The 144,179-nt window shown below is 42.2% G+C and overlaps 1 non-coding gene and 1 pseudogene across 1 annotated transcript; one reads left to right on the top strand and one right to left on the bottom strand.

Annotated features, from left to right (window-relative positions):
- Window positions 1-48,844: 48,844 nt before the first annotated feature.
- LOC122127445 lies at window positions 48,845-86,262 on the top strand (annotated as a pseudogene).
- LOC122127508 lies at window positions 52,734-52,896 on the bottom strand. The gene has a single exon (XR_006151183.1). It is a non-coding gene; the product is annotated as a U1 spliceosomal RNA (small nuclear RNA).
- Window positions 86,263-144,179: the final 57,917 nt, after the last annotated feature.

Raw genomic sequence — 144,179 nt, 5'->3', positions numbered from 1 at the left:
ATCATAAAGGGGTGTTGGATCTTGTCGAATGCTTTTTCTGCGTCTATTGAGATAACCATGTGGTTCTTATTCTTGCTCCTGTTGATGTGATGAATAATATTAATTGATTTGCGTATATTGAACCAGCTTTGCATTCCTGAAATGAATCCTGTTTGATTGTGGTGTATGATTTTTTGGATGAATTGTTGAAGTCGGTTGGCCAAAATTTTGTTGAGAAGTTTTGCATCAATGTTCATCAAAGAAATGGGTCTATAGTTCTCTTTCTTTGATGAGTCCCTGCCTGGTTTTGGGATGAGTGTTATGATGGCTTCATAGAATGTGTTCGGTAGTGAGCTTTCTCTTTCAATTTCATTGAAGAGTTGGAGGAGTATTGGTGTGAGCTCTGCTTTGAAGGCCTTGTAAAATTCCGCTGTAAAACCATCTGGTCCTGGACTTTTCTTAGCTGGGAGGTCTCTTATTGTTGTTTCTATTTCAATGCTTGAAATGGGCCTGTTAAAATAGTTTAACTCATCTTGGTTTAGTTTTGGCATGTCAATATTTGCTTGGAAGAGGTCCATTTCTGTCAAGTTCTCAAACTTATTAGCATACAGTTTTGAGAAGTATTCCCTTATAATGTTCTGAATCTTGGTTGTTTCCGTGGTGATGTTTCCATTCTCATCTCTGAGTTTATTAATTTGGGTGTGTTCTCTTCTTTTTCTGATAAGATTTGCTAAGGGTCTGTCAATTTTGTTAAGTTTTTCGAAGAACCAACTCTTTGTTTTGTTGATTCTTTCTATAGTTTTTTTGGATTCTAATTCATTTAATTCTGATTTAATTTTGATTATTTCTTTCCGTCTACTGGATTGGGGTTTATCTTGCTGCTCTTTTTCAAGGAGGTTTAGATGCGTCATTAAATTGCTAGTTTCAGATCTCTCCAATTGGTTGATGTAGGAGCTCAGAGCTATAAACTTGCCTCTGAGTACTGCCTTTGCTGTGTCCCAGAGGAGCTGGTATTTTGTGTGTTCATTTTTGTTGAATAGCATGAACATTTGAATTTCCTTTCTAATCTCTTCCATGACCCACTCATGATTCAGCAGTGTGTTGTTCAGCCTCCATGTCATACCGGACTTTCTTTGGTGGCTTTTTTTGTTGAGTTGTAATTTTATTCCCTGGTAGTCAGAGAGAATGCAAGGTATAACTTCAATGTTTCTGAATTTAGACAAGTTTGCTTTGTGGCCTAAAATGTGGTCTATTTTAGAAAACGTTCCATGTGCTGCTGAGAAAAACGTGTATTCTGATGCTGCTGGGTGAAATGTTCGGTAAATGTCTGTTAAGTCTAGTTGATCTATGCAGCTGTTTAGATCTGTGGTTTCTCTGTTGAGTTTTTGCCGAGTTGATCTATCTAGTGTGGAGAGTGGTGTGTTAAAATCCCCAACAATTAATGTCTTTGGATCTATATGGGATTTGAGTGAAAGTAGTGTTTCTTTGATAAATTTGGGTGCTCCATTGTTTGGTGAATAGATATTTAGAATTGTAATATCCTCCTGAAGGAGAGATCCTTTAATTAGTATGTAGTGACCTTCTTTATCTCTTTTCACGAATTTTAATTTGAAGTCTATTTTATCTGATATTAGGATTGCAACTCCCGCCTGTTTATGCGGTCCGTTTGCTTGGTAGATTTTGTTCCAGCCTTTAACATTGAAAATGTGTTTGTTTTTACGGGCAAGATTTGACTCCTGCAGGCAGCAGATAGAAGGGTCTTGTTTTTTAATCCAACTAGACAGTCTATGTCGCTTAATTGGAGAGTTCAGTCCGTTAACATTAAGAGATAGGACTGAGAGGTATTTGGGAGTTCCTGCCATGTTATCTACCTTCTTGGGGGCTGCGAAAACTGGGTTCTTCCTATGGTTCTTGGATTCTCAGTTTGGGTGCAGTTTCTTGGCCTTTATTGCGGTCTTGTTGGTTTTCTATGTGTAGGACATCTTTAAGAATCTTTTGTAGGGCTGGTTTGGTGGAGATGTATTGTTTCAATTTTCTTTGCTATGGAAGGTTTTTATTTGGCCTTCGGTTATGAAGGAGAGTTTAGCTGGGTACAGTATTCTTGGTTGATAGTTGTTTGTTTTTAGGGCATGGCATACATCATTCCAGGCTCTTCTTGCTTTGATTGTCTCTGCTGAGAAATCTGAGGTGATTCTAATTGGTTTCCCTTTATAGGTGATTACCCTTTTCTTCTTGACAGCTTTAAGAATCTTTTCCTTGTTCTGAGTTGATCCTGTGTGGATTATAATGTGGCGGTGGGATGTCCTATTCTGGTCTGGTCTATTTGGGGTTCTAAAGGCTTCTTGTATCTGGACAGGCCTATCTTTTTGCATGTTTGGGAAGTTCTCTGCTAGGATCCTGTTAAACAAATTTCCTAGACCATTAACTTCTGTTTCTAGGTGCTCCTCTACACCCATTATCCTTAGATTAGGCCTTCTGATGGTGTCTTCCAGGTGTTGGATAGATCTATCATATTTCTTGGACTTGTCTTGGATGGTTGTATGTTCTTTCTCTATAATATCTAGGCTGTCTTCAATCCCTGAGATTCGATCTTCTGCATGGTCTAACCTGCTGTCAAGACTCTCTACTTTGTTTTTTATCTCTTTTCCTTCTAGTTGGTCAGCTTTGATGGCTTCAAGTTCTTTGTTGAAGCTCTGTTTTACGTCTTGTATGAATTTCTTTACTTCCTTAATTTGGTGTTCAGTGTTTGTCCTCAAATCACTTAGTTGATTGGTTATGGTTTCTTTGGGCTCCCATTCCTTCTGTTGGGTTCCATTCAGCATTCCCTTTGTGGTCTCCCTGACTTCCTTCAGCTCTTTGTTAATGGATTCCATGAATGCCTTTAGTGATCTTTGTGTGTTCTCTACCTGGTCTCTCAATTCCTGTATTACTCTTTGATTAGCTTCCTCCCGTTTGTGGGATTCCTGCAGATGTCTTTGAGTGTTCTCAGCCTGCTCACGCCATTCCTCCCTTTCTCTTTGAGTATTCTCAAGTTGTTCACGCAAATCCTGTATCAGTTTTTGAGTAGCTTCCTCACGCTTATGATATTCCTGTATAAACTTCTGGGATGCCTCCTCTCTCTCCCTGTCACGCTCATTCAGAGTCCTTTGTACATTGTCAAATTTCTTATTTATCATGTTTGCCAGCAGTGTTTGTAGAGCTGTTTGGGAACTCTCCTCTGGATTATTCATTATCTGTTCTAACCCCTGATTATCAAGATTGGGAATTGAGATACCCGAATTTGCCATTTTTCTTGTGTTTTTCCGGCTTACTCTGCCCATTTGAGATGAAGATAGCACCAGTTTTGTGCTAGAACACTATCTTAAGGCAACCATCAACCAACGTTTGCAGTTGTACAGTCAATAGTCTACAGATACAATCTAGTTCAACAGATACATCTATTCGACATCAAACAACTATATGTTAAAGGGCTTCGAACTGCAGAGAAGAATTTGGAAAACCAGAAATTATTAGGGTTAGGGAGAGATGTGGTTAAAAAATAGGAATAGATTGGTGTGGGGAGGCACAGGGAGAGTTAACTATGTCCTAATCAGAGTGCAGGAAACAGGTTTGGTAGGATGCAAGTAGAGAGAGAGAGAAAAAGAAGAAAGGGAAAGGGGAATGAAAAGAGACCAGAAAAAAAATAGAAACGTAAAAATTAATGTTATTTTAGAGATTAAAAGACCATCTATTTATAGAGGAATATGAATATGTTGAGAGAAAGGGAGGGACATAGAGGTGATGTGAAAAACTTTAAAAAAATGCTTAAAATATTATATAGGTATAAAGAGGTAGTACTGCTATTAATGAATTTAAGTTTCAGAGGTTTTGAATTGAGTAATAAGTTTGTGGATTAAGTGTGTACACAATGGGGGGTAGGGTCTACTGGTTAACTACGGGTTTATCTGAGGATGTGCAGGACAAGAGTTAAGTCACATAAAGAAGAACAAAGAGGAAAAGATGGAAAGGATAAGAAAGTGAGAAGAAAAGATCAGAAGTTCAGTAGAGCTAGACAAAAAACAAAAAGATAATTAAGAATGAAAGAAAAAGAGAAAGAAGACAAGAAAAGAAAGGAAAACACACATTCACGTATTCCTAAAATAAAAATTATAAGAGGAGAAAAGAAAAAAAAAAAGTTAATGGAAAACAATTATTTTTTCAGAAGAGGCAAAAATTAAAGATTAATAAAAGTTTTAGAAAAGCAAAAAAATATTTTTTATATATATAAGGTAACAAAAAAAAACGAAAAAAAAAAAAACAAACCCAAAAAAAAGAAAAAAAAAAGAAGAAGAAGAAAAAAAAAAGATCTTTGTTTTTTTTTTTTGGGGGGGGAGGGGTGGGAAGAGTCCTGTATCTCCCTTTTGTCTGTAACCAGAGTGTGCTTGGAGTCTCTGGTCAGCTTGAGGTCCTGTGGCTTGATTGGTTTCTTAAGTCAGTTTGTTGGAACAGGCAGAAAAATGCTCTGCTTTACCCAAGATTTTGAGATCCCCCTCCCAGGTTAGTTTACTGGGAGGGTGATCTGCTTTGAGAATCACAAAAGAGGGGGATGCAGTGATGAGGCTAGGTTCTGGGTAGAGTTGAGGCCTTTCAACAAACAGTAGCTTTTCCCTGGGGCTGTTTTGTGAAAAAAACTCACAGCACCCAGCCTGGAGCCATTCTCAGGGTTTCTGTTTTTCAATTGATTGTGGTGGCTGCTAGAGGGAGGGGCAGCCTCTGGCTCTGGTTACCCGGTGAGGAGAGCCACTCCAATGGCTGGCGCCTGAGCTGGGTGACTTTTCCCTGGATGGAACTGAGTCTGTGAGGTCACTTCGCCGTTAAGTTCTTGTGACCTGCTAAATGACTCGTTTTATTCCAAGGCCTGAGCTGGAGCTAGCCGCTCCTCCGAGCTTTGTCGGTATCCAAGATGGAGATCACCGGTGCTGGGTGGGGGGAGGGGTGGCCTTCCCTCCTCTGCTCCCTGGGAAGGAGTGAGGAAGTGGGGCTTCTACTCACGCCGAGTCTTGGATCCTGGGTCGTCTCTGGTCTGCAAAGTGCAGGATGAAGTTGTCCGCTCCTTGTCGGTTCTTGCTGGTGTTGAGTAGAATCCGCTCGCCCGCTGCGTCTGGCTCCTTCGTCCCAGACTCTCTGTGTGAGCGCTCAGGTATGGACGCGGCTGAGGTCGTCGCTGCCACCCTGCTGCCGCAGCAGCAGCTGCTGGCAGGCGCTCAGATGTGTCTGCTTGGCTTCCCCTCTCTTGACTAACTCTCTGTCCTGTGATGGCACACTTGGTGTGATTCTCTGGCTTGGGACTGTTCACTGGAACTCTGAAACTGTTTTCTATGCAAGAGCTTGTTCAGATTCCAGCTTCTCCTCCGCCATCTTCCCGGAACTCTAATGTTTTTTTTCTTTCATGCATGTGTCTCTAACACATTTATAAGATTATCTCTTTGTTGCTTTGTATGTACCTCCCCCACAGTATAACCCCTGCTTTCACTATATTTGATGTCAGTATAACTTGTGGAGGAGATGGGGAAAAACTAGTTGTTTAAGGATACAGGTGGACCTGTTGCAACAATGAGAAGTACAAGTTGTCATGTCCAAAAAGAGCTTTACAATGTTGGTGCGGGGGGGGGGGGAGGTGAAGGATTGGGGTTGGGGGGGAGAGGGGAGGCTGGGAAGGGATGTGAAGGGTAAACAAAGGAGGAGGCTGCAATGCTTGGTAAGAAATGTACGCATTATCCTGCCCATGTAACTGTAACTCCTCTGTACAGTATGTTCACAAATAAAATTAAATTAAATTAAAAAAAAATACCTCAGCTAATTTTTAAAAAACAGTGTATGTGTTTGATAGATATTCTACATAAGCTAAAGCTATTTTCCTTCAGTTTCAGAGTTTTCAGAAATATCAAAATATTAAATACTTTTGTGTCATCATCTGTTCAGATGAATATATGGGATTTCTTTGTTACTCAGTATGATAAATTGCATTAGGTTTTCTAAATTTTAACTATGTAAGTAGGGTTGCAGCTTGGTGTTAGAATAACTTGATTACCATGTGTAAATCCAGTGTTAATTCTTCAGGAAAACACACGCATAGGAAAGAGGGAAAAAGGATAAATGTAAACGGTCCTTCATTTCTGATACATATTTTCTTTTGTTTAGGATTTTTTGCCTTTCCATTCATGAATAAAATTACTATAAATACATTCTCATTTTGTCATGGGGATTACAAAGTTAATTAGGAGGTGTTTCTTCTTTTTAAAAATTTCTGCAATAGTCAAATAAGAGATATATAGTATATGTATGAGTGAAGCGGAAAAGGTCAAATAATGTGATGTTAGGAAAACGAACCCTTAAATATGTATTTTAATGTTTTTTTTTTCTCTCATGCATGTGTTTCCAATGCATTTATAAGATTATTTCTTTGTTGCTTTGTATGTCCCTCCCCCACAGTATAACCCCCGCTTTCACTATATTTGATGTCAGTATAACTTGTGGAGGAGATGGGGACAAACAAGTCGTTTAAGGATTCAGGTGGACCTGTTGCAACAATGAGAAGTACAAAATGTCATGTCAAAAACGAGCTTTAGGAGTTCCGGGAAGATGGCGGAGGAGAAGCTGGAATCTGAACAAGCTCTTGCATAGAAAACAGTTTCAGAGTTCCAGTGAACAGTCCCAAGCCAGAGAATCACACCAAGTGTGCCATGACAGGACAGAGAGTTAGTCAAGAGAGGGGAAGCCAAGCAGACACATCTGAGCAGCTGCCGCTGCGGCGGCAGGGTCGCAGCGGCGACCACCGCCGCGGAGGCATACCTGAGACGCAGTCCGGGACGAAGGAGCCAGACGCAGCAGTGGAGCGGATTCTACTCAACACCAGCAAGAACCGACAAGGAGCGTACAACTTCATCCTGCACTTTGCAGACCAGAGACGACCCGAGATCCAAGACTCCGCGTGAGTAGAAGCCCCACTTCCTCACTCCTCTGGGAGCAGAGGAGGGAAGGCCACCCCTCCCCCCCCAGCACCAGTGATCTCCATCTTGGATACCGACAAAGCTGGGAGGAGCGGCTAGCGCCAGCTCAGGCCTTGGAATAGAGCTAGTCATTTGGCAGTTCACGGGAACTTGGTGGCGAGGTGACCTCACAGACTCAGTTCCATCCAGGGAGGGGTCGCCCAGCTCAGGCACCAGCCATTGGAGTGGCTCCCCTCGCTGGGTGGCCAGAGCCAGAGGTTGCCCCTCCCTCTAGCAGCCACCACAATCAATTGACAAACAGAAACCCTGAGAATGGCTCCAGGCTGGGTGCTGTGAGTTTTTTTTCACAAAATAGCGCCAGGGAAAAGCTACTGTTCGTTGAAAGGCCTCAACTCTACCCAGAACCTAGCCTCATCACTGCATCCCCCTCTTTTGTGATTCTCAAAGCAGATCACCCTCCCAGTAAACTAACCTGGGAGGGGGATCTCAAAATCTTGGGTAAAGCAGAGCATTTTTCTGCCTGTTCCAACAAACTGACTTAAGAAACCAATCAAGCCACAGGACCTCAAGCTGACCAGAGACTCCAACCAGACTCTGGTTACAGACAAAAGGGAGATACAGGACTCTTCCCACCCCTCCCAAAAAAAAAAAAAAATCAAAGAACTTTTTTTTTCTTCTTCTTCTTTTCTTTTTTTCTTTTTCTTGTTTTGTTTTTTTTCGTTTTTTGTTACCTTATATATATATAAAAAATTTTTTTTGCTTTTCTAAAACTTTTATTAATCTTTAATTTTTGCCTCTTCTGAAAAAAAAATGTTTTCCATTAACTTTTTTTTTTTTTCTCCTCTTATAATTTTTATTTTAGGAATACGTGAATGTGTGTTTTCCTTTCTTTTCTTGTCTTCTTTCTCTTTTTCTTTCATTCTTAATTATCTTTTTGTTTTTTTTTCTAGCTCTACTGAACTTCTGATCTTTTCTTCTCACTTTCCTATCCTTTCCATCTTTTCCTCTTTGTTCATGTTTATGTGACTTAACTCTTGTCCTGCACATCCTCAGATAAACCCGTAGTTAACCAGTAGACCTTATCCCCCATTGTGTACACACTTAATCCACAAACTTATTACTCAATTCAAAACCTCTGAGACTTAAATTCACTAATAGCAGTACTTTATACCTATACAATATTTTAAACATTTTTTTAAAGTTTTTCTCATCTCCTCTATGTCCCTCCCTTTCTCTCAGCATATTCATATTCCTCTATAAATAGATGGTCTTTTAATCTCTAAAATAACATTAATTTTTGCGTTTCTATTTTTTTTCTGGTCTCTTTTCATTCCCCTTTCCCTTTCTTATTTTTCTCTCTCTCTCTACTTACATCCTACCCAACCTATTTCCCGCACTGTGATTAGGACATAGTTAACTCTCCCTGTGCCTCCCCACACCAATCTATTCCTATTTTTTACCCACATCTCTTCCTAACCCTAATAATTTCTGGCTTACCAAATTCTTCTCTGCGGTTCGAAGTCCTTTAACATATAGTTGTTTGATGTCGAATAGATGTATCTGTTGAACTAGATTGTATCTGTAGACTATTGACTGTACAAATGCAAACTTTGGTTGATGGTTGCCGTAAGATAGTGTTCTAGCACAAAACTGGTGCTATCTTCATCTCAAATGGGCAGAGTAAGCTGGAAAAACACAAGAAAAATGGCAAATTCAGGTAAATCAATTTCCAGTCCTGATAATCAGGGGTTAGAACAGATAATGAATAATCCAGAGGAGAGTTCCCAAACAGCTCTACAAACACTGGTGGCAAACATGATAAATGAAAAGTTTGACAACGTACAAAGGACTCTGTATGAACGTGATAGGGAGAGAGAGGAGGCATCCCAGAAGTTTATACAGGAATATCATAAGCGTGAGGAAGCTACTCAAAAACTGATACAGGATTTGCGTGAACAACTTGAGAATACTCAAAGAGAAAGGGAGGAATGGCGTGAGCAGGCTGAGAACACTCAAAGAGATCTGCAGGAATCCCACGAATGGGAGGAAGCTAATCAAAGAGTAATACAGGAATTGAGAGACCAGGTAGAGAACACACAAAGATCACTAAAGGCATTCATGGAATCCATTAACAAAGAGCTGAAGGAAGTCAGGGAGACCACAAAGGAAATGCTGAATGGAACCCAACAGAAGGAATGGGAGCCCAAAGAAACCATAACCAATCAACTAAGTGATTTGAGGACAAACACTGAACACCAAATTAAGGAAGTAAAGAAATTCATACAAGACGTAAAACAGAGCTTCAACAAAGAACTTGAAGCCATCAAAGCTGACCAACTAGAAGGAAAAGAGATAAAAAACAAAGTAGAGAGTCTTGACAGCAGGTTAGACCATGCAGAAGATCGAATCTCAGGGATTGAAGACAGCCTAGATATTATAGAGAAAGAACATACAACCATCCAAGACAAGTCCAAGAAATATGATAGATCTATCCAACACCTGGAAGACACCATCAGAAGGCCTAATCTAAGGATAATGGGTGTAGAGGAGCACCTAGAAACAGAAGTTAATGGTCTGGAAAATCTGTTTAACAGGATCCTAGCAGAGAACTTCCCAAACATGCAAAAAGATAGGCCTGTCCAGATACAAGAAGCCTTTAGAACCCCAAATAGACCAGACCAGAATAGGACATCCCACCGTCACATTATAATCCACACAGGATCAACTCAGAACAAGGAAAAGATCCTTAAAGCTGTCAGGGAGAAAAGGGTAACCACTTATAAAGGGAAACCAATTAGAATCACCTCAGATTTCTCAGCAGAGACAATCAAAGCAAGAAGAGCCTGGAATGATGTATGCCATGCCCTAAAAACAAACAACTATCAACCAAGAATACTGTACCCAGCTAAACTCTCCTTCATAACTGAAGGCCAAATAAAAACCTTCCATAGCAAAGAAAATTTGAAACAATACATCTCCACCAAACCAGCCCTACAAAAGATTCTTAAAGATGTCCTACACATAGAAAACCAACAAGACCGCAATAAAGGCCAAGAAACTGCACCCAAACTGAGAATCCAAGAACCATAGGAAGAACCCAGTTTTCGCAGCCCCCAAGAAGGTAGATAACATGGCAGGAACTCCCAAATACCTCTCAGTCCTATCTCTTAATGTTAACGGACTGAACTCTCCAATTAAGCGACATAGACTGTCTAGTTGGATTAAAAAACAAGACCCTTCCATCTGCTGCCTGCAGGAGTCACATCTTGCCCATAAAAACAAACACATTTTCAATGTTAAAGGCTGGAACAAAATCTACCAAGCAAACGGACCGCATAAACAGGCGGGAGTTGCAATCCTAATATCAGATAAAATAGACTTCAAATTAAAATTCATGAAAAGAGATAAAGAAGGTCGCTACATACTAATTAAAGGATCTCTCCTTCAGGAGGATATTACAATTCTAAATATCTATTCGCCAAACAATGGAGCACCCAAATTTATCAAAGAAACACTACTTTCCCTCAAATCCCATATAGATCCAAAGACATTAATCGTTGGGGATTTTAACACACCACTCTCCCCACTAGATAGATCAACTCGGCAAAAACTCAACAGAGAAACCGCAGATCTAAACAGCTGCATAGATCAACTAGACTTAACAGACATTTACCGAACATTTCACCCAGCAGCATCAGAATACACGTTTTTCTCAGCAGCACATGGAACGTTTTCTAAAATAGACCACATTTTAGGCCACAAAGCAAAATTGTCTAAATTCAGAAACATTGAAGTTATACCTTGCATTCTCTCTGACCACAAGGGAATAAAGTTAGAACTGAACACCAAAAGCCACCAAAGAAAGTCCGGTATCACATGGAGGCTGAACAACACACTGCTGAATCATGAGTGGGTCATGGAAGAGATTAGAAAGGAAATTCAAATGTTCATGCTATTAAACAAAAATGAACACACAAAATACCAGCTCCTCTGGGACACAGCAAAGGCAGTACTCAGAGGCAAGTTTATAGCTCTGAGCTCCTACATCAACAAATTGGAGAGATCTGAAACTAACAATTTAATGACACATCTAAACTTCCTTGAAAAAGAGCAGCAAGATAAACCCCAATCCAGTAGACGGAAAGAAATAATCAAAATTAAATCAGAATTAAATGAATTAGAATCCAAAAAAACTATAGAAAGAATCAACAAAACAAAGAGTTGGTTCTTCGAAAAACTTAACAAAATTGACAAACCCTTAGCAAATCTTATCAGAAAAAGAAGAGAACACACCCAAATTTATAAACTCAGATGAGAATGGAAACATCACCACGGAAACAAGCAAGATTCAGAACATTATAAGGGAATACTTCTCAAAACTTTATGCTAATAAGTTTGAGAACTTGACAGAAATAGATCTCTTCCTAGCAAATATTGACATGCCAAAACTAAACCAAGATGAGTTAAACTATCTTAACAGGCCCATTTCAAGCATTGAAATAGAAACAGCAATAAGAGACCTCCCAGCTAAGAAAAGTCCAGGACCAGATGGTTTTACAGCGGAATTTTACAAGGCCTTCAAAGCAGAGCTCACACCAATTCTCCTCCAACTCTTCAATGAAATTGAAAGAGAAAGCTCACTACCGAACACATTCTATGAAGCCATCATAACCCTCATCCCAAAACCAGGCAGGGACTCATCAAAGAAAGAGAACTATAGACCCATTTCTTTGATGAACATTGATGCGAAACTTCTCAACAAAATTTTGGCCAATCGATTTCAACAATTCATCCAAAAAATCATACACCACGATCAAACAGGATTCATTTCAGGGATGCAAAGCTGGTTCAATATACGCAAATCAATTAATATTATTCATCACATCAACAGGAGCAAGAATAAGAACCACATGGTTATCTCAATAGACACAGAAAAAGCATTCGACAAGATCCAACACCCCTTTATGATGAAGGTTTTGGAAAAATTAGGAATCCATGGAACATTCCTCAATACAATAAAGGCTGTATATGACAAACCTACTGCCAGCATTATACTCAATGGTGAAAAACTAAAGCCATTTCCTCTTAACTCAGGAACAAGACAAGGATGCCCACTCTCTCCACTTCTCTTCAATCTAGTATTAGAATGCCTAGCTACAGCAATAAGACAAGATGCAGACATAAAGGGGATCCAAATAGGAAAAGAAGAAATAAAACTCTCCCTCTTTGTAGATGACATGATCTTGTATTTAAAAATCCCATAGACTCCACTCCCAAATTACTCAAGCTGATTCAAAACTTTGGCAAAGTAGCAGGTTATAAAATTAACCCCCCAAAATCAATGGCTTTTCTGTATGCCAACAATGAGAAAAGTGTGGCTGAAATTAGGAAAGCAACTCCATTTGTAATAGCCCCACAAAAAATAAAATACCTAGGAATTAACTTAACTAAAGAAGTGAAGGACCTCTATGATGAAAACTTTAAAATCTTGAAAAAGGAAATCAACACAGAACTTAAAAAATGGCAAAACCTCCCATGCTCCTGGATTGGAAAGATTACATCGTGAAAATGGCAATACTTCCCAAGGCTATCTACAAATTCAACGCAATACCTATCAAAATTCCACCCTCATTCTTCAAGGAAATAGAAGAGGCAATCCAAAAATTCATATGGAACAATAAAAGACCCCGAATAGCAAAAACGCTCCTCAATGGAAAGAACACTGCAGGAGGAATATCAATACCAAATTTCAAACTCTACTATAAAGCCATAGTAATCAAAACAGCTTGGTATTGGCATAAGAACAGACCTCAGGACCAATGGAATAGAATTGAAAACCCAGAAATGAACCTACAGACCTATAGCCATCTAATCTTTGATAAGGGAGCTAAAACAATAGAATGGAAGACAGACAGCCTCTTCAGTAAATGGTGCTGGCAAAACTGGTTAACTACATGTAGAAAACTAAAGCTAGATCCTTATATATCACCCTGCACCAGAATCAACTCCAAATGGATCAAAGACCTTGAACTCAAAGCAGACACTCTGAAAACATTACAGGATGGAATAGGAGAAACCCTGGGTCTCCTTGGCTCAGGCCGAAATTTTCTGAATAGAGACCCGGAAACACAACAAATCTAAGAAAGGCTGGACAAATGGGATTGTATAAGGTTGCAGAGCTTCTGCAGGGCAAATGACATAGCTAGCAAGATCAATAGAAAGCCCACGGACTGGGAGAAGATCTTTACTAGCCATACAACGGACAAGGGTCTCATATCTAAAATATACTTGGAACTCAAAAAATTAAACCACCCAACAACAAATTCTCAAAGAAACAACTGCCCAATAAATAAGTGGGCGAAAGACTTAAAGAGAAGCTTCTTTGAAGAAGAAAGAAGGATGGCCAATAGACACATGAAGAAATGTTCAACATCCCTAGCCATAAAAGAAATGCAAATCAAAACAACATTGAGATATCACCTCACTCCAGTTAGAATGGCAAAAATCAAGAACTCTAACAACAACAGATGCTGGAGGGGATGTGGACAGAAAAGAACCTTACTTCATTGTTGGTGGGAATGTAAACTTGTTCAACCACTTTGGAAAGCAGTATGGAGGTTCCTCAAAAGACTCCACATAGAGCTCCCCAACGACCCAGCAATCCCACTTTTGGGCATTTACCCAAATGATCACAAACAAGGCCACACTAAAGCTACCAGCACAACTATGTTTATTGCAGCATTATTTACCATAGCTAAGACATGGAACCAACCCAGATGCCCCTCAGTAGATGAATGGATCAAGAAGATGTGGTATATATACACAATGGAATTCTATGCCTCCATCAGAAAGAATGACATTGCCCCATTTGTTAGGAAATGGAAAGGCTTGGAAAAAATTATATTAAGTGAAGTAAGCCAGGCCCAAAGAAACATAGGTCCCATGGTTTCCCTTATTTGCAATATCTAGTATAGGTATGAGTCAAGCGGAAAAAGTCAGATAATGTGATGTTAGGAAAACGAAACCTCAAGTATGTATTTTAATGTTTTTGTTTCTTTCATGCATGTGTTTCTAACGCATTTATAAGATTATTTCTTGGTTGCTTTGTATGTCCCTCCCCACAGTGTAACCCCCGCTTTCACTATATTTGATGTCAGTATAACATGTGGAGGAGATGGGGACAAACAAGTCGTTTAAGGATTCAGGTGGACCTGTTGCAACAATGAGAAGTACAAAATGTCATGTCAAAACCAGCTTTACAATGTCGGTGGGGGGGGGGAGGGGGGGTATGATTGGTTGGGAGGGAGGGGGGAGGCTGGGAAGGGAGGTGAAGGGTAAACAAAGGAGGAGGCTGCAATGCTTGGTAAGAAATGTATGCATTATCCTGCCCATGTAATTGTAACCCCTCTTTACAGTATGTTCTCAAATAAAATAAAATAAAATTTAAAAAAAAAAAAAAAACAAAAAAACGAGCTTTACAATGTCGGTGTGGGGGGGGAAGGGGGGGAAGGATTGGGTGGGGGGAGGGGGGAGGCTGGGAAGGGAGGTGAAGGGTAAACAAAGGAGGAGGCTGCAATGTAATTGTAACCCCTCTGTACAGTATGTTCTCAAATAAAATAAAATTAAATTAAAAAAAATAAAAAATAAAAATTTCTGTAGTAGTCAAATAAGAGATATATTGGGTGAGGTGGCATATACCAATTATTCCAGCTATTCAGGAGGTAAAAACAGGAGGATCACAAGTAGAAGACTAATCTGAGCTAAGCATGGCCCATCCTCACAAAAAATAAATAAAAAGAAAAAAAAAACAAAAAAGAAATGAAAACTACCAACCAAACAAACTAAAAAACACCATGTGAATAAAAAGTCTCGAGGCATACTCAAGTAGTAAAAAACTTGTTTACAATGGGCAATTTTCTGGGTTTGACACCTAACAATAAGGAAAAAAAGAAGGTATTTTCTTTGACACAATTGCCCATGACATATTTGGTTGGAGTTTTTTATTCTCCCTTTCATCTTTTTCCTTTCCCTTTCTTTTATTTTTGAGACATACTTTTGGTATAACCTATATAACAACTTTCAATCCTCCAATTTAGCCTCCTAAGAGTTGAGATTACATGCATATGTTATCACACCTGGCCTTTTTGGCATTTTTTAAAATAAATTGTGTTGGCATAAGTTTAGTATACAGAAAAGTCTAAATGTAGTAAACATTTTGTATGTCCCCTCATTCTCCTACTGTTAATGGAATGTACCAGCAGTATGTAACCACTGGATGTTTGTAAAATAAAAAAGCAACATTGGTCTTCTGTTGTTAAATAAATTGCAACCTTTACTTCATTTTGCCAATTTTTGTAATACTTTTCTGTCCTTTTCTAGTATCCACTACTTTGCTTTTGCCTCTGGCTTTCTCCTTTCTTCATGTTACCTAATCAGCTCTTCCATTAATGAGGAAAATTAAAAGTAGGTTAAAAATCACCACTTGCCAGGCACCAGTAGCTCATTGTTTGTAATCATAGGTATTTAGGAAGCTGAGATCTGAGGATCACTGTACAAAGCCAGAATGAGCAAGACAGTGGAAAACTCATGATAAAAAATGGCATTTAAAAGATAACCCAAGGGCTTGGAATGTGGCTTAGAGGTAGTGTGCTTGCCTAACATTTATGAAGGCTTGAGTTTGATTCCACAGTGCCACTTAAACAGAAAAAGCTGGAAGTAATGCCGTGGCTTAAGTGGTTGTCACAGATGTGCAGGCAAAGGAACATAAAACAGGGCTGGTGGGAATGTGAATTTGTTGAACCACACTAAAAAACAAACAAACAAACAAACAAACTAGGACTACCCTGTGGTCCAGAATACCAGTTTGGGGCATTAATCCAAAGGACTACAAATCAGGATAAAGGAAGGCCACCCATATAACAGTTTATTGTCACGGTATAGATATAGCACAAATGCCTTCAATAAATGAATGGATCAAGAAAATATGGTATATATACTCAGAGGATTTTTACTCTTAGATTAGATTTTTACATCATTTGTAAAGTAGTGGATAGACCTGGAAAAATTTTTGTGAAGTCAGGATGCATGTTTTCTCTCACATGTGGAAGATTGGTCCACTTTTTAAATATACAAGTAAACACATAAAGGTTTTGTGCACATATACATAAACATATTGCACAAAGTACAGTAAATGTAAGAAAGACTTTAAATGTTGTAATTAGTTGGAAAAACTAACAGTACAATAAAATGAGTATAAAGAAACTGAAAATTCAAAAGTGGGGAGTAGGTGAATGAAGTCATATTTTTCAATGCGTATCCAATGAAACTAGGAAAATTGAAGGGAAGGAATTGAGTTTCAGGGATGGGGGAGATGATGAGAAAGTGTCATTGATCGGGATTCAATGTACTTACAAATAAATATGTAATTACTATAATAATGCCTGAGCTTCCCACTTATGATTTCCATATTCACACTTCTGGGAAGCCATCCTCCTTCCAAACCACCAGGAACCACCTCATCTTACTTAGAAAGAGTACCACTTTACAGTCTCTGTGAACCAAAGAATTGTAAGAAGATCAAATTAATGCTGTCCATATATCCCAAGCCATCAACATAAGGCCAGACACCATGAAACAATTACAAGAAGTGGCAGGGGAAACACCATGGCTCCTAGAACACAGGTCCAAACTTTCTAAGTAAAGATCCAGAATTACAACAAATCAAAGAAAGACTAGATAAATAGTATTGGATGAAACTTAAACGTTTCTGCCTGGTAAAGGACATAACAAGCTAAATAGAAAACCCACTGAATGGGAGAAGAATTTTATGAGCTTTGCATCAGACAAAGGCCTAATAGAAAAAATATACATAGAGCACAAAAAATTAGCCCCCAAGAAACCCTCAAATAACACCCCAATTACACCCCATTACTAAATGAAGTAATTCCCTAAAGAGAGACTTCTCAGAAGAAGTAAGAACAGCCAATTGTTACATGAAGAAATGTTCAACAAATCTGAACATATAAGTAATGTAAACCAAAACAACACTGTAATTCCACCTCACCCCAGTAAGGAAGGCCAATAAAAATGTTTTTTAAAGTGATTAGCAACAAATGATGTCATGGATGTGGCCAAAGGGAGCTCTATCACTGTTAGTGAGAATATAAATTGTTCAACCAGTCTGGAGGCTGAGATGTGAGTATTGTGGTTTGAAGCCAACTTGGGCAGAAAAGTCAGTGTGTTTCTTATATCCAATTGGCCATCAAAAAGCCAAAGTAGAGCTGTGATTCAAATGGGTAAAGTGGCAGCTTTGATTACAAAATCTCAGGGACATTACACATATCCTGTGTTCAAGCTCCAGTGTGTGTGTGTGGGGGGGGTGTATGTGTGTGTATGAGAGAGTGTGTGCTCGCGCGTGCACACAGGTGTACACCCACCCTAGTGATTTCCTACCTGAATCACATATTTTTGTCTATTTAAATTATTAAGAGAACAAGGTTTATATGTCCTGTGGGGTATTTTTGTGTCTCTGTGTATGTATGTGTCTATCTGCTGTAGGTGTGTGTGTCGGTGTATGCATCTGTTTGTGCATTTACTTTTTATCTTGCTTATTCTCCAGCTGGGTTAACAATATTGGCAGACTTGAAAGGTGGACACTACTGTTTAACGTTAAGACAATTTTCCAAGATTCTTTTTTCAACAAGTTACATTTGAATTGTCCACTGAAGGACAGAGAGTGTGGGGAAAGAGAGAGGGATAGAAAGTGGACTTGTAAATCTAAGACTGCAGCAGTCATATTCCAGAACAAGTCTGTAGAAAGAGGTATAAACTAGATCCAGTGTTGTATCTTCTGTCAGCTATCTGTAAGAAAGCCCCCAGTTGGCCACAGTTGTGGATTGTAGGAAAAAAGACAATTCTGCAAAAAAAAAAAAAAAAATTCAAATGTTCTGAGACATTTACACAAGTTCTGGACATCACTTCCACTTGAGCTGCTGCTGTTGTGCAGGTCCAGTACTTGATCTGAAGCAAAACTTGCCATTACAAAAGTTAAGCCCCAATGTCTAGTAATCTCTGAAAAGCCTGTGTAACTCCTTAGTCCTCATAGCTGATACTGTGACCTGTTGGGAAAGGCAGAGAGCGGACTTCCAGCTATTGAAGATTTCTTCCTTGGTGAATTAGGAGCTATCACCTTCCGTCATGTGGTTCCAGCACAGACTTGGCTCCGGGCTATGAACCTGAGTGTAGAAGTTTCAATCTCTATAGTGTGAAAGGAAATTTGGCCTTGTTCTAAGCTAGTAGTTTGGTGGACCTCTGGTAGCTGTGGACAATAAGTCTCCTTTTGTGAGCATTTACTTTAGATGTAGGAATTCATAACTAACTAGTAGCAGTGGTCACCCCAGGTTGGAACAAGAGAGCCACAGTAGAGGGACAGGGGTAAAGCTCACACTATCTGCCATTTTGTGCTTCTTGAATTGACAGGTTCTGCATGCATTTTAGTAATTCAAGAATAAAAATTAACATTACATATAGATTTTTTAAATTGCCTCTTTGTTTTCCAATCTACAAGATTATTTTTCTAAGGGAGCATTGTGAGAATCAAGGAGTCAAAAACCCCCACTATTAACCCAATGTGAGACCTACAGTAAGTCTTTGCCCTTTTGACCTCAGTTAATGTATCTTCTAAATATCTTCCTGCTGTCCTCTGGAAATTCTATGGAGCCAACCTTATGTGTCAGATGAACGTGTGGCCAAAAGGACAAAACTGTCCTTCCTGTGCCAAAGATTAGGTGGGGTTGGGGTGAGGCCAGGCCAGGCCAGGCCATGGGGGACAGTGCTAGGATAGCAAAACCTGCATCCCTCCAGATCAGGCCAGTAGCCAACAATGGCATGTGATCCACATCATCTTTTCTCCAACTTGTTGGTCAAACTCCTGTGAGTCCCTGCTCCAAAGTGCTGACTGTAGGATCTGGTCCCTGAGAGGCATTCATTGAACTTCTCTACAGTTCATGGTCCACTTTACATAATGAAGACTGCTGCCAAGTATGTGTGTGTGTATGTATACAGAATGTCATACTTAACACTATGTCCTGATATTCTTATGAGAATTTTTTGCTTAATCCATGTAAAAAAAACTAGTGCCAAAATACACAAAAAGTGTCAGCTAATATTCCCAGGCATGGGTTAGTATTAGCACTAGCATTAGTATAAATCAGAGCACATAGAAGGACCCATCTGATCTACCAGTTGAGAATTCGGGTATCATTTCCTCCTCTGCTGCATTTCAGGCAGTGAAAGACAAATCTTTTCAGTAGACTTGGGGAAGAAGGAGTAAACACCTGTGAGACCAAAAGAAGCCCCATGCTGACATATGAGTACTGTCACACACACACACACACACACACACACACACACACACACACACACACATACACACACACACTTGTGGGTCCATCAGTATTCTCAAGCATCTCCCCTGATCTGTGAACTCTATACAGCAAAGGCTAGAATTGTGTGGAAACAGGATTAGAGCAGCTTGTCCACACTTCACCAGCTGTTTGAATGATCTTCCACTGCCCATTAATAGATAGATGTTATCTTAGATGCTCTGCTCTGAGCTGGAGGGACAGTATCTTCCCTTGGGAAGACAGTGAAGGGATTAGACAATCTACATAGGTAATATGAGCAGTCCTGCATCATACAAATACTTCCTTTAAATGCTAGTTTATTAGAAAGCTTTGAGCACACTTGTCCAGTACTGACATATATTCATGTCGTCTCCCTATTTTGTTTAAATAAAAATCTGTATTTATGAACTCTCATTTCTCCTTGCCCCTTCTGGTATATTCGTGTAGTATCTAATGCCTCACTTTAAAGCTTCATTCCCCCCTCTCTCTGGTGAACTTTGGTGAGAGTTATCAAGTAATTTTCTTATTTAATGCAACCAAGACAAAGCTGATGAAGAAAACAATGTTACCTTCAGGTTAGCATAGATATCTGCTCTGATAAAGGAAGATGATGGTCTTACAACCATCATACCAAAGGTCCCTCTGGAGATAGGAGATTGCATTTCCTCTGCCTTCCTAGCTTCCAGGGTAACCTCTGGCCTCCCAGTAAAGGAATTCCTTTCTAAGAAAAAAAGCATGCCACCAAATTGCAGAAGGCCACCACATCCACATTATTTCTGCTTAAGAACACTTCTCCTACCATATAGTGCTGATTCACACCAATAACCCTAGCCATTCAGGAGTTTGAGAGCAGAGGATCTCCGTTCAAAGCTTGCCGGGGCAAGAACAGTCCACAAAACTTTTTATCACATTCACCACAAAAAGCAAGTAGGAGAGTTGTGGGCCAAGTGGTACAGTACTACCCTTGAACAAAAGCGCTCAATGACAGTGCCCAGTCCTGGAGTTCAAGCTTAATACTGGCACACAGACACACAGACACAGACACAGACACACACACACACACACACACACACACACACACACACACACACACACACACGAAAAGCTAGAAGTGGAGCTGTGGCTCAATAGTATAAGATTAGTCTCTTTTTGTACATTTTTATTGTAAAAATGCTGGAGAGAAGGGTTACAGTTACATGAGCAAGGTACTGAGTACATTTCCTATTGATCATTGTTACCTCCTCCTTAGTTTTCTCCCTACCCTACCTTCCCTCCCACCTCCACAAAATACCCTTCCCATCCCACCCCCACCAAAGTTGTAAAGTTCATTTTCAACTTAGTGTTTTGTACATCTTATTGTTACACTGGGTCAACTGTATCCCCAAAATCAAAGTTCAGTCTTATGTGAAAATTTTCACTAAAGTAAAATGTCAATGCCCAGAGTTCAAACCCAATATCAAAATACATTTTTTTAAGAAGACTACTTTTAATAAGCTTTCCAAACATAACTGGTTGTCTTCCTTTTATGGTACTGAGGTTTGAACTCAGGGCCTCATGTTTTCCAGATACACACTGTAGTATTGAGCCACACTTGTATAATTTTTGCTGTTTTTGAGACAGGGTCTCATTACCTGCTCAGGTGTGCAACTGGATTTCAGTCCTCCCACTTTCCTCTCCCATCACTGCTGGGATGAGAGGTGCACACCCCTGTGCACAGCTTCTTCTGTTCAGATGAGGTCTCAAAGAATTCTACCTGGGTTGATCTGAAAACACAACTTTTGCAGTCTCAGCCTCCCCAAAAGCTAAGCTTTTAGGTTCATATCACTATGCTCGGCTTATTGAAGCCCTAAATTCAATCAGCAATACAAAAATTGAAAATGAAAATAACTTTAAATGGAAAGGCAGTATGGTAAGAGCAGGGTAAAAGGATGGGGCATTGATCTTGGGCAGCTCCTGAAGTCCAATCTGATGGCTTTATTTACCAACATTGGAGAATAAAATGAAACTATGTAACAAGACAGCCCTGTCTGTTTTTCCTTAGCAACAAGACAGCCCTGCCTGTCTTTTCTCATTTATGCCAGAGCCAAAGGGCTCAGTAGACCACGAATAAAGGAGGAAGTTAGAGCTGTGTAAGATGAAAAAGAACAAGCCCGGGACATGTCTGGAAATCAAGAAAGCCTCTGGAGCCTTAGAACTCTTAGGCCTTTCAGAGACTACTATTCCAAAAAAAAAAAAAAAAAAAAACAAATGTTCAGAGAGAAAGTCAAGATGTGCTCTGAGGTGTGTAGATTTCCTTACTCAAAGAACATACAGACCTCCCAATGTCACAATCCTCCCTGCCAACTATAGTTCTTCACAGTGAGTGTCAGGGGGTAAACACACTGCCCTTTTCTACCAGCCAGACACCAGCCCACATCCTGAGAGCACCAGGACAGCAGTGAGGGAGGGCTCAGCCCTATAACAGCCCGAAGATGAAGCTCAGAGGACCACACCTAATCACATAATGTTCTCAGACCTCATAAAGTTCTAACCGCTGCCAGAAGGTATCCTCAGCCTTTCAAAAAAATCAAGCTGTAATACCCAGTTTTACAGCCTATCCCCACCCGCAGGACTTCAAGGAGGGCAATGAACCTAAGCAAGAAGGAATGAAGGGACAAGAGACACGAAGAATGACAGCAAGACAAGGATTCTGATCAAGATGCAAATTTTTATTTTTCACACAGGGGTATTTATATGCTTAGAATAAGGAAGCTTTTTCATTGGCGGTAGCAGCTGCAGGATGTTTGCTTAGGGCAGTGTGAAAAGGTGGTCGTTAGCAGCTACCTGGTGTTTGTTTGGGGCAGGATGAAAAGACCAGATTCTGTAAACAGCCTCGAGATGTTCCAGTGAGATAGTCAAGCCTATCATGCAGAGAGACTCCCTTTAGGGCTCCCGACAACAGCCCAAACTCCCCACCCAGTATTAGTCCTGCTGAGTGACATGCAAGCTAAATAGGGCTCTCTGATAATTTTCCTAAAATTATCAGGCTCCATGCCAGTGTCCACTCATTTGTCCTCTGGTGACAAAGCCTCAGGGTCCTTCAAGATAGAAGCAGCCATGACCTCAACTCCACCTTCTGTGGGCAGTTCAGCAATCCTTACACTTTTGCTCCCTCAGGGGTTTGTTTCATTTGGGGATAATCTCACAAACACTGTCTCCTAATATCATTGTCCCCGAGGGGCGACTCCCTACCCAAGCAAACAGCCAAACAAGCTGGAGGTGCTCTCTTTGGGAAAGACACACCAGCCTTCCCATGAGCCCATTTTGAGGAGCTCCCCTTTCCCCAGAAGCCTTGGAAGGGGCATCTGCTCCCTCAAGCAGCAGGCCTGCCATTCCTCCCAGACCCAAACTGACCACAGCATCCTCTAGTGAGCTGAACACTCATTTCCAAGTTGGGAAAGCTGCTGTCCCCAAGTTCTTTGTCTGAATAGATGCTAGGCAGCTTCTTGTGCCTTCAGGTGCCTCAAGTTGCAGACTCTGCAAAGCTATCCAGCAAGGTTTCACCTTTCAGCCTGTCTAGTGTACAGCTAGCCAATCCTGGTGTCTGCTTGAGCTCTGGCTTCCCTGGACATGCAGTGTTAGGGAACCCGCAGCTCCTCCTGCCGGTGCCAGCGTTGAATTGCCCACCAAGAGCGCCAAGTACTCCTGGTCTGTCTACTTTGGTCTTTGGGATTTTGCCCCTCACCAGCATGGGACTCTCTGGTGCATCCAGTTTTAGGGGGATATTTCTGGGTAGCAAGAAAGTCTAACTTTTCATTAGGAAGCCGGCAGTCTACTAATACAGGCTCATCACCTGTCCCTCTGCCAAACTGGACAGCCCTGTTCCTCCAAGGTCCATTGCCCACCCTGTGTTTAGGGGCCCCTTGAGCTCAGCTTCTGCTTCCTGAACATGCCCATGTATTCTGAAAGAGCCCAGAGAAGCCTTTGACATATGTTGTTCCCCAGAAGTCAGGGCACAGTGAGGCTTCTGCAGTGCACAGCCTTGCTTCTAGCACAGTCACTAACAGGGCAATGCCCCCAGGATCCAACGCAGACCTCTGACTTGGGTAAAAAAGGCTGTGCTTGAGTCGCCCACAAGTCAGCAGTCAGCAGTCCTGGCACATTGGCATCTACTAAGTCCACCCCAGTAGCTATGGGGGCTTTGACAAAAAGAAAGAGGCAGGCACACCTGTGTAGGCTGACTTTGGAGCAGCTCCTCTTCCAGGTGCAGGCGTGGTGGCCTTTGAAGCACAACATGACAGTGCACACACTAGAAGATCACAGCACACACTAGAAGAACTTGGTAAGCCATGGTCCTGTGCTCAGAGACCTGACAGGCAGGAAATCAGAGAGAGAGAGAAAGAGAGAGAGAGGCTAGCTCTGATTTGTACCAGTTTAAATATCCTTGCCGAGAAAATTTTCACCAAGAAATAAAATGGAAAACTTCTAACTCTAACTCTGATGGAGTAGCTGGGATCAATCTAGACTTCCTCCATAAACAATCACAAAAGAGGATGTCATGTGAAAAAAAATATGTATATAAATGTATATATAATATAAATATGTAGGCATATATATGTGTATTCACATATGCAATGTGAATATGTATTGTATGTATAATGTGTGTGTGTGTGTGTGTGTGTGTGTGTGTGTGTGTGTGTATATATATATATAACATACAGGGAGAAAAAAAATACATAGTATTTGAAGGAATAATTACCAAAACCTTCCCAAATTTGATTGAAAGTATGAACCCTTCTATGCAGGAATCTAGCAGCTTAAAGAAGTCAATTAACATAATTACACAGGTCCACACTAAGACACATTCTAATTAAACAGTCAAAGACAGAATATCTCCCAAAGCACAGAGACACAACTCATCACACACAAATGATCTTCAATGATATTATGACAAATTTCTCATCCGACACTAGATTAACTATTAGACAGCAAGGGCAACAAATTTAAGTTGCTAAAGGACATATCTAATACCAACCTTTCTAACAAATATATATACTTCCTCCAAATGTGAGCGATGAGCTAAGTAACTAACGATGGCTCAGGCATATAATCCTAACTACTCACGAAGGTGAATTGTGAGGATTGTGGCTCAGATATTCTGGACCTTGTCCCCTCAGGAGCAAGTTGTAGGACAGCTGTCCTTGAGAAGGCAGAGGCCTTTTTGCCATTTCATTGGTGGAACAAGATATAGGATAAGGTGGGCATCAAGAATGGAGGCTATTGGTTAGTGTCTCCACAGAAGCAATTTATGAGATTCAGGAGTCTTCTATAAGGTCAGAGGACTTTGAGTACTGTCCTAGTGGTTTCAGGAATGGCATAATAGTGACCATAGCAACCTCAAGCCAACATGGAGTCCTTAGCCACAGTCTTTGAAGCCTATGAGCTACAGTAGCAATGCTGGCAAGCTATGATTGGTCCACTTTTTCTCTGACCTCACTGGCCCAGACTCTGATTGTTCCATTTCCTCTATGATGTCACTATGCTGGGCTGTGATAGCTCCATTTTGAGAGGTCATGCAGGATATATAGGAAGCCACTATACTCCAACCTATGTCAGTTAACACCTTTAGGAGCTCTTGATTGGTGACCCACTGGACTGTCTCAAAGCTAAATTCATGATTTTTTTGGCTGGGGGGTGAGTTGTTATTTGGATTTTAGTATTTATTTTTACTTTTTCTGGGTTTTTCATTATTTTATTTAGTTAATTTTAGGTAGACTTGCTGCCTGCCACCATAGCAGAAGCATGGAAGAATACAAAGAATCATCCTCCAGATCTTTGAAGGAGGAGATCATCAAACAATACCACGAAAGAGCTCATTGAACATGGTACTAATGGACAAGTGAAGCTGGCCCATCCTCACCTCACACACATGGCAGTGGCAGTTAAAATACTCCTGAAAGGAGAGTTCTCCAGTCATCAGTTAAAGAATGAGGTGGATATTTTTAAGATGGTATGGCACAAACACATCATGAAGTTGTACCAGGTGATGGAGAAGGAAGAGTATATGTATTTCATCATGGAACTGGTCAGTAGAGGATACCACCTGGGTTGGATCTGAAAATTCTGCAACCTATATGAGGATGAAACCAAGAGGCTCTTCACACAAATTATAAGTGCTGTTCACTACCCACACTAGAATAGAATCACACACCAAGACCTTAAGTCCAACAACATCTTCTTGGATACCAAAGGTAATATCAAGGTCAGCGGTTTGGTCTGAGCATCTGGTTCACCCTGGGGCAGTTGCTATCGAATATATGTGCTGCTGTGCTATTCAATCCCTCTAAATTTTCCTGGAAAAAAGAAATGATGGCTGGGTGCCAGTGGCTCACACCTAGCTATTCAGGAGGCTGAGATCTGAGGATCACGGTTCAAAGCCAGCCCAGACTGGCTCTACCCTCTGAGCAGACTCATACTGATACCAAAGACTAATATGAGGAGGAAATGGCAGTGGATAGAGGAGGCTAGCAAAATAGCTACCACTCTTCTCAGAACAAGCTATTGAATGTGGGCCTAAGAACAGAGCAGTTCCAGACAAAGGGGAGGAGAGCCCTAAGAGATATCAAAGATAACTTCACTTGAAACACAGAAGACCCTGTTATTGAGATGGGAGAGATTTGTAGGTGGTCTACTAAAAAAGAGTTGTAAGTGGGATTCAAGAATGGAGATCAAAACATTTTGCCCAGCAACACCCTCAGTCCAGCCAAGAAGACAGATGCATCAACTGCCTTAGGTTTCCTCAGGAGAGATTCCAGCCAAGGGGCACCTTATATTGCAGTGTAACTGAACGTTGTAGTTATCAAAGCATGTAATTTTTGTGCATTGTATCAGTTCCTTGCACATTCAAAACTACTTGAATTACACTTGAAATACACCCTAGTTTTTAAAAATATAGTTTGATTTATTTTATTCTTTGCAGTCTCGTTATATAGCCAAGTCTGATCTTAACTTCATAATTCTCCTGCCTAGTATCCCAAGTGTTGGGATTACAGGTGTGTACATCTATGTTATCCATCATACTATTATTTGCATGTTTCCTTAAGTTTTAATACTTTATTTTATCCCTTGGCAGTACTGTGGTTTTGATTCAGAGGCTGGTGCTGGGCAAGCAAGTGCTCTACCTTTTGACCCCTGTCCCCAGCCCCTGTACTTCATTTTACTTTAGATGAGTTCTTATTGTATTATTTTGCTTGGGTCAGAATCAGACTGTGATTGTAATGTATTTTCCTGCTGGGAAGCTTATTTTGTCCTTTTATATTTTTTGTAAATATAATTTTTCTTCTTATTAAAAAGAAGAGAAGGTACACAGAGGTGTTACATTTATATAAGTCATTTTAAAATTCAAAATCTTATTTTAAAAGAGTAAAAATGCAAATAATCACTAAAATTTATCTCTATAAAAAAATGACTACCAGATTAAATTTTTTTGGAGGCTAGGTAAGTGGCATTTGGTATTGTTCTCACTTCAGCTCTAGACAATGCTTCACAGTTCCAGGCCTGCATGACCTAAATAAAAACAAGTAAAAAGTAAGAAAAATGATCCTTTAGGGCACAGCTGTGGAAGATTTGAAATACTCTTGTGTATTTTATTGACCATTTTTACATTTCTGTGGTAATGAAAAGTGATATAACAATTATGGTAGAATTTGACACATTCTTCTAACAAAACATAGCATGACCACATTACCCAGCAATCCCATTGCTCATTGCATAACCAAAAGAACTGAAAAGAAAAAACTAATAGCTCATATGCCAATGATAACAGCAACATTTACAAGAGTCAGAAGTTGGAAATACCTGGAGTGTCTATCAGATGAACAGGTTTATAAAATATGAGGTATGCATAAATGGATTATGCCTTATCCACAGAAAAGCTGCAATTTAATATATGTCTGTCATGGATGGACACCAAAAATAATCTCCTATTTATGTGAAACATATTGACTAAACCATTTCATAAGAGAAACTGGAAGATTAAAATTTCTGGGGCAGGTCATTGGGGTGATTATTACTCAATGATTGTGTGGATTCCATCAGTATCGAAAAGATAGTTCACAAATAGAGGTAATGGTTACAAAGCAGTGTGGATATAATTAATGTCACTGAATTTTATACCTGCCTAGCAAGCATGAAGCCCTGCGTTCAACCCCCAGCACATCCAAAAAAAAAATGCTAAATCTTCCTTCTGTTACCTACCTTGAGTGGTAGGTGTTTTTCTACTGTTTTGATTGTATTCCTCAGAGGATCTCTGGTGGATCTCTGATGTTTAGTCATGCATTACAGAAAATCCATTATTTGAATATTAATTCTGAGTTTTAAAGGAAACCTCATATATTAAAATGAGAGCAATGCTTGCAGTATTAACTCGAGAGGCTAAAGCAGGAAGATCCTTACACAGTTAAGGCTTCATAGAGAGGTCATGGCTAACTGTGGTATCTGCTGAAACTGGAGGGACAATTATAAGTAAGCAATTACAAGTGAGAGATAAGAGAGAGATAAGCTTTTGATCACATTATATTTTGGTCACGTCAGCTTGTATTTAATATTTACATGATTTTTAAAAATTTTACTTTTTCGAGTAGTTCCGGGAAGATGGCGGAGGAGAAGCTGGAATCTGAACAAGCTCTTGCATAGAAAACAGTTTCAGAGTTCCAGTGAACAGTCCCAAGCCAGAGAATCACACTAAGTGTGCCATCACAGGACAGAGAGTTAGTCAAGAGAGGGGAAGCCAAGCAGACACATCTGAGCAGCTGCCGCAGCGGCGGAAGGGTCACAGCGGCGACCACCGCCACGGAGGCATACCTGAGACGCAGTCTGGGACGAAGGAGCCAGACGCAGCGGGCGAGCGGATTCTACTCAACACCAGCAAGAACCGACAAGGAGCATACAACTTCATCCTGCACTTTGCAGACCAGAGACGACCCGGGATCCAAGACTCCGCGTGAGTAGAAGCCCCACTTCCTCACTCCTCTGGGAGCAGAGGAGGGAAGGCCACCCCTCCCCCCCCAGCACCGGTGATCTCCATCTTGGATACCGACAAAGCTCGGAGGAGCGGCTAGCTCCAGCTCAGGCCTTGGAATAAAACGAGTCATTTAGCAGGTCACAAGAACTTAACGGCGAAGTGACCTCACAGACTCAGTTCCATCCAGGGAAAAGTCACCCAGCTCAGGCGCCAGCCATTGGAGTGGCTCTCCTCACCGGGTAACCAGAGCCAGAGGCTGCCCCGCCCTCTAGCAGCCACCACAATCAATTGAAAAACAGAAACCCTGAGAATGGCTCCAGGCTGGGTGCTGTGAGTTTTTTTTCACAAAATAGCCCCAGGGAAAAGCTACTGTTCTTTGAAAGGCCTCAACTCTACCCAGAACCTAGCCTCATCACTGCATCCCCCTCTTTTGTGATTCTCAAAGCAGATCACCCTCCCAGTAAACTAACCTGGGAGGGGGATCTCAAAATCTTGGGTAAAGCAGAGCATTTTTCTGCTTGTTCCAACAAACTGACTTAAGAAACCAATCAAGCCACAGGACCTCAAGCTGACCAGAGACTCCAACCAGACTCTGGTTACAGACAAAAGGGAGATACAGGACTCTTCCCACCCCTCCCAAAAAAAAAAAAAAAAAAAAATCAAAGAACTTTTTTTTTCTTCTTCTTCTTTTCTTTTTTTTTTCTTTTCCTTGTTTTGTTTTTTTTTTCATTTTTTGTTACCTTATATATATATATAAAATTTTTTTTTGCTTTCCTAAAACTTTTATTAATCTTTAATTTTTGCCTCTTCTGAAAAAATAATTGTTTTCCATTAACTTTTTTTTTTTTTTCTCCTCTTACAATTTTTATTTTAGGAATACGTGAATGTGTGTTTTCTTTTCTTTTCTTGTCTTCTTTCTCTTTTTCTTTCATTCTTAATTATCTTTTTGTTTTTTTTTCTAGCTCTACTGAACTTCTGATCTTTTCTTCTCACTTTCCTATCCTTTCCATCTTTTCCTCTTTGTTCATCTGTATGTGACTTAACTCTTGTCCTGCACATCCTCAGATAAACCCGTAGTTAACCAGTAGACCCTATCCCCCATTGTGTACACACTTAATCCACAAACTTATTACTCAATTCAAAACCTCTGAGACTTAAACTCATTAATAGCAGTACTACCTCTTTATACCTATATAATATTTTAAGCATTTTTTTAAAGTTTTTCTCATCTCCTCTATCTCCCTCCCTTTCTCTCAACATATTCATATTCCTCTATAAATAGATGGTCTTTTAATCTCTAAAATAACATTAATTTTTACGTTTCTTTTTTTTTCTGGTCTCTTTTCATTCCCCTTTCCCTTTCTTCTTTTTCTCTCTCTCTCTACTTACATCCTACCCAACCTATTTCCTGCATTGTGATTAGGACATAGTTAACTCTCCCTGTGCCTAACCACACCAATCTATTCCTATTTTTTACCCACATCTCTCCCTAACCCTAATAATTTCTGGTTTTCCAAATTCTTCTCTGCGGTTCGAAGTCCTTTAACATATAGTTGTTTGATGTCGAATAGATGTATCTGTTGAACTAGATTGTATCTGTAGACTATTGACTGTACAACTGCAAACTTTGGTTGATGGTTGCCTTAAGATAGTGTTCTAGCACAAAACTGGGGCTATCTTCATCTCAAATGGGCAGAGTAAGCCGGAAAAACACAAGAAAAATGGCAAATTCGGGTATCTCAATTCCCAATCCTGATAATCAGGGGTTAGAACAGATAATGAATAATCCAGAGGAGAGTTCCCAAACAGCTCTACAAACACTGCTGGCAAACATGATAAATGAAAAGTTTGACAACGTACAAAGGACTCTGTATGAGCGTGATAGGGAGAGAGAGGAGGCATCCCAGAAGTTTATACAGGAATATCATAAGCGTGAGGAAGCTACTCAAAAACTGATACAGGATTTGTGTGAACAACTTGAGAATACTCAAAGAGAAAGAGAGGAATGGCGTGAGCAGGCTGAGAACACTCAAAGAGATCTGCAGGAATCCCATGAACGGGAGGAAGCTAATCAAAGAGTAATACAGGAATTGAGAGACCAGGTAGAGAACACACAAAGATCACTAAAGGCATTCATGGAATCCATTAACAAAGAGCTGAAGGAAGTCAGGGAGACCACAAAGGGAATGCTGAATGGAACCCAACAGAAGGAATGGGAGCCCAAAGAAACCATAACCAATCAACTAAGTGATTTGAGGACAAACACTGAACACCAAATTAAGGAAGTAAAGAAATTCATACAAGACCTAAAACAGAGCTTCAACAAAGAACTTGAAGCCATCAAAGCTGACCAACTAGAAGGAAAAGAGATAAAAAACAAAGTAGAGAGTCTTGACAGCAGGTTAGACCATGCAGAAGATCGAATCTCAGGGATTGAAGACAGCCTAGATATTATAGAGAAAGAACATACAACCATCCAAGACAAGTCCAAGAAATATGATAGATCTATCCAACACCTGGAAGACACCATCAGAAGGCCTAATCTAAGGATAATGGGTGTAGAGGAGCACCTAGAAACAGAAGTTAATGGTCTGGGAAATCTGTTTAACAGGATCCTAGCAGAGAACTTCCCAAACATGCAAAAAGATAGGCCTGTCCAGATACAAGAAGCCTTTAGAACCCCAAATAGACCAGACCAGAATAGGACATCCCACCGTCACATTATAATCCACACAGGATCAACTCAGAACAAGGAAAAGATCCTTAAAGCTGTCAGAGAGAAAAGGGTAATCACTTATAAAGGGAAACCAATTAGAATCACCTCAGATTTCTCAGCAGAGACAATCAAAGCAAGAAGAGCCTGGAATGATGTATGCCATGCCCTAAAAACAAACAACTATCAACCAAGAATACTGTACCCAGCTAAACTCTCCTTCATAACTGAAGGCCAAATAAAAACCTTCCATAGCAAAGAAAAATTGAAACAATACATCTCCACCAAACCAGCCCTACAAAAGATCCTTAAAGATGTCCTACACATAGAAAACCAACAAGACCGCAATAAAGGCCAAGAAACTGCACCCAAACTGAGAATCCAAGAACCATAGGAAGAACCCAGTTTTCGCAGCCCCCAAGAAGGTAGATAACATGGCAGGAACTCCCAAATACCTCTCAGTCCTATCTCTTAATGTTAACGGACTGAACTCTCCAATTAAGCGACATAGACTGTCTAGTTGGATTAAAAAACAACACCCTTCTGTCTGCTGCCTACAGGAGTCACATCTTGCCCTTAAAAACAAACACATTTTCAATGTTAAAGGCTGGAACAAAATCTACCAAGCAAACGGACCGCATAAACAGGCGGGAGTTGCAATCCTAATATCAGATAAAATAGACTTCAAATTAAAATTCGTGAAAAGAGATAAAGAAGGTCGCTACATACTAATTAAAGGATCTCTCCTTCAGGAGGATATTACAATTCTAAATATCTATTCGCCAAACAATGGAGCACCCAAATTTATCAAAGAAACACTACTTTCCCTCAAATCCCATATAGATCCAAAGACATTAATTGTTGGGGATTTTAACACACCACTCTCCCCACTAGATAGATCAACTCGGCAAAAACTCAACAGAGAAACCGCAGATCTAAACAGCTGCATAGATCAACTAGACTCAACAGACATTTACCGAACATTTCACCCAGCAGCATCAGAATACACGTTTTTCTCAGCAGCACATGGAACGTTTTCTAAAATAGACCACATTTTAGGCCACAAAGCAAACTTGTCTAAATTCAGAAACATTGAAGTTATACCTTGCATTCTCTCTGACCACAAGGGAATAAAGTTAGAACTCAACACCAAAAGCCACCAAAGAAAGTCCGGTATCACATGGAGGCTGAACAACACACTGCTGAATCATGAGTGGGTCATGGAAGAGATTAGAAAGGAAATTCAAATGTTCATGCTATTCAACAAAAATGAACACACAAAATACCAGCTCCTCTGGGACACAGCAAAGGCAGTACTCAGAGGCAAGTTTATTGCTCTGAGCTCCTACATCAACAAATTGGAGAGATCTGAAACCAACAATTTAATGACACATCTAAACCTCCTTGAAAAAGAGCAGCAAGATAAACCCCAATCCAGTAGATGGAAAGAAATAATCAGAATTAAATCAGAATTAAATGAATTAGAATCCAAAAAAACTATAGAAAGAATCAACAAAACAAAGAGTTGGTTCTTCGAAAAACTTAACAAAATTGACAGACCCTTAGCAAATCTTATCAGAAAAAGAAGAGAACACACCCAAATTAATAAACTCAGAGGTGAGAATGGAAACATCACCACGGAAACAAGCAAGATTCAGAACATTATAAGGGAATACTTCTCAAAACTTTATGCTAATAAGTTTGAGAACTTGACAGAAATGGACCTCTTCCTAGCAAATATTGACATGCCAAAACTAAACCAAGATGAGGCAAACTATCTTAACAGGCCCATATCAAGCATTGAAATAGAAACAGCAATAAGAGACCTCCCAGCTAAGAAAAGTCCAGGACCAGATGGTTTCACAGCGGAATTTTACAAGGCCTTCAAAGCAGAGCTCACACCAATTCTCCTCCAACTCTTCAATGAAATTGAAAGAGAAAGCTCACTACCGAACACATTCTATGAAGCCATCATAACCCTCATCCCAAAACCAGGCAGGGACTCATCAAAGAAAGAGAACTATAGACCCATTTCTTTGATGAACATTGATGCAAAACTTCTCAACAAAATTTTGGCCAACCGACTTCAACAATTCATCCAAAAAATCATACACCACGATCAAACAGGATTCATTTCAGGGATGCAAAGCTGGTTCAATATACGCAAATCAATTAATATTATTCATCACATCAACAGGAGCAAGAATAAGAACCACATGGTTATCTCAATAGACGCAGAAAAAGCATTCGACAAGATCCAACACCCCTTTATGATGAAGGTTTTGGAAAAATTAGGAATCCATGGAACATTCCTCAATACAATAAAGGCTGTATATGACAAACCTACTGCCAGCATTATACTCAATGGTGAAAAACTAAAGCCATTTCCTCTTAACTCAGGGACAAGACAAGGATGCCCACTCTCTCCACTTCTCTTCAATCTAGTATTAGAATGCCTAGCTACAGCAATAAGACAAGATGCAGACATAAAGGGGATCGAAATAGGGAAAGAAGAAATAAAACTCTCCCTCTTTGCAGATGACATGATCTTGTATTTAAAGAATCCCATAGACTCCACTCCCAAATTACTCAAGCTGATTCAAAACTTTGGCAAAGTAGCAGGTTATAAAATTAACCCCCCAAAATCAATGGCTTTTCTGTATGCCAACACTGAGAAAAGTGTGGCTGAAATTAGGAAAGCAACTCCATTTGTAATAGCCCCACAAAAAATAAAATACCTAGGAATTAACTTAACTAAAGAAGTGAAGGACCTCTATGATGAAAACTTTAAAATCTTGAAAAAGGAAATCAACACAGAACTTAAAAAATAGCAAAACCTCCCATGCTCCTGGATTGGAAAGATTAACATCGTGAAAATGGCAATACTTCCCAAGGCTATCTACAAATTCAACGCAATACCTATCAAAATTCCACCCTCATTCTTCAAGGAAATAGAAGAGGCAATCCAAAAATTCATATGGAACAATAAAAGACCCCGAATAGCAAAAACGCTCCTCAACGGAAAGAACACGGCTGGAGGAATATCAATACCAAATTTCAAACTCTACTATAAAGCCATAGTAATCAAAACAGCTTGGTATTGGCATAAGAACAGACCTCAGGACCAATGGAATAGAATTGAAAACCCAGAAATGAACCTACAGACCTATAGCCATCTAATCTTCGATAAGGGAGCTAAAACAATAGAATGGAAGACAGACAGCCTCTTCAGTAAATGGTGCTGGCAAAACTGGTTAACTACATGTAGAAAACTAAAGCTAGATCCTTATATATCACCCTGCAACAGAATCAACTCCAAATGGATCAAAGACCTTGAACTCAAAGCAGACACTCTGAAAACATTACAGGATGGAATAGGAGAAACCCTGGGTCTCCTTGGCTCAGGCCGAAATTTTCTGAATAGAGACCCGGAAACACAACAAATCAAAGAAAGGCTGGACAAATGGTATTGTATAAGGTTGCAGAGCTTCTGCAGGGCAAATGACATAGCTAGCAAGATCAATAGAAAGCCCACGGACTGGGAGAAGATCTTTACTAGCCATACAACGGACAAGGGTCTCATATCTAAAATATACTTGGAACTCAAAAAATTAAACCACCCAACAACAAATCCTCAAAGAAACAACTGCCCAATAAGTAAGTGGGCGAAAGACTTAAAGAGAAGCTTCTCTGAAGAAGAAAGAAGGATGGCCAATAGACACATGAAGAAATGTTCAACATCCCTAGCCATAAAAGAAATGCAAATCAAAACAACATTGAGATATCACCTCACTCCAGTTAGAACAGCAAAAATCAAGAACTCTAACAACAACAGATGCTGGAGGGGATGTGGACAGAAAGGAACCTTACTTCATTGTTGGTGGGAATGTAAACTTGTTCAACCACTTTGGAAAGCAGTATGGAGGTTCCTCAAAAGACTCCACATAGAGCTCCCCAATGACACAGCAATCCCACTTTTGGGCATTTACCCAAATGATCACAAACAAGGCCACACTAAAGCTACCAGCACAACTATGTTTATTGCAGCATTATTTACCATAGCTAAGACATGGAACCAACCCAGATGCCCCTCAGTAGATGAATGGATCAAGAAGATGTGGTATATATACACAATGGAATTCTATGCCTCCATCAGAAAGAATGACATTTCCCCATTTGTTAGGAAATGGAAAGGCTTGGAAAAAATTATATTAAGTGAAGTAAGCCAGGCCCAAAGAAACATAGGTCCCATGGTTTCCCTTATTTGCAATATCTAGTATAGGTATGAGTCAAGCGGAAAAAGTCAGAGAATGTGATGTTAGGAAAACGAAACCTCAAATATGTATTTTAATGTTTTTGTTTCTTTCATGCATATATTTCTAACGCATTTATAAGATTATTTCTTTGTTGCTTTGTATGTCCCTCCCCCACTGTGTAATCCCCGCTTTCACTATATTTGATGTCAGTATAACATGTGGAGGAGATGGGGACAAACAAGTCGTTTAAGGATTCAGGTGGACCTGTTGCAACAATGAGAAGTACAAAATGTCATGTCAAAACCAGCTTTACAATGTTGGTGGGGGGGGGGGTGGGGGGGTATGATTGGGTGGGAGGGAGGGGGGAGGCTGGGAAGGGAGGTGAAGGGTAAACAAAGGAGGAGGCTGCAATGCTTGGCAAGAAATGTATGCATTATCCTGCCCATGTAATTGTAACCCCTCTGTACAGTATGTTCTCAAATAAAATAAAATAAAATTTAAAAAAAAAAAATTTTTCCTTTTTCCCTTACTCTCAGTATGTCATTTTGAAACTTTGTACTATGTTCTCATTTGCCACATTAAAAAAAAAAAAAACATAGTTTTTCTTTATATCATATTAAACATTTTTTTTTATTTTTTCTATATTACAACTATTTTATTTATTTTTGAAAGCTTTTAGCATTTTTTTTTCTGCATATAGGGAGTGGCCACTCTCTCAGAGATTTTTCTCAGTTCTGCCAATTGAACCACAGATCAACTTCCAGATTCATTCTTTGAAAAGTCTCATGCAAAGCCCAGCACAACTAAGGAGGCTGAAATCTGAGGATCTTGGTTTGAAGTCAGTCTGAGCAGCAAAGTCTGAGATTCTTATCTCCAATTAATCACCAAAAAGCGGTGGGTAGTAGAACTCTAGCCTTGAGTAAAACAGGGCAAGTTCAAGCCCTAATACTGGTAATTACACAAACAAGTCTCATGGACTTTCTTGCTTGGGCTGGCTTTGAACTGCAGCCCTTAGATTTCAGCCTCCTGGGTAGTTAGAATTAACAGGCATGAGAAACCAACTGCTGACTTATATTAATTTTTTTTGGTCGTTCATGGGGCTTAAACTCTGGGCTTAGGTGCTGTCCCAGTGAACTTCAGCTCAAGGCAAGCACTCTACCGCTTGAGCCATAGAACCACTTCCAGTTTTCTGGTGGTTTATTGGAGTTAAGAGTCTCACGGACTTTCCTGCCCGGGGTGGCTTGGAACTGTGTTCCTCAAATATCAACCTCCTGAGTAGCTAGGATTACAGGCGTGTGCCACTGGTACCTGGCTTATTTTACTATTTTTAACCATCTCTTTCTTGCCTTCAACCTCAATACTTTTTTAAATTTTGTCCAGTAGACTTGATCTTTGGGCCACATTGCTGTTTCTTAGTTATTTTGAAGGGGGGTAGGGGTTGAACTCTCAGCTTGGGTGCTCTTCAGCTTAAGGCAAATGCTCTACCAGTTTACCCACAGAGTCACTTCAGGTTTTCTGGTGTTTAATTGCAGATAAGAGTCTCATGAACTTTCCTGACCAGGCTGGCTTTGACCCATGATCTTCATATCTCAGCCTCCTGTGTAGTAGGATTACAGGCTAGAACCAGCAGTGCCCTTCTGTTTCTTAGCTTTCTGACTCAAGGATGATGTTTTACAACTTCAACTACAGCTCCACTTCTAGCTTTTTTTGGTTTATTGGACATAAGTTTCAAATGTACTTTTCTGGGTAGTCTGGCTTCAAACCATGATCCTCAGATTTCAGCTTCCTGAGGTGCTCTGATTATACATATGAACCACAAACCCATTGATCAATTAAAAATATTAATATGTTTTATTCACTTTTATTTTTAAAATTTTCCTTGCTTTTATTGTTGTATATGTTCTAGTCCTGGGACTACAAATCAGGGCCTGATACAATGCCAGAGATTTATTTCAAGACTAGTAGCTTGCCACATGGGCCAAAGTATAATTTGTGGCTATACTTGTTTTGTCTTCGTGCTTGAACTAAAGCCCTGGGTGCTGTACTAGAAAGTGATTGCCCAGTTTGCATCTTTGGTCACAGCTCAACTCCAGGTTTTTTTTTTTTTTTTTACTTCTTGGTAGTTAATAGGAGATGAGTTTTATGCAAAGCCTAGCATGAATCAGTGGGCTGAATTCTGAGGATCATGGTTCAAAGCCAACCAGGGCAGGAAAGCCCATGAGACTCTTAGCTCCAATTAATCAATGAAAACCTGAGAGTGGTAGAGCTCTGTCCTTGAACAAAACAACATAAGTTCAAGCCACAAGATAGCACACAAATGCACATACAGAGAAAGCTTCATGGACTTTCTTGCATGGGCCAGCTTTGACCCATGCTCTCAGATTTCAGCCTCTCTTCATCCTCTCTCCTTTGAAAATTTTATTGGCCCTGTAGCTTGACCTCTGACTCTAAGACCTATGTGTTAGCTTTTAAACTCAAGGCTGGTGCTTTACCGCCTCATCCACAGCTGAAGGCTTTGTGCCATGTGGCTAGAGATAAGAATGTCAAGCACGTTCCTTCCTAAGCTGACTTGACTCTGCAATGCTCAGTTGTCAGCCTCTTGTGTAGTAAGGATTACACACATGGCCATCAACATTTGGGTCATTTTAAAACTTTAATATGTGCTTGCTTCCACCTTTTTTTCTTTTTCTTTTTCCATTTTTGCTTGTCCTGGGAGTAGAAATTGAAGCTCAGATGTTGTCTCATGGCATACATGGGACCAACCATAACATTTGGCTTTTGAGGGGAGGTTAATTGGAGAGAAAAGAATCAAATAGAGCTAGGCCAATTTCAGGAGGCTGAAAATTTAGGAGAGTTCATGACACTCCTATCTCCAACTAACCACTAAAGTCTGAGAGTTGTAGACCATTGAGCAAAATAGTGCAAGTTCAAGCACCAGGACTGGCAAACACACACACACACACACACACACACACACACACACACACACACACACGTGTCTTATGAACACTATACCTGAGCTGCGCTTTAAAGAGTACCCTCATATGTCAGCTTGAGTATATAGAATTACAGACATGAGCCACCAATGATTGTCTCATCAAAACCTCTGTTACTTGGTCTTTCTTCTCTTCTTCTACCCTTCTTTTCATTTATTTCACTCCTTTTGTGTGTGTTGGTGCTGGAGCTCGATCTCATGCAAGGCCTGGCCTAATTCAGAAGGCTGAAATCTGTCCATCATGGTTTGAAAGCAGCCTGAGCAGGAAAGTCCATGAAACTCTTATCTCCCTTCAAGCAACAAAAACTTATCCCCAGTGTGGCCACCACACACAAAACAGTCTACTGTAATTTCTTGATTGAGTTTGCCTTTACACAGGATCTCATATTTCAGTCTCCTGCATTTCTAGAATTACAGACATGAGCCAACAGTTCTTGGTTCTCTACTTCCAAGCATTTAATTTTCTTATTGTGATCCTGAGGCTGGATCTCTGAGCCAGGGCACTGTTTCAATAAGTTATTCTTTCAAGGCTGGTGCTTTACAACTACAACCACAGCTTTATTTCTGGTGTTTTTTGCTGGTTAGTTGGAGACTTATGCACTTCCCTGTTCAGGCTGGCTATGAACAACAACCTTCAGATTTCATTCTTGTGAGTCAGTAGGATTACACATATCGACCAAACATTCATGCATGGATCATTTTGAAAATTTAATTGGATTTTCTTACAGGGGGGGGTTCTTTTTCCTAATCCTGGGGCTTGAACTCAGGCCTTGGGCACTGTCCTTGAACTTCTGTTACTCAAGGTAAGAACTCTACTACTTGAGCCACTGTGCCACTGCTAGCCTTTTTTATTTATGAGGTACTGAGGATACAAATCCAGGGATTAAAACATGGCAGGCAAGCACTCTGTCACTAAGCCACATTCCCAGCCATTCTTACACCTTTCTATTTGTATTTTTATTTTCTTGTATATGCTGGTCCTGGGTCTAAAAATCAGCCCAGTTGCAGTCCCAGAAGTTTTTATTCAAGACTAGCACACTAAGACATGAACCACAGCATAACTTGTGGCTATTAGCTTTTGTTTTGTTTTAAGTAGCTACTTAGATTTGAGTCAATGAATTCTACCGGGGCTGGCTTTCAACTGTGATCCTCAGATTTGAGCCTCCCGAGTGGCTACTGTCACAGATGTGTGCCACCTATGCTTGGCTCATTATAAGCTCTGGAATTAGTCATTTATTCTCCTAACTTTTCTGCAATTATTTATTTTATTGTTTGTGTGTATGTTGGTCCTGAAGTTAATATCAAGATCTGGGTGCTGTCCCAGAAATTATTTTCTCATTTCTGCCATTGAAGCCACAGCTCATCACCAGGTTTTATTTTTCTTCCTTTTGGTGGTTAATTGGAGATAAGAGTCTCATGTAAAGCCCAGCAAGACACAGGAGGCAGAAATCTGAGGATTGAAGTTGAAGCTATCCTGGATAGGAAAGTCCATGAGACTATTTGCATCAACTAAATACTCAAATTCAAGCCCTAGGCACACAGTAAAAAAGCCCCATGGACTTTCCTGTTTGGACTGGCCTTAAAATGTATCTTCAGACTTCAGCTCCATGAATAGCTAAAATAATAAGCAGGAACCACCAGCCCCAGGCTTATTTTCAAATCTCAAATGGTCATTTCTCCTCTTCTTTCAGTTTTGTTTTTGGTCGACTTTGCGCTGAATTATGGACCAGGGAACTGTTTCCCAGTTTTTTTTCATGAAATTTCAGTACTTTACAACTACTATCACACCTTCATATCCAGCTTTTACTGGGTAGTTGGAGAAAAGAATTTCAATCACTTTCCTGCCCAGGCTGGCTTTTAGCGGTGATCCTCATATTTCATCTTTCTGAGTAGCTAAGAATACATACATAAACCAATAACTCATGACTCATTTTGAAACTATAATTTTCTCATTCTCCCATCTTTTATAATTTGTGCTTTTTTTTCTTTTCTTTGTAAGTGTCTGTGCTAGGGCATCAGCACCAGGGTCTGTGTGCTGTCCCAGAGCTTTCTGTTTAAAACTAGCACTCTACCACATGTGCTAGAGCACAGCTAGTGGCATATTTTTGGTGACAAGTGAGACATAAGAGTCTCAGGGATTCTCCTATCTGGGCTAGCCTTCAACTGTGATCCTAGGCTTTCATTCTCCTGAGTAGCTGGAACATCAGTGAGCTACCAATGTCATTGGATCTGTCATTGAACTCTGTCATTGGATCTTCCTTCTGCATTTCTACCCTCCTTTAATTCTTCTGTGATTGTCCTGGGGCTTGAACTCAGTGCTTGGTTGCTGTCCCAGAAACTGATTGCCCAATTCTGCCACTTGAGCCATAACTCAATTCCCAGGTTTTTTTTTCTTTTATTTTTGACAATTAATTGGAGATAAGAGTCTGAGACAAAGCCTAGCATAAATCAAGCTAGCCTGGGAAGGAAAGTCCATGAGATTATGACCTCCAATTAACCACTGAATAGTTGGGAGTGGTAGAACTCTATCCTTGAACAAACCAGCACAAGTTCAAGGATGGCACACACAAGCTTCAAGATGGCACAGAGATGTACACACACAAAGTCTCATGGATTTTCTTGCTTGTGTTAGCTTTGAACTCTGATCCTCAGATTTCAGTCTCTCTTCTTCCACTGTCCTTTTTATTTATTTGTAATTTTTAGTTGTCCTGCAGCTTGACCTCTGGCTCTGGGGACTATTTCTTAGCTTTTTAAACAAAGGTTGCTACTTTATCACCTCAGCTTCAGCTCAGGGCTTTGTGCTAGGTAGCTTGGATAAGCATCTCAAGCACGTTTATGCCCAGGCTGACTTGATATCACAATCCTCAGATGTCAGCCTCTTGTGTAGTTAGGATTATACACAGGACCAACAACCCTTGTGTCATTTTAAAACTTTAATATGTGCTTGCCACTATCTACTGTTGTTTACTCTTTTTTTGCATGTGTGTGTTGTTACTGGGTCTACAAATTGGGACTCTTATTCTGTCCCAGAAGTTTTTATTCAAGGCTATCCACTATTACATGAGACACACTATAACTTTTTGGCCCTTTTTTGGGGAGGGTGATTAATTACAGACAAGATTTTCATGGACTCTACTGCCAGGGCTGGACATAAACCATCATCCTCAGATTTTAGCCACTTGAATAGCTAGTAGAACATGTATGAGCCACCAATGCTTGATTCATTTAAGCCTTTGTCACTCACTCTTCCTTGGTTACTTCTACTCTTCTTTATTTCTTCTGTGCATGTCCTGGGGCTTCAACTCAGGGTTTAGGTGGAGTCCCAGAAAATATTTGCCCAGTTCTGTCACTTAAGTCATAGCTCAAATTCCAACTGAATTAGGTGGCTGAAATCTGAGGACTACGTTTCAAAGCTAGCCTGGGCAGAAAATCGATGACACTCTTATCTCCAATTCACCACCCAAAATCTGCTAATGCTAGGGTACTAGCAAAGTATGGTACACAAACACACACATCACAAATACAAACACACACACACACACACACACACACACAAATATACACACACACACACACATACACCCAAAGTTTCCTGGATTTTGCTTCTTGACCTGGCCTTGAAAGTTGATCCTCAGGGGTTGGGAAGATGGCTCAGAGGTGGAGCGCTTGCCTTGCATGCATGAAGCCCTGGGTTCAATTCCTCAGCACCACATAAGAAAAAAGAAAAAAGCCAGAAGTGGCGCTGTGGCTCAAGTGGTAGAGCACTAGCCTTGAGCTGAAGAGCTAAGGGACAGTGCCCAGGCCCAGAGTTCTTGCCCCGCGTCTGGACCCAAAAAAAAAAGAAAAAGAAAAAAAGAAAGTTGATCCTCAGATTTCTGCCTCCACGATCAACAAGCACCAGGCTTATGTTTCAATTTACAATTGGCCTTTCTTCTCTTCTCCTACATTTTTTTAGCACCAGGAATTGATCTCTGGATCAATAAACAAGTTTTTTTTTTTTAGCTTTTTCAACAAATACAATGTTTTACAACTACAATGATATCTACACTGGGTAGTTGGGTAAAAGAGTCTCATGTACTTTCTTGCCCAGTCTACCTTTGAACCTTGAATAGCTAGGAATACACATATGAACCAAAACCAATGCTCATTTTGAAACTGGCTTTCTCTTTTCCCATCATTTTTAGTTTGTGTTTTTTTTTGTTTTTTGAAATGTGTGTCTAGGATTTCAACTTAGTGCTTAGGTGCTGTTCCAAGCTTACTGTTTGAGACTACCACTCAACCGCACGAGCCAAAGTACAGCTTGTAGCTTATTTTTGGTGGCAAATTAGATAGATGAGTCTCATGAGTCTCATGGACTCTCCTGCCTTGGCTGGTCATGAACTGTGATCCTTAGATTTCATCCTCCTGAGTACCTCATATAACATGTGTGAGCAACCAATGTTTGATTCATTTCAACCTCTATCACTGATAGAGGTTTTGTACTTCTATCCTCCTTTTCTTTTATTTCTTCTGTGTTTGTCCTGCAGCTTGAACTCAGGGTCTGAGTGCTGTACCAGATACTATTGCCCAGTTCTGCCAGTTGACCACAGCTCAATTCCAGGGTTTTTGTTTTTTTTTTTTCTGTTTTGGTGGTTAATTAGAAATGAGTAGAGCCTGTCAAGATTCATGAGGCTGAAATCTGAGGATCAACTTTTGTACCAGCCTGGGCAGGAAAGTCCATGATATCTCCAATTATAACCACTAAAAAGCTGAGAATAGTAGAGTCTTGAGAAAAACAGTACAAGTTCAAGCAACAGGACTCTCACACAGACATACAGACACACACACACACACGTGTCTTATGGACTTTCCTAATTGGTCTGGTCTTTAAATATTATCCTCATATTTTAGCCTCCTGAGTAACTAGAATTACAGTTATGAGCCACCAATGATTGGCTGATTGGCTCATTGAAGCCTCGGTTATTGGTTCTTCTTCTACCCTTCTTTACATTTATTCATTTCATTGTTTTGTGTGTGATGGTCCTGGAGCTAGAACTCATGCAAGGCCTGGCCTGTTTCAGGAGGCTGAAGTCTGACCATCATGGTTCAAAGCCACGCTGAGCAGAAAGTCTAAGATCCTTACCTCCAATTAACTGCCAAAAATCTGGGAGTAGTACAGTTCCAGCCCTAGGATGTGCCACAAAGAACTGTCTTCTGGGCTTTCTTGCTAAGTTTGGTCTTTACACTGGATCCCCATATTTCTGCCTACTGAGGTTCTTGAATTACAGGCATGAGTCACCAGCCCTGGGTTCTATTTTTCTTATCTTTTTTTTGTGATCCAGAGGCTGGATCTCTGAGGCACTCAGGGCACTGTTTTGTAGCTTTCTCACTCAAGGCTGGTGCTTTACAACTCCAATCACAGCCTCACTTCTGTTTTCTTGTTTGTTTGTTTTGTTGGTGATTTTATGATAAGACACCATAATCCTCAGATTTCATCTATCTTAGTTTCTAGGATTACACACATGAAACAAAAACTCATGGCTCATTTGGAAAATTTAATTGGATTTTCCAATACATTTTTTAATTTCTATTTTTTATTTCTATATGTATGCTGGGCTTTGGGCTATAAATCAGAGCCTGGGTATTGTCCCAGTACTTTTTATTTTTGCCGGTCATGGGGCCTGAACTCTGGGCTTGGGCACTGTCTCTCAACTCTTCAGCTTGAGGCTAGAGCCCTACCACTTGTTCCACAGTGCCACTTCTGGCTTTTTTTCTTATTTTTTGCTGAGGAATTGAACCCAGGGCCTCATGCATGCAAGGCAGCACTCTACTACTGAGGCAACTTCCCAGCCCCGTCACAGTACATTTTTAATACTAGCATGCTAATACGTGAGCCACAGCACAATTTGTGGATTTTTTTTAAAAACTGTAGTTGGCTAATTAGAGATAAGTCCATGGACTCACCTGCCTTGGCTGGCCTTGAACACTGAGTCTCAGATGTGTGACCCTTGAGTAACTTTAATAACAAGTGTAAGCTACCTCAGTTTTTATTTTATCCTCTGAAATTTGCTCTCCCTTTTCTTCTTCTACCTTTCTTTTCATTTATTTATTTTATTCTTGTTTGTACTGGTCCTGAAGCTTATCTCAAGATGTGGGTGCTGTCCCAGAAATCAGTCTCATTTCTGCCATTGGAGACACAGCTCAACCTCCAGCTGTTTTTTTTTTCTTTTCTTTATTTTTTTCGTGGTTCATTAGAGATAAGAGTCTCATGCAATGCACAGAATACCTCAGGAAGCTGAAATCTGAGGATCACAGTTTTGAAGCCAGCCTGCAAAGGAAATTCCATGATTCTCTTTATCTCCAGTTAGCTGGTAGTGATCCCACCAAAAAGCTGAGATTGATAGAACTCCAGCCTTGAATAAAGTAGAACAAATTCAACTCTCATGACTGGCACACACAGAAAAATGGCCAAAGGATTTCCCTGCTTGGGCTTGCCTTTTAAATGGTATTTTCTGATTTTAGTCCCCTATGTAGTTAATATAACATGTGTAAGCCACCTGTGATTGATTAATTTAAAACTCTGTCACTGGCTATTACTTTTTCTACACTTCTTTATTTCTTTTGTGGTGGTCCTTAGGCTTTAACTTGGGGCTTTGGGGTTTGTCTTTTTATGTCTTCTATATAACTTGTTCCAGTTTTGTTCTAATGTTTCATTTGTTTATGTTGCTTTTTATATCTTACATAAGTAAATTTTTATATCTCACAAAAGTAACTTTTAGCTGGTGGCTCATGCCTGTTATCTTACTCAGGAGGCTGACATCGAGGATCACAGTTTGAAGCCAGCACAGGCAGAAAAATCTTGGAAATTCTTATCTCCACTACACTACCAAATGTACTAGAAGTGAAGATATGACTGAAGTAGTAAATTGCTAGACTTGAGCAAAAAACTCAGAGCCCAGGTCTCAAGTTCAAACCCTTGGACTGGCACAAAAAGAAAACTTTCATTAACTTATATTATACCAGGATTACTGGTGTGAGACACCAGTTGGTTTTAAGAACCAACTTTTGTAGCAGCTGCCACTTTTGATGTTTTCCCTAGGAACTTTTATGTTGTTTTTTTCCATGCCTCACATTTACATTCCATTAAATGGCATTCTTATTTCCTTTGTTTGGAGGGACATATCAATAATTCAATGACAAATCAAAAAAGGCATGTCTTGAATTTTTCTTTAATTTAAATAGGAAAGGGAAACGCTGAGTCTAAACCTAGCAGAGAGTGAATGACGGTTTGTTTAATGTATTCGTGAATGTGGGAGCCTGCCATTTTGGGTGCTTTCGTGGTGGGGTCATCCTGCAGCTTCACAATAACTTCTATGATGTCACAACCTCTTTTTCCATCACAACGGATAGGTGTCAGCCACTGATCTCACCTTTATGTGGACTTAGATAAACAAGGAGGAAAATAATAATTAGAATAAATGACTATTAACTACAAGACCACAGCTTGATGAGTTTTCCTGACTGAATTCTGATATTACATGAGCAGAGCAGGCTCACCTCTATACAAGGGTACTAAGCACTAAGGCACATCTCTACACAAAGCTACTAAGCACTAAGGACCAGGCACTGCCGTAGGCAACTGGAGAAACATGTGAATACAGCTATGAATGGCCTTCTCCATGCAAATTTCATGCTGAAGGAGAAAACCAAAAATCCCAATGATAATATCAATGAATCAGAAAGATGGTAATCTGGGGAGACAACTTCACATTGAGGATGGGAGGAAGAGACATATGATCTAACAGCAGGGGACTTCATCCATTCTGGCACCAATCTCAATCCCAGATCTCATCCTTCTGAGTAGCCAATTATAGGTATGAAGCACCTGCAGTGGGCTCTTTGATATCAATATCTAACCAATGTGTGCTAAGTTTCTTGGAAGTTTCTTGAGAGGAAGGTTCAAAATTAAGCATATCATGTATCCTAAACATTCATTTCATTATCTTCTAATTATTTGAATATGAGCTGTATTCCTCACTTTTTGGAAAAACCAAGACAATTTTTTTTCATTGTTCAAATCCTGGGGAGGGAAGGAAAATCACAGCTTCTTTGCCAAACTAGAAAGTAATAGTCATTTCAACTTACCAGTTTTTCCAAATAGTATGTCTTGTCCTTGATGGATTTTTCATCTTCAACAATGTTAGATGGATGAAATTATAAATGGGAGAAAAGCAACCACATAGTAGCAAGTTTATCACAATGACATAATCTGTCCACTTTCTATCCAATGAAAACATTTGCCACAAGAACTAAAAAACTTGAATAAAAACTTGGAGATTCTACTCTTTATACAAAGTTGTTTTTTTGTTGTTTTTTGTCAGTCGTGGGGCTTGAACGCTGGGCCGAGGGGCAGTCCCTTAGCTATTCAGCTCAAGGAAAGCACTCTAGCACTCGAGCCACAGCACAACTTCTAGTTTTCTGGTGGTTATTTGTAGATAAGCTTCATGGAGTTTCCTGCACAGGCTGGCTTTGAACTGCAATCTTCATGTCCCAGCCTCCTGAGTAGATAGGAATACAGACATGAGCCATCAGCACCTAGCCAAACTTGTATTTTCTTCAGTTTTGCTGGCTTGAATGATTACCAAGGAAAAAATAGAACCTAAAATTATTATTTTGTGCTAAAATTTGCAATAGTTTTACCACGAAGAATAGTGAAATATTTAGCATTACATATTTTGAGAAAATGTAGCTTATTAGCTTTTATTGTTCTAAAATAATAGAATCTCTTTTTTGTAGACACTGTACTCTGAGTTCAGAACTTGTACATGTTGACAGACACTCTATTCTGTGAGCCACATCCTTCTCATTTTTAAATCAATCATCATTTAAATAATTTGAAGCTCACAGGCATCTTTTGTTAAGATTAAGTAAAATAAGCCTAAACTCCTGCCTTTTGAGTAACAGAAGAAATCCTAATATCTAGAATATATAGACAAAAAATGAAACACCCTAAGAACAAATAATCTAATCAATAAATAGGCAAGGGAATTGACTAGATAGTTCCCCAAAACTGATGTAGGTATCTAAGGAATACATGAAAATATTCAACACCGTTAGTAATCAAGGAAATGCAAATCAAATCTATGTTGAAGTTCATGTCTGCCTAATCAGAATGCCTATTAAAAAAGAAAACAGAAATACTTGCAATGAGGTGGGGAAAGATACCCTACACAATGATGGCAATTAAGTGAATCATTACAGCCCCAACAGAAATCAGTGTGGAAGTTCCACACAAGAAATCCTACATATACACCTGAAGAAATGTAAGTCAGCCTTATAGTACAGCTATTTGCACACTCATTTTTTACAGCATGATTCAAAATAATCACATTCCAGAATTGGCCACCACAGGCAGAAAAGTGTGTAAAACTATTATCTCCAATTAACAATTAAAAATCTGGGAGTAGGACTGTGTACCAAGTCGCAGAGTACCAGCCTTGATGGAAGGAAGCCAATCAAGAGATTAATGTCCTAGGTTCAAGCCTCAGGACTGGCAAACACACACACACACACACACACACACACACACACACACACACACACACACACACACACACACACACACAATGCTTCCTATATTTTTTAGCCAAGTTTCTTATTCCCCTAAGATTCATACATCTATGACAGATCTAAATGTAATGGGAAAGAGATATTTATAATGATAAACTTCTACTGAAGAACCCAATTTTTTCTTGTTTTTTTTTTGTGGTCTTTGGACTTGAACTCATGGCCTGAGTGCTGTCTGTGTCCATTTTCCCTCAAGGTTGGTGCTCTACCACTTAGATACAGTGCCACTTCCAGGTTTGTGATAGTTTGTTGGAGATAAAGAGTCTCAAGAACTCTGACCTCCACACACTAATTTCTAATTGCAATTCTCAGATTTCACATTCCTGAATTGGTAGAATTAGAGGCCTGATCCACCAATGCCGGGCTAGAACCTGAGTATTTTCACCATTGCTCATTGGAAGAGTTCAATTCTTTTTCCTCCAGAACACTTACCAAGCACAGTTCTCTCTGGATGGTAATCAAGCAAATACAGAGGCACCAGTAGCTCACACCTGTAAATCCTAGCTACTGAAAAGTCTGAGATATGAGGATAGTGGTTCAAGGCCAGCCCAGACAGGAAAATCTGGGAGACTTTTAGTCCCAATTAACCACAAAAAAATGCCATATGTTGAGTTGTGGCTCAAGAAGTAGAGCTCTACCTTGATCAAATACCTCAGGGATAGACCTCAGGCCCTGAGTTCAAGACCCAAGACCAGTGCACATGCAAACACACACAATTTAATAACATGGTTCTCAAACCTAGCAAGGTGCCATCCTAATCCATTAATGTCATGCTTTGTTATGAGAACTGGAAAAGTCTAACGTCTGGCGTGGGCTGGTAAACAGCATCTGGACATAGTAATTAGCTCACAGCCAGTCAGACCAACCCAGACCGGAAGCAAGATTGAGGTGGTGCAGGCACATGGCCCCTACTCCCCTATTCACCCAGACTGGAATCAGGAGTGAGGTGACACAGGTAAGCAGCCCCCACTCACTAAGACCGGAAGACAGAGTAAGGTGACAAGGGCACCAAGCCCAGACTTATCCAGCCAGGAAGCAGTAGTGAGGTGATGCAGGGACATGGCCCCTACCTACCCAGACCGGAGGCTGTCATGAGGTGACACAGGCAGCATGGCCCTTACTCCCCCACTCATGCAGACCAGAAGCAGGAGTGAGGCGACACAGGCACGTGGCCCCCACTCACCTAGAGTGGAAGCAGGAGTGAGGTGAAACAGGCATGCAGCCCACTCTTACCCAGACTGGAAGTGGGAGTGAGGTGGTGCAGGCACACGGCTCCTACCCACCCAGACCAGAAGCAGGAGTGAGGTGACACAGGCATGCGGCCCCTATTCATCTAGCCAGGAAGCAGAAGTGAGGTGATGGTCGCATGCCACACCAGAGGCATGATCCTAGCATTCCATGGCAGCTCTCTTCTCTCCCAGCCTTTGTGAAGGGCTGCTAGGTTCCATGATGCACTCAGGAGGTCAAGGGGCTGGAGCCAAGGTTGCTGCTGCCTCCCCCAACTGTTACTCCACCTGCTGCAGCTATGGTAGCAAATTTAATAAGTTCTAATTCACAGACCATATACTATGAACTATTAGTGTCTTCATGTACCATGTTCCACTTGCTATTCACTTAATTGTATAGTTGCCAATGTCTTAAGTGTTCACTGACTTATAAATATGCTGGAATGGAAATCCTAATATCACTGATGTCTTTTAATTTCTAGGAATGATGATTTTGAAATGCCCCTTTCTGAAGAGAAGAGGAGGGGACATAGACTCAACTGTTCAAGAGTGCCTTTGGTTGACACTCTATTGGCCCAAGAATGAGTCGACACAGCTGGTATCCAGTTGTTTTGTGTTAGTATTTGGGTCATGTTTTCTGTTTGGCCTTGGAGTCTTAGGCTTCTCTTTGTAGACACAGAAGATGGGAAAGTAATTGCCAAGGCTTATATAATCAGGAGCCATTTACTTCCTGCCCTTCTGAAATGACATCTCACTACATAGCCAAGATGGCCTTGAACTTATTTTGCTTCTGCTTCAGCTTCCCAAGTGATGGAATTACAGGCTTACCATACCATGCCGAGCTATCTCTCATGGACCATTTGAAATAGAAAAATCATGACATGTGTGCTTTATCTACTAAGAGACTTGTGCAAAGACCAAATAATTTACAACCCTGTTGTTAAGAATATAGACTCATATTCAACTGAATTTCAAATTCAATTTTGGTTTCTTACCTGCTTTGGGTTAAAGAGGTAGACACTACATCACTGAGTTTTATTCACTTGTACAGAAATGTGGATGGTGCCAGGGACAGGTGGCTCATGCCTATAATCTTACTCAAGAGGCTGAGATGTAAGGATTGTGTTTTGAATCCAGCCCGGGCAGAAAAGTCACCATTAGAATAGGAGGACAAGAGCCAAACTGATGAGCCAGATACTCTACTGAAAAATGGTTTAATATGGTACATTGTTTCCCACATGTCAGTTTGTCATTCTGCTTCTAGTCAGAAAATTTATAAGGCTCAGAAAAGGATTCAAGCTCTCTGTTAAACCATACTGTAGCCATTTTGATTTTTATTAAAGGAATAATCAATTTAGACATTGGTAGCTCATGCCTATAATCCTTGCTGCTTACGAGGCTGAGATCTGAGGAACATGATTTCAGGCCAGCCCAAGCAGAAAGTCCATGAGACTTGTCTCCAATTAAGCAGTGATAAACCCAGAAGAAGAGGTATGCCTTAATACAGTATTATTCCTAAGGAAAAAGCTTTATTTAAGCTGCCCTAAAACTTCGGGTCATATGTTGGGACATTGCCACGTACAATGCTGCTGGACCCTGCCTTCCTTTGGTGTGTTTGCCTAGAGCCTGGCTTTCACTCCTGTGGATATAGGCTGTTTATCCCACAACCTTGGGGGTGACATCATCCGTGTATGGAATATACTGCCCAGACAAAAACCTATGATGGAAGCAATGATTGACAAGGTGTTAGTCCAAAGTTACAATGGTAAGGATGTATTCTGTTTAGCTTTTTTCTTTAGTTAATTGCTTTTTAAAGTTTATCTGCTTATTTAATGTACTCTAGGAAATCAAAAGTTAATATTTGGAATTTTTGGTGCAATTTGCAACTAGGCAAGTAAGAGCACCCATTGCCCCCAAATTCATCATTTAAAATTATTAAAACTCTGTTCAGATGTTTTAGTCATCAGAAATTTGAGCCAGGGATGGGAGCTCACACTTGTAATGCTAGCTGCTGGGTCTTGACAGATACAGAGAGGATTATGATTTGATGTTAGCCCAGGAAAAACATTCAAAATATTGGATCTCAATCAATATTGAACCCAATGCATTGTGCTTCTTATTTCATCTACTCAGAAAGGGTAAAAAGAAGGATTATGGTCTATGCTGGCCTGGTCATAGACATAAAACCCTACCACAAAAATAGCTAAAGCCAAGCCAGGTGCAGGTGGCTCATGCCTGTAATCTTAGCTACACAGGAGGCTGAAATCTGAAGATCACAGATCAAAGCCAGGCCAGGCAGCCCAGTGAGACTCACATCGCCAATAAACCACTAGAAAACCAGAAGTGGTACTGTGGCTCAAACAGTAGAGCCTTCACCTTGGGCTGAAGAACTCAGGGACAACACCCAGGCACAGAGTTCAAGTTACATAACCAACAAAAGAAAAATGAGGACTGGGAAGGTGGTCAGTGGTAGAGCGCTTGCCTTGCATGCCTGAGGCCCTGGGTTCGATTCCTCAGCACCACATAAGCAAAAAGAAAAAAGCCAGAAGTGGCGCTGTGGCTCAAGTGAAGAGTTGAGGGACAGTGCCCAGGCCTAGAGTTCAGGCCCCACGACTGGACCCCCCCCAAAAAAAAAGAAAGAAAGAAAGAAAAATAACTAAAGCCAAAAAAAGCAGGTGTATGGCTCATCTGGTAAAATACCTACCTAAAATGCATGAGGCCCTGAGTTTAAGTTCTAGGATAGAAAGGGGGAAAGGATGTGAAGGAATAGAAGGAAGAAAAGAAGGAAGGGAGGAGTTATTCTGTAAATTGTACTTGCCTAGCTATTTCATTAAGGTGGCTTCTCATTCCTTTTTTTTTTTTTTTTTTGGTCGGTTGTTGGGCTTGAACTCAGGTCCTGGATCCTGTCCCTGATCTTTTGTGCTCAAGGATAGTGCTCTAACACTTTGAGTTACATTGTCACTTATGGTTTTCAGTGCTTAATTGGAAATAAGAATCTCATAGATTTTCCTTCCTAGGCTGGTGTTGAACCTTGATCCTCAGATCTCAGCCTTCTAACTAGCTAGAATTACAGGTATGAGCCATTGGCTCTGGTCACTCATTTGTTTTCTTTCTTTTTATTTGTAAGTCATGGGACTTGAACTCTGGGTACTGTCCCTGAGCTCTTCAGCTCAAGTGAAGTGCTCTACCACTTGAGCCAGAGCCCACTTCTGGTTTTCTGGTGGTTAATTGAGGATAAGAATCTCATGAGCTTTCCTATATGGGCTGGCTTTGAACTGCAATCCTCAGATCTCACGATTACATGTGTAAGCCACCTGCACCCAAATTCCTCATTTATTTTCTCATGGTGAGTTCAAGCTGATTTCTCTACTCCTTGTAGTTCCTAGCAACTACAAAGTAGTCCTAGAGGTACCTCATCGTTTATAGTAGTCCTTAGGACCAAGTGACTGCTGAGTGCAGGAAAGCAGATGAGGCCAATATAAAATACAATGCTATCTATCTATCTATCTATCTATCTATCTATCTATCTATCTATCTATCTATCTATCTATCTATCTATCTATCCAGTGGAGAGAACTAACACAGTCCCCCACTACCACAAATTATACAGTCGAATTTCCCACATTTGGGGAAATCTCAGGGGTCAGCACATCTGAAGTGCAATAGATAAGCCTGGCCCTGGAAAACCATCTTCATGATCATAGTATCTCCCCTGCCAGGTAAGTAACAAGTGCCAGGTAAGTAACAAGGCTGACTTGGTATTTAAAAAACTAACAAACACATGAGAGTAGTTCACATTTGTAATCCTAGCTACTCAGAATGCTGAAATCTGAGGATTAAGCTTTAAATACTAGATAAATTTTGCTGAATTTTTATTAAAGCTCCTTTGGTGTTTTTAATTGAAGGTTTTATTTATTTTCTTATTTTACTGTTTCTTACTGTGACTACCAAAAACCTGAGTGACTTCCGTGGCTTGTATTCCTGGATTACTTTGGAGGTGCTCTAAGACTTCATCAGTGGCCAGACTTGTTCTACTCAGTGGATTAGCCAGCCACAAAGTTGTAAGTGACAATACTTACAGTAAGCAAAATTACATAAAATTAAAAATTCAGACACACAGTTACACTAGCCATATTTCAAATAAAAATAGAATTCAAGTTTCAGTGAATGTTAGTAAAGTTATAATGCATTCATTTTATCTGTGTCCCCTGTCACACTGCCACAGAAGAATGGAATACTTAGGACATATCATGTGACTCCCAAAGCCTGGATGTACTTATTCTGTTCCTTTACAGAAAATGTTTGCCTGACCATGTACCCTAGTGAATATCATTTATTATGCAGAGCTACCCTCTTTTCTATATGCTGTTATTTCTCCCTATCCTTTTCTCCCTCCCTCTCTCTTCCCTCACCCAATCCCTCCCTTTCCTTGTTTTAGGGATCAAAACTCATGCATGGTAAGTTGCTAAGCTGAATCTCAGCCCTGTGTATGATTTTGTGTTTGGTGAGGGGGTACTTTTTCAGGGCTTAAACTTTGGCTCTGGACACTATCTGAACTTTCTTCCTCCCTCCCTCCCTTCCTTCCTCCCTTCCTTTCTTCCTTCCTTCCTTCCTTCCTTCCTTCCTTCCTTCCTTCCTTCCTTCCTTCCTTCCTTCCTTCCTTCCTTCCTTCCTTCCTTCCTTTCTTTCTTTCTTTCTCTCTTTCATTTTGTCAGTCATTGGGCCTGAACTCTGAAATCTGGGCCTGGTCACTGTCCCTCAGGTCTTTAGATGAAGGATAGTGCTTTACCATTTGAGCCACAGCACCATTTCTGGCTTTTTCCGACTTATGTGGTGAAGAGTAATGGAACTCAGGGCCTTATGCATGCAAGACAATCACTCTACCCCTAAGCAACCTTCCCAGACCTCATTTTATTTTAAAAATAAAATTCAAAACATGCCTTTTATGAATCCTCATTCAATTTATTGAAACATAGTATATATTCTTTAAGCTGTTTTTAAAATATTTTTAGTGTAAAAATATTGTACAGAAGGTTTACAGTTACATGAGTAAAGTAGTGGGCACATTTCCTAGTGAGCATTGTCACCTCCATCTTTCTTTTTCCCCAAACATCCCTTCCCTTCCCACCTTCCCAACACCTTCCATCCACCACAAAAGTTGTAAAGTTTGTTTTCAACATAGTGTTTTGTACATCTCATTGTTACAATGGGTTAAACTGTATCCTTATTTAAGCATCTTGTTATGTACATATAAGACGCAGGTCACCAGAAACAAATACAGTGAATACAGAGTAATACCCTGGTGGAAGAACATACCAGAGAAACAAAAAAAATCACATAGTACATTATAAATATGTTAAAAACAATAGCAAGGAAGAAAAAAGCACTTGAGTTACTATCTTGAGGTTTATTTCACTTAACATCATCCTATAAGGTCATATGTACATAGCTTTTGATTTTTTCTTCTTGTCCTAGACATATACTAGTTATTGAAAAAAAAGGGAAACTATAAGACCTACGTTTTGGGGGGGCCTGGCCTACTTCACTTAATATAATTTTTTCCAAGTCTTTCTATTTCCTAACAAGTGGGGTGATGTAATTCTAATGGAGGCATAGAATTCCATTGTGTACGTGTGTGTGTGTGTGTGTGTATATATATATATATATACATATATATATATATATACATGTATATGTATATGTATATATACATATATATGTCACATTTTCTTGATCCATTTATCTACTGAGGGACACCTGGGTTGGTTCCATATCCTAGCTATGGTAAATAATGCTGCAATAAACAATTGTGCTGGTAGCTTTAATATAGCCTTGTTTGCAATCATTTGGGTAAATGCTCAAAAGTGGGATTTCTGGGTCATAGGGAAGCTCTATGTGGAGTCTATTGAAGAATATCCATACTGCTTTCCAAAGGGGATGAACAAGTTTACACTCCCACCAACAATGCAGTAAGGTTCCTTTTTGACCACATCCCCTCCATCATCTGTTATTATTAGAGTTCTTGATTATAGCCATTCTAACTGGGGTGAGGTGGAATCTCAACATTGTCTTGATTTTCATTTTTATTCTTCATGTGTCTATTGGCCATTCCTATTTCCTCTTCAGAGACCTTTCTCTTTAAGTCTTTAGCCCACTTATTCATGGGGCAGTTGTTTCTTTGAGGATTTGTTTTTGGGGAATTTAATTTTTTGAGTTCTAAATATATTTTAGATATGAGACCCTTGTCCATTGTATGGCTAGTGAAGATCTTCTCCCAGTACTTGGGCTTTCTATTGATCTTGCTAGCTATGTCCTTTGCCATGCAGAAGCTCTGCAGTTTCATGCAATCCCATTTGTCCAACTTTTCTATGATTTTATGTGTTTCTTGGCCTTTATTAAGAAATTTTCGGCATGTGCCAAGGAGACCTAGAGGTTTTCCTCTTCCTTCCTGTAATGGTTTCAGGCTATCTCCTTTGACTCCAAGGTCTTTGATCCATTTGGAGTTGATTCTGTTGCAGGGTGCTATATAAGGATCTAGTTTTAGTTTTCTACAGGTGTGAAATATAGTATATATTTTATAAGTCTTTGTCCATCTCTCTAGAGGCCTCCACAAGTTTATATGTATTTGTAGCTTGGGAAGGGAAATAAGATTTAAATCAGGACAGTAGGAGGCTATGGTTTATAAGGCTCATTTGAGACCCTTTTGGAAGGAATGTTGACTTTTTCCATCTGATATCCTACAGATGACAATCTTGGTACAGGTATTGAGTAGACTGTCACAGGATGGGAAGCTTGTACTGATTTCTCCTGACTTTCCCCTGGGGACAAAGAAGGTGAAGTAGCCATAGGCATGAATCTGTAGGGGGATTGCAATTTATTTGTACTGACTGTGTATTTCTAATTACTGTTGCCACAGGCCAGTGGGTGAAAGGTTTTTTTTCCTTTCCTACTTTAGCTGTAACTAGTTATTTTTCATTTTTTAAATTTTATTTTATTGTAAAGAGTCTATAGAGGGGTTAGAGTTACATAAATAAGGCAATGAGTACATTTCTGGTCAAGCATTGTTACCCCTTCCCTTGTTTTTCTTCCACTATCCCTTACCTCCCCCACCTCCCACACTCCTCCCCTCCCCACCCGAAGTTGTAAAGTTCATTTCCAACATACTGTCTTATGGGTGTCATTGTTGCAACGGGTCATCCTGTGTCCTTGTTTTAGCATTTTGTTATTTCCCTTCCCCTCCCCAAATTAAAAAATGTATCTACAAGATGCAGGGTATCAAAGTCAAGTACAGTGACAACAGGGGATATACCACAGGGGGAAGAATATACAAAGGAAACCAAACACTTACATAATAAATCTAAAACAAAAACAACAAATGAACCCCAAGATATAGTAATTTGTTTTTATAGGACAGTTATTCTAAAACTCCCTAGACATCTTAAGTTTGGACTATTTCTTTTTTTTCTGCCAGTCCTGTGGTTTGAATTTAGGGCACTCTACTGCTTGAGTCCCAGAGCACCACTTTGAGCTTTTTCTGAGTAGTATATCTTATATAGAGTGTCATAACTTTCCAGCTTAGGCAGGTTTCAAATAATGATCCTTAGTTCTCAGCTTCCTGAGCATCTAGGAGTACAAGTATGAGCCACTAGGACCTGCCTTGAATAATCCCATAGTTTTAACTACAGCTGTTTTCATATCCCCTACCAACAATGCTTTCTCATACTTTTTAAAGTTATCTCTAAATAGCTTAGGAAGAAGTTTGAGCATTGCTTAATCATTTTTTCACTTTCATTAGTATATACTAGTTGCACACACTGAGAGGTTTGATGGAGTTACTTCCACACACGCATATGATATACTTGCTCACATTCATCCTGACATCCCAGTGCCCAGCCCTTGAATTCAAGGCCCAGAACTACTGTGTACATGCAAACATTCACGGAGACACACACACACACACACACACACACACACACACACACACAGCAGAACAATTAGCAAAGGTTGTACTATGGATCAGGAACTGCAAGGAAACATGGGAAGGTAGATTGTCTTTTCCCAGTTTCTCTGTCTTCCTCCATTCTCTGCTTTTCCTCAGAACAACTCAAGCCCTCCACACCTCGCTTCTGTCTGTTTGAACACCCTGAGCCTGGCTTCCAGTATGCCATTTATAGGGAGCTGCCCTTGCCTGAATAGATGGTCCTGAAAGTAAGCAGACGGTCTCAGGTTATATTTTATTTTTCCATTTGGAGTGTGAATGCAGGCCCTGAGACCATAAGCAGCATCTTGAAGTGTATGGACAACTGTTTTGAGCTACAAAACTCACCTCAGAAAACAAGCAGAGGAAGTGGGATGCAAAATACACAACCTGAACCAATAGATCTATAGGTGACTGAGAGCCAATTTCCACATTAATGGCGTGAATATAAGGGTGAGTCCATTTGAAGACAGGTCTCCAACGATTTCATGGGACCCCATGGACAAGACACGTGTGTGTGTGTGTGTGTGTGTGTGTGTGTGTGTGTGTGTGTGTGTGCCTGAAGGCTGGGCTGAGGCTCAGGCTGAGGCTGAGTGCAACCTGCCCTTATGCCTTTTTTGCTGCTCTACCACTTCATCCACAGCTCCACTTCTGGCTTTTTTGGTAATTGATTGGAGATGAGATTCTGATGGACTCTCCTACCATGGCAGGCTTCAACTATGATCTTCAAATCCCAGCCTCATGAGTAGCTAGTATTAAAGAAGTGAGGCACTGGAACCTGTCAGGAAGCCTCTTAAATAACAGAGCTATTTTTAGGGAGACAGGAAACACCTCAGTCCAAAAGATGGTGTTGAGTTTTCATGTTTTAAAAGAAAAAAATGCACTCAATAGTGAAGTGTGAAGTAATATTGAAGGAAAGAAGACAGCAAACTTTCATAAATCTGGTGTTGTGAAAGCCCATCAGACATGAGTGTTTCATATAGGAATCAAAATAATATCTATGTGGCAACATTGAGACTCACCCATGTGGTCACGTGAACTGGTTGAAGACCTATTCTCAGACCGACTCACCTTCAAAAGTCTGGGATTCTGCTCTGTGGAAGATGTTTCCCAGTCACACTTGTAAGTCTCTTAGTTCTGTTTTTCACACTTCTCATCCCTCATTCTTAGTATTCACCAAGTATCTTTTCCATTGCTGCTCCAGAAGATGCTTTCAATGTCACTGTAAGAAGTGGCGCTGTAGCTCAAATGGTAGAGCTCTCGCCTTGAGCTGAAGAGCTGAGGGACAGCGCCCAGGCCCAGAGTTCAAGCCCCACGGCCAACCAAAAAAAAAAAAAAAAAGAATCTTTGGGGCTGGGAAGGTGGCTCAGTGGTAGAGCACTTGCCTTGCATGCTCGCGGCCCTGGGTTCGATTCCTCAGCACCACATAAGAAAAAAGCTGGAAGTGGCGCTATGGCTCAAGTGGTAGAGCACTAGCCTTGAGCTGAAGAGCTGAGGGACAGCGCCCAGTCCCAGAGTTCAGGCCCCACGACTGGACCCCCCCCAAAAAAAGAAAGTAATATCAATGTCACTGTAAGAATTCATCTAATAAGAGAAACTTGTTTGGAGAACTTTAATACTTATATTAATAATATCATTACTAATAAAGAGTATTATTCAAGAACTACTTTAAGATAAATAAAACGATTCGGAGCAGTTATGTAGTTTGGATATTAAATCTGATAACACACATATATTCCTAGGCCATTACAAATCTGTAGTTACTTCAATCTTACAATACAAATGTTCTTAAGAAAGAAAGTGTTGATAATATAAGCAACCCAGTAGTTGTTGAATGAGATAAATATAGTGAGGACTTCTGTTGAGCTATACACACTGGTTCTTGCTCTGAAAGCATCACCTATCTGTTCTGAGAGCCAGTCAGGCTTAAGTAGGACACATGCTTCCGGATGACAGACCTGCCTGGCATTCACTGCCTAAGTCCATTCAGGCCCACAGCCCATAGGCAATATAGAACAATCTTCAGAACAGTCATCCTGACTTTAAAGTTCAAGCCTCTAATCCTAGCTCATCAGCAGACTGATGTCTGAGGATTGTGGTTCAAAGTCACCCTGGGCAGCAAAGTCTGGAAGACTCTTACCTCCAGTTAACCACAAAAAAGCCACAGTGGAAGGGATAAACTGAGAGCAAGGGAAGGGGTGTAATTGTCCCCCCAAAATGTATTCATTACCTGACAACTGTTTAATTTAACTGACTTAACTGTTACCCCTCTGAACATCATATTCCTAATAATAATTTTTTTAAGAAAAGGAAAGATCAGTCTGTGAAGGTGGCTCAATGGTAGAGTGCTTTCCTTGCATTCATGAGGCCCTGAATTCAATTCTTCAGTACCATATAAGCAGAAAGAAAGCTGGAAGGCACACTGTGGCTCAAGTGGTAGAGCACTAGCCTTGATCTGAAGAGATGAGGGACAGTGCCCAAGCCCAGAATTCAGGCCCATAACTTACAAAAAAAATAAAGAAAAGGAAATAAAAAAGGAAGAGTATTGCTGCCAGGCTCAGTGGCCAAGCCTGTAATCCTAGCTATTCATGAGGCTGAGGATCAGTGATTGAAGCCAACTTGGGTAGGAAAGCCTGTACGACATTTATCTCCAATTACGTACAAAAAAAAACCTAGAAGTAGAGTTGTGGCTCCAGTGGTAAAGCAGTAGCCTTGAGGGGAAAAACATAAACTACAGGGATAGTATCCATTTCCTGAGTGCAAGCCCCAGAAAGGCACAGAATAAAAGAAGGAAAGACACTATGAACTTGGTTTATCTGTACCTGAGATGTCCTTGTTAGAGACGATTATGGACTGAAACTCTGAACAGGGCATACTAGGTCTGGCATTTTTTCTGCACAAACTGTGTGCACAACCATCTTAACTCCTTCGCTATTCTATAGTTGCAGGTTGCATTATCTTCTCACCATGGAAGAGGTCCAGTATTTACTTTCCCTAGGGTACCTGCTTCCTTGTCTTCTGCTCTTTATTCATGGACAGCAGTATTTTAACTGAGAATGCAAGGAGGAGGATTGGCAAGGCCTTGAAAAAGAGAATTTGCTAGAAGTGGGTGAGACGGTGGTGATAATGCCCAGGACCAGGTGAGCATTTTGGTGATGATTGGGCATGGTGTGTCATTCTTTATCAATATGCTGAGGGGCCATGGGCATGAAAAGGAGGCCTCAATGCCTCCTGGGGTCATTCAGATTACACAGATATAAGCCAGCTAATCTTCCTCTCACTTTCCCAGCATGGAGTTATGGGCCCTGCCTGGAAGGGGACTCATGCCCAAGTACTGACAGCTATCCACACAACATCCAGTTGTGTCCTCTGCGTTGTTACTACATTGAGAGCAGTGCAGCACAAATCACATGGAGCATGTCTAAATCATTAAAGGGATGGGAAAGTGGTTCTATGTTATATGGACCAAGACAGACAGAGAACACCATATAAGTTCCCTTTCAGAGTCCCCACTTCTGTTCGATGGCCAAGAGAACATACAGGAAAACCTCCAGAAGGAGGAGCTATGTTCCTAACCTGGACCCTTCACTGCATGATTTCCCACAGCTTATGGATACAATAAAACTAAATCTCTCCAAGATCAGGCATGAAGTCTCTCAGAGACCATTGCCCACATCTGTGAGGAGAGCATAGGAGGTAAAATGGACTGTCAGGGAGGGGAATAGCCACAGAGTGTCTCCGTGACATCTCTGGCATCCAGTATTCAGATAATTAGGGAAAGGTTATGAAAGCATATTTGGTGTGGATAATGAATCATTGCAGCAGGTGGCACAGAGGATGGGAAAGCTAGTTGAAGAGTACATGGGTCCCATCAAGTCCCAAGATGTGCAGATCTACCATCAAGAGAGCTGGACATTATGTTGGATATGTTACATGATAGCCTTTGCTAATGCCAGGTCTTAGACACGTGTTATACTACAGCGACTCTGCTGTCTACTACCACAAATGCATCACCAAGATCATCCTAAAGAAGAACTTCATAGACATTATCATCTGATTGTGTGTGGGGTCTGGGGTGGGGGGGGTGTATGTGTGGACACTAGAGATTCCACTTTGGGTCTGGACAGTGCCCCTGAGCCTCTTTTGCTCAAGGCTTGTACTATAGCTCTTAAGCCACAGCTCCACTTTCAGCTTTTTTGATATTTTATTGAAGTCTCACAAGTATTTACTTACAAGATAAACTTTAATTATGAGGTGATATGATTTTAAGGATGATATACTACTATGCAAATGCAATAAATAAAAATGGGAGGTAAAAAGACACTCTAAGGACTATATAGGAAGTTTTATGAAAGCCATGAAAGTATATCTTAAAAAAGTGTTATTAGTGACTTAAACAGCAGTGCTAAATTTTTTGTCCTGTATAAATGAATGAAGTCAGTTATTTCTGTTTAAATGTATAATGTTATTTTTCTCTTTTTACTGTTTGTAATCCATACTATTAATATTAATAGGTGTAGGAGACTCAAGCTGAGCTGTTGAACCTGGAAAAGGTTTGAGAGGTTGGAACATCACCTGAATAGTACTCAGAAAGCTGAGAGCTGACTATGCAAAGGTTAAAACACAGCTCTGTGAAGTAAGCCAGGCCCAAAGAAATATAAGTCCCATGGTTTCCCTTATTTGAAATAACTAGTATATGTCTGAGACAAACAGAAACTGTCAGACAAGTTGATGTTAGGTGAAATGAACCCCAAGATAAGGATTCAAATTTTTTTTTCTTTCTTGAGATTGTTTCCAACATATTTATAAAATGATTTCTTTGTTGCTTTGTATGTACCTCCCCATGGAATTAGCCCTGCTTTCACTGTAGTTGATGTTGGTATAATTTGTGGAAAGGAAGGAAAAAAAAACAAATTGTTTAAATAGGGATACTGGTGGACCCATTGCAAGAATGAGATGTACAACACGTTATGTCGAAAAGCGAAATTTACAACTTTGGGGGGGGTAGGAAGAGCTGGAGGGAGGGGTGGGGGGCACGACATGGGGAGGGATGGGAGATGGGAAGGGATAGGAAGGGAAAACCAAGGAGGAGGCAGCAATGCTTGATAAGAAATGTACTCATTATCTTGCCCATGCAATTGTAACTCCTCTGTATGGTATTTTCACAATAAAAAAAAAAAAAGAAATAAATATATAAATAAGGTTACAGGTGACCCCATTAAAACAATGAAATGTATAAGATGTTATGTTGAAAAATGAACTTTACAACTTCGGTAGGGGGTGGGGGAAGGAAGGGGGGTTGAGAGGGGAAGGGATGGTAAGGGGAAACAAAGGAGGAGGCAACAATGCTTGATAAGAAATGTACTCACTATCTTGTCAATGTAATTGTAACTCCTCTGTATGGTATTTTCACAATTAAAAAAAAAAGCACAGCTCTGGAGAGTGTTAAGCTATTGCCCCCTTCCATAGTGCTTTAAAGGCCTTGAAGCCTGGGAGGTAAAAGAATTGACAACTTAACCTAGGAAGCTAGATAAAATAGACCAAATGTCTGGATTTTCTTTAGGTTGCATTCTCCTTTCTCAAAACAAAAAGGGAACCAGTGTTTCTCACTCACTGTGGTGGCTCTGATTGCCATATAGAAGCTTCATTTTTGCATGCATCCATGGTAACCTTCCCAGTGTGAATCCAAATAAATATGATTGCTTGTATGACCTGGGGCCCAAGTGCCAGTAAGCCTTGGGACCCCAGGTCCTCATTGATTTTTTTTTCTTTTTCTCTACACCTGTCCGTGTATTTTCTAATTTTCTTCAGCTTGGTATCCTATTGCACTGCCTTGGGTTGCAATTAGCAACAAATATGAATATTCTTGAGTTGTAAAACATAAAGGCCTTACAAACTTTCTTATCCCAGATGGCTTCACACCACAATCCTCAGATCTAAGCCTTCTGAGTAGGATTACAGGCATAAGCCACTGGCAACCAGCATGCATCTGAAGACTTGATGTCAGTGAGATCTTTCTTGGGGAATGTCTGCACATCTCAGTCCTCCTCAGCTCTGTTCCTTCCTGTTACCCAAACAGAGTCAAACACTTTCACTCCTTTATGTTCAAAATCCTTGAGGTTAGTGAACTGACTTGCCTGCCATGTAGCTCCTTTCTATAAATACAATAGTGGGTTTTACTCCTTACCATCGATTAACTAAATTAACTGGGATCCACACAGAGGTGACATGTCCTTTTCTGGATTGCACACCGTACACCTATGTTTTACTTTATCTAATAAAGTTAACATAACTTACCTTGTTTGAGGGTTCTTAGTTCCCATATTTCTTCCTTCTCATCCCTCTTTCCCTTGCACAGAGGGAAGAACCATTTGGAATTGTGAAGAGTGAGTTTTTAGTCATTTTCTGAAAAGCTTTGCCAATGGATCCTGATTTCCAAGTCCTGAGTAACTGGCCTGTAAAGCCTTGTTCTTTAATCTCTCCTCAGCTGACACAAATGACCATATATATCTAAAAAAGGCTTTGGGAAATGAGTTCAGGTTATCAGTTAGGAATCCTTATTACCTGGTCACTGTGCATAAGTTGTTTTTGTTTTTTTTGTTTTGTTTGGTTTGAATAGTGTACAATTAGTACCAGAATTAGACTTCCAAGTATTTTTTTTTAATTCAAAGCTAGCAGGCTCTCTTATTTGAACCACAGATCAACTTCTGCCCCACACTCTTTATCTTTTGGTGGTAAATAGGACAGAAGTTTCCCACAGGAAGCCAAGGGCACTACACAGTATCCTCAAACCTGAGGACTGTGGTTCACAGCCAGCCTGGGCAGGAAAATCAATGAGCCTCCTATTCCCAACTAATCAGCAAAAAGAAGTGGAACTGTGGCTGAAGTGGTAGAGCAGCAACCTTGAGCATAAAAAAAGCTAAGAAAAAAAGTTTTAAAAAAGGTAAGTGAAAAACAGATCTAGCACTAAGACAACCACAAAATAAATTTTTTTAAAAAGTGCAAGAGAGCACAAAGAGTCTTAAAAATGATAAAAATTAACAAGAAACTGGTGGCTCACACTTGAAATTCTAGCTACTCGAAACACTGAAATTGAGCATTACTATTCCAAGCCAACCAGGACAGGAAAGCCCATAAAGCCCATTGTGTGTGTGTGTGTGTGTGTGTGTGTGTGTGTGTGTGTGTGTGTGTAAAAAGCCCATTTTGTGTGTGTGTGTGTGTGTGTGTGTGTGTGTGTGTGTGTGTATGAGTGTGTGTGTGATCCTTTCTGGGATATGATCTACAAGTTTTTGCTTGACCATTTCCAATCTTTTGGAGGTTAATTTGAGATAAGAGTCTCATGAACTTTCCTTGTCCCCTGACAATGAATCGCAATCAGTATAAGTCAGGACCTTGTGGGAGTGTCTATACTTACCTCCTACTAACCACCAAAACTAAAAAATGAACCAAATTGCAACTGTTACTAAAGTTTTAGAGCATTTTATCCTTCAGCAGGATTGGTGAGGCCCTAAAAACAAGACAGAGAACCAACAAATAAATAAATGTATTTGAAGAAGAAAAGAGCCAATTAGTTTTTTATAATATAGACTCATATCTTTAATCCAAGCTGAAATGTAAAGATCACAGTTCGAATCCAACCTGGGCAGGAAAGTCCAACTAACTTCTTTTTGAGTGTGCCAGACATGGGCTTGAACTTGAGGGTTTTTACTCAAGTTTAAAAATACTACTTCCTGTATCATGTGCTTAATTGGAGATGAGACTGATGGACTTTCTAGCCCAGGCTGGCTTTAATCTGTAATCCTTAGATTTTAGGATACTGTGTAGTGCCTTGGTTCCCATGGGACTCTTATTTACTATTAACCACTAAAAGAAAAATAGAGGCAGAAGTTGAGCTGAGGCTCAAGTAGTAGAGCCTGCTAGCTTTGAAATGAAAAACAAAATACCCAACACAAAACAAAACAACCCTCAGCGAGAGTCACTAGGCCTTGAATTCAAGCCTCCCCCCCCCAAAAAAAAGACCTCAGGAGTTGAGTTTTTGTTCCTGCTAGCTTTGAGCAAAAAACAAAAGGCCAAAAATCTCATGGACAGTGAAGTAATGTGGCCTAAATGTAGAGCCTGCTAGTTTTGATCTAAAAAAAACAAGCCAGGTGCCTCTGGCTCATGCCTGTAATCCTTGCTACTCAGGAAGCTTAGATCTGAGAATCACATTTGGAAGCCAGCCTCGGCTAAAAGGTCCCCTGGTGACTGTTTTTTCCAACTAAGTAGAAGTGGCACTATGTCTGAAAATAGTAGTGTGCCTGCTGTGTCCCTGATGGACAGTTCCTAGGCATTGAGTTCAAGCCCCACAACTGACAATATCAATAAATTAATTAATTAAATACTGAGCATAAATGAGTAGGCCCTAATAATAAAGGATATGAACTTTGAAAAAGGGGGAAGGGACAATCAAATAAATGAAAAGGTGGAAAAGGAGCATATTAAGGCCTTCTAAATCAAAACTGTAATTCTACCTGCTCAGATTACTGAAAACTGAGGACTTTGGTTCAAAGCCAGCCCAGGCAGGAAAGTACAGGAGACATATTTTACTGTGTTCAGTATGGGGGCTTGAACTTGCTATGTTTTGCTCATGGCTACAGGTCTACTTCTTCCAACCTCTCAGTGGTTATTAGAGATAATTGTCTCATTGATTTTCTTGCCCAAGACTGGCATTGAAACATGATTCTCAGATTTCAGTCCTTTCTGTAATGCTCTTGACTTTCTGTTGATATTCTAATCCCCTATTAACCACAAAAAAATGCAAAAGTTGAGCTGTGGCCCAAGTAGTGAAACCAGCTACTATTAAGGTAAAAATAAATAAACCTCAAGGAAAGTCATCATGACTTAATTTCAAGACCTAAGAACCACCACTCAATTAAAAAAAAATAGAACCTCAGTCACTGTGACCTGAGTTTAAGCCCTAGAAAAAGAGCTGCAAAAAAGAAAAACAGCCTGTAGTTTACCTGTGGTCAAAGTTGTAGGTCATGGTAGTTTCAAGGGAAACAAAAAAACAGCATAATAGTTAGTGCCTAATAACAAATGCCAAAAAGAAAGAAATAATAAATAACTGAAAAGGTGAAAGAAGAGGTAATTAAAGATTTGTAAATGTTGACTCACACTTATAATTCTGAATGCTAAGGAAACAGAAATCTGTAGGTCATGGTTCAAAGCCATACTGGACAGGAAAGTCCATGAAACTTGCTTCAGTGTGTTCAGTCGAGGGACTTAAAATTGAAGTGTTTTGCTCAAGGCTACAGCTCTACTATCTTCCACCTATTAGGTTGACTGGAGTTAAGAGGCTCATTGACTTTCCTGCCCAGGCTGACTTTGAACTCTGATCCTCAGATTTCAAGCCTCTCTGTACTGCCCTGGACTACCCATGGAATTCTTGCCTCATATTAATCACTTAAAAAAGGCAGAAGTTTAGCTGTGGCTCAAGTAGGAGAGCCATCTACCCTTCAGTTAACTAAGTAAATCAATAAAACCTCAGAAAGAGAGGAGAGGAATGAGAGTGAAAGACAGAACATCTTACAGTAAGCAAAAGGAAAGAAATGTATATATCACCTGGAAGAAATAATTGTATTGTCAAAGCTTATAGAATTGTATTGTCAAAGCTAATAGAATTCACAAACTTTATCGACCATAATAATGACAATTTGCATTGTGAAGGTTAAAATATGTTTGTGACTTCAACTAAATATCACTATTCCACAATATTCTGAAATAAGAGAAATTTAGGTAATCACCTAATCTCAATAATAGTAAAAATCTCAGAAAGAGTCACCAGGCCTTAATTTCAAGCCCTAACACCAACGTGCCTAACTCCGGCCAACACACACACACACACACACACACACACACACATACACAGAGCAGGAGCTGAGTTCTCACGCTTGGAGCAGAAGCCAAATGAAACAAAAAGTAGACTGTAGTAGACCTATGGCTTAAGTAATAAAGCAAGCTGCTTTTAAGAGAAAAGAAAAGAAAACCTGAGTATGAAGGCAAGGCCCTAAGCCCCTGACTCTTCCCAGAATGGAAATCAGTCATGGAATCCAACAGAACGTGCCCCTTCAGTTCTAGGCCCTCCTATCAAAAATAGATGGTAGGCTTGTTCTTGGCTTCTGGCACAAGTACCTTGTGTAGAGGAAGCCCCTCCTCTTGCTTCCTGGATCCCAGGGTTCAGCCTCTCTTGTGAGTCAGGGTAGGAGGTGGATGGCAGTGTGGCAAGAGGTTCCAAATAGAGTGGCAGCTGTGCTAATTGACTTGAGACTGACAGCTGGATGCCAGGGTTAAGTGATAACAGGTAGCTATCTCTGATTACCCAGCAGTAGGCAGACTGAGTTGGAACACCTGCTGGCTCTGCCTATCAAGTCCACCCCATCTCCTCTACCCCGTAACAAACAGACGTTTAAATGGGGATCTGAGTTGGCTGTGTCAGATTCCTGCTCCCCAGCCCTACCTGTTTTCCTCTGTGTACACCACTGCTGAGGACACACATCCAACTCTTTGCAGCCCTACACCGTGAGGGAGATCGTGTACATACAGGCAAGCCACTGTGGCAACCAGATTGGCGCAAAGGGGAGCATGACACTGGCCTAGGATCCTAGTCTCAAATTTAGGGGGATGAGGAGGAAGAGGATGGGGTTGGAGGGTGCAGGTGGTGGTGGTCATGTCTAGGCTGAGGTAGGTGGGGCTCCATAGTAGTCCCTAACCTCCTGGAAATCAAGTCCCCCAGATAGTTTCCCCAATTTCCCTAATTTGTGTGGCCCAGGTGGGTGTGGTTTTTTAAGCAAGGCTGGGGTGGTTTCAAATCCCTTGCATGTCTTAGTCTTACCTGAGACTCAAGTCATTGTACTTAGTTTCCTGGGAATAGACTAATGCATTTTTGGTCTGATTTGAAAGAAAGGAGTGCAGTGTCTTTGAGCTGACAGATACAGAGGATTCCCTTTTTGTCAACTGATGAGTATTAGATAATTGAGAACAGTTCATACACCTTAATGCAAATTTCTCTGAGTTTTCATGCCCTATCTCAGTTCCCTTAAGTTGGGTGTTTTCTAAATCAGTGGTTGTCGGTGTATGATCTGAGGATCCTTGGGGTTCTGGAAACCCTTCTAGCTGAGTCTTCAAGTTACTGCTTTGGCAATTTCATGTCCATATAAGGCCAGGTTCTCATCATAGAATCCAAACAGAATATGGTATCCCGTAAGATGGAATAAACATAGGAGAACCCAGATGTCTTCTATTCAGCCAGATAGCAAAGAGATTAACAAAACTAAAATACCATCAATTTTTGTGCTTTTTTTAATTTAAAATATCTAATTTTTTTACAAAAATATTTGTGTCAACAGGACTTGGGTTTCTTATAGTTATTTTAAAATCCATTGTTTGGACAGTTAACATTCTAGGCCATAATACACTTCTAGTTCCATCTCAGTTTGGGGAAATGCTAAGCGATGAGCACAACATTGACTGCACTGGCAACTATTATGTAGACAGCAGCTTACAGCTGCAGAGAATCGAGGTATATTACAATGAGGCAGCTAGTGAGTGTCTCCTGTCCGGCTTCCAATACTGTGGCAGAATAGGTCCCTGGGGAATACTAATGACAAGGAAGGAGTTCCTGCCTTTCTTAGGGTGGTATTGTAGTTCGAATTTGGGGCCTCAATCTTGTAAGTCAAGTGCTGTATCCACCTGAGCCACTCCACCATATATTTTGTTTTAATTTTTGAGTATACACTTGTGAATTTCCTCAGGAAAGCCTTTTACTGAATTCCCCCTACCTGTACTTGCTGACTAGCCACACCTGAATTTTTTTTTTTTTTGTCATGGGGCTTCAACTCTGGGCATAGGCATTGTCCTTCATCTCTTCAATCTTTCTTTTCCTTTTATTATCAGGGGTTCCTTTTTTTAGAACTCTCTGGGCTTCTGGGATAACTCCTTCTAGCTTAGTTTAATTCATTAATTCTGCTTGTTGTAACATATTTGCAAATTTTAAGTTTTTATGTTTACTATGCGTGAGCCACAAAACCGCTTGTGAAGTTGTAGGAGTTTTTGGAGGCAGCGTCACATCAGATGATTGATTGGGGCATCGCCCACATTTAATCTTTGGTCCTAGTCTTTATTATTTAGAGAAGTCATCTCTATTGGACTGGAAAGAAACAACATGCTCTGTTCACGGATCAATAGAAAAATAGCCAAAACGAGAATAAAAGCAACGAATGTACAGCCAAGAAGAATATAGTAAGAATAAAGGTAGAGGCTATAAAGGTGCAGCCAAGTGTATGGGAAGCCTTGAACCAACACCCCCTTCCTGCAGGCATGCTTCCTTAAAGCTCTTTGTCTAACGCGATCTCATGCAGACTCCGCAGGAGGTGGCATGACACCAACTATTTCAGGTAGTTTCTTGGAGATGAGAGTCTCCCAGAATTTCCTGCCCCAGCTGGCTTCAATCTGCGATCCTAAGATCTCAGACTTTTGAGTAGCTAGAATTTCACCCTTCAGCAACCAGAGCCCAGTTGCATTGCCCTCTTTAAAATACAGATTAAATTTCTAAAAATAAAATTTGAAATTGAAAATTTTAAAATTTTAAAGAGGGATGTTCAGTCACTAATATATATGTGAATAGTCCAAATCATAAAGCATAAATAAAGTGTCTCACCTTGAAATCTATAACACTTCTGGACTTCAGCATTTTGAATATGAATACTTAGCCAACAATAAATTCTTTTTAAGGTTTTTAAAGTAAAAAACATTGTTGTGATGTAGAAAAACCCAATAATAATGTGTAAACACTGCTTTTAAATGATATATATTGTCTTTCCTAATACAAACAACCTTACTGAAGTCTACAGAGTAGATTGTCAGTTTTTGTAACTGTCAATGTGAAATTCATTTAATTTTATATAAAGAGTTTCCATTCTACATCATTGTATACAAACAGAATCGTAGATAATTGGTTTTCCTGTGTAATAAACCAATGAAAAAGTGCAAACAAAAGGACAGAGCTATTTAATGTATTTGAGTTTTATAGATCTACATTTGGGGATATCCTCACCTTGGTATTTTGTGTTGATATTGCTTAAGTAAGATATAAGACTTTAATCTTGTGGTTCCTTGGTTGAGAGTCGTTGTGTGGAATTGTGTCACTGCTATGAACAGTATTTTATGTTGTGTCTTTATTAGATCCTGTATATCAGGCAGGATGGCCAGTTTTCTTCATGTCATTGTTTAGGAAGGGGGCAGTCTCAAACTCATGTTTATATCATTTTAACTGATATCCCTTTTGAAAAATCAGGTTAAATGGCAAATTGCAAGTAATTGCCCAAGGTTGCTCTGAGTATTTGAATACAGGGAAATGTCCTATTTGATAACAATTATTGAAACATTATAACACAAGAAATATGAATTTTATGTATTTTCCCCAGGAAAGCATTATACTTGAATTCCCCCTACATCTACTTGCTGAAGAGCCACACCTGGCTCTTTTGTTTTGTTTGTTTGTTTTTTTTGTCGGCAGTGGCACTTAAACTCTGGGCCTATGCACTGTGCCCCAACTCTTCTGTTCAAGACAAGCAGCCCTACCACTTAAGCCACAGTGCCATTTCTGGTTTTCTATTAGTTTATTGGAGATAAGAGTCTCACAGACTTTCCTGCCCAGGCTGGCTTTGAACAGTGATGATCTCCAACTTCAGAGTTGCTAAGATTATAGGCATGAGCCACTGGTGCTCTGCACCTAGCTACTTTTAATTGGGGAAGGGAAGGGATAGTGGGAGAACAACAAAGGAGTGGGTAACAATGTTCAACAATAAATGTTCTCATTTCCTTACTCATGTAACTGTAACTCCTCTATACAGCACCTTTACAATAAAAATAAAATTAACAAAAAAGAGAAAGCTTCTTGCTTGATAGGCAATGATGACTCACACCAATAATCCTAGCTACTCAGGAGGCTGAGAAATGAGAATCATCGTTCAAATCCAGCCTGGGCAGGAAAGTCCCTGAGACCCTTATCTACAATAAACAACTCAGAAAACTGAGAGTTGGACTGTGGCTCAAGTGATAGAGGTGCTAGCCTTGAGCTGAAGAGCTGAGGGACAGTGCCCAGGCCCAGAGTTCAAGCCCCACCATGAACAACACAACAAAAAAAAAGGTGTTGTCATCTTTCTTTTGCCCCATTAGACTCAAAGCCTGATGCTCATCTTTGCCTCCTGAGTAGCTGAGATTTCAGCCACCATGCCCAAAGCAAAGGAATAAAATGCATGGAAATAGACAACTGCAAACGTCCTTAAAGTTGCTGAAGCCTCTTGCATGGTGATTCATTCTCAAGATATCTTTTCTGTTTCCATGTCTGAAATGCTGTAATTTCTATAATGAATGCTGAGAGCCACTTAGAATCATAAGCTCTGCTCCTAAGTTCCTTGTCAAGTATAGGCCCAAGTCAACTCTTGTTCCCACAGGCAACAAATATGTTCCTCGGGCCATCATGGTGGACCTAGAGCCTGGCACCTTAGACTTAGTAGGATCGGAACCATAGAGTTTCAGTCCAGACACTTCATATTTAGTATGTCAGCATGGTCCATAGAAGATGGCTAACAGGCACCCCTCCTTCCTAACATCCAGACACTCCAGTTCCCAGAGCTGAGCTGAGCCTTTATTCATCTAGATATCATCCTCACCTAACCCACCTATTTCAGTCCACAGGAGTCATGTCCCTGTCCACTCAATCAGCACAGATAAATACCAGTCTGCAAACAGCCTCTGAAGGGAATGATCAGCGAGCAGGGAACGCCTCCAACAAGGTTTCAGTGCTGCTGGCCATTTCAAATACCTGGCAATAACAGGGAACCATTTCAGGACACCAGAAATCAAAGCACAGCTATGTGTGAGCAAGGTGCAGACAAGTGCCTGCAGCTTAGCTTCCCTCTGACCATTCTGTTCTCTTGTTCCTCCTGTGAAAGTAAGTACTTTTCCAGTATTGAGGCAGGCTCTGTTCATTTTTTTTGGTCGGTCGTGGGGCTTGAACTCTGGGCCTGAGCACTGTACCTCAGCTCTTCAGCACAAGGCAAGCACTCTACCGCTTGAACCACAGCATCCCTTCTGGCTTTTTCTGTTTATGTGGTGTTGAGGAATCGATCCCAGGGCCTTGTGCATGTGAGGCAAGCACTCTACCACTGAGACCCCTTCCCATCACCAGGCTCTGTTCATTTTTAGAAGTACGTGGTTTGGGTTAAAATGTATCTTCCTCCACATTGTCTTTACTTTCTTTAGAACCTGGGTGATTTGTAGGGTCCCAGATACATTGAAAACATTTCCTGGGGGCTAGGAAGGTGGCTCAGCAGTACCGTGCTTGCCTTGCATGCATGAGGCCCTGGGTTCGATTCCTCAGCACCATATAATCAGGAAAAAAAGCCAGAAGTGGTGCTGTGGCTTAAGTGGTAGAGCACTAGCCTTGAGCTGAAGAGCTGAGGGACAGCGCCCAGGCCCAGAGTTCAGGCCCACGACTAGACCCCAAAAAAGAAAACATTTCCTTTATTTCACCAGTGTATCTAAAATAATAGCCAAAGTTGCTCAGAGGAGCCTATAGTCTTCACAATGCATATAGCAAAGTCATTATTCCTGGAGTATGTGTCTCATCATGTCTTTGTGTCTGATAGGCCAGAACAGAGCAGGCAATAACTGGGCCAAGGGCCACTACACAGAGGGAACCGAGCTGGTGGAGTCTGTGCTGGAAGTGGTAAGCAGAAAGGTGTGTCTGTCTCCAGGGTTTCTAGCTGGCCTACTCCCTGGGAGGTAGCACCAGGTCAGGCATGGGCACCCTCAGTCTCAACAAGATCCGAGAGGAGTTCCCAGACAGCATCATGAACACCTTCAGTGTCATGCCCTTGCCCAAGATGTTGGACACTGGCACCTTAGACTCAGTGAGATTGGAACCATTTGGCCAGAGTTTCAGACCAGACAACTTCATATTTGATATGTCATCATAGTCCATGGGAGATGGCTAACGGGCACCCCTCCTCCCTAACATCCAGACACTCTAGTTCCCAGTGCTGGGCTGAGCCTTTATCCACCTAACCCTATCATCCTCACCTAACCCTACAACACCATCTTGTCTGTCCACCAGTTGGTGGAAAATGTAGATGAAACATTCTGCATTGACAACAAGGCCCTGTATGACATCTGCTTTTGCACCCTGAAGCTGCCCTTGCCCACCTATGGAGACCTGAACCACCTGGTGTTGGCTACCATGATCAAGGTCACCACCTGCCTGCGCTTCCCTGCCCAGCTGAATGCAGACCTGCGCAAGCTGGCTGTGAACACGGTGTCCTTGCCCTGCCTGCGCTTCTTCATGCCTGGCCTTGCACCCCTGACAAGCCGTGCCAGCCAGCAGTACAATGCTCTCTCAGTGCCCAAGCTCACCCAGCAGATGTTTACACCAAGAATACGATGGTCACCTGTGATCCCCGCCATGGCTTCTACCTGACAGCGGCTGCCATCTTCTGAGACCGCATGTCCATGAAGGAGGTGGATGAGCAGATGCTCAACTTGCAGAACAAGAACAGCAGCTACTTTGCAGAATGGATCCCCAACAACATGAAGACACTTGTGTGTGACATTCCCACACATGGCCTCACGATGTTGGCCACATTCATTGGCAACAACACGGCCATCCAGGAACCCTTCAAGCACACCTCAGAGCAGTTCAGTGCCATGTTCCAACACAAGGCATTCTTGCACTGGTATACAAGCGAGGGCATGCATGAGATGGAGTTCACTGAGGCTGAAAGCAACATCAATGACCCGGTGTCCAAGTACCAGCAAATCAAAGATGCCACTGCTGATGAACAGGGGGAATTTGAAGAAGTCTTGTGGAAGAAGAGGTTTAAGATTTCCCATTGCTAGCAGTGCAACAGGAATGCCAGGGCCTGCCTACTGCTTCTCAAATAAATGGTGCTATCCTGAGCTACTGTTGTCCTGCAGTGGGACCTTGCTATGTATCATCATGCTCAGCCTTCTCTGTCAGGAACTCACTGACAGTGAATGTAAAAATGCAGATTTCTTTTAAATATGATTGTTTTAAAACCCTATTTGTATAAATAAAGAAGTATACATTTTATACCCTGAGCCCTTATTCTTCTTTAGAATCCTTTTTATTCTTTCAGTGTATTTGAAATATAAATTTGGACAGAAGGATTTAATCTTAGCAATATAGGACTGGTGCTCAAGAGGAGTATTAAATTCATGGTTTTTCTGCTATTTTGAAGAGGAGGATGACAAGTGCCAATGTTGTTGTTTTTCCTCCTGGCCCAGTTTTATAGTTTTCAATCTCTCAAAAGCATGCAACTAGCAAAAAAGCAGTTTGAAGAGAAAGAAAACTAGATCCAGATGCTACTTCTCCTTCAGACAACCACAGGTTCTTGTCTCATGTCCCATCAGAGGGATTTCAGTCACATTCCCCAGAAACAGTATCAGGAACACTGATCCCTGTGTTTAGAGTTCAGTTGGCAATGAAGCAGCACTCACAGGATGAGTGCAAGTTCCTGGTTGCCAGGGTAGTTTCTCAAGGTGTCTGGCAGCTTTAAGTACAGAAGTGATTCTAGATGTTTGAGGGAGTGAGAGGCTGAGAAGCTGACCAGTCCCATAGTGTATCAAGAACTGCTTGACACAGTACTTCCAAGTCAAGGAGAGGAGGGGAGACATGGCCTGTCCCAATGACCCATTCTCATGTTCATTTTTCCAGCAGTCAAAGCTGTCTGAGGCCCACAGGGTGTTGTAAGGATATAAGGGATGGATGGATCTAGCCTGTTGGGTATGTTTACTTTACATGAGTGAAACAGAAATCTCAACTGCTTAGAACCTACAATGGCCAGGAAGAGGGTGAACACTTCTGTTTTCACTGGAGGCCAAATCAATCACTGGTTCTTTTTGCCAGAATCTTTCACTCTTCTTTCAGTGAGGCTCCAGGCAGGTTGTCTGTGACAAGCATTCCTCCATGGCCACCAATAACCTGTAAGAGTACCTTTTTCTTCAGAAAAAGGGCTATGGGAATACTGCAACTTATAGAAAGCTCTAAGGAAAAGGTACTTCTGGGTGAGGTGCAAGTACCTTGTTGCTAGTAAAGTTGGGAGATGGTAAGTTCCGTAAGTTTTCCTCTACCAGCCCTGAGGTTGGGGTAGGGTAGGGAGGGGTGGGATAGAGATCTTTAAGCCAAGCTGGTCTCACTCATTAGAAAGTAAACTGTCCCAGAGAGTGATCTGTGACTAGAAGCAGGTTATTTTGTGTCCTTGCCCCAGGGAGATCAAAGTGCAAATAGCTTCCATTGTGGGAGTCCTATGGAGTAAGTATTGATACCCCTGGGTCTCTAGTCCTAGAACTGACCAGGTTGGATGAACCCAAATCTTCTAAGGCTGCTGGGTCAGAACTGAAGGCAGGCCTGGCCAAGGCACTCTCATTCCTCAGTGGGTTAAGGATTGAGGCCAAGCTGTGATGGAGGCACCACCCATCCTATCTACCAGTGTTTGACTAAGAACATTTTTGTTTTCTCTTAAGTACCCATTTATGAGTCTTTTCATGAGTCTTTTCTGGTGGCTTTGGCTTATTTCTTTACACTTTTGAAGAAGTAGTTCTTGGTTCATAATTAATGACTCATGCCTCACTCCTTAGAAAACTCCTGTTGATAATTTTACCAGTAGACCACCATGTATTATTTCTCAGGCATGACTTTTGTTTTCTCCTAGCCAGAGCTCTGCATTCATTGCCACACAAGCTAATGTGGAGGTGATTCCTATAGATCGGTGATTTTTTTGTCCAATTGCTAAGTGCAGCATCTCCCTTATTCTCATGTACCTTAGTAATTGTATCAAATACTTAATAGAGTTCTTGACAAGTATGATAAACAAAGTTCAGAGGTGAAGATGCAGCTCAGTAGTAGAGTACATCCCTGGCATGCACATGACTCTCAGTTCAGTCCCCAGCACCAAAAGGAGGAAAGGCAACAAATGTTAGGCTCAGGAGAGGATACATTAGGACTCATAGAACAGCAGCACCTAGATTGGCAATGAGGAGTTGTGAAATGAGGGAACATTGGTAGAATATTTGTAGAGGGAAAGAAGAGAGCCCCTTGATGTGTGTACCCTTTTAGAAAGCAGAGGTAAAAACAGGGAATGAACCTCTGGTAGTCAGCCTAGGCCGTGGAAGGAAGAAGCCATGACATGTATGTTACTCTATTGGGACCAGAGTGTAAAGTGGCACCACCATACCAGGTCATGGCCCAACAAGAACAAGTTTGTCAGAAACACATTCTTGCATTGGAGAGATGTCTTTTGACTACTTTGGCCATGTTAATATTTCCTTATGCTGCTTCTTTTTCCTTCCAACTTGTCATACCTATAGCAGATCCTGTCCAGGAGACCCATTCTCTCTAATCTTATTCTCTAAGTCTCCCAGTTTATAGCTCCATATATCCTAGACCAAAAAAGTAGGGGGTAGATACTCTGTCAGACATAGATTGAAACTGAAAGGTATCTTTGAAGTAGACTTTGACAAGGTTCAGGTATTGACAGTCTTGTGTTGATATGTGCTGTGATTGCAACCAGCTTCTGGTCTAATTCTGAGATGACAGTGGGAGAGAAATGGTGATAGGACATCATGGACCACTATGGTTTCAAAACCTTCGCAGGTACATCTCCATTCATGGATGTGCTATCAGCCAACATACAGATGTCTGTTAAAGGGATGATGGCCGGGAAAAGGAAATTTATTGGCCACAGATGAGACCAGCCTTTGGACAAGTGGTTGCCTTTCAGTGTGAGGCAAAGAATGCCTACCTATACAGAGATATTTTTCAGGAAGCAAGATGATTCACTCACATCTTCTTATCCACAAAATAATCTGAGAATAACTCTGGAAGACCAGGGGTGAGAGTCATGTGCTTTGTGTTTCTACATGACTGCTTTGCTTCATGGCTCTTTATGCTCTTCTGAAACCTCCTTCTGAGCTGGCCCACAATGTGCCCAGGAGGCAGGAATCAAAGGGGACTTGGAAGCTTGGCTGCTAATCACTCTGGCCACACTGACTTGGGGCTGTAGGCATGTGCTGGGAATCTGCTCCATTCTAATGGTATGGGCTCCAGTGGGAGCTTTGGTTCTTACCAGGAGAAGGTAACAGTGCCTCTGTTTTTGAGCCATCTCCCAGGTCAGGATGTCTTTATCTGCAGAGGCTGGAGCTTTGCCATATCTCTCATCATGACAGGTTTTTTTCTTTCGACTTTTTCTTTTTTCTTTCTTTCTTTCTTTCTCTTTCTTTCTTTCTTTCTTTCTTTCTTTCTTTCTTTCTTTCTTTCTTCCTTTCTTTCTTTCTTTCTTTCTTTCTTTCTTTCTCTTTCTCTCTCTTTCTCTCTTTCCTTTTTCCCTTTCTTTCTTTCTTTCTTTTACTTTTTTTTCCTTTATTTTGTCAGTCATGGGACTTGAACTCTAGGCCTAGGGGCTGTCTCTCTGTTCTTCAGCTCAAGTCTAGCTCTCTATCACTTGAGCCACAGTGCCACTTCCAGTTTTCTGGTGGTTTCTTGGAGATAAGTGTCTCAAGGCCTTTCCTGCCCAAGCTGGTTTTTTACTGGCATACTCATATCTCTGCCTCCTGTGTAGCTAGGTTTACAGTCAAGGGCCACTGGTGCCCAGTTTGACAGGTTAATTATTTGCTAAACATAACAATGGCCACATTCTGTCCTGGGAGAAGTTTCCCCATCATTCTACAACACTGATGATCTTAGTGTTGTGGCAGAGCACACAGCAAGGGGGCTTTCTATGCATGCATATTGACTAATACCTGAAAAGGGAGCTTGCAAAGGCCAAGGAGATTGTTGTTGGAGAGATTGTTGTTCAAAAGCCCTTAGTGCTAGGAAGACTCTAGAAATGCATACATCTCAACTTGCACTGGCCATTTCCAAATTTTAAGTTCTAGTGTTGTTTCTTTTCCTTTGTACACAGCTTGAGTAGGTTGTTCCAGACAAGGAAAGCTACCTACAGAAGGTCTGTGTGCTAGCTACACTCATACAGAACAAGTTCAGGGCTTGATTTTTGGTACATTTTTAGACTGCAATCTGTTCACTGGTGAGGTTTTTTAATGTTTCCAAGATCATTTTAAATGATTTTGTGCCCTCTCACCATATCACTTAGGTTTCTATCCTAAGCTAAATCAGCAACAACAATAACAAAAACAACAACAAACAGACTGGACTCACTTGTAAAGTAGTTAAAAGTGCCACCTGCTGTTCAAACTGCAGAAATACCCATTTCTTGTAACCTTCAGAGAAACAAAGGCTTTCTTCTTCTTCTTCTTCTTCTTCTTCTTCTTATTATTATTATTATTATTATTATTATTGTGAAAATACCGTACAGATGGGTCTTTCTTTTCCTATGCTATTCCTCTTGTTTCATAGTTACAGTGTATTTTGTCCCCAGCACATATGTCTCTCCTTCCAGAAAATAAGCAATGTACAGACTGTTTATTGCTGTTCTATGCAAAGCAAAGCACATCAGTCTGGGCATGAGTTTTCTGTAGTCTAGTTTGTCGACTAGTAAAACGCTTATAGTAGTCTGTACCCGAAGTGGTTCTTATCATTGGAACTTATGGTGACTTCCAGGTGATAAAAGAAGTCCAGAGTGCCCTGAAAACAGCCACTGCCGATGACAGCAGGTGTATCTCAGTGCAATGGGCAGCGTCTTCTATTGTGGCCTGGATTTAACTTACTTGATAGACCATCTCACAGATGATAGAAACAGAAAAGGCACCAAGATGGCAGATGCAATCAGGTTTGCAGAGCCAATGTGTTTGCATCAGGATTGGGGTTAGTTTTCCAAGTACTAGAACTGAAGATCACAGCCCTGCATAGGCTTCAATGTGAGTCATTTAAGTCAGTTGACTCGATTAACTCATCTGCTCTTTCTGTGAGTCTGATATTAATGACTGCTTATCAGAGGCCAACAACTGAAACCCAGCAAGTGCTCAGCATGTTGGCTAAGAGTGCTGTATAGATAATGTACAGCTGCATGGTACTTGTGCTGTACACTTCTCCTATGCTTCCCCAAATTCTAAATATTTCTAGTAGAGAGGAAAAAAGCTGAATCCAGCTAATGAGCACATCTTACATCTGTTGGGTTGTTTTAATAGTATTATCGTTTGATTGGACTCAAAGCCTCATACATGCTAGCATGCATTCTACCACCTCCTGCCCCCTTCTTGCTTTAAGTATTTTAAGTAATTTTTGGGCTTTGCTCTTCCCTCACGTACACCTCCCACAGAGCTGGGATTTCAGGAATGAACCACCTAGCCAGAAGAATTTGTTGAGATAAGGTCTGCTTGCTAACACTTTGCCTAGACTAGCCTTGGATCTCAATCCCCCCCATCTCTGTTATTCCCCAGAATAACATACCTATGGTTTGAAATATTATAATCCCATTAAATATTATAATCCCATTATTATTCTGAGTTCTCAGATTGGAGTTTTGTGGTGCTAGAAGGCACTGCTTTCTTACTTGACTTGAAATTACAAACCTTCATCAGTGGACATAATTCTGCTCTAGATTATCAGAACCTCATATCAATGTGTGACACTGCTCATTGTTAAATCATAGTTCAGGATATGTTGCATGACTTTAAGCCTCACTTTTTACACACACACACACACACACACATACACAAACACACACACATGCCATTGTCTTCAGTGGTGACTTTGTACATCTTCTGTGAGACCACCTGAGTCCTCTCCTGTGCATCTTAGAGCTTTTTTTTTTTACCAATCTTGCTGCTCTCCAGTCTGCTCCCTCCTCAGGTATCCAGTCTCTGCCCTTGACAGTGGCTGAGGCTTATAGTACTAGTATTAGAGAAAGAGAAAAGATAGATACAGATATTTAAGTAGAAACTTCATCTCTTGCACTTTTAGGTGATTTTAGATGCTTGTTTTCATCAGATCCTCACTCCTATTATTTCTCCCAGCCTCACAATGCCATGTCCTTCTCCTAGATCCCACAGAAGGCTCAACTGATATTATAGGAAACCGAAACATTGTGCTTCTGTGAAACCTGCATTGCTGCTGCTTTGAGTAAATGCATTTTTATCAGTGATAATTTTGCTTAATGGAATATGGGAGAATCAGAAAAAACTACTTATTTAAAGCTGTTTCACTTAACCTTTCTCTTACTCAGTTTATTTAAATTAACTTCATATGCCTATGAGGGACATTACACAAAACAATCTTTCTATGTATTATATTTTTGCCTGTTTCTGTGGTATCATGACTCAAATTCCTTAAACTTTTTGAGGCAAAACTCTTCATTGTGGCAAATATTCAGAATGGAAGGAAAGGGAAGTGAGAATGGAGATCAATTAACATCTTACATCATCCACTGTCCAGGGCTGCTATTTCCACTATTGGAATTGATGATACCCAGTTTGCAGATTCATTGTCATGAAATGGCCCTTACATCATTGATAAAACTGAGTATCTTGGGTTCCCTTTATAGCATTGGACTTTTGATGTCTGCATACTATGTGTCTGAAGGACCCAAGAGCAAGCTTATCTCCACAGAAGTGAGGTCTCCTCTCATGATAGAGTGAGATAATGTGGGGACTTTCCAAAGGAAGAGGCTATTACTCAGCACTCCTATCTTACAGGATTTGGAGAGAGAACAAAACAAACCCATAAACTGGCCCTAGAACTTGACCTCTTCCTACTCATTCCTTTCTTCTTCAGATAATAAAGCTGAGTAAGCTGAGGAAGGAAGCACATTACCTCCTAATTCAAATTTTGTTGCCTGGTTTCCCCAGACAATTCCTACACCATTCCATGAGGGTTTGACCTAACATCTGATCTTGTCAAGTGTCTTCTCAGAAGGAATTCTATTGAATAATAATGTCTTCAAAAACTAACTTTGTGGAAAATCTTTCCTTCCCTTCCATATCTAAGACAGCCTTTAACTCAGTTCACAGATGATCCAGTGGGAACAAATACAAATTGAGTATGCTGCATTGTACACCTCTTAATGTTTATGGGCTTTCATTTTAAGTTTTAAAGGATAAGTATAAAAACCAGGAGCCTGCTGGTTCATGCCTGTAATCCTAGGTACTCAGGGGGCTGAAATCTGAGGATTGCAGTTTGAAGCCAGCTGAGACAAGAAAGTCCATGAGACCCTTATCTCCAATAAACTACTAAGAAAAAGCTGGAAGTGGTGTTGGGATTTAGTTGGTAGAACACTAGCCTTGAGCACAAATTGGCTGAGAGACAGTGCACAGGCCCTATGTTCAAGCCCCATGGCTAGCAAACACAACCACATGTATACTTACTTAACAAAACTGTACACATTTCCTCTTTCGGTCCATCATGATCTCCTACCACTAGCCACACTGCCGCTGGACTTTTGTAGTACATGATCGTACAGCTTTGTGGACCGGAGAGGTCTCTCCTGACAGGTCATTTCTACAAAGATTTGGTGGGTGGCTGTGTTTTAACAAACTGAGTTTCTGTTCAACTCATGTTTACAAATGAGTTTACACATCATCATTGCACCCTTCCTCTGAGCAGGGCTGCTGGTGAATTTAGCATGGACCTCTGAAATAGAGACATAATTTCATTTGACATTATTACCATTCCAGGCAAAAATTGAAATTCCAGTTATAAAACAATATATCAATCCTATTGAAATCCTGGTATTGATTTTCCTCAAAGACTTTGAAACCAGAATTTTTTTTTAATCTTGAAAATGTAGTACAGAGGGGTTACAATTACATGAGCAAGGTAATGAGTACATTTCTTTTTTGGGGGTTGGGGAGTCCGGTCGTGGGCCTGAACTCTGGGCCTGGTCACTGTCCCTCAGCTCTTCACCTCAAGGCTAGCGCTCAACCTCTTGAGCCACAGCACCACTTCCAGCTTTTTATTTCTGCTTCTGTGGTGCTGAGGAATCAAACCAGGGCCTCATGCATGCAAGGCAAGCACTGTACCACTGAGCCACCTTCCCAGCCCAAATGAGTACATTTCTTATCAAGCATTGTTCCCTCCTCCTTTGTTTCCCCTTACCATCCCTTCCCATCTCCCTCCCCATACCACACCAGAGTTGTAAAGTTCGTTTTTCGACATAACGTCTTGTACATCTCATTGTTGCAATGGGTCCATCTGTATCCCTGTTTAAACAATTTGTTTTTTCCCTTCCCCTCCACAAATTATAGCAACATCAAATACAGTGAAAACAGGGTTTATACTGAGGAGGAGGGACATAAAAAACCACAAAGCAATCATCTTATAAATATGTTTAAAACAATAGCAAGAAAGAAAAAATATGTGAGTCCTTATCTTGGGGTTCATTTCACCTCTGAACATTTCTGCTTGTCTCAGACATATACTAGTCATTGCAAATAAGGGAAACCATGGGACCTGTGTTTCTTTGGGCTTGAGATGAGAATTTTTTATATATGTACAAATATATCATGGGAGAAGCATGGAATCATGGACAGTTTTTGATTCTTATGTGTTCATGTACCAGAGCTTTATCGTTAAACTCCATTGTGAGCTTTCGAATAATGCCTTGGGCCATCTCATTTAGAAACCTTAGATATTAGTGCAGCTTGTTCTTTTAAAGGATCAATTCTTGCATAATGCAAAACTTTACTTACCTTGGGGGCAATTGGCAAGGCTGAGATGAGGTCGGCCTCACCTAACAGACAACACCTCACACCAATTGCTGGAATCTGCATCTGTAAGCCCTGTTCTCCTGTGTTCCTTACAAACCTCCCAACCTCCCTCCTTACAATATAATCTAGCTGGAAGCATTGACTCACACTTGTAATTCTAGCTACTCAAAAGTCTGAGATACATCCAGAGGATTTGTGTTAAGACCAGATCAATTAGAAAAGTCTGTTAAAATTGAGCCTCCAATGATTAGTACAAACAGAACTGAAAGTGTGATTCAAGTAGTCAAGTGCCAGCCAACTAAGCAGAAGACCCTGAGTTCAACTGCAGGACTTGCAGAGGGGTGGGGTGGGGGGAGGGAGGGAAGAGGGGAGATGCAGCACTATATTCCATCTGATAGTATTCAGAGGATGAGGAACTAGTAGCAAGTGCTTCAATAGCTGTTGTCAGTCAAGCCCTGGCTTAGAACTCTGATTATGAAAAGTTGTAGTTATTCTTCAATGGTCAGGCTCAAACTACCTATAAAGAATAACTTTATATGTATGTAGGTATAAGTTTATGCTTTGATCTACTGTGTGAAATCAGAACAAGAAACTACCTCTGAAAACAGAATCAGCTGTAGGGTAGGGAGGAAGAAGCAGATTCCCTATATAGTATAGCATCAACCTCCCTGGAACTACAAAGCCTATAAAACAAATTCCAGCACAGCATTGGCTGTGTTTTATGGCAAGTGCTTGTCCCCTGCAAAGGCCACCCTCTCCCATGTCTGCTTTGCTCTCCAATTTCCTGTGGCAGTAGCATCCACCAACACATAATGGGATACAGGCATTGAGATGCTTGCTGATCTTTCTTTCCAACCTTATGTCTTAAATTAGCTTATCTCCATGTCCATAAGTTAATTTAGTCCAGTTTATAAGACCTTAGAAAATACGTGTTTCCAATTCAATGTGTAAAGTCTCCTTGCAGGGGCAGGTTATATCCCTTGGTCAATAACCCTTCAGTCAGTACCAGACAATCTTAGTGCCAAGTTCACTCTGAATTTTCCTTTTTCTTGGATACAAGAACTCCCTAAAAAAAAAAAAAAAGAACTCCCTGAAATCAGTATGATCTTTGGGTCTTCAAAGAGAAAAAGTTGGAAAGGCTATATGCAATAGTCAGAGTGGCCAAGAGCCACTGTAAATACGAAAGCCGTTCTGGCTATGTCACCTACAACCGGTGGCAGCAGCCACACCTGTGTAATATCCAGGCTGTAGGTAAGCCTTTACAACCTGCAGCAGGTAGATCCACAGTCTACCTTTTCTGGGAGGAGGCTTTTTAAGAAATCTTAGTTTTTATGATTTGCACAGTTTCTGCTTGGCAACTTCCAATCTAGAATATATTTTTGTCATCTGCTCACATATGCAATGTTTTTACTTGTTCCCTGTGTATTGTTTTTAACTTTAGAAACTTAGTGAATACTTTCATCCAGTCTAAGAAGCCTAATTTTGTAGCAGTAAAGGGCCCAGCCATTGGACTAGAAGCATCCATATTGTCTCTTTGTGATGTGGTTTGGACTAAGGAAAAGGCTTGGTTCCAAATACCCTGTACCCCCGTAGGACAGGATTCAGATGGCTGCTCTACTGGTATCTTTCCCAAGGATATAGGAGGCACATCTGTGAGTACCTTGGTTAAAAACTTATTTTAGACAATGTCCTAAGAACCTGTGCTTTGGGTGTTGTTCCACTCAGGGTATCTTGTGTGTTCTCTGGGGACATTTCATCAAACCTACTTGGTTCATGTAGTGCTGTAATACTTCCAAGGAGAAGGCCTTTCCTCCCATGAGGAGCCTCCAGATTTACCTAAATCACACTGATATCCAGTTTTCAATCAAGAATTTTCTTTTACTTCACTTTAAAAGCTGCCCTTTTAAAGTGGCAGTGGGAGGCCATGCACTAGTTGCTCACACACACCTGTAATACTAGCCTTTTGGGAGGCTGATACCAGAATTGCAGTTTGAAGCCAGTGTAGGCAGAGAAACCCAAGAGATTCTTATTGCAATTAGCTTGGAAAAAGCCACTAGGGATCAGTGGCTGGAATGGTAGAGTGCCAGCTTTGAACAAAAAGAGCCAGGTTAAGAGCCAAAGGCCCTGAGTTCAATCCTATTATACACAATGTCCCCCACACCCGTACCCACACACCTTCCCCAACAAACACACAAGAGCAATTAGGGAGCAAACTTGCACAAATAAAGAAGCGGGGAGAGGGGTTCAGTATAATTTTGTGGTTCATTTTTTTCACTATTTAAATTGGTCCATTCGTGATGAGAGATTGTGTTTGTGGTTTCTCAATTACATATACCTTGTTCCTTAGTTCTAGAGACAGACTGAGAGTGTTGGCAGAGAGGAGAATGCACAGAGATTGAATTCTGTTGAAGGGAGGGACTGGATGTCAGATTGGATAGGGGACATGTGCAACTCCTCCAGCTCCACCACTGAGTGTCCCATAGTTTGACCTGGCCAATTGGCATGATGCTGTCTTTGTACCCATCAGTGTGGGGAGTGTAGGAAGACCATTGTGTCATGGAAAATGACTGTAGCTGAGGGAGTTGCAGAAGGAACTGACAGCCCACAACTGAAATAACAGGATCTCCCTTTGGGGTTCACAGCTAAGTTTACCTCCTCATGTAGAAATATCCAGTATCCAAAGGTATCACTTCCTTGGGGAGCCTACAATGAGGGGAGATAGTACAATTTCAGGAGCAATCTTGGGAGCAATTAGGGTAAAATGAAAAAGAAAATGCGTGACTCCTCTCTGAAATTCCAGAGGGTAAGAGTAACTGAGGAGAGCAAGCTGTCAGTCACTGCTGAGTTGGTAGGGTTGAGAAGGAAGGCACATTGGAGCTGGAAGTCACATGTGTATTCCTAACTATTTAAGATGCTGAGATTTGGATGATCATTATTCAGGGCCAGCCCAGGCCAAAAACTGGGTGACATCTCCTCTTAAGCTAGCAATGAATATCAACTTCACTACAACAGGAAGCTTAAAATAGGTGAGTCCAGGCCCAGGCATGTACCTGGATAGGAAGCAAGACCATAACTAAAAAATGACCAGCACAAAATAGGCATATAGCTCACCTACCTAGCAAGTACAGTACTCTGAGTTCTAACACGAGTACCATGAACAAGGGTAAGCATGGTGACCTCGGTGCCCCAGTGTGATTCACTGAGATGGCTGCAGCATCTGTTGCTCTGTAGGCTCCTGCCAAAGAGGAACAGTCCGTCGACATCCCTCAATCTATGTCTACCAAGACAGCAAATGCTGAGCAGAACCCCTCACAATGGCCAAGGATGGAGGTTTGGTTGGAACTTTGGCCCCTCAAAGGGGAGGAGAGCAATGATCTGCAGGACCAGATGGCCTCCTGAGTGAGAGAAGGGCAGAAGGAGGCAATGTTGAGGTTGGTATGAGGTTTGTGTTTAATGACTAATATGGCTTCAGTGGAAATGTTCTGACTTTGAATAATATGTTTTATGACATGTGAATCAAGGGAGAGCTAGGGCAGTGAGGGAAACACACTTGTGTAAATTTTCCATAGGTTGAAACTTACTCTAAAGTCTAAGTTGTTTTTGAAAACTGAAATGTGGAGAAGTTGATAAAAGAGCACAGCTCCCCAGTACTGGCACTGTTCTCTGTAGATTTACCTGCCCTATCCATCCCTCTACTGGTGGGTACTTGTCCCCAGGGTGCCTCATACCCCATCCCAGTGTGCTGCTCAATCCAGAACAGCTGCTGTTGGGCAGGGAGGATCAGGAAGCCCTGATGCACTCATGTGCCAACAGTGCTTCCTTCCCTTGGAGGTACAACACAATCCAAAGCTCTGCAGCACCCTATCATTGCTATGAATTGGAGCCACCAACACTTGGGCTTTGCCTGCATTATTCCCCCACACCTCCAGACCAGCCTTTTGGGGACTTCTGAGACCTGGAGAATACGAAAGGGAGGCCTGGAGGCAGCATCTATTCCCATTGGAGCACTGAGTTTGCCACAAGGACCTAACAGGCTGAGAATCTTGGGAATGAACAGTTCAGGGTGGCTAAACCTTGATACTCTCTGCTAACATGTCAGGCATTTACTGACATTTATATTCTAGCCCTCTGTGTCCATCAAACCATGGCCATTTGGGGTGTGTGTGTATGTCTGATAAGTCAGAAAGTGATTGGCTAGCAAACAAGAATGACCAGTGCTAATGGGTTCACATGGTTGACTGTATTGGCCCTTTATGAGAGATCTCTGGTAGATCTGAATGTGATGTTGCAGTTGACAATTCTTTCCATCAACTCATCCCTCTATTTATCATTCAATTCACATCCTACTCCCTACTTTTCCAGCTCTCTGACCAGCAGTCCAGGTTAACACTCAGTATTGTTCAGCCCTAATACTTTGACATCAAGTAGATGACCAGTGCAGTCCCATTTGGGGTTATTTTCCTCTTCTTGTCACTATAGGATGATACTGTAAGGAAGTGGTCAGTCCCCTCCTTGGCTTGCATACCCACACTGTCTGACCACAACCAATCCATTTCTATAAGCTCATAAGTTCTTAGTAAGTATGAAGGTGTCTTCTCAGAAATTGCATGCCACGTTTTAGGCTCCTGTCTTTCTTCACCTGTAGCCTAGCATACCTTCCTTGGGCAGATTACTGAGTTTTTCTGAAACTTCGCCAGCAATTTGAGAAGAGTAAGGGTTGGACTCAGGTCTCAGCCTCCTAATTTCCTGATATCCAGGAGTCCCATAAGTACAAGAGGGTATTCTGCCCTCACCTTGGAGGTCCATGTTCAGCACATGAGGGTATCGGGTCAGGTCCCATAGTGCTCCACCTGGCATTGAAATGCTGTTTTGTCCATTTTACTATGCTGTGTCCACCTATCCCTACCTGATTAAGGGTAGATCTTTAAGCTCATTGTGAGTTATTACTGAAGAAGGTGACTTGCTAACAATTAAATGCTAATTCTACCACTAAAGAATCCTTATTTCCAGGAAAATGTTAAGATCATTGTAAACAATAATCTGGGGGAATGTGTGGAGGTGCAATGGTATGGGAGGATGAGGGTCAACTAGAGGAAAGACTAAGTAAATATGGATAGGTAAACACCATCTAACCAAATGGCATTTTGGAAATGGAATCTTTGTACTGAATGTTTCAGTGGTAGAATTCTTGATGGTTCATTGTGTTTGGAAAGATTCAAATTGGTTTGAAGTCTCTGCAACATAAGCACGTGTAACTTAATATTATCAGTGTACACAACAAGTGCATGAGTATGTGAAGTTGTACACATACACACACATACACAAAGTTGGAATTGAAGAGATGTTATTAGTACAGACCTGGGACTAAAGGGCCTGTGCTACCAGCAGCACAAGGTGACCTACACTATGATAGCTCTTGCTCAGATTGTATGCTCACCGTAAGCCATACTTCCAGCCCTTCTTTTGCGATTATTTTGAAGGTGGGATCTCAAGACTTTCCTGCTTAGGCTGGTCTCGGAGCCACCATCCTCCAGATTTAAGCCTACTGATTAGCTAAGATCACAGGTGTGAGCCACCAATCCTGGCCCACTGCTTGTGTGTTTAAGTGGAAAATGGTTAACAGCCTTGAATCAGCCATGTCATTCACACTCTTGGCAAAATTCAGGAATTCCTTTTATTGTCTTGCACATCCAATAATTTGGAAAAGTGAAAAGCACAAGTCAGGAAAGACTCCCTAGTAACAAACAGATGTGTATGGAGCTAGCTGGGAAGAAGGAAAATGGACCACCATGACAGTGTACTGGCTAGAGACAGATGGCTCCAGTTAGACCAGATGGAGAGAACCAGATAAAGGCGTGAATAGAAAGTAAATGGAAGAGAGCGATGTTAGAGCTATTGGCTGCTTTTCAAAGGGAAGAAAACAAAAAGAAGTAATGAGGCTAGTCATGGTGGTACATGCCTATGATCTGCATACAAAGGTAGCTTAGCCCAAAGTCCTACTTAGATTAGACCCTATCTCAAAAAAGAGAAGAGAAGTTACTGAGAGAACAGAGTGGAACCACTATCACCGAGTTCTCTGGACCTCAACATGTTGGCATATACTATTGAGAATATATTTCTATTGGCTAGCAGGACTAGGCTGTGGCTTCCCTACTGTATGTTGAGAAAGAAAATGATACTCTAAGATGGGAAAATTCAGTGGTCCTAGGGCCCTTCTCCTTTATCCATTCTCACTTGTCTGCCTTGAAGAACTGACTTAATATAAAGAACAAGGTTTAGTGAGATTTCTGATAAGTGTTTACTTATAATAGATCCTTTTCCCCCAAGAAGAGGCTGCTTAGTCAACCTGTGGATTAGCAGAACATTCCACACTCTTCAGATGCTCATGACCTGTCCAAGACTGTGCTCAAATGCCAGCCTCACTTAGGGTGATGTTCAGAACCTTGCAAGGCTTTCTGCTGAGGAACAGGTCCCCTGCCACTGTGTTCATCTTTTTTGACTCTCTTGAAGGGTGGTGAATCAGCCATACCTGTGCCCTCCAGCATTTGCTCGTGTGCTCTGTGCACTGCGTGGAAGTAAAAAAGCAGTGGAAACTGTAGTGTCCTCTGGGCACTTTTCATGAAGATTTCATCTCTTGAGAAGGGAGACTCTATCCACTGCTTGTTTACCTGAAGCCTAGAAGCTCTGGGTCTGGTTTTCAGCACCGCCAGGGAAACACAGAAGGAAGTCATCATTTCAACCCATTCTCCCCTCTTCACCCTGCATGAGCATCTGAGAGCCTGTTGCTAGAATGGTAAATCCAGACACTTTCCTCTGAAACCAAAATGAAAACCTGGGACAAAATTAAAGTCAATGTAAAGTGAATAAGCATGTATCGATGTATACACTATTACATATTGTAAAAACAAAAGAATGTCCACTTCCTTCATGCAGTCATTCGAAGTCATGTGTCAGACTCACTCAGCATGGCAATAATTTTGGGAACATCAAAGTCCTGGCTGCTTTGTCTCTTATAGTTATATCCACATGGTGAAATGTGATATCCAGCAGTAATAGCTCAGCCATTAGAGCATGGGCTCTGTGTCTCAGGAACAAGTCACTTTTTGTAACTCAGAGAGGAAAAGAAACCCCAGACAGCCATTCTATGCCTGGCTGACTTCCATAAGATTAACAATTACTTGGCCTTATTTATGGCTCATTTTCTTGCATATGAAGAGTTCACACATGGGAGCTGGCTTTAGAGGACAGAGTGCAGATAAAGGAAGTTAAAACAATAATCTCAAACACAAAGTAGACCTTTTCTAGTTCACATTTTTGGAGTCCATATGATTCTGAAGGAGGTTATGCCTTTCTCATAATAGCCCAGCCCATCTGCCCATTGGATCATGACTCCACACAATTCATAATTAGTGTCTACTAGCATGTGTGCCATAGGGTCTGGGATTTGTGAGTACCCATCCTCAGTGTTGACAGTGGGGGATGAGGCCCCCTCTGTCTGCTTGCATCATGTTTCACATCTCAAAACTCTCCTTCCTTTCAGGCCAATGAAACGATGCTCAGTGGTTGGAAGCTGACCACACAGGAGACTTGTGGCAAAGGCCTGGTCTCCCAGGTTTCTGGCCAGGGAAGTCATGGTTCTAGTCATGGAGCTTGCCTCCTGTAATACAGTTTTTCATGTAGTTGGTTCTTTTACATGTTAGCTTTTAAAAAATAAAATCTTGGGCTGGGAAGTTGGCTTAGTGGTAGAGTGCTTGCCTAGCATGCATGAAGCCCTGAGTTTGATTCTTCAGTAACCACATACCCAGAAAAAGCCAGAAGTGTTGCTGTGGCTCAAAGGTTATTATGTTAGCTTTAAGCAAAAAATGCTTAGGGACAGTGCACAGGCACTGAGTTCAGGCCCCAGGAATTGCAAAAATGAACAAATTGTTGATCAGCTTTTACCACTTCAGGCCATAAAAAAGGGTAACAAGGCTCAGTACTGCTGCTACAAGAGCTCATGTCTTCCCACAAACAGAGGGTAAGGCTCATGTCTCTCATTTTCCAGTACCCAGAAAACCCTCATATGGTGAATGGATCAATAAAATGTGGTATACATGTATGAGCTTACATATATATATATGTATGTATGTATGTATGAGGTTACATACATGTATACCACATTTTATGTACATATATGTATATATAGATATAAATATATACATATATGTGTGTATATGTACATATATATACATATATATAAATGTATGTATAAACACACACACAAACAGAGAGAAATCCCACTCATCCATCAGAGAGCATGATACACTACCATTTGTAATAATGTGGAAAGACTGGGAAAGCATTATATTATGGGAAGTAATCCAGACCCAGAGAACACAAGCTTCATGGTTTCCCTTATTTGTGGCTGCTAGAATGCTCCAATAAACCCAAAAGCAAATACACTCAGTTGTATACTAATAGTTACAGATGAATTAACTGAAGTATAGTAGACTCTATGAAGAGAAGAAATAGTGTGGTATTTTTTCCTCTAAAGAAATGTTTAATGGTTTGCCAAGAAAACAAAAACTCTCAAAATTTGCCTGGCAATCCATTCACTTGTTAATAACTTAGTAATTAAGGATGCTCTCACCAGAGTGAGCAAGAGTAAGCGTAGTAGTCACACACATTTTAGTGACTAAAATTCCAAAGCCTACTGACATCACAAATAAATGTATCATGTTTAAAATTTTAATCTATTTCTATTTCCTAACTTTCCACACCAAGAATTATTGTCTTACAAGGGAATATGAAAATAAAAACATCCATTTGTGGAAATGAGCATGAGGTTAGTTGTTCTTTCTCAGAAGTTTGTCTCAATGAAAACAAAGAAATAAACTTAAATGCTGGGGAAAATGAACGTTATTACTTCATTATACCATAAAAGAATGTAAACTGTGAGCAAGGTAAATATGACAGGCAAAAATAAGGCAAATAACCGAGTTTCAGTGAAGTAAATTTCTTTTTTCTCATTGCTATCTAAAACCCTCCATCTCTGTGTTCTTCTGGTACACAGCTGAGAATCTAGCAGACCTCTTAAGGACCAAAGCAGAATGGACAATCTCCACACAGGCCAGATGAACACAGTGAGTTGACAAGTACCCAAGGAGTGGGTGTTTCAATATGGGAAACTGTTGGAATAATTATTCTTTCCTCATAATCCAGACAAATGTTCATGCCAAGGTCCAAAAATGTCCCCAAGTCAGGCTTATAAAGGCCACAGGTGAAAAAGAAATAATCTAACATGAAAGTTAAATGTTTCAAACAGAAATGTGGTTATGCATGACTGTAATCCTAGAACTCTGCAATGTGAGGCAGGAGGATCTTGACTTTTAGTCCAGCTAGGCAATAAAGCCAGGTCTTGCCTTAGGAAGCTGAGGTTTCCTACTATCACTTGCCAAAGAATAACTACTTGCACTAGAAGCACCATCTGAGATTTCCATGGCACCCTGTCCATCTTCACATTCATTGCCTTTACTGGTTTCTTCTCTGTCACCATTTTCTAGTCAATCAACTACAGTTCATCTTCCTTGGCCCTATCTTCTGCACACAAATTGTTCCTGCCAACAGTGCCAATCCTATTGTTTCTCTGTATTTTAAACAGTGTCCTATCTTCATCTGATTGATCATTTTCACTGGATCTCCATGGTATACTTGTGAGCTCAATTACTAGATGTGGTTGTTTCTTTGGTCTTGGAGATAATTCAATATTTCAATAATTCAATATTTCAGATGTCCTGAAATCCCTCTCCAAACTTGAGCCATGCTTCAGAGAGGGAAGCAGCAGCTGTGCCCACTCTCCTAAGACTTGCTCTTCTGACCTGTGGTGGACTCTTGTGAAAAGGATGGGTACTCTATGTCCCACTTCCTTTTCCACTTGGATCTGCTGGTGCCATCACCAGAGACGTGGTATCAATCAATGATAATATACTTGTTTGGAGAGAATAAGACAAAAACCAATAAAGGAAGCACAAGGAAAGTATATGGTGTTCAGTGTGAAAATAGAAAATTCATAGTGAAGCAAAATTTATGCAGGTTAAACCTTCATTTTCAGAGGCCATGAAGGTCAAGCCATCATACTAGTTCTTCATGTCTGTGTGTAACATTTATCCTCATGCTCTTCTGTGGTCATGTAGATCATACTGACCACCAGGAGTCACTGGAAGTACAGGATACATTTGGTGCAGGGGTGGAGGGGTTCTCCTGGAGGCCTTTTTTGGCACTGACAGGCCAGTGATGAGGGCAAGAAGGAGACAGCAGTAGTTGCAGGGATTACTGCCAATTATTATATATTAAATTATGTCTCCAGCCGGGCGCTGGTGGCTCATGCCTGTAATCCTAGCTACTCAGGAGGCTGAGATCTGAGGATCGTGGTTCAAAGCCAGCCCGGGCAGGAAAGACCGTGAGACTCCTATCTCCAATAAACCACCAGAAAACCGGAAGTGGCGCTGTAGCTCAAGTGGTAGAGTGCTAGCCTTGAGCTGAAGAGCTGAGGGACAGCGCCCAGGCCCAGAGTTCAAGCCCCACGACCGACCAAAAAAAAAATAAATAAATAAATAAATAAATTATGTCTCTATTTAATGATGCGTCCCAGTTGAGCAATTAATAAAGCATTAATTAATAATTACTCAATATCCTGTTCTTGTTTATTATATATGTACATATATACATATATTTACATATTTTATAGATTGAGGCAGATGTCTATATATAATTAAATTATGCATCATGTGTCACTACATATTATTAGGTATTTAATTATGTCTCCATGTAATTTTTATTCTGGTAATGCTTAATAAAATATTAATAAAACTTAACACACTTCCTATAATTGTTGCATCTAATTTAATCTAGAATGATTCACTAATTCAACCCTTTATCATTTATTGTAGTGACAATTATTCCACCTATGACATTTATTACATTTATGACATCCTATTACATAGCATATAGATTTGCATCCAAATTATACATCCTACCTGACACTGAGCACTTTCAAAGAAAAAGAAAACGTGTCATGCTCAGCTTCTCACTCCAAGATTATACTTTTGGCAGTGCTGGGATCTAAATTCAGGGCCTAGAAGTTCATGAATGAGTGATTGTAAGCACAGCAGCCAATTCAGCTCCTAGGCAATTCCCAGGCCCTGAAATCAAGCCCCATATGTTGACTCCATATTGTGCTTAGTGTATCTATTCACTAAATTTTTTCTTTTATGCATCTATTTGCCATTTATTTTATTGACTGTTATTACACATGGAATATTTATTACATCTATTACAGAGGATATAGATTTGCCTATGTATGAAACTTCACACCTGACATCCAAGACTTTCACAGAAAAGGAAAACATGTGTCACCATGGGCTTCTTACTCCATGATTCAATTTTTGTGAGTGCTGGCATCTGAACTCACAGCCTACAAGGCCCAATGCATGAATGGGTGAATGTCAGCACGCCAGCCTGGTGCATATTGAGCCCACAATTAGTTCCCAGCACCTGAGATCAAGCCCCAGGGTTTGACAAAATAAGAACAGATTGACATGCAGATGGTAGTACACAAATAAATATAGATCTTTATAGAGTGCCAGAGATGTCTATATAATATTCAGTTATATATGCTACATTATTACCAATTATTGGGTACTTATTATGCCTCCATGTAATTAATATTGTTTTCATCCTTAATGAATTATTAATTAAATCAACCACTGTCCCAAAATAATTGCGTCCATGTAATTAATAGTATTCATTTAGTGTGCCAAAAATATTCATTAAACTCCATCGGCCTCCTAAAATCACTCTAATTTTATAGTAGTATCATTCAGGAACAACCAATTCAACCTTGACATTCATAACCTTCCATCGGTATTCCTATGAATAGGAACGAGACTCTTAGGGTCTCCTGCCATTGGTAAGGTCAGGACCGGACTTCCCACCCAGGGCCTATGTTGCCATGTTGGCCTATGGCTTCCCTGATAGTCTGCCAGCCTTCAGCAATGCTAGGTTACCAACACTTTTCAACTGTGTCATTCCGACCCAGGAAGGTCACCTTGCAAAGAAAACAAATGTAAAACTTTCAGCCATATGCAAGGTGCCAGGGTTTTTTTTTTCTTGTGTTATTTTTTTTCCTGTCAGCCTTTGGGGCCCAGGAACCCAGGTTCAGCTGTGGGTCCAGTAGCTAGAGTGAAAGAAGCTGAGGCAGAGTTGTCGGACCTGAGTTCAAGCCTTGTGCTTGACAAAATAAAAATGCATACATACATACATACATACATATATGCATACATACATACATGAAAAATATATAAAATATTTTGAGGCTCCTTGGCTTGGAATTCAGGCCATTTTTTTCTGCCAGGCCTGGGATTTGAACTCAGGGTCTGGGTAAATCTGCAGCATTGTGGGGAAGGGGAAGCTCACCATGCTGGAAGACAAGAAAGTCAGACCTGTCTCCAGGGCCGGAATTCAAGTCCTAGCACTCATATACATTTTAAATCCATGGTTTATATTTACATACACGTTTACTGCATATTGCAGCTAGTGTAGTTATTCATTTTATTCTGTTTTATTTATTTATTATGTATTTTAGTGAGTATGATTACACATATAACATTTTTTACATCCTATTTCGTAGGACATAGATTTGCCTATGTATTGTACATCATTCCTGAGACCCAGGACTTTCACCGATAAGGAAAATAAGTGTGACAATTGGCTTCTTCCACCAGGATTAAGTTTTTGGCAGTTCTGTTATTTGAACTCCGGACCTAGAAGGCCCACTTCATGAATGAGTCAATGTTAGCACACCAGTCTGATGCAAGTGAAGCTGTCGGGCAACTTTGAGGACCTGAGATCAAGCCCTAGGGGTGGCCAATATATAAACACATAGATGTGTAGATTTCAGTGTGTGTGTGTATTTACGTATGTATATGCATCCATAAATGTATACAGAGACAGATAGACATTTATGTAGATTTTAGTGTATAACTCTATATAAAGTGATGTCTATATCTTACTTTTATATATTCTAATACTACCAACTATTTGGTCTAAAATTATGCCTCCATTAATTAATCACAGTACAAGACTTAATAAATATTAAATTATCAATGAGCTGTATTTATTGCATACAAACTTATAGAATGACAAGCTAATTAGTAATTCAATTAGCACATTTCAAACATCCTATTAGTGTTCCTATATATAGGAACAAGTTTCCTAGGATCTTCAGCAGTGTGTAGGTGCCAGTCCCAGAATCCAACTCAGGGCCTAGATGTGTGAGTTGAGCTTCACTAATAGCCCACCAGCTTTCAGCCATGCAAGGTCACGTTCAATTTTCAAGCCAAGTCATTGAGACCCAGGATGGTCACAGTGCAAAGGAAACAAAGGTAAAACAGTTATGTAAAACTTCCTGGTTTTTAACTCCTCCATTTGTGTTGGTTTGATTTTTTTTTTTTTGACAGTGCTGGGAGTTGAACTAGGATCCTAGGATCCCTGGATCATCTGTGGGTGTAAAAAGCTGCACCCCAGCCTAGAGTAATCATGGTTTAAGACACAATAAAATGCTTCCTTGAGCAAAAAGAGCACAGGGAAAATGTCTAGGTTCACAGTTCAAACCGCAGGACCTGCCACACAAAAAAAGAGCCAGTAACTCCATGTGTCTGTGTATCTATGCATGTATTTCTATTGGTGAACATCCAGATTCTCTATGAACAAAAGCACCCAGCTAGGAAATTTGCTTTGAATAGAATGATTTCATAGCACAGAGAGTGCTTTCAAGACATTGCATGTTCCGGGGCTCCCCTCACTGTTCCCAGTGTAGCCTGAGTGTTTCTGTGCACCCCAGGCAGCTGGAGGAAGTCTGCTTCATTGTTGGAACAGGCAGACAAAAAGCCTCACTCCTGTACAGCGTTGTAGCAATTCATCTGGGGGCAATTGGTGAGGATGAATGTGGGTGGGCTCTGAAGTCCAGGAGAAAAAGGCCTCTTTGTACCCCAAGCTCTTTCTCTCCCCAGTGCTCTGTTTTGACAGGAAGCCTTCATTTGTGCCACCTCCCATGTCAGGCCTGGGTGATGTCTCCGAGCTCTTCAGCTCAAGCTCTACCACTTGAGCTACAGCACTCCTTCAGGCTTTCTGGTGGTTCACTGGAGATAACCATCTCAAGGAATTTCCTGCCCAGGCTGGTTTGGAATGTGATCCTCAGCTCTCTGCCTCCTGAGTAGCTAGGATGACAGGCACGAGTCAGCAGCGCTGGCTTCCACTTCAAGTTGCTAAGTGGTGAGTAGGAGATAATAGTCTCATGGGACCTTTTTTGTCCCGGATAGTTTTGAACCCAGACCCTCAGATCTCAGCTTCCTGAGTAGGCAGGATGACAGACCTCAACTACAGATGCCTAGGGTCCTTGGTTCCACGTGATAGGGCACTAGCCATGAGCCCAACAGGGAAGGGTCACAACCGAGAAAAATAAGCCAGGAGACAACTCATTAGAGTTCAATACATACATAATTTTGGCCCTGATATGGGGACATATTTGAGCTTCAACTTTCTTATGTGCACAATCATCTTATTTGTGGACCAGATGAAAGAATGCACCCCGTGAAAGACAGCACAAAACACCTCATGAAGGTCTCATCACATAGCTGTATCCCACAAGCTGTCATTAGAATTAGGGTGTTTTCATCAGTATCACCATTCTTTCAGAAACATGTCACAAACTGCACAAAGTTCACATCTAATGGTTTAGAGGGGTGGGTTTTTTTTGGGGGGAGTTAGCCATGGGTATTGCACTCTAGGGTTGGGGCTACTGTCCTAAGATCTTTAGCTCAAGGCTAGAGCTCTAAAACTTTGAGCCACAGCTCAGACTTTTGCAGACTTCCTGCCAGGGCTGGGTTTTAAACCCACCAGTGTCAGATCTCAGCCCCCAGGTATCTTAGATGACAGGGGTGAATGAGCCAGCAGCATCTGGTTCCATGGAGCTAGCTGGGTTGCAGTGGTTTACTTCTGGCTAAGTCAGGTTAGATGGCAGTTGTCAGTACCAGACTCCCAGCTTGCCCTGTGATGAGGTATTTGCAATCCTATCCTTATATCATTGTGCTCAGAACATTCTTTTTTTTTTTTTTTTTTGATGTCAGACAGCACGACTTCCGAATTTTTCTGTGCATGTGGTAGTGAGGAATAGAAACCAGGGCTTTGTATGTACTAGGAGAGCACTCTACACTGAGCCCCAGGAGTGACAAGTATATATACAAATAAATGTGTAGATTGGTAGATAGATAGATAGATAGACAGATAGATGTATATGTATAAAACAAGAGAGATGTCTATATATTATGAAATTGCATATATGATAGTACTACAATTGGCAACTAAATTATTCCTTCCTTTTTTAAGTATCATGATTGAATACATAATAAAGTAGTAATTGAAAATTAGTTAATGTAGTATAATTGTGTATAATTTTATAATATGAAAATCATACACAAACTACTAATTTAATTGTTACTTTTATAACATTCCATTTTTATGGATGTATCATCAGAATGGGTTTCTTAGAACCTCCCACCATTCATTAGTGGTAGTCCTTGGGATTTGACCTCCAGGCCTAAGTTGCCAGTTTTGGCTATGGCTTCCCTAATAGTCCACCAAACATCAGCAATGCAAGGTGCACTTTCTGGGCCTTGTCATTTAGACCCAGGATGGTCACAACACAAAGGAAAAAAAATAGTAAAACCACCTCCTTGAACTTCTCAGTTTTATCCTTCTCCTTATTTTTTTTTTTTTTTGCCAGCCCCAAGATTTGAACTCGGGTCCTAGGATCCCAGGGTCAGCTGTGGCAGAGGTGCCAAGACCTAAATACTTGGCCAAAAAATAAATAAATAATAAGGCCCTGGCTTGGAATTTGCACCATTTTTCTGGCAGGTCTGGGATTTGAACTCAGGGTCTGGGTAATTCTGTGGCATTGTCCTTAAGACAAGAAATTCAGATCAGGTCCCAGGGCCTGAATTCAAGCCTCAGCACTGGAAAAAATAATATTCACATATGAGATCTATTTACATGCATGGGTTTACTTTGTATGACGTTTACTACCCTTATTTATTTAGTATTGTTACACATGTAACACATTTATTACATCATATCACCTAGATTATATTTGCATATGGATTATACATTATACTGAGACCCAGGACTTTCACGCAGAAGGAAAAAAAATGTGTCAAAGTTGGCTTCATACTCCACGAATAAGTTTTTGGCCATGCTGGGATTTCAACTCATGGCCTACAATGCCCAATCTATAAATGGGGGTAACAGTCTTAGCACACCAGCCTCCAGAAAACTGAGCTGCCAGGAAGTTCTGAAGACCTTCGATCAAGCCACAGTAGTGCCCAATATATACATTGATAGATATGTATATGTATATGTGTGTGTGTGTGTGTGTGTGTATATATATATATACTGAAAGAGAGGGAATGTGAGGATATTAAATTATATATATATATAATTACCAATTATTAGTTATTACACTATGCCACCATTTAATGAAGTATCATAGTTGGATACTTATACAAGCATTAATTAAAAATTAGTCAATATCCTTCAATTAGGGAAATCATACCATAGTGCTAGAATAGAAGATATAAATCCAATAATATTTGTGTGGCATTCTAAAATAGAATCATGAATTAACTGCAAATTTAATTATTATTTCATTAACATTCACACAAATAGGAATGAGTTTGTCAGGATCTCCCTCCATTTGTGGGTGACAGTCCTAGCAATCAAACTCCAGGGTAGTTTACTTCAAATGCAAACCATTGGAATGACACGGTGAAGATTTCAGATTGTCATGGTTACAAAAAGAATAAGAAAAGAAAGCTAGGTGTCAGGGGCTCCTGCCTGTAATCCTAGCTCCTCAGGAGGCTGAGATGTAGAGAATGCCAATTTGAATTCAGCCAGGGCAGGAAAGTAGTGACATTTATTTCTAAGAGATCACAGGAAAAAATCAAAAACAAAAACAAAAAAAATATGAGTGGGATCGTGACTCAAGTTGCAGAGTACTGCCCTTGAGCAAAAGGAGCTCAGGGACAGGGCCTAGGTTCATAGTTCAAGCCCAGACCTGGCCCCCCTCCAAAAAAAAAAGGCAGCAGTAACTCCATGTCTCTGTTTATGGATGGATGATATATGAATGATGGGCATTCAGCAGGTTGTCCATGCTCGGCCCACCCAAGCTGGGCAAGCTGGGACAAGCCCTCAGAGTTCCTAGGCTGTAGGAGTGGTCGAAGGTTCTGGATCCATATTCTCTATCCCTCCGTAGTGTGTGAGCCTAGACCTCTGGGGCCTGGTGGCTCTCACTCATTCATCATTCCTCGTTGCCTAGTCACAGACTGGTCCCAAATCTCGGCAAAGATATGACATAGTCAGCGATTTCTATGCTGAATGGGGTAAGCCAATAAATCCCACCCTCATAACTCCTGTTACAATTCAGCCTTGGGCTGCGAATGTGGCTTAGCGGTAGAGTGCTTACCTAGCACGCACAAAGCCTTGGGTTCTATTCCTCAGTACCATAGAAACAGAGAAAGCCAAAAGTGGCACTGTGGCTAGCCTTGAGCAAAAGAAGCTCAGGAGCAATCCCAGACCCTGAGTTCAAGCCCCAAGACTGGCAAAAAAAAAAAAAAGTGAGCCTGGTGAGACATATTCTTCTGGGACTCAAGTGGTAGAGTGCTAGCCTTGAATGAAAAAAACTGAGGGACAGAGCCCAGGACCTGAGTTCAAGCCCTAGTACCAAGATGCACCCACACACACAGGAAGGTGGTAATGATGAGCTGAGCCAGAACTGGGGGCAGTCCTGAGGCATAGTCATAGTAAACTCTCAACCAGATCATGTGGTTTCTCCCTAAGTCCTTCTTGGGCTGAGGGGTCTGGGCCATGGTAGTAAGTTCCAGGGAACCTGCCCCTCCATCCGTGCATGGGGCCACAGGACCTAGGGAAAGAACACTACGGATGCGCCTTTGTAGTTGGCCCATGATTACAGACCTTCATTTGCCCCCAAGCACTGGTGAGGAAAAAAGGGCTCTGAGCCTTGGGACTCCACGTGCTGCTAGAAGCAGCAGCCAGCCAGCTGTGGATTTGTGAGCACACAAGTTTTTCATGAGCCCAACTCAACACCCACCCGAGGTGTGCCTGACAGATTTACACTCTTGTGATCCTTAGATGAGTGGGCATTACCTACCCTGCCATCTTGCAGCTTCTGCCCCTCCTTGCCCAGATCTCAGCCTCCTGAGTAGCTAGGAATATGAGAGCTTGAGCTATCACTATCCTTCTTGGCTAAAACCAGAGTACCTCTCTACCAGCCTAGCACCCATCTACAGTTACCCCTCCTACTCCACCCCTACTCCTCCAGGCTTCAGAGGGATCATACCCTTCCCTGAGGACAAAGAAATATGATCAGGTTTGAGCTTTATGTTCTCCACATAGTCAGGGGCTTCTGGGAGCTGAAGTGTACTGTAGTTCAAGTGGTAGAGCACCAATCTTATGTAACCAAGCTAAAGAATACCACCTAGGCTTTGAGTTCAAGCCCCGGTAAATTCACAAACACAAACACAAACACACACACACACACACACACACACACACACACACACAAAGCACACACAAAAACATCCTTAACAGATCCCAATGGCTTATACCAGCAATCCTAGCTACATAAGAAGCCAGCCCAGGCAGGAAAGTCCGTGAGACTCATCTCTCCACTAAACTACTAAAAAAGATGAAAGGTGAGCTGTGGTTCAAGTGGTAGAGTGTTAGCTTTGAGCAATGGAAGCTCAGGGACAGTGCCTAGGCCCTGAGTTCCAGCTCTAAGATTTTTTTAAGACACCCTTTGCCACCACTCCACCCCCAATTAGGCCATAAATCCAGATTTTGGTCACCCTGGATCTCACTTCTACTCCTGCCACTTTCACAGCACTGCCACAAGTGGCCGGTGTGGGGCCAGCACTGGATTAAGAAGTGAACGTACAACAAGGGGAGCATAGCCAGGTCAAGGCTAATGCCCCAGAACATTGAGGTATTGGCCATACTGGTCTCTCATCTCCCAGTTGCCTGGACTTAGAATCTAAAGCGTGTGCATCTGTATTCTGGGCATCCAAATTGTCTAGAAGGGCCTGAGCGGCCAAGCTGGGGCGGGGGGTGAGATAGACTTTCCTGCGACAAGGTATGTTGACATTTCCTAGACACTGACGGATATTTCCAAGCCACCTTGGCCTCACCACACATGTAGCCCCGGATCCTCCTTCCTTGAGCGGCCTTTGGTCAGCGATCAAGCTCGAGCTGTCCAGAGCCACCAGAAAACTTCCATCCCCCACTCCACTGCCAGCGTGCAGGGAGGGACGTGCAGCCAGAGACCTAGCTAAGGAAAAGGACAGGACATCGCATGACTGAGGCCCCCCAGAGGCATGGGAGACCCTATGCTAGCTGGCCATGCTGACCCAGAATCCAGAATCCCCTGGAGGCGCCCAAAGATTTGGACAGGCCGGACTTGGGCCCCAAAGAAAAACTGGAATGCAGGCCTCTGGCAATTTAGGACTCATTGTAGACCCTGACAGGGTGCTAAAGGGGAAGGTCAGTGTGGAGGAGGGGCACCATCCAAGGTCAGAAAGAGGCAGACAGGCACCCAGGGAGGAGACAGAGAGAGACGAAGGACACATCATGTTTACACACACACACACACACACACACACACACACACACACACACACACACACACACGGTAGCCCAAGGCCTCAGCAGTCCCTGAGCACCCTGAACATCCCACACCCAAGAAGATGGCACTACCATTCTCAGACCAAGTGTAGACAAAACTCAGGACATCTCACACATCTGGAATGGCTCATAACACATCTTGGCATTTCCTAAATGTACATACAACTATGCAGAAAACTCAGCTACTTTATTTTTGGGTTTCAGTCATGGGGTTTGAACTCTGGGCCTGCACGCAATCCCTTAGCTCTTGAGCTGAAGGTGGGCGCTCTACCACTGAAGCCACAGTACCACTTCTGGCTTTCTAGTTGTTCACTGGAGATAAAGTCTCACCGATTTTCCTGCCCAAGCTGGCTTTGAACCGCGATCCTCAGATCTCAGCCTCCTGAGTAGCTAGGATGACAGTTGTGAGCCACCGGCAACAATCGGCTTCAGCCACCTTCTAATACCAAGGGAAAACCCAACTCATCAAGACACAAACCACATGTAACCCTACACTTCAGACTTTGTCACCAGCATCCAAAACCATTCTTCCATGAGTGGAGAGCATATAATTGACACTGCCATCCCACCCTTGCTCCCATTCACCCACTCCCTGCCTACCACAGGCCACGACCTCTGGAGTTCTTGGTAAGGCATCACCCACCCTGTTATGGCTTCATACTGGGGCAAAGCCGGGGAGGCCAGCATCTGGTCTCCCAACCATAGCAACCATACTGCTTCAAAATCTCTTGCAAGCAAGGAAGGGATGCCTTTCTTTCTTTCCTGTTTTTTTTTTTTCTTTTTTGTTTTATTTTTCTTCTTTTTTTGTTGAGGGGCTTGAACTCAGGGCTTGGGTACTGTCCCTGATGTCGATTTTTCTTCAAGGCCAGTGCTCTACCACTTGAGCCACAGTGCCACTTCCAGTTGGATTGGAGATGAGCCTCTCGTGGTACTATCCTGCCTGGGCTGGGAAATGAGATCCTCTGGATCTCAGCCTCCCGAGTGGCCAGGATGACAGGTGTGGGATGAGAGGGGTGAGCGACTGGCTTAAGGTGTCTAGTCCTTCAGAATTTCCACCTAGTCCTCCTCTAGAAGCTACCACGTAGACACCCCTCTACCTCCCTCAGTGACAGCAAAGGGAGGCTCAGAATCTGAGTGGGGCCATGGGGATTAAAGGGCCCCCTCCACATCACTAGCCCTCTCTAAGCTCCCATCTGCCTCCTCCTGATTGCCTGGTCTTCCAGGGCAGATCAGACCCACAAGGAGTTCTGGGGCCTGCCCTATATCCTCCTGCCCCACCCAACCGATACCTGAGGATTTCTGGGTCCAGCTGCTCCATATCCCGGTGGAAGACGTTGGGAGGGTTGCTGATAACTGGATCCACGGGTGCCCAGGGCACGGGTGTCCAGCTCCCCTCTGTCAAAGGAGACACAAAGCACGCATGGATCTACTGAGAGCTTCAGGGCACAGCCATCCACCTGTCACCAAGGTCCCTGGGAGAACTGTTTTGTGGTGACAGCCCTGGGGCCTGACATTGGGACCCCGACGCTGTCCCCGACTTTCTTTGTCTCCAGGGGAGGGCTCTTTCACCTGACCCACAGTGCCACTTCCAGCTTTTTCTGTGTATGCAGGACCTAGGAATCCAACCTGTGCTTTCCTGCGAGCTTGATGAGCCCTTTACCTCTAAGACACAATTCCAGCCCTGGATAGCTGTTCTTCTATGACCCCTCATACCTGTCTCAGGACAGTCTCGCACATCTATACCAAGTCGCACATCTATACTGAGTCTTTCACCAGCAGCCCTGGCTGGAAATGAACATGCTCTGATGTGTTGTCCATCATATTCAGCACCTTTGCTCTCTGTGCTTCCTGTCAGATCCTCAATCTTAAGCAAGACCCCCTTTTCAAGTGCTGCCTCCAAGAAGACCATTCCGATCACCTTGGCAGAGCTGGAGCCTCTCCTCTCTGCAGTCTTCCAGCCTTGAAAGGCTCTGCCTTCCAGCCAATGTGGGTTGACAGTGCACAAAGGGAAAGGCCTGGATTCCATCACTGGAGGATCACTGAGGATCTGGGAGCTGTCTTTCTGAGTTTTATTGTTCAAGGCTGGTGCTCTACCACTTGAGCCACAGCTCCACTTCTAGCTTTTCAGTGGTTCCATGGAGAGTATAATCTCACGGACTTTCCAGCTTATGGCTGGCTTCAAGCTGTGATCCTCAGATCTCAGCCTCCGGAGTAGCCAGGATGACAGGCATGAGCCTGAGCCTGAGGTGATGGGCACCAAAGGCTTTTTTTTTTTTTGCTCCTGTTTATCTCCTGTCAACTAGCAAGCCCAATTTAAAATAATCATTACAGGGGATCAAAATTCTCTCCTAGGTCAGTTAATCCAAGGAGATAATGTGTCTTTGGAAAAGGCTAGTCTGAGTTGACTTAGGGGTGTTTGTGTGTTCGTATGTGTGTGTGTGTGTGTGTGTGTGTGTGTGTGTGTGTGTGTGTGTGTGTGTGTGTAAAAGTGTCCAGGATACCTACTCTCATCTCTGTGGTGCCTCATTGTCCCAGCAGGGAGTGCATCCAGGATCCTAACCCCAAGGAAGGTGGGGGAGGGGAGGGTACCAAAGGTCACATCCAGGGGGATGATCCGAATTCTGTCCTGCAGCCTAAGCCTGGACAGATAATGGAGAGAAGGAGAGGTTTAGGGGAACATCTAGGGCAGCCCCTTACCATTGGCTACAAGTACCAGCAGAAGACTGTATCCATCTTTCTTGGTAGTCAGATAAAATGTGTACATTGTTCATTTATTTTATGATTGTGTCCTAGGACTTGGATTCAAGGCCTGGGTGTTATCCCTGAGCTTCTTTTGTTCAAGGCTGAGGCTCTACCAATTGAGCCACAGCACATCTGGCTTATGTGTGGGTTTGGGGAGGGAGGTGGTTTATGGGAGATAAGAATCTCCTGGACTTTTCTGCCCGGGCTGCTCTGAGTCACAATCATCAAACCTCAGCCTCCCAAAGAGCCAGGGTGATGGGTGGGAGCCATGAGCTCCTGACTGCCACCATCCATTCATAATCCCTTAGGCCCAGCGCCGGGCCACCCACACTACACCTACTTGTTGGGAGTAGGAAGCAGACATGAGTGGGTTTGATACTTCAACAGCCTACCTATCTTTGAGCATTGTTCTGGGTCAGTCTGATGGAGGCTTCGTTCTTATCCACAGCAATGACTTGGCTCTGTCACAAGAACAAATGTCCCCTGGAAGGTGTCAGGTCTGGAGTCTTTCCTCTGAACCCCACCCCCCTAACCAAAATGACACTCCCCAGCAAAGGGTAGTACACACAGAGTGTTTTTATTGTCTTATAGCCAGGGTCTTGTCAGATAGGTGGGGGTATAGATCAGAGGCCCAGGATTGTGCTGGGCAGGGGGAAAAGGCGACACCTTCTCATCCACTTTCCTTCAATGGTGTAGCAGAGGGATGTGGGGAAGGACACATGGGATGGACAATGAATAACCGTCACAGTCTAGCCAGGGCACAGAGGGGCTTACCTCATGAAGCTGCTTCAACAGGCTGAGCAAAACAACTCCTGACCCACAGCCCACCTTCAGAATGAGAGGGCCACCTTGGGTTCCAGCCACATGGGGATGCTGGGCTACCTCCTCCAGCACCCATTCAACCAGTTCCTGAGAGAGAGAAAGAGAGAGTGAGAGAGAAAGAGAAGGAGAGGGAGAGCGAGGGGGGAAGAGAAAGGGAGAGGGAGAGGGAGAGAGAGAGAGAGAGAAGACCAGAATTACACTTAAGCCAGGTGCCGGTGGCTCAGGCCTATAATCCTAACTACACAGGAGGCTGAGATGTGAAGATCATGGCTCATAGCTGGCCCTGGCAGGAAGATATGTGAGACTCTTATCCTCAAAGAACCAACAGAAAACCGGAAGTGATGTGGTGGCTCATGTGGTAGAGTGCTAGCCTTGATCTGAGGAGCTCAGGGACAGTATCCAGATCCAGAATTCAAACCCCACAAATGACAAGAAGTGGACTTCCCACCACAAGAAGTGGACTGAATAACACCCACTGTCCTAGGAAGCATGTCAGAGAAATCAGGCCGAGCTTCCTGTCAGCTGGGGGTCATGAGTAGTTCACGTGGCTTCACCATGACTCATTTTCCCCAGCTGCAAGACTGTATACAGTGAAGGATCCCCTTCCTCATGGGAATAGGGTAATGATGAAAGACAGACATGTTTTGTTTCATATTCCCACACCTGTTGCACTATTAATAACAGACCCCATCTGAGCCCTTTCTGGTAACTTCCTGTCATATAATCACAGAATTATTGAGAACTGTATCTGACACCTGCTCCCTCTGTGCCTGGCACGGCTCCAAAGATCCCTCTGTATTAGTCCCTTATTTCCTCACAACTGTCCCATGAGGAGACTGAGGTTCGATTGTCGACATCCAACCCAGAGCTTCACCTGTAGTGAAGAATCCGCTGCTGTGAACTAAGAGTTTGGGACAATCCATCTAAAATGATGACAGAGCAGGCGCTAAATGTCTACCACACACCCCCCCCACACACACACATACACACAAACACACCTCCACCGTCCTTTGCAGGCAAAGATGTTTTACTTTCTTTCTTTTTGTTGGTTGTGGGGCTTGAACTCTGGGCCTGGGTGCTATCCCTGAGCTCTTCAGCTCAAGTCCAGCACTGTACTACTTGAGCCACAGCACGACTTCCAGTTTCCTGGTGCTTTATTGGAGAGAAGAGTCTGAGGGTCTTTCCTGCCCAAGCTGGTTTTGAAACCTGATCCTAAGATTCAGCTCCTGAGTACTTAGGATGACAGCCATGAGCCATTGGCACCTGGCCAAAGGTGCTTTTCCATGCCTGTCATACTATCCCCTCAGGAAACTGAGATCTGACGACTGCAATTGAATGCCACTCTTGGCAACAAAGTCATTGAGAACTCTTATCTCCAATTAAACACCCAAAAACATTGCAAGTTGAGCTATGGCTCAAATGGCAGAGTGCTAGCTTTGAGCATGAAAAAAGGGATCGGACCCAGGCCCTAGTTTTAAGCTTTTTCTAGCATAGACCCACCCAAAAAAGGGAAGCAGGTGAGCACACGGGAGCTCAAAGCTCACACATAATACTCAAGAATAACAGAATAGACCCCATCCTGCTCTGAGTCTCTAGATTCTATGTCCTAGGTCATGGCAGTCTTAGATGGGACTGACCATGCACCAAGTCAGGACATTCAAGTACAATCTCATACTGAGAATCCCGTGATCTCATCAAGGACTCAAGATCTCTCACTGTCCTGCCTTGACACTGGGCAGTCAGGTGAGATCTAGTTATACAACCAAAGGATATGAGAATGAGTGAATTTCTCAGCCAAGGGATGCAGACTGGAGGGCTCTCGGTGCCTCTCTCTTGGGAAGGAGAAAAGGGCTGATCCATCTCAGTAATATTCCTGTGTTTGTGTATCCTCAAAGAAACAACCCTGCTCAGAGCCCAGTGCCTCTGGTTTTCTCACCAGCCTCGACCTTCAGTCTGCCCTCTCTAAATCCCACATCTGCCATCTAGGCTAAAGGCTGAGCCAGCAAGGAGACCCACCTTTACCTCTGAGAATGGCAGTCATGGGGTCCTAGAGTCCCCTAGAGGAAGTCTGGGAGCAACACGGGTCTGACTCCTGCCATCATTCCCAGGCTGTCTTACCTCTGTCTCTACTCGAGGAATGAACACTGGGGGTGTAATCTTCAGATTGAGCCAGCAAAAGTTCCAGTACCCAAGGATGTACTGCACAGGCATCCTGCAGTGGACGACAGCGAGGTCGTCAATGGTGAACCCAAAGTGCCAGGACTTTTAATGGCCATGTGTCTGGGTCAAAGGCTCTATCACTGATGGTCTAGGTTGTCAGGTGAGGTCATGGCTTCAATGGCCTGACACACCTGATCTGGGATCATCCTCCCTCTTCATCTTCCTGCTTATCCCTTGCCACCCCCCTCTGGACACTCCCTCTCCCTATCCTCCCTAGCCTTTGGACACTTTCTTCTTATCTGACCAGAAAATAAACTCGGTGAGCCAGGGGACATTGAAACTCCATGACCCACCCTGAGCCCTAGGGTCTACCCGAGGCTGTTTCCCTCTGCAGTTGGCGACCACTCAGATCCTGGATGTCATGTAGTTGCTGAGGGGACAGTGGCTTGCTCCTACGTATTGTCTTTAGGCTCTGAAACTGTCCCCACAGAGATTGTGAATGGTTGGCTCCCTTGATCCAGGAACTCCAAACCAAGGCCTGCATGATCCCTTCTTCCTTCCTTTCCTCCTTTTCTCCCTCCATCCTTCCCTCCTCTCTTTCTCTTTCCTCTCCTTGTGTCACTCCTAGGCCTTAAAATCAGAGACTGGGTGCTGTCTCTGAGCCTTTTTACTCAAGGCCAACAGTCTATGGCTTGAGCCACTCATCCACTTTTTTTTGGTAGTTAGTTGTAGATAAGAGTCTTATAGGCTTTCCTTCATGGGCCTTAAGCCTCAATCCTCCCATCTCAGCCTCCTAAGTAGCTAGGATGACAGGAGTGAAGCAATGGTATCCAGCTCAAACCAAGATTTCTTCATGTGCTGTGGAACCAGCACTGGAACCTTTCATCCTGTATGACCCTCCCCTTTCCCCCTGGGCTTGACACACACTGTAATGGTTTATTGGATAAATAAATGAGCATCTGTCTATGACAATACTACAGAAAAGTCCCATCTAATTCAGGTAAGCATCCTGGGTGGGGGCAAAGCCTGATGTAGTTCTCCCACAGTTCTCCCTCCTCCCTCTTCCCACCCTCCTGGACCCACCGCACTTAACTGTTTTGGTTGCAAGGATGTGAGCCATGGTGTACTCACTGGATTCCAGGGCCTCTGGGAAGCCTATCTTCTCAAAAACTGCTGTCCAGCCACTAACCAGCTCTGTGGCACTCCATTCCCCACTCAGGTGTGAACAAGGTTGCTGTGAGGTGAACGCCAGGCTCATGGGGCCTTCTCTCCACTCCCTGGGACAGACAGGATGGTCCACTATATCTGGCCCCCAAGTTTCATGTTGCAGAGAAAGGATCCTTGAGGCATCCCGGGTCTCTGAATCTCCCAGATTCCAGTGCAGGTGCTGGGAATTGTTTCTGCTCACAGCTGGCAGGCTGCGGATGGCGAGGTCACAATCTCTGCTCCCCAAGACATTCTCAACTGTGGTGGTCACCCTAGAGAGAGCCGGAGGAGAATCAGCAGCTGCCAGAGAAAGGCAGTCAAGGCACGACGTTCGTAGTAGGAAACCATCTGGCTAGGGAACTCTGCCTGTGCCGCTTTGAACGTCATTGTTTGGTGGCTGAAATGGTCCATCTAATTTGACCCAGAATCCCAGACGTTAGTAGAAATTGCCAGCTTCAAGAAAAAACCTTGTAAAAGCTGGCATTTCACTTGTCCCACTCAAACTTAATGGGTTCCAAAATCAGTAGTTCCCTTTTCCTTCCAGACAGCCTACAGCAGGTTACAGAAAATGGCATTCAGAGAGCCTCAGGTAACTGCCATATCCTGATCTCAAGCAGGCTCTAGCAGGGGGAACACATTTGCCTACCATTTTCCAGCTGGAAACAGCCCAAGAGGGACACAGATTGGAGTCTGCAGGACTCCAGGGAGGACTGCCCACCAGTGCACTGCCCTGGGAGGAAATCCATGGCAACATTGGGGGCAGGGAGCCCCCTGCTCAGATGCCCATGGACACCGTCAATGCCCTGGGTAAGATTCCCCTCTCATCCTCGGTCATGGTGAACCATCTGCCATGTCACACCGTTCATCACTTCCCAGACCCTCCTAGCTTCACAGCCCCTGCCCTACACGCCCTATCTCCTTCCCTAATTATGTTTGGCAGACACATTCCCAACTTTGAATTAGCTCCAACTATATACATGAGAACAGAATGTCTGGCTGGAAGATTGCGGCTGTGGTCACAGTAGCCTCATGAGCCTTCTGGCTAAAGACAGAAGGGCAGGTATCCACGCTGGTCTGCGGTGCACACAGGCCTCCTAGGTGAGACCTACGCAGGCCCAGCAGTTACTGCGGGCTGCAGGAAAGGGGGAGAAAATGATGGGAAGGAAGATGTAATGAAACCTTCTCTAAAGGAGCCATGACACTGTGAAAGAGAAAACAAAAATTGTGGCTGGGCTCATACTGGACATTAACGAAAAAAGAACAACAAATACACACGTGCACACAAATAAAATGGTTTGCTCATGCTAGGAAGGTGGCTCAGTGGTAAAGCACTTTCCTTGCATGCACGAGGCCCTGGGTTTGATTCCTCAGCACCACGTAAACAAAAACAAAAAAGTCAGAAGTGGCGCTGTGGCTCAAGTGCTAGAGTGCTAGCCTTGAGCTGAGGAGCTGAGGGACAGCGCACAGGCCCAGAGTTCAGGCCCTACAACTGGACCCCCCCCAAAAAATGCTTTTGCTCTATTTAGACATGCTAACTGTACAATGAGAAAGATGATTTCTCTCTCTCTCTCTTTCTCTCTCTCTCTCTCTGTCTCTCTGTCTCTCATACACACCTAAACACACAGACTCAGAGCAGTGCCTCTCCTGAATTTGTTGATTTCTCATCTAGGCAATGTACCAACTCAAACACTGGAGTTCCCTTGTCAGAACCAGGGGCAACCACCCAAGGGGAACAATGCTCTAATAATGCAAAACCACCCTCCCTCCCTGGTTCTCCAGGGCCAGACCCTTCCCCTTGGGAACAACCAGCCTTGACTCCCCATTCACCAAAACCCTAGGCTAGGACTCTGGGTGAAGGAGTCCCGAGACACGTGGCTCCTCAGAGCCTAGACAGAAAACAAAGCAGGGGGTTATGGTGCCTCCAGAGAGGTTCTGACCTGGGGTGGGGGCGTTGTTGGGGACTTTGATGAGGTCCTAAAGGCTGTATACATGGATGGAATCCCTACTTCCAGCCTACATACTTCTGGGCGACTTGACAGATTCTTGGGGAGGACAAGGAGACCAGATGGACTGGGAGTACTAGCAGAAGCTGGCAGAACTGGGAAATGTGATCACACAGTCAGAACTGTTGACAGCTGGGGTTGGGGGTACAGGCCGATTGTATGTCTGTCAGACAGGGTGTGTTTTTCTCCCAAATACCCGCATTCTATCTTACCCCAGTGCCCTCACCTCTCTACTGGGCTCTTCTGGGAATGTCCTCAGGTGAAAGTGTGACTGAGCACAGAAGACAAGGACTCACACAGCAAGGGGGGCCTATCTTCTGTATCCTACACCTCCCTCCCCATCAAAAAGGAAAAGACCTAAGAAGGCAGGTGTGGGGTCCTGCTCCCCACCTCTGACTAAAGCCACCAGGTTCCCACAAGGGAGAGAAAGGATGCAGATGCAAGGCTGTGTGGCTCCCACTGCTCCAGGCCAGGGGCTCTGTGGTGACCCCTCCTTCCCATCCCTGCAGCTCCCTTTTTCCTGGGACACTGGCCACTAAGGATGAGGGTGGGATCCCCGGGTGGACACCCACCTCCAAACACCACCCTTGGGGTGGATTTGTGGCAGAGCCAGGACAGACTGTGGGGCATGGGGGAGGTGCAGGCAGGACAGGACTTGGAGGGGAGAGGGAAGGGTCCGGGTCCCCAAGGGTGGGAAGGAAGGGTACAGTGGGGGGCAGGGTATACAGGGGGGTGATCGTGGAGTGTGGGAGCGCAGGTCGGCCACACACGTGAGCTGCTGGGAGAAGCTGTAGGCTGCGATTCGGCGTGTGGGTCGGGAGTCTGAGGACCGAGGGCCAGAACCAAATCAGGGCCACAAGCAGGTCAAGGGCGCACCAGCTCTGCCAGGTGACCACTAAAGGCTCCTCAGGTCTGAGCCAGCAGCGCCATGTTTGAAAAGCAGCGTGGGCACTTGGTGGGGCTGCACACAGCTTCTGCTCCTCCACAGGCACCACCGCAGCCTCAGTGGCCTCCTAATCTGAGGCCGCTGCTGAATCAGCAGCCACTGCCTCTACCGTGCTCCCTGCACCGGGACCTCAGACTCAGGGCCACCATGCCTGGGTGCCTCCAAGGGGCTGCATGTGGCAATGTGCCTGCCATGCAGGCTCCGCATGCTTTGCGCTCCTGACCAGGACAAACACTATGGTAGGAGCAGCCTCCAGCCACTGAAGCCATTTCCACTGGTGCTTGTGCTCATGCTCGCTCTTCTCCCAGCTCTCTCTTGGCCTCACACTCCTCTCCTGGGTCACCCTGCCCCTTCTGTGCACACACCCCTGCCCCCTTGGGCCCCAGGCCATTGCTGCCACCAAAGTGCGCTCCTGGGCCCCACCCCCACTTCCCCTGGGCCCCACCTCCCACCCCTGGCCACAATTGCAGCCCTGACTGGGCCCTGAGGCTTCTAGAAGATGGCAATTACAGCCTTACCTCAGCTCAGCACTAACCCCCAACCCTAGTACCGGCTCAGTGGATCCAATCTCACCTCAGCCTCACCCCTCCATCCCCCTCCACTCCACACACCAAGCAGGTGCATTGTGACACATGTATGTGTATTTGTGTGTGTTTGTGTGTGTGTGTGTTGGGGATAACCACCTCTCAAGGACTCAGAACATAGCACCCTTTGGAATGACTCAGCACACAGCACACTTCCAAAATCAGCACAAAGCACCCTGTGTAAATGAGTCAGCACACAGCTCCTTTTGAAGGATTCAGCATGTAGTATGCTGGGTAGAGTACTCAGCACACAGCACCGTTTGAAGGAGGGAGTCTATAGCCCACAGTGTAAAGGACTCAGTAAAGGACTTTGAAACACACAGCACATAGCACTCTTTTCCAGGGACTCATCACACTCTGTGTTGAAGCACACTGTGTAAAACACCCAGTGCACAGCTTCCTTCAATAAATTCAGCACACAGAACAATTTTGAAGGACTCAGCACATACCACACTGTGGAAGCTCTCAGCACACAGCACCATTTGAAGGACAGTACAGAGCAGGCTATGTAAAGGACTTGGCACACAGCACTCAAAATATACCTCATCCCTCTCTTCTCAAGGGCTCACACATAGGCAGGACTCTTTAGGATGCATTAGCACACCAAAACTTTTGAAGGACTCAGCATACAATACGTTGTATAACGGACTCAGCACAAAGCCCCCTTTAAAAAACCCAGGATGGCCCACTCTTCTCAGGGACTCAGCACATAGCACCCTTTGGGATGACTCAGCAAACAGCACCTTTTTGAGGACTCAGCACATAACTCCCATGAGGGAAGAACCCAGTAAATAGCGCCCTGTGAAGGACTCAGCACATAGCTGTATGTCACAAGTTCAGCTGTCACTAGAATTAGGGTGCTTTCTTCAGTATCACCATTCTTCAGAAACACTGCACAAATCCTACTAGTTCACATTTAGACAAGCTGTGTTTTATGGGGGAAGTCAGCTGGGGGTCTTGAACTCAAAGCTTGGGGGCCCTGTCCCTGAACTCTTTGGTTCAATGCTAGAGTTCTACCACTTGGAGGCACAGCTCCAATTTTGTTTTTTGGGGTTGTTCTTTGACAGGTCTTATGATGATAAGTAAGGCCAAGTTGGGGTATCTGTGGGCAAAGGCTCTTAGCTCAGCGTGGAACTGACCTATCCCTTCCCTCTGTCCCTGGAAAGATGGGCCTCCTGGAGTTCTCTTGGCCTAGGGTGGAACAGACCAGCTCTGGCATCAGCAATCAGGGTGAGCAAAAGTCAGCTTGGCCCTAGTAACTTGCCCAAATTGAACTCTAGAGGAAAATGGCATGGGATCGCATGTTCCCCGTGTGGCCACCAGGGGTCAGGAGTGGCCCACCATAGGGATTGTACTTGCGAGTTGTGTTTACTCTTGCTTCCATTGGGCACCCATCATGATTCAGAGCCACGCTGGACAGGAAAGTCATTGAGACTCTTACCTACAATTAACCATTGAAAATCAAGTGGGGCTGTGGCTCAAGTGGCACAGCACTAGTTTTGAGCAAGAAAACTCAGGGATAGAGCCTAGGCCCTGAGTTCACACACACACACACACACACACACACACACACACACACACACACACACACACACACTACATGCATGCAAAATCAGAGATTTCTACACTGCAGTCTTTGGGTATTCTCTACTTTTTCCCCCATTAAGCCTGGTGGCTGCTGGCCTAGGTGTTTGGTGCATCAACATCACCTGGCACCTTCAATTTTGGGGGAACAGAATAGCTAGAAGGTCAACCTTCCCCCATCCAAGCTCCTTGACTGGGTCATGGTCTATCCAGGCACTTTGGGCTCCTTTACAGACTCACCAAGATTCCTTCAAAAGGCATCACACACTGGGCACTGGTGGCTCATGCCTGTCATCCTAGCTACTCAGGAAGCTGAGATCTGGAGGATCATGGTGCCAAGCCAGTCTGGGCAGGACAGTGTATGAGACATGTCGTTGAACCATCAGAAAACAAAAGTGGCACTGTGGCTCAAGTGGTAGAGAAAAAGAGATCAGGGACAATGCTCACTGCCAACAACAACAGGGAGAGGCATTGCATGCTGTCTTTGGGATTGGCATGGGCCAAATATAATTGGAATTAATTTTAATTGGAATTAATCAAGTCCTCCAAGACCAAGCAGTACCTCTTTTTGTACTGTGCTCCTCCATCTCGTCTCAACCCCTGGCCTTGTCCGTTCTTTGGGTCAGCATGGGTCTGGCTGGAAGGGAGGGCTCCAAGGAAGATCCCAGAGCAATCACCACACTTCTTTCTGCCCTGCTCACCCTGCTGCTTCTGCTCTTTGCCATAGATCTTCCCGGAATCCATCCATGAGGTCATCACCACCAACATAGTGGTGAATGGTGGGTCTGGCCTAACTAGGGGCAGTCAGAGGTGGAAGTAGGTCTGGGACTAGGAGCTTCCACTTTGGGCTGACTTTTATTTCATCCTGAGCCTTGCAGTGGTGGGGAGACAGTGTAGACTTCACATTGAGTCAGGTAAAATCACAATCTGGAGGACCACTTGTGTGGGGAAGGATGTGGGACTCAGGGGGCCACGGTTTTTGGTGTTCTCTTGGGACTCCCCTCTCCCTCTCATCCCTCAATGGTAGAAGAGAAACTTCAACTCAGGGTGTGGGAAGAGGGGGCGGGGGAATATTTTGGGGGGAACCAGACTTGTGTTTCATATTCATCCTAGCCCCTACTTCCTATTTATCTGAGGAATGGCCATATGGGTTTGGGAGGGGGGAAAATCATCCTACCTGAGAATGTGGCTCACTGGTAGTGTTCGCCTAGCATGCCTGAAGCTCTTGGTTCTATTCCACACAGAAAAGGCTGGAAGGGGAGGTGGGGCCAGCCTTGATCAAAAAGAGCTCAGGGACAGTGGCCAGGCCCTGAGTTCAAGCCCCAGGGTTGGAAGAACAAATCTTTCTTTGTAGACTTTTTTTTTATTGCTTTGAAAACAATTTATTCTTTGTGATAAGCAAAACATAGGACTCATTCCTGGCCACCAATGGGCCATTAGATGTCCCTTGAGTTTGGGCCAACTCCCTTGAGCCTCTACCCTACCCTACCACCAGTTTAACCTTCCCATTGCCCGGCAGATGGAGGCCTGAGAGAAAGCCACTTGGTCACCTACTTCTGGTGGCTGCCAAGGCTTTTGAGAGTCAGTATGTGACTTAGCGAGTCATCATCCGCATCAATCTACAGGAGAAAGTGAGAGAGCACTCCTCCCCTGAGCCTGGGAGCTGTGGGCAGATCTGGATGTGGGACATCTGAGGCAGGACATACTCCTTGAGGGAGTCCACTATGGGGTCACGAACCCTGACCTCTCCTCTGGCAGTTTCCATGCTGTCTTCAAGTTACTTCTGAAGCAGTGTTGGGGAGGAGGGTGGGAGGCTGAGCTTGTGCTGGCATCTGGACACTGCTGTCTGTGCCTTCCCTGGTGAGGAGTGACAGCAGCTCCGCAACACTCTCCTCTTCTCCATCTTCTCCTGGGACAGCCAGTGCATGCACTGGGCTTTCTCCCAACACAGCTCATTCAGGACCAACATCTGCTCTTTACACACCATGAGGGACTCCTTGATAGTATGGATGTGTGCCGAGAGCTACCTGCATCAATGGTGGAGCTCACCTGCTGGACTCTGGAAGTACGCCTCACCAGGCAGATCATGGACGAAGCAGATTTTCTTCTCAGATGCCCTTGTTCCGCTTCCCATCCCCACGCATGCTGTGGTGGCAGCTCATGGGTTTGAGGGCTTGTGGCTCCAGCTCAGTCTGGCACTGAGCTGCTGGGTTGGCCAGGGGGTGCCTGCAGCTGGCCCGCCATTCTTGTGGCAGGAGTTTCCCCCTGTGCATCTCATCCTCCAAGAGCACTCCCAGAGCCATGTCACTCTTGGTCTGGGGGACATCTCCATCCTCTGTAATGGTCACATGGGGGAGGGGAGATTTGCCTCCTTATCTTTTACTTCTCCAGGGCTCATGCCTTCCCCTTCCCCAGGGAAAGCCAGGAAGCTCAGCTGGACCTGCAGGCACTCCTCATGTGATCTGGTGGCATCCAGGCACTTGACAGTGTCCTGCCACTTTGGGGACATCACCTGGTCCCTCCAGTTTGTTAAGCCCTGCACTTGCTTCAGCTGCTCCAGCAGCTGGGTCTGCCTCACTAACTGCTGCTGTAAGGCCTCCTTCTTAGAGCACAGTTGCTCATTGGAGACAGTGTTCCATTCACAGGAGACTCTGAACTCCTGCACTGGCCCAGGGACTGCTCCTGCTGCTCCTGAGTCACTTGGCTCTCTCTCTCTCAGCCACCACTATCCATTTCTCTATCTTCTTCTCTGAACAGTCCTACTGTTCCCGCAGATGTTTCTTCATCTGCTGCTCTGAGTCCAGGATGCTGGCAAGCTCCTCCTTCTCACTGCTCACCCTGTGGAGAGCGTCCCACAGCATGGCCAGCTTTTCCTTCGGTTGTCCATCCCACACACATGCTCATCGTAGGGTCTCAGGGATCTCCTGCTGATCCTAGGCTTTCTCCTCCAGTCTCTGCAGTTGCTCCTGCTGCTCCACGTTCTCAAGATGGAGACTGGCTTTCCTGGACCTGGATGTGAAGTTGTTCCTCCAGGTTTTTCAATTCCATCTTCTTGCTGTCGGCCTGGGCTTGCAGCTGCCGCTTGGCCTGAGATGGTCCTGAGGGGGGCCGTGGCTTTACCAGCTTCCTTCTTAGTTCCCACAGCTCATTCCCTAGGTCCAACACATGCCTTGCCCCTCATTCCTTCTCCTCTGTCAGTTGGTTCAGCCATTGGGTCAGCTGCCATGCCTCCTCTTTCCATGCGGACCTCTCAATGCTCACGTCCTCCTTTAAGGTGTCTCTCTCCAGATTCGTTGTTGTCACCAGCCAGCTCAGGTTGTCCAGTAGTCTCTTCAGTACCTCACGCCCCTCCAGGGCTTGTTGGAACTTGCATATTCTCTTCTTCATGTTGCTCCTCTGTATCCACAGCACTTCCAGCTTCTCCTGCAACTCTGTGTTCACTTGATCCAGGTCATTTAAGCTTCTGGTATTTTCCTCCAACTGAAGGGTCACATCATTCAACTGTTCGAAGAACATTTTGGTCTCCTTCTTTGCAGCAGTGACCGCAGAAGCTGCTATCTCCAGCTCTGCCACGCACCACTCTGTAGCTTGCAGGCAGCTGGTGAGAGCTTCGTGCTCCCTTTCTCTGTCATCAGTGGCCTGCTGCACTTGGGCCAGTGCACATTGTAAATCGCTTTCTGCTGAAACCAACCGCTGTATGGGTGCCTTGTGGATCTCTACCTCCATTTTTGGTGCTGCATTTATCTAGGCTATCTTCTCCCTCTCTTACTCCCATTGATCCTGCAGGTCTGTCTTTCCCAGCTTCAGTGATTGGATTTTGGCACAGAGTGCCTGGTTTCTACTTTTCTGTGGTCCAGGGTGGGCACCACATGCAGAGAGCAGCTCTGTGGATCCTTGGTGGGATTGGGACCCTTGACATCTGGACCCTGGTGGCTGTGACTGTGTCCAAAGGCAAGGTAGGCCCACGGTCGGCATCACCTTTGGCCGGACTCTTCATTCAATCCACCTCCCCAGTGGTGTTTGTCTTGGGGGTCCCTCTCTTTTTCGTGTTCTTTGTTTTCTTGAATGTTTCAGGTCTGTAGGGAGGATACTGCTGGTGTTCTTGGGGCAGTTTCTTGCCCACAGTTCTCTCATTGAGTCTTATTGTTTCAGACATCTGAGCGCTGGGACGGGAAAGTTGGGCTGGCCACATTCTCAGGCTCTAGGAAATCCTCTATTCTCCCACTCACCGACTAGGACATCATTTCCTACTCTACCTCAAAGTCACCTGGAGTCTCTTGCTCACCACTCAGCCACCTCTACCTTCCTCAACCGCTGGTTGTGGTGTCAACCAACAGAGGGAATCCAGGTGTAACTGGGAAGCATGGAATATGTGCGTGGCCACTATTCTTGTATCCCATTGGTCAAAAAGAACCATGAAAGAATGGGGGTGTGCTCGGAATACTGGGATGCAGACAGAATGGATGGAGTCAAGATGACAGCAGCCCCTTTGCCAGTTGGGGACAAGAGGGAGACCTGCTTTAGCCAGATGGCTGCACAGATTGTGTGTATGTGTGTTTGTTGCCAGTCCTGGAACTTGAACTCAGGATCTGGGCACAGTCCATGAGCTGTTCTTGCTCAAGATTAGCCCTCTACCACTGGAGCCACACAGCTCTACTTCTGGCTTTGTTCGCATTGAGGTTAGACAGGGGTCTCAAGGACTTTCCTTCCTAGGGTGACTTTGACCATAATCCTTCTATCACAGCCTTGTAAGTATCAAGGATAACTGGTGAGAGCCACTAGTGCCTGGCTAATCATTGTTCGGGATTATGGCTTCCCCAGTAGCCTGCATGCCTTCAGCAATGTAAGGTGAAGTAGCCTTTGGAGCCGGATCACTCAGAACCAGATGGCCATGGTGCAAAAGAAGAAAATGTAAAAACGCCATCCTGCCACTTTTTTCTATGCACACCCTGCCATGCACAAAGCCTGAAGTTCTAGGATCCCAGGATAGGCTGTGTTACCAGCGGCTGCACCCCAGCCTATGGTGATGAAAGCTGAGGCATGGTTGCCATGACCTGAGTTCAAGACCGTGTTTGGCAAAAAAGCAGAAAAAAAAAATAGCTCCCTGGCTTGCAATTCATGCCGTTTCTCCTACCTTTGAATTTGAACATAAGGCCTGGGTAACTCTGAAGCACTGTGGACGAAGAGGAAGCTCACCATGCTTGAAGATAAGAAAGTAAGACCTGGTCCCTAGGCCTGAATTCAAGTACCCACCCCGGAAACATTCTATTTATATATATTGTAAAGATAGGATTTGTACTTACATATAGATGGTCAGTCCATATCCTGTTTGTTGTGGTTATTTATTGTATTTCTGTTTCATTCATTTATTTTCCATTTTTTTTTATTGTGAAAATACTGTACAGATGGGTTACAATTACATGGGCAAGATAATAAGTATATTTCTTATCAAGCATTGTAGCCTCCTCCTTTGTTTCCCCATCCAATGCCTTCCCATCCTCCTATCAGCCCTCCCCACAATCCTCCCTGCTCCACTCACCCCCCCTCCGCCCCCCAGCACTAAAGTTTAAAGTTAGTTTTTGACATAACGACTTGTACATCTCATTGTTGCAATGAGTCCACCTGTATCCCTATTAAACGATTTGTTTTTCCCCTTCCCCTCCACAAATTATACCTACATCAAATACAGTGAAAGCAAGGGTTATACTGTAGGGGAGGGACATACAAAGCAACAAAGAAATAATCTTATAAATGTGTTAGAAACAATCCAAGAAAGAAAAAAAAATATTTGAGTACATATCTTAGGGTTCATTTAACTAACATCACCTTATCTGATCTTTTCTGCTTGACTCAGACATATACTAGATATTGCAAATAAAGGAAACCATGGGATCTATGTTTCATTGGGCCTGGCTTATTTCACTTAATATAATTTTTTCCCAAGTCTTTCCATTTGTTAATAAATGGGTCAATGTCATTCTTTCTCATGGAGGCATAGAATTCTATTGTGTATATACCACATTTTCTTGATCCATTCATCTACTGAGGGGCATCTGGGTTGGTTCTATATCTTAGCTATAGTAAATGGTGCTGCAATAAACATAGTCATGCTGGTAGCTTTAGTGTGGTCTTGTTTGTAAACATTTGGGTAAATTCCCAAAAGTGGGATTGCTGGGTCATAGGGGAGCTCTATGTGGAGTCTTTTGAGGAACCTCCATACTACTTTCCAAAGTGGTTGAACAAGTTTACACTCCCACCAACAATGCAGTAAGGTTCCCTTCTCTCCACATCCCCTCCAGCATCTGTTGTTATTAGAGTTCTTGATTATAGCCACTCTAACTGGGATGATGTGGTATCTCAATTTGTTTTGATTTGCATTTCTTTTGTGGTTAGGGAGGTTGAGAATTTCTTCATGTGTCTATTGGTTGTGCTTCTTTCCTCTTCAGAGAATTTTCTCTTTAAGTCTTTAGCCCACTTATTTATTGGGCAGTTGTTTCTTTGAGGATTTGTTGTTGGGGGATTTAATTTTTTGAGTTCCAAGTATATTTTAGATATGAGATTTTTTATTGACTGTGATGATACATATTCCATTTATGATATTGATGACAACCCATCACATAGTATCTAGATTTGTAGATGTGTTCTTTTTTTTTAATTTTATTTTATTTTATTTGAGAACATACTGTACAGAGGGGTTACAATTACATGGGCAGGATAATGCATACATTTCTAACCAAGCATTGCAGCCTCCTCCTTTGTTTACCCTTCACATCCCTTCCCAGCCTCCCCCCTCCCCCCCACCCAATCATACCCCCCCGCCCCCCCCACACCGACATTGTAAAGCTGGTTTTGACATGACATTTTGTACTTCTCATTGTTGCAACAGGTCCACCTGAATCCTTAAACGACTTGTTTGTCCCCATCTCCTCCACATGTTATACTGACATCAAATATAGTGAAAGCAGGGGTTACACTGTGGGGGAGGGACATACAAAGCAACAAAGAAATAATCTTATAAATGCGTTAGAAACACATGCATGAAGGAAACAAAAACATTAAAATACATATTTAAGGGTTCGTTTTCCTAACATCACATTATCTGACCTTTTCCGCTTGACTCATATCTATACTAGATATTGCAAATAAGGGAAATCATGGGGACCTATGTTTCTTTGGGCCTGGCTTACTTCACTTAATATAATTTTTTCCAAGCCTTTCCATTTCCTAACAAATGGGGAAATGTCATTCTTTCTGATGGAGGCATAGAATTCCATTGTGTATATATACCACATTTTCTTGATCCATTCATCTACTGAGGGGCATCTGGGTTGATTCCATATCTTAGCTAAGGTAAATAGTGCTGCAATAAACATACTTGTGCTGGTAGCTTTAGTGTGGTCTTTTTTGTAAACATTAGGGTAAATGCCCAAAAGTGGGATTGCTGGGTCATAGGGGAGCTCTATGTGAAGTCTTTTGAGGAACCTCCATACTGCTTTCCAAAGTGGTTGAACAAGTTTACATTCCCACCAACAATGAAGTAAGGTTCCTTTCTGTCCACATCCCCTCCAGCATCTGTTGTTGTTAGAGTTCTTGATTTTTGCTGTTCTAACTGGAGTGAGGTGATATCTCAATGTTGTTTTGATTTGCATTTCTTTTATGGCTATGGATGTTGAACATTTCTTCATGTGTCTATTGGCCATCCTTCTTTCTTCTTCAGAGAAGCTTCTCTTTAAGTCTTTCGCCCACTTATTTATTGGGCAGTTGTTTCTTTGAGGATTTGTTGTTGGGTGGTTTAATTTTTTGAGTTCCAAGTATATTTTAGATATGAGACCCTTGTCTGCTGTATGGCTAGTAAAGATCTTCTCCCAATCCGTGGGCTTTCTATTGATCTTGCTAGCTATGTCATTTGCCCTGCAGAAGCTCTGCAACCTTATGCAATCCCATTTGTCCAACCTTTCTTTGATTTGTTGTCTTTCCGGGTCTCTATTCAGAAAATTTCGGCCTCAGACAAGGAGACCTAGGGTTTCTCCTATTCCATCCTGTAAAGTTTTCAGAGTTTCTGCTTTGAGTTCAAGGTCTTTGATCCATTTGGAGTTGATTCTGGTGCAGGGTGATATAGAAGGATCTAGCTTTAGTTTTCTACATGTAGTTAAACAATTTTGCCAACACCATTTACTGAAGAGGCTGTCTTTCTTCCATTCTATTGTTTTAGCTCCCTTATCGAAGATTAGATGGCTATAGGTCTGTAGGTTCATTTCTGGGTTTTCAATTGTATTCCATTGGTCCTGAGGTCTGTTCTTATGCCAATACCAAGCGGTTTTGATTACTATGGCTTTATAGTAGAGTTTGAAATTTGGTATTGATATTCCTCCAGCAGTGTTCTTTCCATTGAGGAGCGTTTTTGCTATTCGGGGTCTTTTATTGTTCCATATGAATTTTTGGATTGCCTCTTCTAGTTCCTTGAAGAATGAGAGTGGAATTTTGATAGGTATTGCGTTGAATTTGTAGATAGCCTTGGGAAGTATTGCCATTTTCACGATGTTAATCTTTCCAATCCAGGAGCATGGGAGGTTTTGCCATTTTTTAAGTTCTGTGTTGATTTCCTTTTTCAAGATTTTAAAGTTTTCATCATAGAGGTCCTTCACTTCTTTAGTTAAGTTAATTCCTAGGTATTTTATTTTTTGTGGGGCTATTACAAATGGAGTTGCTTTCCTAATTTCAGCCACACTTTTCTCATTGTTGGCATACAGAAAAGCCATTGATTTTGGGGGGTTAATTTTATAACCTGCTACTTTGCCAAAGTTTTGAATCAGCTTGAGTAATTTGGGAGTGGAGTCTATGGGATTTTTAAATACAAGATCATGTCAACTACAAAGAGGGAGAGTTTTATTTCTTCTTTCCCTATTTGGATCCCCTTTATGTCTGCATCTTGTCTTATTGCTGTAGCTAGGCATTCTAATACTAGATTGAAGAGAAGTGGAGAGAGTGGGCATCCTTGTCTTGTTCCTGAGTTAAGAGGAAATGGCTTTAGTTTTTCACCATTGAGTATAATGCTGGCTGTAGGTTTGTCATATACAGCCTTTATTGAATTGAGGAATGTTCCATGGATTCCTAATTTTTCCAAAACCTTCATCATAAAGGGGTGTTGGATCTTGTCCAATGCTTTTTCTGCATCTATTGAGATAACCATGTAGTTCTTATTCTTGCTCCTGTTGATGTGATGAATAATATTAATTGATTTGCGTATATTGAACCAGCTTTGCATCCCTGAAATGAATCCTGTTTGATCGTGGTGTATGATTTTTTGGATGAATTGTTGAAGTCGGTTGGCCAAAATTTTGTTGAGAAGTTTTGCATCAATGTTCATCAAAGAAATGGGTCTATAGTTTTCTTTCTTTGATGAGTCCCTGCCTGGTTTTGGGATGAGGGTTATGATGGCTTCATAGAATGTGTTCGGTAGTGAGCTTTCTCTTTCAATTTCATTGAAGAGTTGGAGGACAATTGGTGTCAGCTCTGCTTTGTAGGCTTTGTAAAATTCCGCTGTAAAACCATCTGGTCCTGGACTTTTCTTAGCTGGGATGTCTCTTATGCTGTTTCTATTTCAATGCTTGATATGGGCCTGTTAAGATAGTTTAACTCATCTTGGTTTACTTTTGGCATGTCAATATTTGCTAGGAAGGGGTCCATTTCTGTCAAGTTCTCAAACTTATTAGCATAAAGTTTTGAGAAGTATTCCCTTATAATGTTCTGAATCTTGGTTGTTTATGTGGTGATGTTTCCATTCTCATCTCTGAGTTTATTAATTTGTGTGTGTTCTCTTCTTTTTCTGCTAAGATTTGCTAAGGATCTGTCAATTTTGTTCAGTTTTTCGAAGAACCAACTCTTTGTTTTGTTGATTCTTTCTATAGTTTTTTTGGATTCTAATTCATTTAATTCTGATTTAATTTTGATTATTTCTTTCCGTGTACTGGATTGGGGTTTATGTTGCTGCTCTTTTTCAAGGAGGTTTAGATGTGTCATTAAATTGTTAGTTTCAGATCTCTCCAATTTGTTGATGTAGGAGCTCTGAGCTATAAACTTGCCTCTGAGCACTGCCTTTGCTGTGTCCCAGAGGAGCTGGTAATTTGTGTGTTCATTTTTGTTGAATAGCATGAACATTTGAATTTCCTTTCTAATCTCTTCCATAACCCACTCATGCTTCAGCAGTGTGTTGTTCAGCCTCCATGTGATACCGGACTTTCTTTGGTGGCTTTTGGTGTTGAGTTCTAACTTTATTCCCTTGTGGTCAGAGAGAATGCAAGGTATAACTTCAATGTTTCTGAATATAGACAAGTTTGCTTTGTGGCCTAAAATGTGGTCTATTTTAGAAAACGTTCCATGTGCTGCTGAGAAAAACGTGTATTCTGATGCTGCTGGGTGAAATGTTCGGTAGATGTCTGTTAAGTCTAGTTGATCTATGCACCTGTTTAGATCTGCGGTTTCTCTGTTGAGATTTTGCAGAGTTGATCTATCTAGTGGGGAGAGTGGTGTGTCTTTGGATCTTTGGATCTATATGGGATTTGAGGGAAAGTAGTGTTTCTTTGATAAATTTGAGTGCTCCATTGTTTGGCGAATAGATATTTAGAATTGTAATGTCCTCCTGAAGGAGAGATCCTTTAATTAGTATGTAGCGACCGTCTTTATCTCTTCTCACGAATTTTAATTTGAAGTCTATTTTATCTGATATTAGGATTGCAACTCCCGCCTGTTTATGGGGGCCGTTTGCTTGGTAGATTTTGTTCCAGCCTTTAACACAAAATGTGTTTGTTTTTACGGGCAATAGGTGACTCCTGAAGGCAGCAGATAGAAGGGTCTTGCTTTTTAATCCAACTAGACAGTCTATGTCGCTTAATTGGAGAGTTCAGTCCGTTAACGTTAAGAGATAGGACTGAGAGGTATTTGGGAGTTCCTGCCATGTTATCTACCTTCTTGGGGGCTGCGAAAACAGGGTTCTTCATATGGTTCTTGGATTCTCAGTTTGGGTGCAGTTTCTTGGCCTTTATTGCGGTCTTGTTGGTTTTCTATGTGTAGGACATCTTTAAGAATCTTTTGTAGGGCTGGTTTGGTGGAGATGTATTGTTTCAATTTTTCTTTGCTATGGAAGGTTTTTATTTGGCCTTCGGTTATGAAGGAGAGTTTAGCTGGGTACAGTATTCTTGGTTGATAGTTGTTTGTTTTTAGGGCATGGCATACATCATTCCAGGCTCTTCTTGCTTTGATTGTCTCTGCTGAGAAATCTGAGGTGATTCTAATTGGTTTCCCTTTATAAGTGATTACCCTTTTCTCCTTGACAGCTTTAAGGATCTTTTCCTTGTTCTGTGTTGATCCTGTGTGGATTATAATGTGACGGTGGGATGTCCTATTCTGGTCTGGTCTATTTGGGTTTCTAAAGGCTTCTTGTATCTGAACAGGCCTATCTTTTTGCATGTTTGGGAAGTTCTCTGCTAGGATCCTGTTAAACAAATTTCCTAGACCATTAACTTCTGTTTCTAGGTGCTCCTCTACACCCATTATCCTTAGATTAGGCCTTCTGATGGTGTCTTCCAAGTGTTGGATAGATCTATCATACTTCTTGGACTTGTCTTGGATGGTTGTATGTTCTTTCTCTATAATATCTAGGCTGTCTTCAATCCCTGAGATTCAAACTTCTGCATGGTCTAACCTGCTGTCAAGACCCTCTACATTGTTTTTTATCTCTTTTCCTTCTAATTGGTCAGCTTTGATGGCTTCAAGTTCTTTGTTGAAGCTCTGCTTTAGGTCTTGTATGTATTTCTTTACTTCCTTAATTTGGTGTTCAGTGTTTGTCCTCAAATCACTTAGTTGATTGGTTATAATTTCTTCGGACTCCCATTCCTTCTGTTGGGTTCCATTCAGCATTCCCTTTGTGGTCTCCTGACTTCCTTCAGCTCTTTGTTAATGGATTCCATGAATGCCTTTAGTGATCTTTGTGTGTTCTCTACCTGGTCTCTACCTGTGTGTTCTCAATTCCTGTATTACTCTTTGATTAGCTTCCTCCCATTCATGGGATTCCTATAGTTCTCTTTGAGTGTTCTCAGCCTGCTCACGCCATTCCTCCCTTTCTCTTTGAGTATTCTCAAGTTGTTCATGCAAATCCTGTATCAGTTTTTGAGGAGCTTCCTCACGCTTATGATATTCCTGTATAAACTTCTGAGATGCCTCCTCTCTCTCCCTCTCACGCTCATACAGTCTTTTGTACATTGTCAAATTTCTCATTTATCATGTTTGCCAGCAGTGTTTGTAGAGCTATTTGGGAACTCTCCTCTGGATTATTCATTATCTGTTCTAACCCCTGATTATCAAGATTGGGAATTGAGATATCCAGATCTGCCATTTTTCTTGCGTTTTTCCGGCTTACTCTGCCCATTTGAGATGAAGATAGCACCAGTTTTGTGCTAGAACACTATCTTAAGGCAACCATCAACCAACGTTTGCATTTGTACAGTCAATAGTCTACAGATACAATCTAGTTCAACAGATACATGATTCGACATCAAACAACTATATGTTAAAGGACTTCGAACCGCAGAGAAGAATTTGGAAAACCAGAAATTATTAGGGTTAGGGAGTGATGTGGGTAAAAAATAGGAATAGATTGGTGTGGGGAGGCACAGGGAGAGTTAACTAAGTCCTAATCACAATGCATGAAATAGGTTGGGTAGGATGCAAGTAGAGAGAGAGAGAAAAAGAAGAAAGGGAAAGGGGAATGTAAAGAGACCAGAAAAAAAATAGAAACGTAAAAATTAATGTTATTATAGAGATTAAAAGACCATCTATTTAGAGAGGAATGTGAATATATTGAGAGAAAGGGAGGGACATAGAGGAGATGTGAAAAACTTTAAAATATGCTTAAAATATTATATAGGTATAAAGAGGTAGTACTGCTATTTAGGTCTCAGAGGTTTTGAATTGAGTAATAAATTTGTGGATTAAGTCTGTACACAATGGGGGATAGGGTCTACTAGTTAACTACGGGTTTATCTGAGGATGTGCAGGACAAGAGTTAAGTCACATAAAGAAGAACAAAAGAGAAGAAAAGGTGGAAAGGGTAGGAAAGTGAGAAGAAAAGATCAGAAGTTCAGTAGAGCTAGACAAAAAACAAAAAGATAATTAAGAAAGAAAGAAAAAGAGAAAGAAGACAAGAGAAGAAAGGAAAACGCACATTCACGTATTCCTAAAATAAAAATTATAAGAGGAGAAAAAAAAGTTATTGGAAAACAGTTATTTTTTCAGAAGAGGCAAAAATTAAAGATTAATAAAAGTTTTAGAAAAGGAAAAAAATTATTTTATATATATAAGGTAAGAAAAAACAAAAAACAAAAAAAAAAGGAAGAAGAAGAAAAAAAAAAAGTTCTTCGATTTTTTTTTTTTTGGGAGGGGTGGGAAGAATCCTGTATCTCCCTTTTGTCTGTAACCAGCCTCTTGTTGGAGTCTCTGGTCAGCTTCAGGTCCTGTGGCTTGATTGGTTTCTTAAGTCAGTTTGTTGGAACAGGCAGAAAAATGCTCTGCTTTACCCAAGATTTTGAGATCCCCCTCCCAGGTTAGTTTACTGGGAGGGTGATCTGTTTTGAGAATCACAAAAGAGGGGGATGCAGTGATGAGGCTAGGTTCTGGGTAGAGTTTAGGCCTTTCAACAAACAGTAGCTTTTCCCTGGGGCTATTTTGTGAAAAAAACTCACAGCGCCCAGCCTGGAGCCATTCTCAGGGTTTCTGTTTTTCAATTGATTGTGGTGGCTGCTAGAGGGAGGGGCAGCCTCTGGCTCTGGTTTCCCAGTGAGGAGAGCCACTCCAATGGCTGGCGCCTGAGCTGGGTGACTTTTCCCTGGATGGAACTGAGTCTGTGAGGTCACTTTGCCGTTAAGTTCTTGTGACCTGCTAATTGACTCGTTTTATTCCAAGGCCTGAGCTGGAGCTAGCAGCTCCTCCGAGCTTTGTCAGTATCCAAGATGGAGATCACCGGTGCTGGGGGGGGAGGGGTGGCCTTCCCTCCTCTGCTCCCTGAGAAGGAGTGAGGATGTCAGACTTCTACTCACGACGAGTCTTGGATCCTGGGTCATCTCTGGTCTGCAAACTGCAGGATGAAGATGTCAGCTCCTTGTCGGTTCTTGCTGGTGTTGAGTAGAATCCGCTCGTCTGCTGCGTTTGGCTCCTTCGTCCCGGACTCTCTGTGTCTCAGGTATGACCCCTCGGCGGTGGTCGCCGCCGCGACCCTCCCGCAGCAGCGGCAGCTGCTGGCAAGCGCTCAGGTGTGTTTCCTTGGCTTCCCCTCTGTTGACTAACTCTCTGTCCTGTAATGGCACACTTGGTGTGATTCTCTGGCTTAGGACTGTTTACTGGAACTCTAAAACTGCTTTCTATTCAAGAGTTTGTTCAGATTCCAGCTTCTCCTCCACCATCTTCTGTAGATGTGTTCTCCATCATGTCTGACACCCAGGACTCTCAGAGAAAAGGAAAACAGGTATCACACTCAGATTCTTACTCCATGATGCAATTGTTGGCAGTGCTGGGATCTGACCTTAGGGCTTGGAAGACCCAATTCAGACCCTGAATGGGTGTGTCAACACGGCAACCTCTAGCCAATGAAGCTGCCAAGGAATTTCCAGACCCTGAGATTGAGCCACAGGGGTAGACAATATAGCCATACATGGATAGACAGGTGGTAGAACACCAATAAATATATATTTGTACAGAGTGCCAGAGACATCTACCTAGGATTCAATGACATCAACTATATTCCTACTACCTCTTAGGTATTTATTATGCCACCATTGAAGGAATAGTATTCTTTTCATGCTTAATAAACCATTCATTAAGATGAATCATCATCCTAGGATCATTGCATCTAATTTTGGACTAGAACAATGCACGCAGAAACTTCTCATACAATCATGAGTTTACTAACATTTCATTGTTATTCCCATGCATAGGAACAAGTATCTTGGGATCATCTCCACTGGTAGGTGTCAGGACCAGGATTCAAGCTCAGGGCCTATGTTGCCGCATGGGACTATGGCTTCTCTGATAGCCGTTAGCCTTCTCCAATGCAAGGTGAAGTACCCTTTGCAGTCGTGTAATTCAGACCCAGGATGGTCACCATGCAAAAGAAAAAAATATAAAAAATCCATCCTGCGACATTTTTTCTGTCATTTTTCTGTCATTTGTTCCTGCAAAGCTTCAGAGCCTAGGATCCCAGGATCGGCTACGGGCCCATGGGAGCCCGCCAGCCTGAGGTGATCGAAGCTAAGGCAGAGTTGTCATGAACTGAGTTCAAATCCCATGCTTGGCAATAATAATAATATTAACATACCGTATCTCAGAATTCTCACCATTTTTTCTGCCACCTCTGAGATTCCAACTCAGGTCTGGGTAACTTTGTTGCACTGTGTGGGAAAGTGAACCTCACCATCCTTGAAGACTACAAGGTCAGGCCTAGTCCCAGGGCCTGAACTGAAGCCCCAGAATTTACAAAAATCATTTACTCACCTATTTTACACATAGGATCTCTCTTTACATAGAGATGTGGAATGCATCATGCATTCAGTGTAGTTATTCTTTTTATTGTGTGCCTCAGTCATGGATGAATTTTGTATTTTATTGTATATGATGACAGCTATAACTGTGCTGACATGGATGACAACTGATTCCTATGAATATAGAGTTGCCTGTATAGCATACTGCATCCTAGTTGAGACCCAGGACTTTCACAGGACAGAAAAACAGTTGCAACGATTAGCTTCTCACATCAGGATTCATCTTTTGGCAGTGCTGGGATCTGACCTTGGGGACTGTCAGGACCAAGAGGCGAATGGGTCCAGGTAAGCACACCAGCCTGTGAGCCACTAAGGAGCTAGGCTGTTCCCAGGACCTGAGATTGAGCCCCGCGGGGGGGGGGTGGGAGGGGGGGAGAAGGGGGAGCACAATAGTCATCCATTCATAATCTGATGGTAGTATGTAAATAAGTACATATTTGTATAGAGAAGCATGGTGACCAGTGATGGAATCCAATCTACCTTGTGACTAACGATTCTTGGATCTTCCCCAATGCCTCCATTTCATGACTGTGATGATTATGGTCATGTTTCATCAACTCTTCATTAATAATAATCAATATACCACGAGTCTTGCCTATCATTTCCGACTAGCATCAAGCAAGAACTACTCATTCAAAGATGAGATCCATCGAATTCCATGACTCTTCCTAGGTCCGGAAACGAGAATCTCAGGATCTCCTGCCATTCCTTCAATGTATGGGGGCTGACTGGGATTCGACCTCGGGGCCTCAGTTTCTGGGTCGGCCTCTGGCTCTTCTGATAGCCAACAGGCCATCAGCCACACCAAGTCACCTTCACTCTGCAGGCCAACGTGTTTGGACCCAGCATGGTCAGCATGCAAAAGAAAATAAATGAAAAAGTGCCAGGTGGAACTTCCAACTGCTTTTATTTCCCCTCGCGGCTTTTTTTTTTCCAACAAGCCCCAGGATCCGAGGGTCTGTGGACGGGCTGTGGGTCCAGATGCTGCAGCCTAGGTTGATCGGACCTGAAGCAGAGTTGCCATGACTTGAGTTCAAGCCCCAAGTCTGGCAAAAAAATTAAATTAAAAAATAATGAATGAAGCACACTAGATAAGATCTCAAATTGTTATACTGCTAGAGCTGGGATTTGAACTCAGGTCTGGGGAACCCCATTGCACTGTGGGAGAAAGGGAAGCTCACCATCCTTGAAGGCTAGAATGTCAGGCCTGTTCCAGGGCTTGATTTGAAGCCCAAGCACTGGACAAAAATAACAAACCCACCTCTTTTACACATAGGATCTCTATTTACATACAAGTGTGGTATGCATCTTGCATTCAATGTACTTATCTTTTTTTATTTTGAGTCTTATTCATGGATGTATTGTGTATTTTATTGAGTATGGTGACAGGTATATCTGTGCTGACATGGATGACAACCTATTCCCATGGCTATAGAGTTGCCTATATAGCATTCTCCATCCTCGCTGAGACCCAGGATTTCACAGGACAGGAAAATAGGTGGATCGATGGGCTTCTCATATCACGATGAATCTTTTGGAAGTGCTGGGATTTGAACTCAGGGCCTAGCTGAGTTCAATTCACCAATTGGGCCAATTTGAGCACACCAGCCTGTGAGCCACTACGGAGCTAGGATGTACCCAGGTCCTGAGACTGAGCCCTGGAAGGGGGGACCAATATAGTCATGAATTCATCATTTAAATACAGGATCTATATTATCATACATGGATGGGTGACATCTTGCATTCAGTGTACTCGTTCTCTTTATTTTGTGTCTTATTCATGGATGCAATGTGTAGTTTATTGATTATGATGACAGATATAACTGTGCTGACATGGATGGCAACCCATTCCCTTGGGTATAGGGTTGCCTATGTAGTAATCTCTGTCCTTCCTGAGACCCAGGTCTTTCTCAGGACAGGAAAACAGATGGATCGATGGGCTTCTCACATCAGGATAATCTTTTGGCAGTGCTGGGATACAAACTCAGGTCCTAGCAGGCCCAATTGGTGAATGGGTAAAGGTGAGCACACCAGCCTGTGAGCCACTAAGGAGGTAGGCCACTCCCAGGACCTGAGATACAGCCCTGGGAAGAGGAGATTGGGAGGAGGGGGAAAATAGACATGTATTTATAAGTGCAAGTTAGTATGCAAATAAGTACATGGTTTTAAAGTGTAGGAGAGATGGCAACCTGTGATGGAATTTACCTTGTGACTACCAATGCTTAGATCTTCCCCGATGCCTCCATTTCGTGATGATTATGGTCATGCATCATCAATTCTTCATTAAAAATAATCGATACCCCATGAGTCTTGCCTATCATTTCCTACTCACATCAAGCAGGAAATACTCATTCAAGGATGAGATTGACTGCATTCCACGACCTTTCCTAGGTCCGGAAACGAGTGTCCCAGGATCTCCAGCCATAACTTCATCGTAACAGGGCTGACTGGGTTTCGTCTTCGGGGCCTTCATTGTCTGCTTAGCCTGTGGCTCCACCAAAAACCAGCAGGCCTTCAGCCATGCCAGGTCAACTTCACTCTGCAGGCAGCCATGTTCTGACCCAGAATGGTCACCATGCAAAGGAAAATAAACATAAAAGTACCAAGTGGAACTTCCACTGCTTTTTTTCCTCTCGTGGGTTTTTTTTTCTTCCAGCAAGCCCCAGGGTCAGAGGATTGGAGGACAGGCTGTGGGTCCAGAGGCTGCAGCCTAGGATTATCAGAGTTGAGGCAGAGTTGCCACGACTTGAGTTCAAGGCCCTGGTCAGGTAAAAAAAAAAAATTAAAAAACTATGAACTAAGAACCCTGGATCAGAATTTGTGCCATTTTACTGTGAGAGCTGGGATTTGAACTCAGGTTTGGGTAACTCTGTTGCACTGTGGGGGAAGGTGAAGCTCACCGTCCTTGAAGACTAAAAGGTCAGACCTGGTACTGGGTCTGATTTGAAGCCCCAGTACTGGACAAGTCCACCCCTTTTAAACATAGGGTCTCTATTTACATACAAGTGTGGTATGCACCTTGTTTTCAGTATAGTTAATCTTTTTATTTTGTGTCTTATTCATCTATGTATTGTGTATTTTATTGAGTATAGGATGACATATATAACTGTGCTGACATAGATGACAACCTATTCCCATGTGTATAGAGTTGCCTATGCTTTCTAGATACTAGCTGTGACCCAGGACTTGCACAGGATAGGAAAACATCTGCAAGGTTTGGCATCTCACATCAGGATGAACCTTTTGGCAGTGCTGGAAGTTGAACTCAGGGACTGGCAGAACCAACTGCCAAATTGGTCCACATGAGCACACCAGCTTGTGAGCCACTAAGGAGCTAGGCCATTCCAAGGACCTGAGACCTAATACTGGGGTGGGAGTGGAGCACCATATTCATCCATTCATAAGCTGAAATTAATATGCTAAAAGGCCTGTTTGTTTAGAGCAGGAGATGTGGCGAGCTGTGTTGGAACCCTATCTTTCATGTGACTACCGATTCTTGGATCTTTCCCAATGCCTCGATTTTCTGAATGAAAGTATTATTGTCACACTTCATGCAGTCTTAAATAAGATCTTGCCTATCATTTCCTATGCGAATCATGCATTAACTTCTCAATTCTTCCTTAGGCCTGTATTCAAGCACCAGTACTGAAAAACATAACATTTATAGACATTTTAAATATTTGAGTTATATCTCTATATTCATTTTAAATAGTGTTTGTTGGAGTGATTCATTATATTTTATTATTATTGATTGATTGATTGATTTAGCATTTATTTTCTGGACTGTGAGTACACCTATAACATTTATTACATTTGTTCCAATGTATTCTATAGCATGTATCTTTGCAGACATAATATGTACATCATACCTGACACCCAGCATTTGCACAGAAAAGGAAAACAGATGTCACACATGGAATCTTACACCAGGAAGAAACTTTTGGCAATGATGGGACATTGACTGAGGGACTAGGAGGCCCAATTCATGAAGGAGTCTCAGTATGGCAGCATCTAGCCCATGCAGGTGCCAAGTGGATCCCAAGAACTGGGAACAAGTTTCAGGTTTGGCCAAAACAGCAAAAATGTTCTATGCAGATGATGGTATACAAATAAATATAAATTTAGATATTTACATACTGCCAGAAATGTCTATTTAGTATTCAATGACACATACTACCTCCTATGGATTCTCAGGTCGTTAGTGAGGACTCCATTTAAGAAATAGTATTCTTTTAGTGCATAATAAACTATGAATTAAAATTAGTCCGTGTCCTGTGATTATTGGGTCTAATTTTCTGCTAGACTGATTGTTGAACTACTCATCCAACCATGACATTGTTCACATTCCTCTGATGCTCCAATGGACAGGCAATATTTTCTGAGTCTCCACAGCCCTTTGTGGCGTGACCGGGATTCAAACTCAGGAACTAGGATTCCAGGTTGGCCTATGGCTTCGTTGACAGCCTGCCAGCCTTCAGCAGTGCCAGGCGACCTACAGGTTGCACCCGTGTCATTTGGACCCGGGATGGTCACCATGCAAGGAAGGAAAACCAAGAAACCGCCGACCATCCACAGATCGCCGTTTTTTTCGGTGCTGTTTTCTTTTTGTTTTGCTGTCAGCCTCTGATGCATACCATCCCATGATCGGCTGTGGGTCCAGAGGCTGCACTATCCCAGCCTAGTGTGCTGGAAGCTGAGGCAGTGTTGCCACAACCTCATTCAAGCCCCGTGATTGGCAATCAATCAATCAATAAAATTTGTAAATATTAAAAATAGCCAGACACCGGTGGATCCCATTTGTAATCCTAGCTACTCAAGAGGCTGAGGATTGTGGTTCAAATCCAACCCAGGCTGTAAAACCCATGAGACTCTTATCTCCAATAAAGCACTATAAAACCAGAAGTGGTGCGGTGGCTCTAGTGGTAGTGCGCTCGCCTTGAGCTGAAGAGTGCAGGGACAGTGCCCAAGGCCAGAGCTCAAGTCCCACGGAAAAAAAAAAATTGTAAAAATACTAATGAAGCTCCCCAGCTTGGCATTTGTGCATTTGTTTTTACTGTCAGGCCTAGGATTTGAACGCAGCATCTGGGTAACTGTAATGCACTGTGGGGGATGGGGAAACTCAATGTGTTTGAAGACAAGCAATTCAAGCCTGTTCGCTAGGCCTGAATTGAATCCCCAGCCCTATTAAAGTAATATTCATCCACATTTGAAATAACGGTTAATATCTACATACTTATGTTTACCGCTTATTATTTTACTTTGTATTTATTTTATTTTTTGCACTATTCATTCATTTCTTATATTGACTATTATTACACTTATAACATTTATTAAATTGATTACATCTTATGAGAACTACACAGAGTAGCATATGTATTATATATCTTACTTCAGACCCAGGACATTCACAGAAATTCTATAGTAGATGATCCCATGCTTAGAAACACAGAAAGAATACAACAACCAAAGTTGAATTCATCCCTAGGCACCCCAGTGGCTCACATCTGTAATCCCAGCTACTCAAGAGGTGAGAACTGGAAGATGAAGTTTCAAAGCCAATCCAGGCAGAAAAGCCTGAGAGACGACATCTCCAATTAACTGGCAAAAAGCCAGGCTACAGGTATGGCTGAAGTGGTAGAAAATCAACCATGAACAATCAAGCTAAGAAAGAGCAAGCTCAATTCAAGTGCAGAGAGAGGGGGGTAGAGGAAGAAAGCAGAGAGAAATCCTCCAAAAACTGAGAACAAAACAACAGTACACACATCCCACCTAATTTATGGTACCAAAAAACTGAAAATAAAAAATCAAGCTTGTGCAGTTGTATAACTTTACATGAGCACATATGCTTTTAGGTACACTACAAAGTTATGTTTTAATAATATATACGTATATATATATTAAAAATGTATATATCTTTAAATAAACTAAGAAACCAGCCAATGAATAAATACTTCTGAATTAGTGCTTTAACCATGACATTATAAATTATTTCTATTAAAAGTGTATTCCAAGTTTCTTTCCTAAGAATCAATCTTTAAGAAGTTTGTTCATGCACCGGGCATCGGTGGCTCACGCCTATTATCCTAGCTACTCAGGAGGCTGATATCTGAGGATGGCGGTTCAAAGCCAACTTGGGCAGAAAAGTCCATGAGACTCTTATCTCCAATAAACCGGAAACGGTACTCCGGCTTATCTCCAATAAACCAGAAATGGCACCTTGGCTCAAGCTGTAGAGCACTTGCCCTGAGTTGAAGAGCTGAAGGCAGGTAGCCAAGTCCAGAGTTCAAGCCCCACCTCTGACAAAAAAAAAAAAAAAGAAAGAAAGAAGTTTGTTCATACAGATCATAAAATTCTAACCTTCTGAGCTTTACGAAACTTGTCTTCCTTTTCTTCCAGGGTCTTATGCTCCTTAGGCAAGTACTCCACTACTGAGCTACATCCCAGTCCCAATGTTTTTGTTTTTCATTTTATGATTCACTTTATTCCCAAAATGCTTACAAGTACCTACTGTCCTCACAGAAGTGAGTTTTTATTCAGAAACCCAACCTTTTGTGGTATGAGGACTTCCCTAGTGTATTTTGTGGTAGGCACTGAGGAAAACTCACATGATACAATTGCAGAGAGTTTATAGTTATAGAAATAACTCTAAATAGAAATAACATCTACTGTCCCTCTAGGGAGGAATGATGTACTCATTTTCATTCTCACTCTTCATGGCAAATGGTCAAAATGGAAACACCATTGTGCTATGCTGAAATATAAGCATTTAAACCTCTTTTTTAAAAACTCTCATAAAATCAAAATGTATCAAATAAAGGCCAAGTGAACTTTAAAAAAATATGAAAAAAGCTAATGAAGCTCCCTGGCTTGGAATGTGTGCTATTTTTTGTCTGCAAGGACTGGGATTTGAACTCAGGGTCTGGGTAACTCTGTTGCACTCTGGGGAAGGGGAAGCTCTCTATGCTTGAAGATCAGAAAGTCAGGCCTCTTCCCTAGGCCTGAATTCAGGCCCCAACCATGTGAATCATCGTCCTTACATGTATTTTAAAGATAGGATTGAAATTCCAGACAGGTGCTCAGTCTATATTATGTTTGTGTGGTTATTCATTGTACTTTTTGTTTTATTCATTTATTTACTATTTATTTTATTGACTGTGATGACACCTAACCATGTATTACATTGTTTACACCCTATCACATAGCATTTAGATTTGTAGACTTGTTCTCCATCATGCCTGACACCCCGCACTCTCACAGAAAAGGAAAACAGGTGTCACAATTGGCTTCTTATTCCAGGATGAAATTTTTGACAGGCTCTGAGATCGAGCCCCAGGTGTGGCCAAAATAGCCATACATGGATAGGCAGGTGGTAGTACACCAATAAATACATATTACTACAGAGTGCCAGAGCTGTGTATCTAGTATTCAATGATATCTGCTATGTTCCTACCAAGTCTTAGGTAGTTATTATGCCTCCACTGAAGGAATATTATTCTTTTCATGCCTAATTAACCATTAATTAAGTTCAATCAGCGTCCTAGGATTATTGCATCTAATTTGAGTCCACACAGCTGCACGAACTATTCAATCATAAGTTGGATACCATTCCATGGGAATTTCTATGCACAGGCAGGAGTCTCTTGGGATCTCCTGCCATGGTAGGTGTTAGGACCAGGATTTGAACTCAGGGACTGTGTTGCGGGGTTGGCCTATGGCTTTCCTGACAGTCCGCTAGCCTTGAGCAATGACAGGTCACCTGTGCGTGGCATCCATGTCATTCAGACCTAGGATGGTCACCGTGCAAGGAACCAAAGCCAAGAAAAGGCCTACCATGTGCGGCTCATGGCTTGTTTTAGTGTCATTTTCATTTTGTTTTCCTGTCAGACATCGGGTCTTAGGATTCCAGGATTGTCTTTGGTTCTGGAGGCTGTAGACAGGCTAGTGTGATGGAAGCTGAGACAAAGCTGTCACAATCTGAGTTCAAGACACATGCATGGTCAAAAACAAAATTAAATTGAAAAAATTAAAACAATTAAAAAATTAAACAATTTAAAAAATTAAAAAGACAATTATTTATCTCCCTGTTTTGCAATTCGTGCCATTTTTTTGCCAGGCCTGGGATTTGAACTAAAGGTCTGGGTAAATAGCAGCACTGTTGGGCTAGGGGAAATCACACCATATTTGAAGCCAAGAAAGTCAGTCGTGTTCCCTAGGCCTGAATTCAAGCCTCAGTCCTGGAAAACACACTCCTTATATACATTTTGTTTACATTTTAAAGACAGGGTTTATACTTCCATATAGTCAGACAATATCATGTTTGGTATGGTTATTCATTTAATTTCTTGTTTTATTCATTTATTTACCATTTATTTTATTGACTCTTTTGACACCTATACCGTTTATTCCATTGTTTACTTCCTATCACATAGCATCTAGATTTGTAGATGTATTCACTATCATGCCTGACACCCAGGACTCTCTCAGAAAAGGAAAACATGTGTCACACTCGGCTTCTTACTCCAAAATTAAATTTTTGGCACTGCTGGGATCCGAACTCTGGGCTTAGCAGGCCCAATTCATGAATGGGTAAGGGTGAACACGGCAGCCTCTAGCCAATGAAGCTGTGAGGTGGTTCCCAGGCACTGAGATGGAGCCCCAGGTTTGGCCAAAACAGTGATACATGGATTGGCAGATGGTGGTATACAATTAATACGTATTTGTAAAGAGTGCCAGAGCCATCTATCTGACTGAATGACGGCTCCTACATTCCTACCAACTCCTAGGTATTTATTATACTGTCTTTGAAGTAATATTATTCTTTCCATCCTTAATAAACTATCTATTAAAACCAATCAGCATCCTAGGATTATTACATCCCCTTTTAGACTCGACTGATGCACGAACTACTCTTTCAATCAGTATTCCTATGCATAGGAACAAGTCTCTTGTGATATCCTGCCATTGGTAGGTATCAGGACTTAGGTTTTTAACCCAGGGCCTATGTTGACAGGTTGGCCTATGGCTTCCCTGGTGGCCCACAAGCCTTCAGGAATAGCAGTATAGCAGTTCAGATCCACTTTGCAGCCGTGTCATTCAGACTCAGGATGGTCACCCTGCAAAGAAAAAAATAACGTAAAACACCCAGGCCTCTGCAGCTCTCTAGTTTTTGTGCTGTCCCACTTTTTTTTTTTCTTCCTGCAAGCCCTCTGGGCCTAGGATCCCAGAATCGACCATGGGTGAGAGGCTGTAGTCCAGTCTAAGGCAATCAGAGTTGAGGTATATTTGCCACAACCTGAGTTCAAGCTCCATGGTTGGCAAAAAAATAGAATAAATTAAAAATTAATTAATTATTTAACTAAATTGAAAAAAATCCCCCTGGTTTGCAATTTCTGCCAGTTTTCTTTCCTAGCCTGGGATTTGAACTCAGGATCTTGGTAAATCTGTAGCAATGTGAGGGAAGGTGCAGAGTTTCTACTACTTGAGTTCAAATCCTGTGCCAAGCCAAAAACAAAAAATTAAGTCACTGACCTCAGCTGGGGTTGGGGGGATAGCTGTGGAGGTGGGAGGGAAGGGATGGCAAGGGGAAAACAAAGGAGGAGGCAACAATGCTCAATAGTAAATGTACTCATTACTTTGCTCATGTAACTGTAACCCCTCTATAAAACATTTTTACAACAAAAAATGCACAAAAAAGGAAACAATTTAGAGCTCAGAGAAGCACTTTGCAGGTAAGGGAAGGATGTCTGAATAGATACACAAAATTATACACTGCTGTTTTTAAAATGTTCAGTATGGAACTGAATAAACATAACTGCTTCCATTAAAAATAATTAAGTCACTGTATTGGAACTGGGGCTAGTATTTCTGCCACTGCTGGGATTTGATCTCACCATCCGGGTAACTGTTTTGCACCGTAGGTGAAGGGGAAGCTCACTGTCCTTGAGGGAAAGAAATTCAGGGTAGAGTTCCCAGGGCCTGAATTAAGTCCCTATAATGGAAAAAAATATTCATGTACATGTGTAATATATGTTTCGTATTACATGTGTATGTTTATTACAAACTATGATTTTTTATTATTGATTTTGTATTTCTGTATTTCTATATTTTATTCATTTACTTATTGTTTATTGTATTAGTATATTATACACATAATATTTATTACATTTTGCACATCTATTATAAAATTATACACAATAATTTAGGTCATTGACTCATTTTTCATTAATACTTTATTAAGTGTTGAAACATGATACATGATTAAATGTAGGCATTTGTCACAGTCTTCACATGTTTAGAGTCTCTCCCATATATGAGCTTTGTCTTGTTTATCTTTAACACCTTCCTATAGGGATTTCTTTAGATGAATTATACTCAGAAGCCTTTCCTTGAGGATAGGCAAGTTGAGGGATAATATTGTAAGGGTGGGACTGGGAATGTGGCTTAGTGGTAGAGAGCTTGCTCAGCATGCATGAATGCCAGGGTTTGAATCCTCAGTGCCATATACTCAGAAAAAGCCAGAAGCTGTGGAGTGCTCAAGTGGTAGAGCGCTAGCCTTGAGAAAAAGAAGCACGGAGACAGTACCCAGGCCCTTAGTTCAATCCCTGCACTGGCAAAAACAATAGGCCAGATGCCAGCTTCTCACACGTGGAACCCTACTACTCAGGAGGCTGAGATCTGAAGACCACAGTTCAAAGACAGCCTGGGCAAGGAAAGCCTGTTAGACTCTTATCACCAATGAACCACCAAAAGACCCCATGTGGTGTTGTGGCTCAAGTGGTAGAGAGTTCACCTTGAGATGAAGGGCTCAGGAACAGTGCCCAGGCTTCAGTTCGAGACACACAATGGGAAAAAAGTGAGGGTTAAACAAATTACTTTTCCTATTTGCTAATTAGGAGAACATTCTCTGGAAAATGAACGCTGACACTGATGTACACCAGAATTGGAGTCCGAGCTCAAGGTTCAAGTTCAGCAGATCCATATGCCCAGCCTCTCAGACTCTAGCATTATAACCTTGTGTCCTACAGGGTTCTGAAAGGTCCATTGTTGAAAGGCTTAATATGCTCCCCAAGCCCTTTGTGATAAGCAGTTGACTTGTATTGTCAATGTCATTACAGTTCTGACCTAGCAGAGCACCAGTAGCTAAGGCCCATCACCCTTGTTGAGGAGGCTGAGGTCTGAGGATCACAAGGTGAAGCCAGCCAGGGCAGAAAAGTCTATGACCCTCTGGCATCCACTTCTGAAAGGGCAGATGTTCAAGAGCTTCCTGGGTTTCCCTTGGTGATGTTAAGCTACTTGTACTTGAGTTGAACTCAAGGCCTGGGCACTGTCTCTAGCACTCTACTACTTGAGCCACAGCACCAATTCTGGCTTTTTCTCTGCATGTGCTACAGAGGGATCAAACCCTCTGTAGGGCTTCTTGCATGGCAGGGAAAAGCACTCCCTCACTAATCCACATTCCCAGCCCTCTCATCTTTTTCTTAATGGTAGTTTCTACATAAGTATGCTATCATTTTACATCCCCCAAGTTTAATTTTCTGAATACTGGTTATTTCAAAAACCCTGATCTTCTCTTCCCCTGCCTAATTTGTGATTGTTCCTGCCTTGGCCTCATAATAAAATGTAAATAAAAGCTGCTGAGATCTTAAGTGTGCACCATATAAGGACACAGTCCTGGAACTGTGGAAGAGAAAAGCCATGGGCCTGAAAAGAAGAGAACGATGTAGTATGTACAACAAACCTATCTGAAAAATAAATCTGTACATAAAAGGAGAAGCATTGCATACAATCTGTTTTCACTCAGGGAGGTAATCTGCACACATAAGTAGGTAGGACACTAATACATAAACTTGGCCTTCTCTTTTTGAATTTTTTTGGTGGCCATATCAAGGCTTAAACTCAGGGCCCTATGTGTTCCTCAGCTGTTTTGCTCAAGGCTGAGACTCTACCACTGCCACAGCTCCACTTCTAGCCATCTGGGTTAATTGGACATATGCGCCTGCCAGGTTTTCCTGCCTGGTCTGGCTTGTATCTCCTGCTCGACTTTCTTTCTCAAAGCTGGAGCTCTACCCTCTGGGCCACTGATACACTTCTGGTTTTCTGGTGGTTTATTGGAAATAAGAGTCTCGCAGACTTTCCTGCTCGGGCTGGCTTTGAACAGAGATCTCCTGAGGAGACTTCAAGTGGCTTTTCTCAGGGATTCGCCGAGGATCTGCTCCACACAAATCCTTAGTCTAAATCTCGAGAGGTACTAGAGAAAAAAGGAAACATGAAGATGCTTTTATTATTTTCTAGATACTTCAGGTTGGAGACACAAAACACTGAAAATTATTAGATAATTTTATAGGCAGACAGTATGAGGATCGTTCCAGGTTTTGGTCCTCTCGTGCTGAGACAGTAAATTCACTGCAGCTCAATGCTAAGTGACTGAACTGGCATGTCCTGTGGACATTTACTGCCAAAATCATGTGACACTCATTTCTCACTTTTGGCTTCAAACCTGTGAGTAGAGGAGAAGAGGAGGAGAGAAAATCCTTCTCAGAGAAAGCACCTATAAAGAACATTGGGTAGTTTACTTATAAATTCAAGACATTGGAATGATGCTGTTAAGTGGTCAGATTGTCCAGATTAAAAAATGAAGAAGAAAAGAAAGGCCGGTGCCAGTGGCTGCTGACTGTAATCCCAGCTCCTCAGGAGGCTGAGATGTAGAGAATCTGAGTTTGAATCCAACCAGCATAGGAAAGTCCATGACACTGTTATTTCTAAGAGATCACAGAAAACCCAGAAATGGGGCTGTTGCTCAAGGTTAATGCACTACTCTTGAGCAAAAGTAACTCAGGGACAACACCTATGCTCATAGTTCAACCCCAGGACCTACTTCCATGTCTTTGTGTATGTGTGTATGTATTTCTATAGGTGAAACTCCAGAGTAGCTATGATAAAAGGCATCAAGCTAGAAATTTTTTCAATACAATGATTTCATAACACAGAGACTGCTTTCATGACAGTGCATGTTCCTGGACTCCCCTCACAGTTCCCAGTGCAGCCTGAGGGTTTCTCTGCCTCCCAGGCCTGTTGGAAGAACGCTCTCTCATTGTCTGAACAAGCAGAGAAAAGGCCTCAGTCCTCTACAGCTGTGTAATAAGCAACTCCATCTGGGCCAATTATTGAGGATTGAGTGTGGATGGGCTCTGAAGGTCAGGACAAAAAGACCTCTTTTTACCCCAAGCTATCTCTCTCCCCAGTGGTCCATTTTCACAGGAAGCCATTTTTGCCACCTCCGGTGGCAGGCCAAGTTCCCAGCACTTATCCTGCCTTTGTGAGACTATATTCTGGTGTTCACATACAGTGCTCAAAATAATTCAGGAGTCCTTTTGGCAGATAACTAGGGCACTTAACCTCAAGAAATGTTTCATTGAGGGTGCTGATGGGCCTATGATGCCTCTGCTAGGTTTCCTGAAACTTTGGAAATCCAAGCACATGTCTGATCTCACCATGCTTCTTGTCATCTAGGACTGCTGAAGCACATCAGGTTTTGAAACCTTTGACCTCTCCAAGGTGAGCTCTGGGTGGCAAGGTTTTGGGGATGAACACAGGACTTCGGTGCTGACCATGAGCTCAGTGCAGGAGCCCAGTGCTTTACCAATTTGTGTCACAGCTTTACTACTAGTCTGTGTGTGTGTGTGTGTGTGTGTGTGTGTGTGTGTGTGTGTGTGTGTGTGCATGCGTGTGTGCACACATACACCAGTCCTGGAGCTTGAACTCAGAACCTGAGCACTGTACCTAATTTCTCTTGTACAAGAATAGCCCTCTCCCACTTGAGCCACAGAGCCACTTCAGGCTTTTTTCTAGTGATGTGTTCCTGAGAAATCAAGTCCAGAGTTTCATAGATGCAAAG

Source organism: Dipodomys spectabilis, unplaced genomic scaffold (assembly GCF_019054845.1).
Source record: "Dipodomys spectabilis isolate Male_0828 unplaced genomic scaffold, ASM1905484v1 ptg000301l, whole genome shotgun sequence".
In the NCBI taxonomy this organism is placed as follows: Eukaryota; Metazoa; Chordata; class Mammalia; order Rodentia; family Heteromyidae; genus Dipodomys; species Dipodomys spectabilis.
Note: the sequence above shows the minus strand (reverse complement) of the source record. Positions and strands in the feature narration are given on the sequence as shown.